Source organism: Microcaecilia unicolor, chromosome 1 (assembly GCF_901765095.1).
Source record: "Microcaecilia unicolor chromosome 1, aMicUni1.1, whole genome shotgun sequence".
Taxonomy (NCBI): Eukaryota; Metazoa; Chordata; class Amphibia; order Gymnophiona; family Siphonopidae; genus Microcaecilia; species Microcaecilia unicolor.
In genome coordinates, this window is record NC_044031.1 from 40,095,608 (window position 1) to 40,239,786 (window position 144,179).

Consider the following 144,179-nt stretch of genomic DNA (forward strand, 5'->3'; position numbering starts at 1 on the left):
ACAATCTTCTCCAGCTAGACCTGCCGAAGAGGGAACATCCAAAAAACACTGGCCTTATGACCTCAAATCTCTTGATGGGTGATAAACTTTCAAGTTTTGCACATTGGCCAATGGGGCATCATTATGTAAAGCCTTAAAAACTAACATCAAAATGTTAATATTCCAAACAGTATTGCCCCAGGTACAAAATAAGTACTTGTATATAATACGTAAACCGCTTTGATTGTAACCACCGAAAGATGGTATATCAAGTCATCTCCAATTGCAGTAAATTAAAAACTAGTCAAAATTTAGCAAACCTAAAAAAGTCTTCAATTTCTTTTGAAGCATCATATAATCAGAAGTTAAACAAATACTTAATGGTAAATTAGATTTCGCCCTCTTCGTTGATGGAAAAGACAAAATAAGATGGTCATTATTACGACTTCTATTAAAAGAACCTCAGCGTTGAAGCCTAGCTCTTGGGCACATCCCCATTCAAAGTTTTAAAGGTTAGGCAACAGAAACAAAATACGCCCCTCAACAGGAAGCCAATGAAGATCTACAAATGGAGTCACATGATCAAATCCAGTTTTCTTATATTTCAGTATAGTGGCTGTGTTTTGAATCAAGCGGAATTTTTTCATGAGTTTGAGTGAAATTCCTGAATAAAGAGAATTACAGTGGAGGAGTGGCCTAGTGGTTAGGGTGGTGGACTTTGGTCCTGAGGAACTGAGTTTGATTCCCACTTCAGGCACAGGCAGCTCCTTGTGACTCTGGGCAAGTCACTTAACCCTCCATTGCCCCATGTAAGCCGCATTGAGCCTGCCATGAGTGGGAAAGCGTGGGGTACAAATGTAACAAAAATAAAAATAAATAATAATATATTTGAGATAGAATTGATTGAACTAGTACTCTAAAATGCTGTTGAAAAAAATATGAACTAAACATAGCTGTTAATTTATAGAAAAATCTTTTAACAACGGTATTAACGAGATTCCATACTTAAAGAGTAATCTACTAGTACCCCCAGTACATTACAAATCCTGTCCACCTTAAAGCATGACCCTTCCATCATTTTAATCAATGCAAGAGTGGACTGCTGGTTTAAACCAAGCCACAATAATTTGGTTTTCTCTGCATTAATTTTAAGATGATATTCTAATGACCACATTTTGATTTGTTCAATTGCAGTAGTTGGTGTTTTTTAGTAAGTACAGTTGAATTCCAACTAACAGGAATCAATAAAAAGATCTCATCAGGATATGAATAGATTGTTTCATCCAAATTCAAAGGAATTAAGCTCAATGAACTCATGTAAATATTATACAAAACAATAATATATAAGAGTAGCCATACTGGGTCAGACCAATGGTCCATCAAGCCCAGTATCCTGTTTTTTCAAACAGTGGCCAAGCCATGTCACAAGTACCTGGTAGAAACCCAAATCATGGCAACACTCCATACTACAAATCCCAGGGCAAGAAGTTGCTTCCCATGTATGCTTCTATAGCAGACTATGGACTTTTCTTCCAGGAATTTGTCCAAACCTTTTTTAAACCCAAAGGTTTGACAAATACCCAGGTACCCCCTCCTCCAGCTGACCCTGTAAGACTTGATGGATGTTCGGCGGGTTCTCCATCAATTATTTATTGATCTCCGATTCTCTGTTTCCTGAAATTCGCTGCTCAGAGATAGAGCTGTATGAAATTTGCAATCATGCTTGGGTTTGGATGTACTGGAGTCTGCGGGGAGGTTCGAGGCTCGGTAGATGGATGTTGCCTTTGGATTTGTACAAAGATGTCCAATTTCAGGAACGTTAGTTACAATGTTGGAAAGATAAGACACGTAATATGTCCCATGAGAATGATCTGGTGCTTTACCGGGAGGCTGCAACGGTGGTTCTGTGGTGCGAGATTATCAGCAATGTTGGTCATCGCAAAAAGGCTAGAGCCATGAAATACTGAGATTAGAAAGCTAGTTGCAAATCTTGCGCCACTGTTTTGGAAGCACACATAACCAAGCAGCTTTTGGATACTCAAGTTATCTTAAGTGAACTGTTGCATCAGTGGGCAGAGAAGTCATTGGTCTATTATATATTTCAGTTATATAAACACAGGAATAAAAGTTGTAAATCGTTGGCTAAATTAGTTTCCTGTAAAGCTGGTCCGCATTGGTTTCTGGATCTCAACGAAAAAAATGGTAAACAAATCACTGATGAAAGAGAGAGTAATATTTTTGCAGCCTATTATGAACAGTTGTATGTGGCACCGCCAGATGAAGGTTTGCCTGCAAAGTTGTATCTAGATGTATTGACTCTGCCCCTCTATTCACCCATCTGACCTAGTTCTTTTAAAATGTGCCAGTTGGCCTAGATGAACTATTGGGTGTTATCAGGCACAGTCCCTTGATGAAAGCGACAGGAGCAGATGGTTTCAGGCAGGATTTTATAAAAATATAGGTGAGGAAGTAGCAATCCCTCTCTCCAAACTATTTAATATCATGATAGACGCAGAAACTATAACCATCCTCTCTTAATCAGGTAAGGATCGTGGTGCTTCCAAAGCCGGGCAGAGATTTGTTGATCCCTGAATCCTATAGACCAATAGGAGGAAATGGGAGACCTTGAGAGGCTCCATATGGAGAAGTCCAAAAAAGAGAAGATAACCCTTAAAACCACTGCAAAACATATTCTGTGATTCCAAATTCAACCATGGTACTCGATAGAATATGGTGATTATCGAATGCCGCTGAGACATCAAATTGTAGTAATATCATTTGACCTCCTTTACTTAGTTCTTTCTTAACTCCTGACAATGCAATCAACAATATCTCAGTACTAAGGAAACTTCTTAATCCATGTTGAAAAAATAACAGCATGTTAGAATCATTAATAAAATCTGAGAGTTGAGAAGCGACTGAGAACTCAGTAAGTTTTGTCCAAAAAAAAGGGATACTAGCAACTGGTCTAAAACTTGATGGCTGAGATAAACCCAACCCTACTGCTTTCGGGATAGGAGGCAGTACAGTATCTCCAAACAATGGGGAAAACCAACCACAATGTAAAATTGAATTCAACTATGCTAACCAATTATATACTCGGGTGTGTCTGCCTGTCTTCAGATGTTTCAACTACCTGTGGAGGGAAATGAAATGTGGTTTCATTTCTCCTCCCTTCCTACAAGGTAGACAGTGGCATAGTAAATCTTCACTGTGAGCAGTGTTCCTCCTTCCTCACACTACTGGAGCCATGGTCCTGTACAAAATCATCTGTATCGGAATGCTTCTGAAGGTCATTTTTGTTGGATATTCTTCCAAAAACATTTTCTTGATGGAAACAGTTCATTAAAAAAAGTCACATATGAAAATAGGAGGGAGGGAGAGAGAATATATACTGGCTGGAGAAATTCAGTGGGAGGTGACTGGACCTTTATTCTTCCATGCATTTCCCCTTACCCCTTTCTTTGCTTCTCTGATCAACAGTACCAACTGCCCCTTACAGAGTGCACACTGCTGCCCTCTGGAACATAAGGACAGAGCTGAGTGGACTTCTAAGGTCTATGTCCCAGAATCACCAAAGAAAGACCATGATCAAGTATATAATATCACGTTCATTGTTGATTTGTGAATTGATAATGAATATGACTGTTGGGCAGACTGGATGGACCATTCAGGACTTTATCTGTCGTCACTTACTATGTTACTATGACTTTCCATTCACCTCTTTTTTTGTTATGGTTCCTCTGTGCTTATCGTAGGCCTTTATGAATTGTTACTGTTGTCCCCTTCACCATCTTCTCTAACTGGCTGTCACATGGAGTGGAGGCGTAGTCTAACGGTTAGTGCAGTAGACTTTGATCCTGGGGAACTGAGTTCAATGCCTACTGCAGCTCCCTGTGACTCAGGGCAAGTCACTCCATTGCCCCTGGTACAAAATAAGTACCTGAATATATGTAAACTGCTTTGAATGTAGTTGCAAAAACCTCAGAAAGGCAGTATATCAAGTCCCATTTCCCTTTCCCATCCACCATCTTTTCTTTAAATTATTTATTTATGATTTTCCTTTTACATTATGCATATACATAAATCAGAAATACAGAAAATAATATTCAATATTGACATTAAAACAAGAAAGAAAACACCATCTTTTCTGTGAAGAAAATTTTACTGATGTCCCCGAGTCTGCCACACTAGGAGTGTCCTGCAATATCTTTTTATTCTAGCGTAGGGGTTCTCAACCAAATCCTCAGGACACACCCAGCCAGTCAGGTTTTCAGGATATCCACAGTGAATATGCATGATAAATTTCCACACACTACCTCATTGTTCACATCTATCTGATGCATATTCATTGTGGGTATTCTGAAAACCTGACTGGCTGGGTAGGTCCTGGGGACTGGTTGAGAACCACTGTTCTAGAGCATTCTTTCCTTTGAAAAATATTTATTTCTCATGCCTGATTTATCTTTTGTCACATTTCTATGTATAAAGACCATACGGTCTATCCAGTCTACCCATCCATACCAACTAGTAAGCTCTACAGTCCCATCAACTTCCTTGGAAATCTCTGCTTGAATTTACATACCATCATTGTTTCCACTTAGATAATTCCTGTATGTATACCCTTTCACTTTTACCCTATGGCCCCTCATTTCAGACCTCCCTTTCAACTGAAAGAGGCCTGTCTCCTTTGCATTTATATAACATGAGATTGAATTCTTTTGCTTCGATCTTTACAGAAGAAATGTAAGAGTTCTACCTGTACCAGAAATGGTTGATGATGTGGAGGAACTGAAAGAAATCTTGGTGAACCTGGAAGATATACTGAGCCAAATTTACAAGTTAAAGAGTGATAAATCACCTGGACCAGATGGTATACAGCCCAGAGTACTGAAAGAACTCAAACATGAAATTTATGATTTGCTGTTAGTGATCAGTAACCTGTTGTTAAAGTTGTCCATAGTGTCTGAAGATTGAAAAGTGACCAATGTGGCACCAGTTTTTAAAAAGGGTTCCAGGGGTGATTTGGGAAATTACAGACTGGTAAGATGACTGCAGTGCAGGGCAAAATAGTGGAAGCTATTGATGTAGTGTATCTAGATTTTCAAAATGCTATTGCCAAAGTTCCTCATAAGAGATTCCTGAGAAAATTAAAAAGTCATGGGATACGAGGCGGGACCAGAGCTTGAGAGACAGGAAAGGCCGAAGGCACGTCGAGCGAAGAACACGCACTTCACTGCCGACTTGACTCCGAGGACGGTACGCTTTTTAAATTTTAGGAGGAGGGGGGTCCCTGGTGCTGGGAGGGAGGACGGGCGGGTGGCCCGATGCTTGTTGGGTTGGAGGGAGGGCGGGAGGGAGAGTGGGCGGACCAGCGATGGCGCGTATGCCCTCTCTGGCACGCGTGCCATAGGTTTGCCATCACTGGCTTAGAGCCTGGAAAGCTTCTTCAACTTTAAAAAATAATAATAAAAACAATCCTAGCTCCAATTATGTTCTCTAGGGTTAATAAGAATGTATTTGATGACACTGCATAATGAGCAGAACGTTCTGTTGGCTATTCTCCTTTACACTGCCTCCAAACAGAGGCACCTGTTTCCATGTTCTTCTTTTCCACCTCCTCTGCCAAATAGGTTGGAAAGAATAAAAAAAAAAGCAGCTGGGAGAGCTCCTCTAAAAGACATTGGAAAGAAATTACACATAAGGGGTTGAGCATGAATAATTGTCTGAGGACAAATGATAGAAATGCAAAATAACACTTTGAAAATGTTAGATTGAATGGGGCCAAGTTTCATATGGGGAGGGGGGGGGGGCGAACCAGTCCTCCCCAGCCCCCAAGGTTTTCTCTCTTCTGCTCCTGTCGGGACGTGAGTCAGGAGCAGGAGAGAGCGACCCCACCGCCGGGCCCCCCCCCCCCCTTGGAGGCCTGGGCCTGGTGAATTTTGCCCTCCCTCTTGGCGGTTATGCTTTGAAACCTTTTTGCACAGCTTTCATAGTGGTTGCTATGTGTACAGAATACCACTGGGACAGTGGTATTCTGTGGTTAAACAACTGTTAAATTCAGCCTTTGAAATCTGTTGATATTGACATCTAATGGTCTGATATATTATCTTTATTAAAAAGCTTGATATACTGCTTGCCTTTGCAGATCACAATGGTTTACATGACTTAAATCATTAAGAAAAAAATAACTCCATTAGAAAAAGGAAAGACCTAGCCCGCATGCAGCAGAAGACTATTAAACATTAACACAAAATGTATTACACTTATTTTTTATTTTATTTAGGTCCTGCTCAATTCATACTGCTTCCTCCTCTCTGGAGACAGAGAGAGATGTAGGTATATGTTTGTGGGGTGTAAGTCTGTTTCTGGAAGTTTCTGTATAGGAAAGAGATAGAGTGGTTACCTACAGTGGTTATGTTTTCGAATGGTTCACATGATTTCTTGGGGTTGTTTCCATCACTTGTTCAGTTTTGAATATAGTCAAATATTCACCCACAGACCATCCAATCCAACTGAAGACCAATTTTAATGACCTCACTTGTTCCAATTTCCAGATCCTTTATAAATATGTTAAATAGCAACAATCCTAGTACAGATCCCTGTGGCACTCCACTATTCACCCTCGTCCATTGAGAAAGCTATTTAACTCTACCCTCTGTTTTCTGTGTAATAACCAATTCCTAATCCACAAAAAGCTTGAGAGACAGGGAAGGCCGAAGGCGCGCTGAGCGAAGAACACGCGCTTCGCTGCCGCTGCACACCGCCTTAACCCCGACTCCAAGGGGTTACATTTTTTAAATTTTAGGTGAAGGGGGGTTCCTGGTGCTGGGAGGGAGGACGGGCGGGCGGCCCGATGCTTGTTGGGTTGGAGGGAAGGCGGGAGGCCGGCCTGGTGCTGCCTGTATGCTGCTGGGTGGGAGGGAGGCCTGCTGCGTGCTGGGAGACCTGATGGTGGGTGCTGGGAGGGAGGGAGGCCTGATGTTGGGTGCTGGGTGGGAGGGAAGCCTGATGGTGGGTGCTGGGAGGGAGGGAGGCCTGATGGGTGCTGGGTGGGAGGGAAGCCTGATGGTGGGTGCTGGGTGGGAGGGAGGCTGGGTGCTGCCAAGTGCTGGGAGGGAGGGCGGCTGGACATTTGTGGCTGGAGGGGAGAGGATGGTTGATGGACATGGATGGAGGGCAAGAAATGAAGGAAGAGGAAAGTAAAGAAATAAATGGAAAGGAAGCCCTGGAAACAGAGTTAAGAGAACAGAGAGAGAGCAGCAGAATCAGCGACTAGAACCAATATGGATAGAAAAAACAAAATCACCAGACAACAAAGGTAGGAAAAATCATTTTATTTTCATTTTAGTGTTTGGAATATGTCGAATTTGAGAATTTACATCTGCTGTCTTATTTTGCACTGGGTATACTGGAGCTGTAACAGCTTACAGAAATGATTTATAATGGAAGAAAATCATGTTATTTTTTTCTCCTATACTAGTATAATATTTTCAATGATGTCTGTTTATATGCGCCATGGCTGGTGTAAGGGGTGTGGCTATCATAGGGGTGGAGTCATATGTGGTGACCCCACCCATAATGAGTACCGGCACTTTGCGATAAATAATTCGATTTTGGGTTGCTGTTTGGGCACTCGGTCTCTGAAAGTTTCGCCATCACTGCTCTAAGCAATGAGTAAAATCTTGAAGCCAAACTTCAGTACTGGGTATTGGTGGGTTGGAGTGGGCTGAAAGAAATATAAATGAAAAACTGATGAATGAAAGAGGAATCTAGTATTGAAAATATAACACGAGTAGACACTAATGACTAAAATGCAGACTCTTAAGGAATTAATGATAAAACATTGACAACATGGTTCTTTGCACAGTTCAGGTTGCCATACAGTGTACAAATATGATCCTCAAAACAGCAGCACATACCCAGTCTTTCTTCTGTCTCACAGTGGCTAAAGTGAACATTATTGATGCTGAAAGGGGTGTAGGACAGCTGCAGAAGGCTACCCAGACCTATACACAGACTCCTGAGATGGTGGAGGCTTCATAAGTACATATTCATATAGTCTTAAATTCTGACACAGTTCTCATTTTCACGACCTCCACAGGAGGCCATTCCATGCATCCACCACCCTTTCCATGAACGAATACTTCTTAGATTCCTCCTAAGCTTATTTCCTCTTAACTTCATCATATGGCCCCTCATTCCATAGTTCTCTTTCATTTGAAAAAGGCTCACCTGTACATTAATGCCCCTGAAAAATTTAAACGTCTCTTATCGTATCTCCTCTCTCCCTTCTCTCTTCTAGCGTATACATATTGAGGTTCCTAAGCCCTGTCTCTATGTTTTATGTCCACGACTACTTACCAGTTTTGTAGGCGCCCTCTGGACCAACTCCATCCTGTTTATATCCTTCCATAGATGTGGTCTCCAGAATTGCACAAAGTATTCTAAATGGGGCCTCACCAGAGACTTATACAAGGGCACTATCACCTCTTTGTTCCTGTTGGTCATCCCTTTCCTTATGCACCCAAGCATCCTTCTGGCTGTGACTGTCACTTTTTCCACCTGTTTGGAAACTTTAAGGTAATCACACACAATCACCCCAAAGTCCCGCTCTTCCTTTGTACACAAAAGCACTTCACTCCCTATATTGTACCATTCCCTCGGATTCTCAAGACTAGAATAAATATTTTCAGTGGTAGGAAGGAAAAAGCCTCAGACTCCTATAGTTATGAATTTGCTTTATCAACCTTTTTTTTTTTTAATCAATCAATGGCTTAAAAAACCCTTCCACCTTACTTACTGAACATTTCAACCAGGTTCATAAATTCAATCACAGTGTAACTTCACAAATCGAGCAATTATAACAGGGTGTATGACCACCGTGCATCACTCTTGCAGTTGTCAAAATGGATTGGGGGGAGCGTAGGTGACATTATAGTAATGGATGCTATGTTAAAATTCAGTTTGTGATGTCCAGTCATGAAAAAAATGTGCCTTTTTGGATGAACTCATTATAAACAATAAAGATTTTCAGAAAGAAACCAGAACAGAGAGGTTACTCCCACCTAATGGTGAAGAATGCTTAAAAGCAAGCATTATATAATTGTATAATAACCAAGATCTGTTATAAATTAGAAATAGATGTGGAAGAGGATTCCATCACATGTGTATTACAATATGGAGGCAGGACATCCGAGGGAGGAGCAGAATTCATCAGGCCTCCAAGGGTGGCCCGGCGCCGGGGTCTCTCTCTCTCTCTGCTGCTCCTGACGGGACTTGGGTGATCGTGTCCTGACAGGAGCAGGAGAGAAAACGCCAGTGCCAGCCCCCCTTTGGAGGCTGGGGAGGACCCACAGGAGCAACAGATACAGCAGGCAGAAGAAATCTTCTTTACAGTTGACTGTCGCCGAGCATGCACAACCTAAGATAAAACAGCCGCAGGGGCAGGCCACGTGGCAGAACTGTGAAGAAGAGCAGCACTGGAGTGCAGGAGAAGACTCCTCTGCTGGCGGGGCCTTGGGATCCCCACCAGCAGGCAGCGATCCTGGGGGGAGGGGGAGCAGGAGCAATCCGGAGGGGTGGGGGGGGGGGGTGGGTCTGGCTTGGTCTCTCAGTGGCCCTGTATGGAGGTGGCAGTTAACTAAGATATTGAAATGGCATTGGGGAGTTTGGAATACTTTGCCTGCATTTGCAAGTAAAAGAATACATACAGATTTCAAACGAGGGAGGAATTTGAAAGAAATCTTGTTGCCTACACTCTCCCCCCCCCCCCCCCCCCCCAACCAGGCTGTTTTGACAACTTCAAAAGAGAAGAACAGTGGTCATACACCCTGTAATAACTGCTCGATTTCTGAAGTTACCCCCCACTGTGATTGAACTTGTCAATCCAGTTGATTCAAAAATAATATATTCTGCGACATATTACCTCTTATGATTCAGACTTTGTGGTGTACATGTGCCCATGTCCAATGATTTATGTGGGACAAACCTCTAGAAAATTAAAGACATGATTAACTGAGCATTGGAGCGCTTTGCACAGGAAAATGAAAGCAGCACCCATGGTGCAGCATTGTCTTGTTCAACAGTATTCTTTTGAGGATTTGAAATGTTTTGCTGTTGGCCACATACAAAGTTCTCTCTCTTGCTATCTGTTCTTACAACCCACACGCTGTGCTGTGCATTCCCATCACACATGCCACCTTGTAAATGTCCACTAATATGAAATTTTTTTTCACAGACTTTCTTCACAGAACTGGGAACAGTGTGCAATCATTACAAGATTCAGGGGGAGAGCAAATGAGGTCTGGAAGGAGGAGAAAAGGTTACAGGTGCACAGGGCATTAGTAAGCGCTTAATTGAGATAGTTCAGGAGGAAAGTGAGATGTTGATGAGGGAAATTGAAGGAAAAAATACTTTTTTGTTGTTGTTACATTTGTACCCCGCACTTTCCCACTCATGGCAGGCTCAATGCAGCTTACATGGGACAAAGGAGGGTTAAGTGACTTGCCCAGAGTCACAAGGAGCTGTCTGTGCCTGAAGTGGGAATTGAACTCAGTTCCTCAGGACCAAAGTCCACCACCCTGACCACTAGGCCACTCCTCCACTCCATTCATTCAGAAAATCAGTGTGTTTAGGAATGTGTCATGTAGAAGTATTCCCACAGAGGTATAGGAAAGGAAAAATATCAGCCGCTCCTTCACAACAAAAAGTCAGTAGCTTCCTCCCTCTCCCCTCCCTCCACACAAGGTACAGATGGTTATAGGAATCAAGAGACAGCGATGGTACCAGTTTAGGTTTGTTTATTTTTCATGGCCTAGGAATTTACTGCTGCGACTTTGGGCTCTCGGCAAAACCAAAGCCAGCCTTTTTAGGGGTACAGCACCATTAGCCTTAATTCACAGGAAACTATTTTTAACCTCCATCTCCCTCCCTATCGTCCAGCTACTGAAGCAGCAATCTCCGACCGGAGATCAACCTGTGGCTCCCTCTGGATGAAGGTTTACATGCTTAAGTTTGCCTACTAAATATCAGCACTGTACAATTAAAGACTCCCTCTCCTATCTTGGAAGGTAGGGTTGCAGGAAGTGGGGTGAGAAGTTGCTGTCACTGCTGTTCCCAGTGCAGCCACAGCCCTGAAGACATTAGCAGCAAGATGTCAGGCCATGAGAATTGTGAGATGCTATTTTCCCAGTAAAGGAAATTTAATCTCAGATTTTGTGTGTGGAGGCTTCCTGCAAGTCTAAACACAAAATTATGGTGCAATTGTACAGTAAGGGACTCATTTTCAAAACATAAAAATATGCACAAAGCAGAGGATGACCTTTTTCATTGTCTAAATCCCAATTTTTGAAACCCATTTTTAAACAATTTTCTATGCTGTTCATATGCAGTGCGTCCAAATCACAAGGCGGCGTACTGGAGGCGGGATTTGGATGTTCCCAAAAACTTGGACTTTTTTCTGCCATAACAGAACAAAGCAAAAACGCTTGAGGGCTAAAAGTTAGACATTGTGGTGTAGACCTATTTCAGTCACAACTAAGTCACAAAAAGATGCCCGAAATGACCACTGGAGGGATTAAGGCATAACCGCCCCCCCTTACTCCCCCAGTGGTCACTGACCCCCACCCTCCAAAGATGTGAGAAAAACAGTACATAGCGGCCCCTATGACAGCTTCAGGTGTTATGGCCAGTCCTATTAGAGCAGCAAGCAAGTCCCTGGAGCAGCCTAGTGGTCAGTGTAATGTACTGTAGAGAAAGGAACCCAGACCCATATCCCAATCTAACTGGTACAACCCCACCAAAAATCGACTTTATCCAAATATAGATGACACCTGCAGACAAAGACTATTGTAGTGATGTGTACAGTAGGTTTTTAGTGGGTTTTGGAGGGCTCGCTATACAATATAAGGGGGTAACAATGAGATGTGTACCTGGGACCTATTATGTGAAGTCCACTGCAGTACCCATTAGGGTGCCCCACTGCTATGCTGGGATGTCTGTGTGGCCGGTCTACTAAAAATGCTGGCTCCCCATACTTGCCACTGGCTTGTTTTGGTGCGTTTTTCCTGAAAATGGTCCAAAAAAAGATAGACGCACCGAGCACAAGAACATCTAGCAAATAGCCATTTTTGAAACAAAAAAAAAACTGGACATTTTTTGTCTGAAAATGGCCGTGTTCATTACAAGAATTTTTGAACGGTTTCCGCAAAACATCCAAAATTGGATTTAGGCATCATATGGAACATACCCCTCTAAGTCTCTTTTTGGTAATGCACCAAGGAACAAAATCCATTTATTTAATCTCTTTCTTTTAAAACAGTGCTTTTACAAGTTAATATTTGATTTGCTAACCAACAAAACTAAAGTTTAGCATGTACAGTTTGCTTTCTCCTTCTGTCCATGAAAAAGCAGATTTCCACACACCTCTCTCAGTAAGGCACCGGCCTTTCCCTTCCTTCACAAAATTCAGGGAAAAGCATGCTTTCTGAAGCACAGACAGACATCTGTCCAGTCACACCAGATGAGACGTTCCATGCTGCTCTTACCCAGTTCTAATATACCAAGTGCCAACTTACAGTAAGATGACTTTTCCCCCTCAAACACACAGTATAGTTCAAGCTGTTCATCTCTGAGTTCAGCTGTACATTGTACAGTCAGAACCCAAAAGTCAAGGCCTTTCTATTTGAAACTCGGGCCAGTTCAGTCTGTCCCTCTACGCGGTGGTCTTTATTGTTTTGCCATCCAATTGAAGCTTTCAAATATGATAAGCAAATCGAGGTGGGATTGAGCAGTACCACTGAAGGACAGAACCCTCCTGCTTTGTAACTATCCTGCCTAGCACAGATGTTGGCATCTTACCTTTCTATTTAGGAAGCCAGAATGACAAGACCTCAATCAGACAAGGACAGAACTAAAAGGTCTTTGGGAGTATGGTGCCATCTGGTTACCTCTCAGCAAGGTTTCTTTATCCTTCCTGAAGGGAACAGGAGTCAGCAACCATCCTCAAACCCATCCCACATAAGCCTGTTTTTTCCTGCTCACAGGCCCAGTGATGTACACACCCCTGTGGCTGAGAGGAGGATGCAGCTCCTAGCTCTCTTCAGAGCTGATTTTGCATCAGCCAGTGCCTACATCTAGTAGGGTTAGAAGCTCTACCACCCTCTTGGAGCTAACTCTGCCTCACTTGTCCCAGACTTGACCAATACAAAGGAGAACCCCGCACTAAGAATTAGACCTATGTCTCTGAAACCTTAGTGCATGATGCTAATGGGGACACTGCAATAACCTACAAAGGCCCTTAGAAATGACACTACGATACCACCACTTCCTTAAACAGGTTTGTATGGGTCTCACATTTACGGGCAACAGTTCTGTAGACTAAACTTCTTGAGCATATTGAATTATTTCACAGCTTTCCTGCTATGTTTTTTTCTTCTTTCAGGGTGCCTCCTCTCTCCTGTGTGGGTTCTCTGGTGGTTTACAAGATGCTGTTTCTGCCTGAAACCTTTCCCACAGTCAGTGCAAGGGAAGGGTCTTTCTCCTGTGTGGTTTCTCTGATGCCGTGTGAGATTGGTCTTCTGATTGAAGCTTTTCCCACATTCAGTACATTTGTATGGTTTCTCTCCAGTGTGCTTTCTACGGTGAATGAGGAGAGAGGAGTGCCAATTAAATTTTTTCCCACAATCCTCACAAGAGATCTCTCTTTTTTCTCTTATACGACGGGGCTTCTGAGTTACCTCTTTTCTACCGTCTGGCCCTGTGTGGACCTTCTGATGAGCAAGAAATGCTGGTCTACGGCTGAACAACCTATCACATCCAGTGCATTTGTATCTTTTCTTTTCCAAGCGAGAAGCTGGCTTTTCGGCATCCTGGGAATTTCCATCTTCTAGACGGTTAGTCAGATTTCTTAAATGAATTTTCTGATGCACTATGAGATTGGGCTTCTGGGTGAAGCTTTTCCCACATTCAGGACACCTGTATGGTCTCTCTCCTGTATGGGTTCTATGATGTATTATGAGGTTTTGTTTGCAACTGAAGTTTTTACCGCACTGGGTGCAGGCATACACTTTCCCTCCGGCAGGGTGCTGTGCCATAAAGTGCTCAGTACCCTGAAATAGTTTTACTTCTCTATGGATTTTCTGATGCGACAGAAGATGCTGCTTTTGCCTGAAGCTTTTACCGCATTCGCTGCACTGATAAAGTTTTTCTTCTGTATGAATCCTTTGGTGCGACACCAAATGCTGCTTCTGAGTGAAGCTTTTTTCGCATTCAGTACAATTGTACGGTCTCTCTCCAGTGTGGTTCCTTTTGTGCCGCAAAAGATTGGGCATCTGATTAAAGCTTTTCCCGCATTCCATGCACTTATAAGGTTTCTCCCCCGTATGCGTTCTTTGGTGACCAACGAGAGCTTGCTTCTGGCTGAAGCCTTTCCCACATTCGACACACTTAAACGGTTTTTCTCCTGTATGGATTCTCTGGTGGTTACCTAGAGCTGACCACCAACGGAAGCTTTTCCCACAGATGGTACATATAAACTGCCTCTCTCCTGTACGAGTCCTAAATAAATCCCTCCCTACCTTCAATACTTTTCTGAGCATTCCCTGAAACGTGGGAGTGTTCTCTTCCATACCAACGTCTTCCCCATCTTCCATATACAGGTACAGTACCTCCTCCTCAGTGTGCCATTTCTGGTGTTTTATAAGATTTACCTTCTGCCTGTAACTTTTCCCACATTCATTACAAGAAAATGGCCTCTCGTCTGTGTGAATTCTCTGATGTGCTCGCAGATGCGGTTGTTGAATAAAGCTTTTACCACATTCTGTGCACTTGAACGGTCTCTCTCCTGTGTGTATTCTCTGATGTGTGATAAGGGTCTGTTTATGGAAGAAAGTTTTCTGGCACACCGTGCAAGGGAACTCCCTTTTCTGTTTCGGGGGTCGTTGATGTTTTAACATCCAGTTGAAGCTCTGCTGATACCTGGTCCAGCCAAAAGGATTCTCCTCTGAAGCGGCTCCTGGGAATATTCCATTATTCAAACATGTATCACACATTCCACATGTGCACGTTCTCCATGCAATGTGGAGACTCTGGTGCTTAACAAGGTTTGCCTTTTGGCTGAAGCTTTTACCACATACATTACAGGCATACGGTTTCTCGCCTGTGTGCCGTCTTTGGTGTGCTATAAGATTTGGCCTCCAGCGGAAACTTTTCCCACATTCAGAACACACGTATGGCCTCTCTCCTGTGTGGATTCTGTGGTGGGAAATTAGCGTTTGCTTCTGAGTGAAACTTTTTCCACAGTCGGTGCAAGCAAACCGTCTCTCCCCTGTGGGAGTTTTTTGGTACAGTATGAAGGTTTCATTGCATTCAGAACGTCTAGGTGGCTTCTCCCTATTGTGTGTTTTCAAATGCGATACAAGGTGTTGCTTCTGGATGAAACTTTTTGGACATTTGCTACAGAGGTGAGGTCTTTCTCCAGTGTGGTTTTTTTTGTGTCTTAAAAGGTTGGGTTTCTGATTGAAACTTTTATCACACTCAGTACACTTATATGGTTTCTCCCCAGTGTGGATTCTCTGGTGACTGGTAAGCCCTGACCACCAACGGAAACTCTTTCCACAGACATTACATATAAATTGTCTTTCTCCAATGCCATCTTTTGAATCTGACTGGCCTTTTCCAGCATTCAGAAGCTTCCTGCGCTTCTGCCCAGGGCCACCATCTACAGTATTACTTAGGCCAAGTTTCTCACTGATATGGTTTTGCTGATGTTTGACGAGATTAGCCTTCTGACTGAAGCGCTTCCCACATTCAGTGCATGGAAAGGGTTTCTCCCCTGTGTGGGTTCGTTGGTGAGTTTGAAGGTGCTGCTTCTGAATGAAGCTCTTTCCGCATTCTGTACATGTGAAAGGCCTCTCCCCGGTGTGAATTCGCTCATGATTGATCAGAATTTGCTTGTTGCCGAAGACCTTTGCACATACAGTGCACTGATAGGTTTTCTTTTCTTTTCGAGGTTTGAGCCCATTTTCAAACCCTGAGGTGGAAGATGATTTTTCCCCGGCCTTGAGCCTCCGCCGTCGTCCCCCAGACAGCTTCTTCTCATTATTCTTGCACGGCCCTTCTCCCGTATGGTTTTTCTGATGCGTTCTCAGATTAGTCTTCTGACTGAAACACTTCCCACAATCAGCACATGCATAAGGTTTCTCACCCGTGTGGGTTCGATGGTGCGTGATTAGATTCTGTTTACAATTGAACCTCTTACCACAGTCGGTACATGTATATGGTCTTTCCCCCGTATGAAGTCTCTGGTGTGTGATGAGATTCGGCTGTTGCCGGAAGCTCTTTCCACATTCAGCGCACTGGAAAGGCTTCTCTCCTGTATGGATTCTCTGGTGCGTGATAAGGGTTTGCTTCTGACGGAAGTGCTTCCCGCAACTGGTACACATGTATGGTCTCTCCGTGCCTGGCTGTACCTGATAGGCTGTGTTTTCTTGGATTTTATGAGACCCTCCACCATGTTTAATAGATTCCTCTGGCTGATGATGCTCTGTCTCATAGCTGGGTGCTGTTTGTTCTTTCAAGCTTTTTTCCTCATGCGAATGCAAAGAGCCCCTCTCACTGAGTTTCTCTGAAGAGGTTATCTGCACATCTGGTACTGAGGCACACTCATCCAAACGCTCCTCCTCCACCTTAATTTCTTTTATGAGGCCATCGTCTATGGAATAAGAAAAAAAAAATGGAAATTATTAAAATTCTCATTATCTTTTCAAAAGGACATTCAGTAACATTTACAAACAATGTCTCTAAAAATTTCAGACAAGCATTTTTGATTGGTTCCTACATAAGTACTGCCACACTGGGACAGACTAAAGGTCCATCAAGCCCAGCATCCTGTTTCCAATAATGGCCAATCCAGGTTGCAAATACCTGGCAAGATCCCCCAAAAAGTACAATAAATTTTATGCTGCTTATCCCAGAAATAAGCAGTGGATTTTCCCCAAGTCCATTTTAATAATGGTCTATGGACTTTTCCTTTAGGAAGCTGTTCAAACCTTTTTTAAATCCCGCTAAGCTAACCGCCTTTACCACATGCAAACACAACAGAGGCAGGTGGCACCTTAGACACTAACCAATTTATTGAGGCACAGCTTTTGGGGACCAGAGTCCACCATCATATGTCATATGGCTGAATCTGGTGCCTTCCAAGATAAAAACTGTTTGGAATTGCAAAAATGGCAACCTTATAGACTACAGCAGTGGTTCCCAAACCTGATCCTGGAGGCACCCTAGTTGGTTTTCAGGATATCCACAATGAATATTCATGAGAGAGAGAGATTTGTATACACTGTCTCCGCTGCGTGCAAATCTCTCGCATGAATATTCATTGTGGATATCCTGAAAACCAACTGGCTGGGGTGCCTCCAGGATCAGGTTTGGGAACTGCTGGGCTAAAGGAACCAGTGGACTCTGATCCTCGAAAGCTCATGCCTCAATAAACTGGTTAGACTATAACGTAAGTAAACAAACCTAGGTGTGATTATATGATTGTGTTTGTTATAAAGATTTTTAACCCCCCCCCCCCCCCCCCAAAAAAAAAAAAAAAAAAAAACTTAGAAAAATAATCTATGTTCATAGTCTGAGCAACCTCACTATCAACCAATGCAGAGAACATACTGGCATGTTCTAATCATAATGCAGTTAAAAAAATACATATACTGCGTGCTAACCCATAATTTAGATCCAACAAGGTCCATTTCTAGTAAATCAATCAAACTACATCTTCTCTGAACCAAAAAGAAACAAAACATCTCCAAAAATATTTTCCAAGTAAATGTATATTACCCACACAATCAAAAAGCAAAGAAGGGGATCCCTGTACGACGAGAAAGCAAAGCAGGCAAAAGTAGAGGCTGAACAAGGACTCTTGATAGTGTCGGTTTACTTGCGTTTTGCGCTTTGATCAGCTTTATTTATAACTCTACATTCTTCTATATGTGCAGAGTTGATAACCAGCGCTATTGTCCAGAGCGGGGTTATTTGACCCCTGACGTAGGCGCTTGCACGTGCCGAAACACAGTCCGTCGGGTCCTTCCTTTATCAGCATCAATAAAAGAAAAGACTGTTGGATTATATCTCCAGTGGTGGATTCGTCCTTGTTCAGCCTCTACTTTTGCCTGCTTTTATTACCCACACAAAACAGCCCCAACATTTATGTGGACCTGGAAACTGTTTTTTTTTTTGAAAAGTGTTTCGGTTCAAGGAAGAAGCCGTTTGATGGATTTACATACACTATCAGTGAAATTTGCATGCTAGTTTGAAACAAAGTCCATGTCTACTTTTCAGCTGTAGAGTTTAGCTCAGTTTTCAAAGTGAAAACTGTCAATGCACGTGCATCATTTTTCATTCGGAAATTACTTGCAGCAAATCTGTGCCACCGAGTCTTGTTATCATTGCCCTAGCCCATTTGTACTGGTGGCTACAAGAGAATAGCTACCAATGAGCAAGCCCGGCAAAAAGCCTACGGCTGATTCTTGATAGATGCTGCCTCCTGCTGTACTAAAATGCCCTATTGCCAGGTATAGTACCTGGCTCCCTCTTTACTAACTCTGCAGCCTGGTATCTCTCTTTCTTCCCTTCCACCTCCCATGGTCCTCCACACTAATGGTGGGTCACTGGTAGTGGAGAGAGGGGAGAAGCTGGATGTGGGGAGAAACAAGAACACAGAACAGATTTTGGGCATGGAGGGAGCATAGGGACAGCAACACAGGGGAAATGGTGGACAGGGCAAGATAAAGACACAAAGACGAGATGCTGAATATCGGGGGAGAGGCAGGATAGGTGTCCCCTGGACACCTTCCGGAATCTAGTACATTCCACTGTACTCACACACGCAGATTACTGCAACAGTGTTTTTTTTTAGGTTGTAAGTCCCTAATATTGAAAAAGCTCCAGACTTCCCAGAACACAATTCCCGCGAATAGAATGTTGGGTGTTATTAGGAAGGGTATGGAGTCCAGGTGTGCGGATGTTATAATGCCGTTGTATCGCTCCATGGTGCGACCGCACCTGGAGTATTGTGTTCAGTACTGGTCTCCGTATCTCAAAAAAGATATAGTAGAATTGGAAAAGGTACAGCGAAGGGCGACGAAAATGATAGTGGGGATGGGACGACTTTCCTATGAAGAGAGGCTGAGAAGGCTAGGGCTTTTCAGCTTGGAGAAGAGACGGCTGAGGGGAGATATGATAGAAGTGTATAAAATAATGAGTGGAATGGATCGGGTGGATGTGAAGCGACTGTTCACGCTATCCAAAAATACTAGGACTAGAGGGCATGAGTTGAAGCTACAGTGTGGTAAATTTAAAACGAATCGGAGAAAAGTTTTCTTCACCCAACGTGTAATTAGACTCTGGAATTCGTTGCCGGAGAACGTGGTACGGGCGGTTAGCTTGACGGAGTTTAAAAAGGGGTTAGATAGATTCCTAAAGGACAAGTCCATAGACCGCTATTAAATGGACTTGGAAAAATTCCGCATTTTTAGGTATAACTTGTCTGGAATGTTTTTACGTTTAGGGAGCGTGCCAGGTGCCCTTGACCTGGATTGGCCACTGTCGGTGACAGGATGCTGGGCTAGATGGACCTTTGGTCTTTCCCAGTATGGCACTACTTATGTACTTATGTACAGCAGCCAGACTAATTTTCAGCAAGTCAAGATTCGACAGCCCAACACCTCTTCGAAAGAAGCTTCACTGGCTCCCCATCAGAGAAAGAATGGTGTAGCTAGAATATCAGGAGATGCACATTTCCCAAAGCTGACATATTCAAATTTAATAACTTTGGAATAAAATACTTTTTTACCTTTGCATAAGCATTTCAAGTCTTTCCAATGTCTGCTGTCCATTTGGCATTTCTTCTCTCACTGTGTCCAACATCTATCTTCTCTCTGGATCCTTACCCATCCCGTCCAGCATCTCTACTCTTGTGTCCATATTATTATTACTATTATTATTATTATTACATTTGTACCCCGCGCTTTCCCACACATGGCAGGCTCAATGCGGCTTACATAGTAACAATATAAAGAATTACAGATTTGTAAGAAGAATATACAGTTTGTAATGAACACAAAATTAACGGGGTTAATGGATAAGTAAATTAAACATAAGATGAATTGGGTGCAGAAGGAATTGAGCGTTGGGAGGTAGGTGTAGGGAGATAGAAAGGAATGGATATGGGGTAGCAAAAAGGATAATGGAAGAATGGTCCATGTAAAAACAAATGTCAATAAGAATCATGTGGGCAAGTTTTGGTTAGGTAGAATCGTTAGGGTAGGCTATCTTAAAGAGATGGGTCTTCAGTGCTTTCCTGAAGGGCAAAAGGCCGTTAATGGTACGGATAGGTCTTGGTAAAGCATTCCAAAGCTGGCTACCTGAAAAGGAAAAATTGGATTCCTAGAGGAATTTGTACTTAACACCTTTGCAGTTGGGGAGGTGTAGATTAAGGTAAGTACGGGAAGACTTCAAACTGTTCCTGTTTGGGAGGTCAGTAAGGTGATTCATGTAGGTGGGGGCTTCTCCGTGTAATATCTTATAAATCATTGTGTGGACTTTAAAGTTAATTCTAGCTACACCATTGTAGTTAAACTAAACTTCCTTATCACCAGTAGGTTCTGCCCCTTTCCAGCAGACAAAGGTAGAGAACAAGCCACTTTCCAGTGACATCACTGGCAGAAGTGGTGCAGACTTGAACTTGTCGGAATTTTTCTATTTCCAGAAGATGTTCCAGGCTGGACTGGATCCTTCATTTTGGGCCCGACTCACAGGGTCACACTCTAAGGCCTCCAGCTCAGTGGATGAGTCCCTTGACCTAGTCTGTCTCCCAGGAAAATCGATCCACAAACCTTTCCGTGGTCAAGCTCAGAGGGTTCCCCTCCCCTTTCTTCTGTCAAGTCGAGCCTTAGCCCACTGGCTTTCGCTCATTGGGGTGGGCTGGCACAGGTCCCTTGGGGTCCCTGCCAGTGCAGGTGTGTGAACCCCCCCCCCCCCCCCCAACAGAGCTTCCACTTAAACATAAGAACGGCCATACTGGATCAGACCAATGGTCCATCTAGCCCAATGTCCTGCTTCCAACAGTGGCCAATCTAGGTCACAAGTACCTGACAGAATCCCAAATAGTAGCAAGATTACATACTACCAATCCCGGTACAAGCAGTGGCTTCATCCCCCATGTCTACCTCAACAACAGACTATGGACTTTTTCTCCAAGAACTTCTCCAAATCTTGTTTAAACCAAGATATGCTTACCACTGTAACCACATCCTCTGGCAACAAGTTCCAGAGTTTATTTGTTGAGTGAAAACAAGAATTTTTTTCCTATTCGTTTTAAAAATATTACCATGTAACTTCGAGTGTCCCCGAGTCTTTGTACTTTTTGAAAGAGTAAAAAATATAAAAAATAATATCAATTCATTCTTACCTGTTCTACATTACTCAAGTTATTATAGACCAAAGCCATATCCCCCCCTCAACCGTCTCTTTTCCAAGCTGAAGAGCCCTAACCCCTTCAGCTTTTCCTCGTATGAGGAGTTCCATCCCTTTTATCATTTTGGTTTCCCATCTTTGAACCTTTTCTAATTCTGTTATATCTTTTTTGAGATACGGCGACCAGAACTGCACACAATACTCAAGGTGGTTGCACCATGGAGCGATACAGAGGCATTATAATAATCATCTTAACCAAAAATAGATTGGATTACATTTTGCTTTCAGAAGCAGCAATAGGAAATGTAGTCTCAGTTGACATAGCTCATGTGGGTATATCTGATCACTCTATTGTCCACTTAGCCTTGGCCTCCCCTAGGAAAGAGCAGAGACCTTTTTTTGGTGGATGCCTTTGGGACTCAAGGAAGATGAAAAAGTCCAGATTTATTTGGGAGATAAATGGGACTAATATTGCACTTTTAATGCTGCCCATGCTTCTACCCTCCTTTTTCCTTTTTGGGAAGCCAGTTATGCGAGGTGAGATAATCTCATATGTGAAGTCCAAGTATAAGTTAAGTCCAAGTTACTTAATCAACACATAGTTCAACTTCATAAGCAATTGGCCTAAGCCTATAAGAATGTCGCAACCCAGCTGACTTTCAACAACAGGAAACAATATGTTGAGTTGCAACATACCCTTAATAGCTTAATTCACCAATGCACCATTAACACCTTGAAATATGGGCACCATCTTTTCATTAAATATGGCAACCATATGGGCACTTGTCCAGCTCGATTGGTCCAGGATGCTCAGGGTCCCCGTTTTATTCCCTACTTGAAAGATCTGGCTGGTGCCAAATTACAGGATAACATTTCCATCCTGAAGATGTTAACTAATTATTATAAAACTTCATACATGACTCATTCATCAGACCCTTTCAGTAACTTATTATTCCTGCGGGATATCTCCTTGCCTACTCTGAACGAGGCAGATTTATCTATTTTGAATGCACCGATTCATGCAAGGGATATTCAACATGCAATCAAACTTTAGCTTCATCTAAGTCTCCTGGCCCCGATGGGCTGCCCCTGGAATTTTACCGAATCTTAGGGCCTAGGATAGTTCCTGCCCTTTTGGATGTGTATGAAGCTATACAGGACGGGACCTTTCCAGACACGATGAGAGTGGCTACAGTCCTTCTCCTCTTGATACTAAATTGGGATCCCTTACTAACAAGCTCCTACAGACTCATATTCCTACTTAATGTAGATCTAAAACTTTATGCTAAAATCCTAGCTAATCATATGGCTGGGCTCATGCTAAAATTGATAGGAATCCATAAAGTAGGCTTTGTGCATGGGAGAAGTGTGGTGGCCAATGTCCGGCGCCTCCTTAGCGCAATGAAGGTTGCCCAAGTCCAGAAAATTAATTCCATCATAGTTAGTTTAATACAGAAAAAGCTTTTCACACTGTTTCTTGAACTTATCTTTGGGAAGTTTTGTGTAAATTTGGGTTCCAGGATCTTATTGTCCAGATGATCTCCATACTCTATGCTAAGCCTTGGGCCCAAGTTTTGGTAAATGGGATCCTCTCATCTAGATTTTCTGCTAAAGGGAGGGGAACGCGGCAGGGATGTCCCCTCTCCCAGGTTTTACTTTTACCGTGTATTGAACCCTTGGCTCTAAAACTACTCTGGGACGACACCATCTGGGGTGCTCTGGGACGACACCTTCTGGAGCGTTCACATTAATCAGCAGGAGTTTAAATTGGCTGTTTACGCTGATGACATTTTAATGGTTTATACATCCCTGGAGGTTTCTCTCCACCAAACTTTAGATGTGCTCTTGGAATGTGGGCAGTTGTCAGGGTTATGGATAAATGCAGATAAGTTTGAAGCATTAAGTTTAACTGAAGGTTTAGACTGTAGACAGAGAGGAACTTTTCTGCTCCATTGGGTGACTAACACCTTAAACATTTGAGCCTCTTTATCCCTCGAGACTTGTCTGGCCTTTATTCAGCTAATGTTTCTCATCTGTTGTTGGAAACTAATGTCCTCTGTAAGCACTGGGAGTATCTTCCTCTATCTTTATGGGGCCAAGTGGTTTAATTAAAATGGTATTGTTGCCTAAATGGTTATACCCCTTACGACATCTACCTCTTGTACTCACCCATAGTGATTTGTGCCAGTACAACAATTTGATTCGACAGTTTGGGTGGGGTACCAAAAACCTTGTCTGGCTCTCAAACATTTACAGCTTCTCCACTCTAATGGTGAGTTGGGCATTCCAGACTTACGTGCCAATAATGCAGCCTGCTAACTTCGTTATGTAAGAGACTGGATATTTGAATCCTCTGACGTGTGATTTTCAATTTGAGAGCCCTATGGGAGGTGGTCTCACTCTGGGATATTTGATATGTGCACGATATGGTGCTCTACCTTCTCAAATAAATCATCATTCACTGCTTCGGCCTATACAGTGGGCTTGGATGGTCCTGAGAAAGAAATATGGTTTGCATTCCACTCGCCTCCCCTTTGTGGGCAATCTTGACTTTCCTCCTGGCTTGCAGGGCATTCACTTTAAGCAGTGGGCAACCTGGGGCCTGGCAAAGCTACAAGCAACACTAGAGGAGGATGAACCACAGATATTACCATATGATACCCTCAAAACACAGTATCTGTTGCAATCACGAGACTGGTATGCATATCGCCAATTGCACCATTACCTTTCAACACTTTTTCGATGTTACCCCAGTGGGGATTTCACAGAGTCACTGTTTGGTGAACAATGGCCTCTCTTGGTGGTCTATAAAGACCTGGTTGGCTGATATTATGAAGGGATCCAGAAATAACTGACCACAGCTCCCCTCCAGAAGATTATAGATCAATGGGCTCGAGACTTCGGCACCTATCTGGTGGAGGCTTGTCTAGCTAGTCTGAAAGCCGCCCCTCATCTGGCAAATAGTATACACTTACAGGAACTTCATTACAAATTTCTTCTGCACATGTTTATACATCCCTCTAGAGCTAAAATGATGACTAAATAAGTTCCACAATGATAAAGTGGGTGTAAAGGAAGGGGAGAATAGTTGTGTGGATCATGCGGGAGCCAAAAATAACAGGTTTTGGCTAAGCTGCTCCCCAGGATGCGTATATCAAGGGCTCACCCATGAAGTCGCTCTCAGGCATTTCTCTTTGCTCCAAGTTCTGTGAACCCTGGACACATGGCTCTTCACCAGTTTCAATCCTGGAGATAATTTCGTGCTTGAAGACTGGCACACCTGGTCACCAGGAAGCAAGAGAGCAGCAAGATGTTATCTGAGAGCCATCAAATATCCTAGTCCATGCTATTTTCTCTATACAGGGTTGATTGGCGATAGTGGGGTGGGGGGGGGGGGGGGGGGGGGGGAGAGAGGGGCAGGATTAATTTTCAAGCTATCTGCCTTGGAACAATTCCACAGGTACTTTCTACCCTCAGGACTTCAGACTTCAAAAAGAGACACATTCAATATTCAAAACTTGCTATGGGTACAAAGAACCTATGCCTGCTTTTTGTGTGAGTAGATTTACGATGGATAGATCACATGTGCAGAAAATGAAACCTATGCATGTTATATTCCAATCTGTAATGAACATCAGGCTCTGCTTTAAACATTTAAAAGATAATTTTTTTTGGACTAACTTTTGTTTAACCACCATGATGTGTTCTCCCAAATCGTCACTGGTCCATTTTTTTGAAATTCTTATAATGGATAAATCTTCAACGACTTTTGAAATGTATAAAACTTATCGCTTTTTTACTATTTAAAGAACTTCAACCACTTATCTGATGGTGTTGGCCTGATGTCTTAACTAGACCCACCATGCTGACTGCATTTTGCTTCTGCTGTCAAGATCACAGCTTGGTGGTTAAAGAGAAGTTGATCCATCAAGGTTCTCCACTGAGGTCCAAAAAAATTATCGTATCTATTATTAAATGTTTAAAGTTGAGCCTGACATTCATTACATATTTGAGTGTTTTTTTATACTAGGTTTGAGCAGAAGCTATAGATTTGCCTTTGGATGTTATATTCCAATGGCATATATACTGTCCCTGGGAAAGCTTCCACTTGATGCAGCTGTGAAACACCTGGATGCCAAAGTTAGGAGCACAAATTCTATAACAGCACCTGGACGCCCAGATTCCATTATAGAATATTAGCATAAATTAGAATCTACACCTCTACACTTATGCCATGTCAACAGCAAGCGTAAATATGTGTGTGTGCATATGGCACTTTAGTATGTATCTTACAGTATTCTGTAAGTTACATGTATGACTGGGAGCTCCTCCAATTCTCTACCTACATGTACACCCACTTTGCATTTACACCCTAAGTGAGTTGTGAACATCAGTTATAGAACAGCGCTACTATGCCATAACTTTAGCATGCAAAAGGCACTTCATTTAGGTCGACTATGGGGGTTTTGCACTTTTTAAAATTTGTAACGAGGATTTTTACATGATACACAGAAAATTATACCCACAATCCACAATTCCAACTAACAGTCATATAGCATCTAATCCTCCTCTCTTCCTCCCATGCAGCAGCAACATGATCACACGGCAAGAGAAGGGCAAACTCACTGTGAAAAATATAATATTGCAACAGCTTCAGGAATACCTAAATCATGTAATCCAGATACTCTGACAGGGAGCTCAAGTTCTCAGAAACAAATCAGTTCTGCCCACCCTTTCCACCAGAATATACTCATACATGTAAGATAAACATGCAGAATTCCACCAGAAGCTATCCTTTAGATGACTTGCCTGCTTTCAACATTTCATAATCATTTGAAAAGCAACAGCATTCATAAGGTGAAAGTTTCTCCTGTGCTGCTTTCCCATTTTCCAGCCATGAACAGAGGGGACATAAAAAGATTATGGTCTGAAAGCAGATTCTGGATGTGTAAAACCTCCCCCATATTTACTTCCAAAATTGATTGACATTAGGGCAATAAAACAACATATGGTCTAGAGTCCCAACATCATTAGCACAAGACCAACACTTAGATTGTTGCGAGGAGATTCTGTGCAGTCTCACAGGCATCCATAAGACTTGATGTGCAAGGAAGAACATAAGTACATAAGTAATGCCACACTAGGAAAAGACCAAGGGTCCATCGAGCCCAGCATCCTGTCCACGACAGTGGCCAATCCAGGCCAAGGGCACCTGGCAAGCTTCCCAAACGTACAAACATTCTATACATGTTATTCCTGGAATTGTGGATTTTTCCCAAGTCCATTTAGTAACGGTTTATGGACTTGTCCTTTAGGAAACCGTCTAACCCCTTTTTAAACTCTGCCAAGCTAACCGCCTTCACCACGTTCTCCAGCAATGAATTCCAGAGTTTAATTATGCGTTGGGTGAAGAAAAAATTTCTCCGATTTGTTTTAAATTTACTACACTGTAGTTTCATCGCATGCCCCCTAGTCCTAGTATTTTTGGAAAGTGTGAACAGACGCTTCACATCCACCTGTTCCACTCCACTCATTATTTTATATACCTCTATCATGTCTCCCCCTCAGCCGTCTCTCTTCTCCAAGCTGAATAGCCCTAGCCTCCTTAGTCTTTCTTCATAGTTTGTTGCAGTAAGACTGACTCTAAAGATTTTATGGTATTGGTCCAGAAGGTAGCCTAACTCCTTCTCCCACATGGAACATAGTTCCCTTGAAGCTTGTAGATGAGGATCTGGGCATAATTGTTTATAAACCTGAGAAGCAGCCTTCCAGGAGTTGCTCACTGTAGAATAGCACAATACCAGGTTTCTCCGGTAACCTACCAGGATTTGGAAATAAAGACCAAATCAGGTGCTACAACTGTAACCACTTGAAACGGGCCACATGTGAATCTCAGAACGAGACATAAATCTGTATGTTTGCACGTGAGGTCTTCTAAGAGTCACTCCAAAACAGTTTCTTATGCTCACTGTGGAACGTGGGGTTGAGTCACAACGGTACTCTGTGGGAATCCTGGATGCGCACTGGAAAGGATTTGTCCAGAAGTGGGAGAATCTGCATATTTGAGTCAAGAATCCGGTTGGTGATAAGATGCTTGGGCAAAATCACCTCAGGTAAGCAGTATAATTGTAAAGGGGCCAGTAACGATCTCTCTACCTGCAGCCATGTAGGATTCTTGGATTTGAGGACTTCATACATCCAAAGCAGCCCTGGCCACAAAATAAAGGCAGCATGATAGTGGAACGTATGAGGGAAATTAACGCTTCCGTTGTGCTTAATCTTTTGCAAGGTTCAAAATACAATACGCGGATGGCAAGCCTGACAAATAAAGCTTGTTAATGTTTTATTCACCTGAGCATATAAAGCTTTGGAAAATAAGGATGGAATTATTCCTATGGTGTACATGAGCAAATTGTACAATGGACATTTTGATAGTCTCTAAATGTCTCCACCAACAAATGAAAAATGGAGACAAATGATTGCATAAGTCATTGACTTTTCATAAAGGAACTTATTCATTAATTTCAATAATGTCTAGAAATGTTAGAAGTAGTTTAATCCCTAGATATTTCATGCCAGTAGTACACCACTGAAAAGAAAAGGTTCAGAATGATCCCTTAGTGCAGTAAATATTAAGTCAATTTAGTCCAATTGATCTTGTAAGCAAACATCTCTCCGAAACTGTCGATCAGCCCAAGAAGAAATGGGAGCATATGGTCCGGTTCTGTTAAATTTAATAAAACATCATCAGCATATGCTGATAGTTTACCCTCTATAGTTACAGACTGGCGTATGGTACAAAGAAGAGGCTCCAGGGCAAGATCGAATAACAGAGGGGAAAGTGGGGACCCCTGTCTGGGTTCTCTGTGCAAGGAATAATATTGTATATCCATGGTGAGGTATCACAATCTAGCCAAGAGCTTCCTATACCGCAATTTAATCATTCAACAAAAGCTGGGACTGAACCAAAACCATTCTAGTGTCCTGAACACATATGGCCACTCCACTCTGTTAATGACTTCTCGGTGTTTCAGTGACACCAAGAAGGCAGGGCCTGGAATAGATTGAGCAACATGCATAGCCATAGGCAGAGTCCAAGAAAACAAAGGGGCAGACGATCTGCAAACTCCAAAGTGGAAACTGTACGAAGCAGATCGTTGATAAACCAAGATATGTTTTATTAATAAAGCAAAATTAAAATATGTATACAGAAACTCATATGCATATACATATAATAGCCCGACACAGGCCGTGTTTCGCCCTACTGGGCTGCTTCAGGGGCTAGAAAATAAGATAATAAATAATAAATAATACGTCTTAACATCTAAATAAAAACGTAAAATAATGACATAGAAATTGCATAAATTAAACATAAAAAAAATTTTTTTTTTAAAAAAGAATGACATTAAAATCAAAAATAAATTTGTAACATCAGAAACCAAATAACAATAAAAAAAATATATATATATGATTACATATAAATTCATACCATTAAAATCTATAATATCAAAATCCCACAGATTCATTGTACATGATGAAGAGATATGATGGTTAAGTTATCAGAAATTGCGTATATTAGTCACAAATAATTAATATATCTACAACATATATATACAGATACATGTTACAGAAATCCAAAAGGGGTGATTATGGAGCATCCAAAGAAACACACGAAAAATATATACAGGAAAGTAATTATAGACATAACAGTACATTTAGACATCAGACAGCCATCTTCAATAATATGATTCAAAAGGCACCCACCTATATAGTGGTATTCCACCATCAAACCAGAGATCTGCAGGTAAAAGCAGCTAGAGAAATGCAAAAAATAGAAAAATGGAAAAATAAAAATAAAAATGAGTATGACCAACTATGAGGAATAATATTGTATATCAATGGTGAGGTATCACAATCTAGCCAAGAGCTTCCTATACCGCAATTTAATCATTCAACAAAAGCTGGGACTGAACCAAAACCATTCTAGTGTCCTCAACACATATGGCCACTCCACTCTATTAATGACTTCTCGGTGTTTCAGTGACACCAAGAAGGCAGGGCCTGGAATAGATTGAGCAACATGCATAGCCATAGGCAGAGTCTGGTAATATCAGAGGACAGCCGGCCCTTAATAAATCCTGCTTGGTCAGGATGAATGAGTTGCTGGATTGGCTACAGTAGTCTAGTGGCAAGGACTTTGGCATAGATTTTAGCACCCGTATTTATTAGAAAAACTTGCCCGTAGTAGTAGTATTACAGGGTTGCAACTAGATTTTGGCAACAAGATCATCAGCACTTCTGTCCTAGAGCCTTGTATGATATCTTGTGTCATAGAAGGTCCGATATAATTCGGTGAGCTAAGGGCCAAGATAATTAACAAAGGCCTTAAAAAATTCTGCAGTGTACCCATCCATCCCTGGAGTTTTATTGCCATTTAAGGCTTGAATAGCTACTGATATTTATTGTTCTGAAACAGGGGCTTCTAATACTTTCGTATCAGCAGCTGTACATCACTGTGTCTGAAGAGAGTAAAAAAAAAAAGTTAGCAAAGTCCTCTTCAGCACACCTACTTTCTGACTGGTACGGAGAAGTGTACAATTCATAGAAACAAATTCATAACCTGAGACTGTTGTGAAGCCACTTGGCCCTCAGCATTCTTGATAGAGTGAATCATTTTTTCCACTTTCTACCTTTTAAATATGAAGTCAGTACCTTGCCGGCTCTGTTAGAACTAGCATAGTATACAGACTGTTGTATATATAACTCCGTCCGAGCTACAGCGCTAGCAAGTCTGTTGTATTGGAACTTATACTGCATAAGCTGCTGAAAAAGGGCATTGGTCCAGGTACAATGTGTTTTCTCTACCGAAGCAATGCTCTTCTCCAGCTGCACTAATTCCTCCTATTGTCTATACAGCTATGGCAAAGAAGGCGCAATTATGTCACCCCCCCTTAGTGTAAAGTTAAATGCATCACACTTAACCAGCTCCAATATGGAGGCACTGTCATTCAATAAGAAGTATCCAGAAATCCTCTCTGCTATATACTTTTGAAAAGTGGCATCCTGGAGCAATCCATTATTAAATCTCCATAGCTGGCAGCCAGGAGCCACTGGGAACCCTTGCTTGTACTAAGTCCAATCCTGAGTGGTCGGATACTATTGGGGAATCAATATGTGATGTTACCACCTATAATAAAAGTGAATTTTAAAGATTGTTTTTCAACTTTGCCTTGACCGACCAGTGCACTCAGGGTGTACATTTTTGATTAGAAGTAATTCTGTTTAAAAATGATTGTTTAACTTTGATTGTGTGAAAATAAGTTGGAATGTAGAAGAAGATAAGACACAGCTCTAATTAATTTGTTATGTGAAGGGAAAGATGGGGCCTGTTTTCGAGTTCAGACTGGCCACCTGGACTAGGAAACATGTGACCACATTCCCACAGTATGGCTTGTTTATCTAAACAGAGAAACATCCTGTAATTTTCCTTAGCGCTGAATTATAAAATGTAAGGAACAAAGCTAGTGTTCGTACCTGATCTGGCGCCCAATAAAAAGCCTAATAAAAAGGGGAGTTTCTTTCAGTGAAATTGGGAGCTCATCTGTGAGTAATGTACGAACTACGCAGAGAACCATGTTTCCTGGTCAAAGAAGCTCCTGGCTTTCGCTGCGAACAGGGCCCCCCCAGCTGATAAGAGCCTGGATGATGTAAGGACCAGTGATGATTGTATAGTGTATTATTGCTTCTTTTCCTGGTCTAGGAACTCTTAGCATTGCTTAGATGTAGAGACCAGTGATGTAATGATTGTTTATAGATAGGTATTGTTTCTTTTTAGTTATATAGCTAATCATTGTATATATCTTAATCATTGTAGATTTTAGCACCTCTAATAAAGGTCTCATTTACCTAATATGAATCCAAAAGAATCCACAGTAATTACTGAGTAGTCTGTGTTAGTGAAGCAGGATGTAAATCCACAGCAGTATACCACCCATTTTACTAAGTGATTAGAAAATCAAAAAATAATCGATCCCAGACAGAGACTGATGTACAGGGGTCATAAAGGTGATGTCTTCTGTCTGGGTGCAGGAGTCTCCAGAGATCAGCGAGTCCAAGAGGGTACAAATCTGTCAAGACATCCTTTGGTTCCACATGCCACCGATGCTTAGGTTTATGATCAAGCCAGGGGTCTTCCACTTGATTAAAGTCCCCTGTTATTATCACAGATGTAAAATCCTCTAAAATCAAAGTAGCAAGGTTTTTAAAGACTAGAGAGGCATTGCTTTAGGGGCGTAGATATTACATAAAGTCACCTGTCACCAGAGTCGAAGCATATTGATACTCAGCTGCCCTTGGAATCACAGTTGTGGTCTATACCTTAAATCTGAGCATTCTTACTAATACGGCCACTCCCCCCTTTTTACCTCTAGCTGTGGATGCATAACATTCTTTTACCCATCCACCAGTCAATTTCTGGGATTCTTTTTCCAATAAATGAGTTTCCTGGAGTAGACAGAAGACTGCTTTGTTTTTGTTTTGTGTTTTTAAATAAAAGGAATTCAGGACTTTTTTTTTTTGCATTTAATGGGATGGTTTGGGCTGTTTTTGTTTAGAGAATATATTTTAAACATACCCATATTTAAATATTAACATACAATCTGCAGAAACCTTCAGAACAGATTTACTACTAAGTGTCAAAACACCCCCCTAAAAAACTGGAACCCTCCACATTCCATACTCTTCCCGTGTACTCAAAGAACTTAGAAGCTCCATGAGACTCATTCACCCCTCTCAGTGTCCACATACTGTCCCAAACCCAACCCAAATATACCGACTAACTTACAACTATGTGACCCACCCTAAGAACTTCCTGTATAAATATAGGCACATCTATAACCCCCCATTAGACATGCATATACAGCAACTTATACTGGTAACTGTATGGAATAATGCAGCAGCAACGTCATGCAGCAGTATATAAATGTTCTAAAAACAGACAGACAGTCCTCTGATGATGCTGATGGCAAGCTTTAACGTAGGTGAAATCAGGTCATTAATCTATTGCATTCTGCAATGAATTTCTTGAGCAACATCAGGTCTTCGAAATCCTGAGTGCAGTTGTGGTACCCGATTCGCATTCTGGCTGGGAAAACATTCCATTCTTTGTGTAGATCACCTGTGACTGTGGTCAGCATGCAAGCATTTGCTTCCTCCGTTGGGCGCCAGATCAGGTATGAACACTAGCTTTGTTCCTTACATTTTATATAATCAGTCTTGGACATTGCTGTAGTTAAGATCTCGAAAGCATGATGGTATTGCAGCACTTTAAAGAGAAAGGGATGAGGGCTGCGCTCTGAGTGCTGGGCCTGAGGTATAATGCGCATGTTCCACTTTGACTGAAGGCCTAGGATTTTTGGTCTCATTTATTCTATGAACTCGATAGGCTGCGAGCCCTCGGATACTTCCAGGAGACCAAGAATGCCAACATTATTTCTGTGATTTTGGTTACTAGCATCCTCAAGTTCCCTGTATATATGCCTAATATTCTTACATTCTTGCTGGGTTTGCTGTAGTCCTTCTTCTAAATTCGTAACTTGTGCTTCAATTTGCAACATGTGGTCTTTGCATGACTGAAGTTAAGACCTAAGGCTCACTCAAGTTGTAAATGTTTTCTTGCATCATATTTTTAATCTGTGCAAGCTCCAACATAAATCAGGTCCTCTTGCAGCTCTCTTGGGGATGCCATCTTTACAGGCGTTGGGAGATTCTGTTTTGGTCTCTTACCACCGCCAACAAATGAAAAGATGGCTTCTATTTTGGGCATTCTCAGACTCTGCTGCAAGCACTCCACTGTGAATCCGAAGGGTACTGTCGGTTGAGAGCACTCAGGTGGCCATCTTAGTGTAAGGTCAATCCTGAAGTCTAGGATTTTGCACTTTTGCCATAATAAGAGAGCACAAATTTTCAGATAGCCCATTTACATAAATAGCTTTGCAGATTTTTTCCTTCCCAGGAATTCCTTAGTGTGTGTGTTACAACAACAAAAAAAAATGATTAAAAAGTGTAAATAAATATGTAGGTGAACATTATTAGGTTATACTGTGCTATAGAAAATGAGGACTAGGGACTGCAACGGGCAAGGTCCCAAACCTGAATTAGTCAAAATAGAATTCTATGTACTAAACATGACAAAATTAGGTGAAAAGTCAGAAGAAAGACAATAATGATAAAACTAGAAAAACATTTTTTTTGGGGGGGTGGGGGTGGAGAGGATGGTGAGGTGGAAAACTACTGAGAAGAAAAAAAACAACAACCAAACAACAACAAAAAAATTCTGCTACATTATATATTTTGGGGGGAACTAAGGGATTTTTTTTTTTCATTTTTTCCCCTTTTTTTAGGTGGGATTCCTGATTTTTTTTTTTTTGTCTTTTAGTTTTATTTTTCTGCTTCTTTGTCTTTTCCATTTTGCTTTTCTTTCTCTCCTTATACTGGTAATACAAATCAAGGATAGTACTACACACACTTCCATAAAACAGAAAAGCAGTTTTTAAGTAATTCTATTTGAAACTTTACCCTAACAGACAGGATGGTCAGGGAAATGTGGATACCTTATTTGAGGGGTTTTCCACCAATGATCTCAGAGAAAGACCTCACAAAAACAAAACAAAAAATCCTGAACTCTTCTGATCTCCAGAATAGTAAAGGAAGGAGAATTCCCTCAAAGCGAGGAGTAGCCTAATAGTTAAAATAGTGAACTGAGAACCAGTGAAGCTGGGGCTCAAATCCCATTGTGGCTTTCTTATGGTCTTGGTCAAGTCTCTTAACTCTCCATTGCCTCAAGTACAAACTTGGGGACCCTTTTACAAAAGGGTGTTAAGCCTAAACGTGTAGTTAGCACATATGAAAAGACTTACCACAAAACGTGTTAAAGCATTTTGCAGTAATTTCCCTGTTTTCACACACTAAGCGAGTGTGTTATCTATTTTTATTTCATAGGGGACGGTCTCACATTATCCCTCTACCACATTAGGATTACTGCATGCTAACTGGATAATGCTGGGTTAACGTGGAAGCACTTAGCCTCTCCTAATTGGGGGCAGTTAAGTGCACTCTTCCCTCTAAGCTGAGCGGGAGTCCTCCATCCACAGTCCTGCCAGTGGGTGGTGCTGTTTCACTTGCACATTTTCCATAGTAAGGTACAGGCAAGCTCTGCAGGACTCTGGTGAACCAAAATTTACACGTGTAGTTACAGAATATGGTTCAGTGTGCGTAAATCTATGCGTAGGGATTTACGCCATGTTTTCGCTGATATAAATGGAAGCATGTAGTTTTGGGCACTGGGATATCAACTAAGGGTATTCTATATACCGTGCCTAAATCTAGGTGCCGCTTACAGAATACGTTTAGGCTGAAACGTTTACTGTGTGGATTTTTTAGGCGCCTTATATAGAATCCCCCCCCCCCCCCAAGGGATCTAAAACCAGCACCAAAAAACCCCACAAAGTTAGCATAACTATGCCTAAAGTTAGGCGTAGTTTACAGAATATGCTCACGTGTCTTTCTAGCTACATTTTAGGCGCACCCTTGTAGGCCATCTAAATACCTGCACCTAAGTTAGGCACAGATTGGATGTATTCTATAATGTGCACTCTAATTATGTGCAGCAACTTACATAGTAACATAGTAAGTGACGGCAGATAAAGACCTAAATGGTCCATCCAGTCTGCCCAACACACATTCATTCTATATTTTAGATTAAATCAATAATGAATGTGATATTATATACCTGATCATGGGTAAAAACTGTTAGCATATCTTTAAAAAAAGGTTTGGACAAGTTCCTGGAGGAAAAGTCATGGACATGGGGGAAGAAGCCATTGCTTGTCCTGGCATTTGATTGGGTTTCTACAAGGTACTTGTGACCTGGATTGGCCAGTGTTGGAAGCAGGATACTGGGCTAAACGGTTGGCTCCGCCCATTTGCGGAGCCGGCCCCAGAGATGGCCGGCGCCGTTCAATTATGCCCCTCTATGGAAACCAATGTTAGCAAATTTAAATATGTAGGTTGGAACTCATTTTATATCTATTTATCTACCTACCTACATAAGTAGATAGATGAGGAGTGGCCAAGTGGTTAGAGCACCTGGTTTTGTAATTCAGAGGTGGCCGGTTCAAATCCCACTGCTGCTCCTTGTGATCTTGGGTAAGTCACTTAAACCTCCATTGCCTCAGGTACAAACTTAGATTGTGAGCCCTCCTGGGACAGAGAAATATCCAGTGTACCTGGCAACGTGGCTGCGCAGGCTTCTGTTTCTGTGAGTCTGACGTCCTGCATGTACCAGAAGCCTGTGCTTGCAGATCAGCAACGATTCTGGAATCCTAAAGAGTGACAAGATTCCATGCAGAATCTCAAAGAGTAGCAACATTCCATGTAGAACCCTAAAGAATAACAAGTGGAGGAGTGGCCTAGTGGTTAGAGCACCAGTCTTGCAATCCAGAGGTGGCTGTTCCTTGTGATCTTGGACAAGTCACTTAACCCTCCATTGCCTCAGGTACAAACAGATTGTGAGTCCTCCTGGGACAGAGAAATATCCAGTGTACCTGGCAACGTGGCTGCGCAGGCTTCTGTTTCTGTGAGTCTGACGTCCTGCATGTACCAGAAGCCTGTGCTTGCAGATCAGCAACGATTCTGGAATCCTAAAGAGTGACAAGATTCCATGCAGAATCTCAAAGAGTAGCAACATTCCATGTAGAACCCTAAAGAATAACAAGTGGAGGAGTGGCCTAGTGGTTAGAGCACCGGTCTTGCAATCCAGAGGTGACCGCTTCAAATCCCACTGCTGTTCCTTGTGATCTTGGGTAAGTCACTTAACCCTCCATTGCCTCAGGTACAAACTTAGGTTGTGAGCCATCCTGGGATGAGAAATATCCAGAGTACCTGAATGTAACTCACCTTGAGCTGCTACTGAAAAAGGTGTGAGCAAAATCTAAATAAATAAATAGATAAGTATTGCCGTACTGGGATTTATTTTATTTTTAACACATTTATACCCCACATTTTCCCACTAGTAGTAGGCTCAATGTGGCTTACACAAGACCGTAGGGCAAACTACAGTTCAGTAAAATACAATTAAACAGTGTAATAGTAAAATAATAAACGTATAGGTATCGTGTAGAACAACAGAGATAATAAGAGTGAATAAAAAAATAAGGTCCATGGATTTTGCCATAACAAAGAGGTAAATTAGGTTGAGTCAGGAACAGGGTGGTCTTCAGTAATTTCCTGAAATTTAGATGGTTCTGAGTTGATTTTAATATTTTGGGTAGTGCATTCCATAGCTGTGTTCCTATGAAGGAGAAGCTGGATGCGTAGGTAGACTTGTATTTGAGGCCTTTGCAGTCTGGGTAATGTAAATTTAGGTAGGATCAGGAAAAACTGGAACTGTTTCTGGGTGGTACATCAATTAGATTTAGCATATATCCAGGAACTTCTCCATAAATAATCCTGTGGATCACGGTGCAGACCTTGAAGGCAATACGTTCCTTAATGGGGAGCCAGTGTAGTTTTTCGCGAAGGGGTTTGGCCCTCAAGCCCAGCATCCTGTTTCCAAAAGTGGCCAATCCAGGTCACAAATACCTGGCAAGATCCCCAAAAAAGTACAAAACATTTTATGCTGCTTATCCCAGAAATAGTGGATTTTCCGCAAGTCCAATTTAATAATGGTCAATGGTCTTTTCCTTTAGGAAGCCATCCAAACCTTTTTTTAAACTCTGCTAAGCTAACCACATTTTCTGGCAATGAATTCCAGAACTGAATTACACATTGAGTGAAGAAAAAGTTTCTCCGATTTGTTTTAAACTTACTACTTTGTAGCTTCATCGCATGCCCCCTAGTACTAGTATTTTTGGAAAGCGTAAACAGACGCTTCACGTCTACCCATTCCACTCCACTCATTATTTTATAGACCTCTATCATATCTCCCCTCAGCCGTCTTTTCTCCAAGCTGAAGAGCCCCAGCCGCTTTAGCCTTTCCTCATAGGGAAGTCGTCCCATCCCCTTTATCATTTTCGTAGCCCTTCTCTGCACCTTTTCTAAATATATACATATAAATACCAACTCCTGATCCTGCATCATCACAATGTTAAATGCAAGCACATATTCTGTACCCAAAGAAGCCTCTCACACAACAATAGGTGCAGAGCAGAACCAGGGCACGTCCCCACAGAATTCACCATACAGAAAAAGTCTGATTCTGGTTTCATCTCAATAACAGCAACATAACCCCTCTCCTCTCCAGCGGGCCTATTTTGAATTAATATTGTAAGCCACATCGAACCAAACACGTTTGGAAAATGTGGGCTATAAATGCTGCAATAAATAAATAAATACAAAACCCGACAAAAGTCACTCAGGACCTATAGAACAATTTACCATGTGAGAAAAGCACCAGCACAGACCTTCTTAGGAAAAGGCAGTATTGTAAATATTGCAGTGAGCCCACAGCATCAGTACACCTACTGAGAAAATTGAACAAGCTGGATTATTACAGATCCCTACAGACACTCAATGCTAACACACCACCTGGCATCAGTCACACATTTAGAAAACAAACAGACTCTCTCCAAATACAGGACAAGGGATCACAAACTAAAAGCAGAAATATGTAGTCAAAAATGAACCTGAAACCGCAAGAAGCCAGACTCTGCATGCAGCACAATACAAGAGAAAGAGATGCATTTCCTCCTGTACATGCAAAATACAAAAATAGCAGATGTCAATTCCCCAAACTGTCATATTCCAATCACTAAATGGAAAGTAAAATGATTTAGTTCTACCTTTGTAACCAATATGATTAGAAAAATTAGATCACCGGAAGATAGTCTCCGGTTCTTCAAGCCCTCCTAATAGGATTTTTTTTTCTTTAACTATCTTCTGCACTCCTCCTCCCCCAACATTCATCTCTGACATTGATCTTTCAGACTCAGCTTTCTTCTTAGCCACTCAACTTTCATCCTTCTCTCCCCATTCAAGCTCCCTCTTTTTACTGCATCTGCCTATAACTTTCCATCCCCTCTCTTCCCTTTCTGCTCCCTTCCCACCATCTCCACCAAGCTTCCTTTCCACCTCCCTGTGTCCAGCCTCCCCCCATCTCCCTTTCCACCTGTCAAGCCTCTCCCTCCCAATCTCCCTTTCTAGCTCTCAGTACTCAGCCTGTCCCCCAAATCTCCTCTTCCATCTCCCCGTGTCCAGCCTCTCACCCACCAATCTCCCCTTCCACCTCCCTGTGACCAGCCTCTCACAACCCAATCTCCCTGTACCCAGCCTCTCCCCCCAATCTCCCCTTCCACCTCCCTGTGACCAGCCTCTCACCCCCCCCAATCTCCCCTTCCATCTCCCTGTGTCCAGCCTCTCACCACCCAATCTCCCCTTCCACCTCCCTGTGACCAGCCTCTCACCCCCCCAACCTCCCCTTCCATCTCCCTGTGACCAGCCTCTCACCACCCAATCTCCCTTTCTATCTCCCTGTACCCAGCCTCTCCCCCCAATCTCCACTTCCACCTCCCTGTGTCCAGCCTCTCACCACCCACTCCCCTTCCACCTCCCTGTGTCCAACCTCCCTTTCTATCTCCCTCTCTTTGTAGGATCCAACTCTGTGGATGCCAATGCATGCTGAATACCCTCATTATTGAGCAAGCGCCTTCCCTGTATCCAGGGAGGGGTAAACTATATTGTGTTCTGCATCCTCCAATCCCCCCCAATCTCCCACCTATTCCCGTGTCTTGCAGCTGCCCTGATCTCTCCCCTTCCACCTTCCCCTGTGTCCAAGCACACGAGCTCATCTCACTTTCTGTGCTGCCACCACCAGAACATAAAATGGCCACTCACGGGCCTCGGAGCCAGCGTGCACGCCCAGCATCTTCTGGTCCTGTCACACTCTGCTGCGATTTCTTAGGTCAGAAGAGGTGGGACTTGCAGATGCTGAGCAGCGCGTAGGCTCCAAGGCACCTCGCTGATATTTTCTTACTGCCTCCTCTCTGTCCTTTTCAGGCTGGTGGGAGAAGGCGTGCAAGTATGGCAGAACACTAGTAAGCTGCTGGTGGCACACCAGTTGAGAAACACTGCTCTAAGCTAAACAGTTAACCTCTTTAATCTTTCTTCAAAAAGACAAATGTCCTTCCCTCAACCTTTTCCAAATTCACTTACATTTTTTTGAGGTGCAGCAACCAGAATAATAATTTACTCCTGGAGGCAGAAATTTTGAAAATTCTGCAAATTTTTACATTCTTATTTATTTGTAACTGTTTGTTTAGAATTTCCTCATCATAAAGGCCAGGTCCTCCTTGTCCAAGGTCTGATACCAGTCAACCTTTTTCCTGCTTGGGCTATGATATCCCCTCCCCAGTAGTTTCACTCCCCAACCTAGCTAGAAATCAACCCTTGGCTTAATTTTTCTTCCTCTGCAGGTTCAACCCTCAATTTTCTCTGTCCCCTCGTGTGTGTGGAAACCTTATCCAGATTTCTTGCTCCCTCTCACTGTTCCCCAGCAAGAACCCACCCAGTTCTCTCGCTCACCTCTCCAGCACAAGCCCATATAGCGTTTGCTCTCTCAAACCCCATCTGGAACACACACACACACCCCCAGGGCTCTCACAAACCCTAAGACACTTACTCCACCACAGCTTTCTCTAACCACCATAGATTATTCTCCTGAATCCTGCCATGGCACTTCCCCAGCTCTCTTCCACCCTGCACATACTCCAAGCTTGGCCTCCCTCCTGTTCTCACCCTTCATTGCACACATCCCTCCTGCTCTCTCCCCTCCCCCTCAGGCACACATGCATCCCAGTCTTACACTCCCTCCCCCTTCAAGCAGGCACACACCCATCCCATCCTTCCTCCCCTGAGGCACATATCTATCCTACTCTTGCACTTCCATCTCCTTCCCAGAAAGCCAACACCCCCCCCCCCCCCCCCCAGGCACACATTGTTGTTGCCTCCCCCACATACAACTATTACATGGGAGCAGCAAACTGTAGCCTGTGTCCGTCTCTGATAACCTCGAGGACCCACAGATCCGAGGTAATTTTGGCCCGCTTTCGGTAGAAAAGTCAGCTGACCTCCTACTGGAAGCACCGAAGAGTGGACCAGCGTCCCATCATTGTGGGGGACAGCCTGCAGCCGCTTGAAGGGCTGCCACGCTCAAACTCTTTTTATTACCTCGAAAAGAAGAATACTATTGAAACCAGAGATGCTGGAAAGACGAACCTGCCCGACCTGGACAATACTGGCAAGCCTCCAGAAACTGCGGTCTTGAAGAACCAGCCCGAGGAGTCAAACTGGACTTAATCTCCGGAAGCTGTTGTGATTTGGAATCCCCTAAATCCTTAACAATCTTCTTCAAGTCCTTTCGAGGCAAATAGAAGTTTGCCTCGAAAAGGCAACTTGGTAAGATGCTGTTTGGAAGCCATATCTGCAGGCCAAAACCGTAGCCACAGTAACCGGTGCAAAGTAACCGCCAAGGCCATCTGCTTCTCCGAAGCCTGCACGAGATCATATAGAGTATCTGCCAGGTAAGCCAACTTCAATTCCATCCGGGGCATCGCCACCACCATGGAGGGAGCCGCATCCTGCACTGCCTGCTGAAGCCAGCTGAGGAAAGCCCGGGCCACACAAGAACTACAAATAGATGTCTGGAGCACCAGCGCAGATACCTCAAAAGAGTGCTTCAAAGAAGCTTTGAGACGCTGATCCTGCATATCTTTCAATGCTACAACCCCCCTCAACAGGGAGGGTGGTCTTTTTGGTGACCGCTGTCACCAGAGCATCTACCATAGGCAGACCAAACTTTTCAGTATGGTCCATTCCCACCGTGTACAGTCGGGACATAGCTTTGGCCACCTTAAGGGCCACATCACGATCAGCCCACTGCACTGTGATCAATTCCTGAATGGCCTAATGCACGGGGAAGGCCCTGGCCAGCTTCCTAGTGCTAGCCATCCTCACATTTATCGCCACAGAGGCCTTCGCCTCGGGATCCTCATTGTGCAGTGCCTCTAAAGCACTGGAAATAAGGGAGGGCAATTCCTCTCTGTGAAAAATGCATACCACTGTGGGATCATCCGACTCCTCTTGTAAAATTTCACCCTCCTCCAAGTCCTCTATCCTTGAGGGCCTCAAAGAGTTCCTTGAACCCACTGAAAGTGAAGAGGCGGGTAAAAGGGAGACCACAGACTCCTCCCTCTGACATGGAGTCCAAGCATCTGCGCTCGTGAGCCTGGTCATCTGAGACCGGCAGCAAACTCTGCCTCAAATCATCCAGGGGCCCCCAGACCTTGAACAGGCTGAGGAAGGGCCCGTTTCATTAAATAGGCCTGATGGAGAAGTATAAAATCAGGTGAAAAAAACCTCACCCGAAGCAGCCATGCTTGCTGACATCGTCGGTCCCACCCCGGGTCTGTCTGAACCAATCCCCTTAGAATCAACACTATATAGAGAGGAAAGGACCCAGGAGAAGTCCTGAGAGAAGAGGCCATTTCTCTATGTAAGTGAACATTACTTTGCTCTGTGTTTTGGTGATTTAAAGATTGGGGTTTAAAAGAGGAATTGTAGATTTATTGATGAAGAGAGTAAGAAGTTGTTTTTTTTTAAGCAAACTTTATTAACTAGTCTCCATATCTTTTTTCACATAGTTTTAAAATGTGAACTTTCTGCCACAGCCTACAGCATTAACAGATAGCCTCTAGAAGGTACAGCAGAGCCTAGTTCAGTCTTCATACCCATCCACCCTTATAGTCAATTATTCTAAATTAGGATAACAAGCGGAGTTTTCATTACTTTCTGAGAAGCAAGCAAACACTAAATAAATCACATAATATACCATATAATCTTAAGACTCTTTATATTAATCTAATATCCCTAGTATCTTAAGACGTTTTTTTTTAAACAACTAAATAATACTAAGATGCAGAGAGCAGTCCAGCAGCGACAGGGATGCTATCCAGTCTTTTGCACTGAGTGTCACATGCATGATTATCTCCAAGTTTGCAAGAGGTTATACGTGTGTGCTCGATGCAAAGAGCTCCTATCTCTCAGAGAATGAGTTTGTTCTCTTGAGGCTAGAGCAGCAGACTTGGAGTACCTGAGGGAGACAGAGAGGTACATAAAGGAGATCCACCTCCAGTCTGGCAGCTCCTGTACTGCCATGGGAGGAAGGAGGTCTCCTAAAAGGAGAATGTAAAGAAACAGTGTGTTTTAAGCCTGTAAAATGTATTGGTTATTTCCCTGCATTAATTATGTCCTGAAGTGTATTTCTCCTATTTGGCCAGCAGGTGGTGTTTCTTTGATGTAAAGCCATTACAGAGAAATTAATGTTCTTTCTTTAGTTTAACACAAACAGGAAGCAAGATGCAGTATATTTTTTAAATGTTGTGTTCTGGGATTTGATAGGCCTGGAGTCTGAAGCTAACTAGCAGTTACTGGTTTTGAGTTCAGTCTTAGCCACAGAGAAAAGAGAGACAGGTCTCTTTGCTGAGACTTGGTCAATTATATGTCCTGATCTTCCAAGGTACTTTTTAGAAAGTACAACAAATGTTTAGTTAGTGTTATAATTGATCTGTATTTCAGGTACCTTTTATTGTTTGCTAATTGCATATTTTTTGTTCATTGTTCAATTTTTAAGACAATAAACAAGTTTCAGTTTATTGCCTCTTTGTCAGGACTGATAAAGAATCCTGGTGGTTTGTGTGTCAGGTCTCTGAGTGCTTTCTGGGAACTGTGGGACTACTGGGAGTGTGGCTCCAGTAACCTAGAAATCACTGGAGATCATTTGAGAGCAGGCGACTCGCCCAGAGGTGGTTGGAGGATGCTAGTGTAGAGCACAAGCGGCAGGTGCAGGCGGACCTGAGCTGCGCTGGGGATAGACCCTCTAAGCGGCTGCAGGGTAAACCTAGGCAGGTGGCTAGGCATTTCATGACTGTGAGCCCTCCAAAACCCACCAGAAACCCACTGTTTCCTCCAAAAAGTGTAACAAGTAGAAGGAGGTAGAAGCCTGGGTCCACCTGTCTGCAGTGCACTGCACCACTACTAGACTACTCCAGGGACCTGCATGCTATTCTAATGGACCTGAGTATAACATCTGAGGCTGGCAAATAATATTTTTATCACATTTTTTGGGGTGGGAGGGGGATAGTAACCACTGGGGGAGTAAGGGGAGGTGATCCTTGATTCCCTCCAGTGGTCATCTGGTCATTTGGGGCACCTTTTATGTGGAGTAGAGGAGTAGCCTAGTGGTTAGGGCAGCAGACTTTGATCCTGGGGAAGTGGGTTCAATTCCCAATGCAGCTATTTGTTATAAAAACAGGTCTAGCTCAAAACGTCTAAGTTTTAGTCTTGGACGTTTTTGTTTTGTTCCATTATGGCTGAAACACATCTAAGTCTTAGGAATGCCCAAGTCCCGCCTTGAAGACGCCCCTGGCACACGCCCCCTTGAGATTTAGACATCCTTCTGACAGACTTCAGAGAAAAACATCTAAAAAGAGGTTTTGAAAATACCGATTTGGACATTTTTGTGAGATAAACGCCCAAATGCAGACTTATGCCACTTTTTGGACGTTTTTCCCTTTTCAAAATGAGCCTGATAGTAACATAATAAATGACAGCTGATAAAGACCTGTACGGTCCATCCAGTCTGCCCAACAAGATAAACTCATTTTACATGGCATGTGATACTTTATATGTATACACGAGTTTGATTTGTCCTTGCCTTTCTCAGGGCACAGACTGTAAAAGTCTGCCCAGCACTGTTCTTGTACTAAAAGTTCTGAAGCTAATGTCGAAGCCCCTTAAAATTTACACTCAAGCCCATCCATATCTATTCAGTCACGACCAGGGTGTAGACTGTAGAAGTCTGTCCAACACCGTTCTCGTGTCCCAATGACCGGCGTCGCCACCCAATCTCTGCTAAGATTCCGCAGATCCATTCCTTCTAAACAGGATTGCTTTATGTTTATCCCACACATGTTCCATTACCATTTTCATCTCCACCACCTCCCGTGGGAGGGCACTCCTTTTCCTTTCCTAACTAATCCCTTAACCATGCTTTAGTAAAACAGCTCTTAAGTTTCTGCAAAGACTGCGCTTTTGCAGCAAAACTTAATGTATGGTAAGTGTGAAGGCTGTGTGGTAAATTGGAGGCCTGCCCAGCATGTTCTTTACTACACATTACAACTGTTTGCAATCAGCACGGATGCACTTACCGCCTCATCTTGCACTAACCACACAAGTGACAGCAGAGTGCAGTCCATGCACATCCTATGCTCATTTCCCTCCCTTTAACACAGCATGCAGTTAATGCGTGCAGGGCCGCTGAGAGGAGGAAGGGGGGGGCAAAATTCCCGGGCTCGGGCCACCAAAGAGGGTCTGGCGCCGGAGTCTCTCACCCTCTCCCAGGCCGCTGGCGCTGCAGTCCCGTCTCCACCTGCCTACCCTCAGCTTCCTTCTGTCTGTTGTCCGACCCCCTGCATTAAAAAAAAATCTCTAAAGCAACAGCGCAGCGCCTTCTGCCAAAGCGGCAGATCGCCTCGGGCGGGCCTTCCCTCACTGTGTCCCGCCCTCCTCTGATGTAACTTCCTATTTCCGCGCTGCGCCTGCTGATTTAGAGATTATTTTTTTTTAATTTAAATAAAGGGGGTCGGATGGCAGGCAGAAGGGAGCAGAGGGTAGGTAGGTAGGTGGAGACTGGGAACTGTGGCGCCGGCGGCCTGGGAGCAGGAGAGGACGGCGACAGAAGTAGCGATTGAGGGGTGGGGACAATCCTGGAAGGGGGGGGGGGCGTGACCTTGAGGCCCGGCTCAGTCTCTCGGCGGCCCTGAATGCGTGAATTAGCATACATCATACCATTGCAGTAAAGCGCATGCTAATTCACACATTAACTGCTTAGTAACAAGAGCCCCTTATTGAATAAAACAGGTAACGAGGGCAAATGTGTTAAAGAGCCTGGTGGGGATTCCTTTGCACAGTTCCTCTCCCCCCTTTCTCTATTTCTGTGGATGGCACTATCATTCTCCCTGTCTCATCAGCTCGCAACCTTGGGGTCATCTTTGACACCTCTCTCTCCTTCTCTGCTCACATTCAGCAGATTGCCAAAATCTGTCGTTTCTTTCTCTATAACATCAGCAAAATCCGTCCCTTCATCTCTGAGCACTCTACCGGAACCCTTATCCACACTCTTATCACCTCTCGTCTTGATTATTGTAACCTGCTTCTCACCGGCCTCCCTCTTAGCCATCTCTCTCCTCTTCAATCAGTCCAAAACTCTGCTGTGCGACTCATTTTCCGCCAAAGTCGCTATGCTCACATTAGCCCCCTCCTTAAGTCACTTCACTGGCTCCCTATCCGTTTCTGCATTCAATTCAAACTTCTCTTATTGACCTATAAGTGCATTCACTCTGCCACTCCCCAGTACCTCTCCACTCTTGTCTCTCCCTACGTCCCCTCTCGGGTACTCCGTTCTGTAGATAAATCTCTCTTATCTCCTCTACTGCTAATTCCAGGTTCTGTTCCTTTTATCTTGCTGCACCTCACGCCTGGAATAGACTACCCAAGCCTGTACGTCTAGCCCCGTCTTTGGCCGTTTTCAAGTCCAAACTTAAAGCCCACCTCTTTACAACTGCTTTTGAATCCTAACCACTACTCACTTGCCCTGTCCTTTTATCCTCACCTCTTTATTCCCTTACCCTTATTGTTCTGTCTGTTTACCTGTCTTATCCAGATTGTAAGCTCTTTGAGCAGGTACTGTCTTTTTGTGTATGGTGTACAGTGCTGCGTATGCCTTGTAGCGCTACAGAAATGATAAGTAGTTGTAGTAATAGTATTTGTGGGGGAGATGTGATGCCTGAATCCCTTGAGAAAGCACATTCTTTATATACAGCGTGTTAGAATTGGATCATCAAAAGGATAAAGATTTATCCTGATGCTGCCGAGGCAACTCAGCAGTAGAAGCACAGGTTTTTACCTTATGGAGAGGAAGTAATTGATCACTGCCTCTTTTATCCTCAGTGATCCCTCCAAATGCAAGATCGAATTTATGTTTAAATCGTTTTATTAACTTTCCAAGCAACAATATCCCAACATTCTTGTGCAGCTTTTTAGGAATTATGTAATAACAATGCAACTAGAGTAAGACCTCACTGAAGGCTGAATTTAAACCAAAACAAAAAGTTGGGAAAAGGACAGATTAGGTAAAATGTAGATCAATCCCACCTTGATCCTAGAGAAAGGAAAAAAAAAATAGTCATAAGTTAGATTTCCATATATCAAGGGGACAAGACAAGATCAACCTCTAAAGAAAGGGGGAATCACTAAACCTGAACTCAGACTGATATGTATTTTCAAAATATAAATCAAAATGTAAACAGAAAAATATTCATAGTGCTAAAGACCACCGTAAATTATATTTCCTTATAAGCTGTTACTTTATATACCAAAGAAAAGAGATGTTGAAATTTTTTTAAGTATATTTTTCATAAAATCCAGATAACATTTATTTATAATAATGTGCAGGACATCAGACTCACAGAAACAGAAGCCTGCGCGGACGCATTGCTAATCTGCAAGGGCAGGCTTCTACATGGAATGTTGCTAGTGGAATAGCAACATTCCATGTAGAATCTCAAATAGTAGCAACAGAATCTCAATAGTAGCAACATTCCATGTGGAATCTCAAATAGGGAAAGGGATAGGGATATGGGACTTGATATACCACCTTTCTGAGGTTTTTGCAACTACATTCAAAGCGGTTTACATATATTCAGGTACTTATTTTGTACCATGGGCAATGGAGGGTTAAGTGACTTGCCCAGAGTCACAAGGAGCTGCTGTGGGAATCGAACTCAGTTCCACAGGATAAAAGTCCACTGCACTAACCACTAGGCTACTCCTCCACTCCCACATAATCTACATACACTGAGTTTCCACTATACACAAATCTCTCATACATATTTATTACAGATATCCTGAAAACCGGACAAGTGTGTCTCTAGGACAGGGCTGGGAAACACTAGTTTCTAACCATTAACAATCTGGGAAAGACGATTGAGGTGATCAAATTTGCAGAAGAGACAAAATCATTCAAAGTAGTCGAATCATGAGCAGATTGTGTGGAACCAATGTGAGGAAACTAGATATCTAAATGGCAGATAACATTTAATGAAGTAACACACAGAGATAAAAAAAAATCCTAATTCTAGGTATATAATATTGGATTTCATATTAGGCGTCACCACCATAGAAAAAAAGAAAATAAGAATTTTAAGTCACTGTAGACAATATATGGAACTCCGTAATTCAGTATGCAGTCAGAAGAAGCAAACAATGGTAGGAACTATTCAGAAAGGAACGGAGAACAACATCGAGATAATATGAAGCTTCTGCTTCAATCCAGCTACAATCACACCTTGAGTGGCATATGCAATTCCACTTGCCACATCTCAACAAGAGACGGTGAAATGAAAGGAAGGTACAACCAAAATGATATAGGAGAAACAACAGCTCTCCTGTGAAGAAATACTGAACAGGTTACTGTGAAGAAATACTGAACAGGTTAAAGCTCTTTGAAGTGAAGAAGGCACAACTGAAAGGGGATATAACAGAGGTCTGTAAAATCGTGTAGGGTATAGAACCTTTATCATTCCATGAATCTTGCACCAGATTTAAAACTAATTCAGCAAACTTTTTTTTTTTCTTTTCTAGTCACTGTACAATGAAGCTGTGAAGTTTGTTAGTAGAGAAAGTGGTCAAGGCCGGTGATAAAACTGGGTTTATAAAAGAGGTCTGCATATGATTCTGTAAGATGGGTGCATGAATTGGTATTAGCCAGGCAGAACTGGGAATGCCATTTCTTACTGACAGAAGCTGGGGTGAGTAACACGGAATGGATCCCCCCCAGCCGTCCCAAATATATTTAAATCTGTTACATTTCCATACAACATGTGATCTATCAGCCCATGACATAAGTAAGGCAAAAAGTTTTATTTCATTTTTGATTATAGAGAGCGCTACATGCAGTCATGCTCAATATTCTAGAGCAGTCTTCAGTCAATGGAGTTCCCTCCCCCACCACCTTCTCTTTGGTTATCCCCAGGCACATTGCCATATCCCTCCATCCTAAAGTGAGAGGACAGGAGAGTGAAGGGAGGGCAGGGTTTTCAGGGAACTTATAAGCACTATTATGCCTAATGGTAAGTCACTTGCCTACTGCGCCTAAGACCTGAATTCAAATCCAGCACCAGGATTTCTGTCAGATAGTCAATTTAGTCATTCATCCACTTTTAGTCGGTAAATGAATACCCAGCCTTAGGCAGGAGGTAAAGATGACTGGGGAAGGGCAAAGCACCCTGCTAATGGTCTGCCAAGAAACTGTCATGCAAGTAGCCACTCCTATAAATTATTATTCATAATTTGGTACTTGTGTATAGGCGACTACATTTACGTTTTACAAAATCATTTAGGTCACTGATGGCATATGTTGTCTTAACTGAGTAATATACCCAGTAAAAAGGACACTATTTTGCTAATATTTATTTTGGGGAGGAGGGATTTAGCTCACACCTTTTCAGTGGCAGCTCAAGGCGAGTTACATTCAAATAAGGCAGGTATTTCCCTGTCACCAAAAGGCTTATAATCTAACTTTGTATCTGGCGCAATGGAGGGTCAATTGACTTTCCCAAGGTCACAAGGAGCTGGCCTCCCTGATTCACAGCTCACTGCTTTAACCACTAGGCTAGTCCGCCATGCCATCATATAGCCAATGCTGAACACACATCTCTCGTATCAATAATACTGGAGTAACCCTGCAACCTCAACTGCTCAATCCCTGACTTCAGGTTCAAAACTGGACTGTTACAATGAGCAAATGCATGTTGAACGAGCTGTAAAGAAGCTTCCACAGCATCAGAGCCACAGGACTCTCCACAGGATGTGAACCCTGACTTCCTCGATTCTCGAACCATTAAGCTAGATTCTTTTAAAGTATACTTCAAGAGGAAGAAATAGGTGTCAAGAGATTTTGGATTTAGCTCACGCCTTTGTTCATCTGTAATTTAAGGCAAGTTGCACTCAGGTACAGTATATATTTCTCTGTCCCTGGAGGGTTTACCATCTAAATGTGTACTTCACGAAATGGAGGGTTACGGGATTTACTCAAGGAGCCACAGTGGGATTTGAACTGGGTTTCCCTGGTTCTTAACCCCCTACTCTAACCATTAGGCTATTCCTCCAGTCAAAGCACTCACATACCATGTAAAATGAGTTTATCTTGTTGGGCAGACTGGATGGACTGTACATCTGCCATCATTTACCATATAAGAACAGTGAGGACCAAATGTTCACTTCTTGAATGGAGCACCACCGCACCTCAAAATGCTACTACTACTACTGCTACTACTTAACATTTCTAGAGCGCTACTAGGGTTACGCAGCGCTGTACAGATTAACAAAAAGGACAGTCCCTGCTCTAAGGAGCTTACAATCTAATGGGCGAAATGTCAAGTTGAGGCAGTCTAGATTTCCTGAATAAAGGTATGGTGGTTAGGTGCCGAAGGCGACACTGAAAAGGTGGGCTTTGAGCAAGGATTTGAAGATGGGCAGGGAGGGGGCCTGGAGGATGGGCTCAATATTCTCTCCTCCTCAAGCTCCCTTATATAGTCTGAGAGCTGGAGCAATACTTGCTCTGAGACTGGACTTGTCAGGTTGATTTGAAGCCAGCAAAGAGTCATCACAACAGCAGGTGCTATCTTCTTCACCTCTATATGGCTTCTTCAACCCTATGGCTTGAGCTTAACATCAATCTCTATCCCACACAGCTCAAGAAAGCAAGAAGCATAAAGTACATTTCTAGTGAATTTCAAGGATTTATTCACACTAAAAGAGAATGCTTGCTCTCTCCTGAGTTATTCTCCAAACCTCTACCCCCTCCCTGATAAGACCCCTGATGGGCTTGAGGGCAACACATAGTCAACAGACCCAAAATATAGAGAAAGCAACTGCCCGAAAAAGCCAGTTAGACTGAAATGCTCTCTACAAAAACGTTGGCGAGCTTCCCCAAATGGGGGTCACAAAATTCGTGTTTGGGGTCACGACCTGGGTGGGCCAGCCATAGGTGTATCAGTAAACACTGATGTAGGGCTTAGGGTCCAGAAAAGTAAAGAACTGATTCAATGAAAAATTGTTTTTTTCCCCAAAATTCGGAGAACATTAGGGACTATGGCTTTTAAGGGTAATTCTATAACTAGACCACCGCAGTTACGCAGTGGCGTAGCAGGGGGGGCTGCCACCCGGGGCGGGGCGTTTCGCCGTTGCACCCCCCCCCCCGGGTGCAGCACGATGACACCCCCATGACCAGCTCCCGCACCCTACCTTTAAAAAGAATATCGGGAGGCGAGGCGCAGCGCCTCGCGCCTGCCCTTTATGTAAAAGAAATGTGGACCGTCGGGCCTTCTCTTGCTCTGTCTGTCCCGCCCTTGCGGAAATAGGAAGTTGCGTCAGTGGAGGGCGGGACAGATAGAGCGAGGGAAGACCCAACGGTCCACGCTTCTTTTACGTAAAGGGCAGGCGCGAGGCGCTGCGCCTCGCCTCCCGATATTCTTTTTAAAGGTAGGGTGCGGGAGCTGGTCGGGGGGGGGGGGTGTCGATTCGCCGAGGGGGGGAGCTGGCAGGGAGCACCCCCCCCCTGAGCTGACACCCAGGGCGGACCGCCCCTCCCACCCCCCTTGCTACGCCACTCCAGTTACGCACCCTTTGTGTGCCTAAAGGGAAAAGTAGCACTTACACGGGTTAGTGCCCCAAGTGCTATTCTATAAGAGTCCACGTAAAGGGGGGGGGGGGGTGGAGCAGAGGCATAGCCAGGAATTCTATTGCATCTCCACCCCTCCCAGTACCTTAAAATCCTCTCTGCTAGAGTCTTCACCGAGGCAAAAGCACACATAGGCTTCCTGCGGTCTGCACAAGGACTTCCTCCCTGAACCGTCTTGCCCTTCACAAAACAGGAAGTTGCGTCAGAAGGGGTGAGACGGTTCAGGGAGGAAGTCCCTGTGCAGGCAGCCTCTGAGTGCCACTGCCAATACCCAGATGAAGACTGCAGCAGAGAGGATTTTAAGGTATGGGCAGAGGGCTGGGTCTGATAGGGGGTGTGCACGAAACACATGCACCTAGTACAAATACGCCACTGGGGTGGGGTGGGGGGCGGGAGGGTGTAGGGCTCCCAGTTATGCATGTTAACTTACAGAATCCTGTTAAATTACATGTGGCTTTACCACATTTATACACTCGCCTTCATGCCAGGTATAGGGCTTGTGTAACTGTGGCCATTTAAATGTTAGCATACAGTAGAATTCTTTAATTACATCTGTGCGCCCAGAAGCTGTTATAGAATAGGCCTTCACTGCGCTGTATCTGGGCGCCTAACAGGGGATGCCCAATCATAGAAGTTCTCTATTGTGCTAACCAGGGCTGTGGAGTCGGAACACTAAACCTTGGACAGCAGAAAAATAGAGGAGTCGGAATCGGACTCCAGCTCCAATTCCTACTTAAAATGTTTTGTTTTGTACGTAAAATACTGGTAAATATAACTTTAGATCCAGGGCAAAAATATATAAAAGTATAAAATGATAACATTTACCATATGTTATGATGTTTTTTTAATTTTGAATCTGGAGTGGGAGTCCGTATATTTTTTACCAGCTTCAACTCCACTCAAAATTGCTTCCGACTCCACAGCCCTGGTGCTAACAATCCCTACCATATCAAACCCACTGAAAATCAGCAGAAGCCATACACACAGGCCAGATAACGTGCAGCTTCATCAAGAGCTCCTTACCCAGCGAGATCAGAGCTTCATAATTATCCTTCATGGTCTCCTTATAAAGCTCCTTCTGCCCTTCTTCCAACTTCTCCCACTCTTCCTCCGAGAAATAGACTGCAACATCATCGAACGTCACTGCTGCCTGAAGAACCAAACAGAAAACTGTCACGTTTCATTCTACAGAGAACTACTCGCTTAGGATACCATCAGCCAGTGCATCTGACCTCATCCTTAAAGGAAGTCCCTCACAGCTTCTGCTCCCCTGGCATTGGTAAACGCAGATGATACTATTTTTTTTTTTGGAGGGGGGAGTGAAATTGTCTTCTACTCTCACCAGAGGAGCCAATAAGGCCTACCCAGTGATCCTCTTCTCTCTGAGGCAGGACTATGGCAAACAGAGTGGGGAATCCTGTGGACCAGGAGGCGGAGGATCTTCCTTTTGTCCATCCTCATAAAAACTGAGCAGCCACTTCCTTGTGGAATAGCTCAACAGCGGTCACTAGAAAACAGGGAGTCCTCTCCCTTCTGTCGAACGCCTCCTGTTCACACAGCCTTACAACAGCTGGGGAAGGTATCTCTCCACCCCTGGCTGAATCCCTGCTCACCTCTCTCTACTCCCAACAGCTAAAGCAAGGCCTGTGGCCTGTGATTTTTCCGAAGGCCCAGCCAGGAAGAAGGAGAACAGACAGAGACAAAAAAAAAAGGGAAAAAATGGTACAGGAGACAGACAGGAAACTGAGTAAGCAACGAAAAAAAAAAAACAGCAGGCGCAGAGGGAATAGAGGGAGCCCTGGCTGGAAGATAAATCAATAGAAAGCAGCCAAAGGAAATCAACACAATAAAGGGATGTGAGAGCCGAGAGAGTGAATCACACACATGGAGATAAAAATAGAACTGGGAATTAAAAAAGAAAAAAAAAAAGCCAAATGAGGCAAAGTGAGGAAGTGAAATGTAAGAAAGCAAACAGGGAGGGGGAGGGGTAGTAATGGAGATGGAATAAGAGTATTTCCACTTCAAGTGAAACATAAAAGACGCACACTAATAAAAGAAAAATCAGAGAGCGAGAGAATGGGTTGGGGGAGGTGAGGCTAAACTGCACGGTGTAGCAGGTGCAACCCTGGCTACCTTACTGGGTAGACTGGATGGATCATGCTGGTCTTTATCTACCATCAGTTACTATGTTAGTCCCGGGCACACAAAGTGAAAGACAATTTTTTTTTTTACTGTTACTGCTGCATGGAATATGTTCAATCAGCATTTAGTACATGGTACCATCCTGCAGTTTTGAGAAATGTTTCCCAAGTCCAGTCCTGGAATACTCCTTGCCAGTCAGGTTTTCAGAATACCCACAATGAATATGCATGCAACAGATTTGCCTAGAATGGTGGAAGTGCATGCAAATCAAGTTCATGCATATTCATTGTGGATATCCTGAAAACCTGACTGGCAAGGGGTACTCCAGGACTGGACTTGAGAAGCACTGGTTTAGGTTAGTGAAACTCAGTCTTTATCAGAAAGCAGGGGTAATCTCAACCCTGTCCCACGAACACACCTAGCCAGTCCAGTTTTCAAGACAGCCACAATAAATATGCATGACATACATATGCATGCACTACCTCAGTGGTAGGCAACTCCGGTCCTCGAGAGCCGCAGGCAGGTCAGGTTTTCAGGATATCCACAATGAATATGCAGGAGATAGATTTGCATACCATGGAGGCAGTGCTTGCAAATCTATCTCCTGCATATTCATTGTGGATATCCTGAAAACCTGACCTGCCTGCGGCTCTCGAGGACCGGAGTTGCCTACCCCTGGGCTACCTTCATTCTATGCAAATGTCTCTTATGCATATTCATTTTGGATGTCCTGAAATCCTGACTGGCTAAGTGTGTCCTGACAACAAGGTTGACAGCCCATCATAAAGCAAGACCCCCCCCCAAGCCTCTCCCTGTGCAATTCTTTAATATTCTACATTTGTTTTACAACTTTTTAGCTAGAAACCTTGTCTTCTGTTTGGTTTTCAATTTTAACACCTGTGCCAGATTCATAAGGAGCAGCTTTAAAAAAAAAAAAAAAAAACCTCTGTGGTATCCTTACAATGTTAATGACATTTTAATGTATTGGTAATATTGGATCTTTTTCGTTTTATTTTATGTAATGTATGAAAAATTAGTTTTATTACTATTGGTAAACCATTTTGTACTTGTTGGGCTAAGCAAAATACAAGTGCTTCACTGAATTAAATAACTGCATTTTACCCTTTCACATATCCCCCACCTGAGAGGCAGCAATTAACACTTTGGCCAGATGGTCACAGATCATAGTTCCTCTTTATACATGGCACAACTTAGACACCTCTTGGCAAGGCTGAGGGTGCCCATGACTGATTTCCTCCTCCCTGGTGTGTGTGTGTGTGTGTGTGTGTGGGGGGGGGGGGGGGGGGGGGGGGGGGGGGGAATAGCCTGATTCTGACCTCATGTCTTAACATATTTCTGTACCTGATAATAATCTCACCACAGTCAGAAACTGGACTTCCGCTTCCCACTCCAGATCAGCACTTTCTAACTCCAGATCAGCACTTTCTAACAAGTCATTGTATGACCATTATTGTTGGCCTTCTTCTCACGGCAGGCCTTAAGCAGAGGGACAGCAGTGGTTGCATAGGGCCCCCCCACAGGCATAGGGAGAGGGGCAAGAGGAAGCATTCCCTTCCCCCTGGATCCCTTAGCCACTACTGCTATTCTTCTCTACCCAGAGGCATCTCCCTCTCAATCCTTCATCTACCTTAAAATTTGTCTCTCTGTCTCTGGATGTCGCAGGCAGCGGCAGCCCTTTCCAGAGCCTTCCCTCTGACCCATCCCACCCTCTCTGATGTAACTTCCCGTTTCTGCATGGGCGGCATAGGTCAATGGCAGTGTATGTCAAGTGCTGCCGGACACATCTAAAGATGAAGACAGACAAATTTTAAGGTAGACAGGGAATTAACAGAAGTGGGGGGGTGGGGGGAATGCCGAACTGGGTGGGCAGGGGGTGGGCTCCATCAACCTAGTCCAAATGGGGCCCTGCAAGTGCTAAAGCTGATTCTGCTTCCCCTCTAAAAACACCTAACCCAACACACACTGTGGCTAATCTCCTCAGGTCCTAAAGGTTGCCATCTGGGTCCATATGGTTAGGACAGGCTCACCCAGGCCTGGTTTTACCACACTGCAAGCAAAGATCTGTAATCTTGCTTTTATTAGGGCCTTGCTCTTCTTCCCTTCCAGTCCTTGAGGGCTGCCAACAGGTCAAGCTTTCAGGAGATTCTGAAATGAAGGCAGTAGCCATGCAAATCTCTCATGCATATTCACTGCAGATATCTTAAAGCCTGACCCTATTGGCAGCCCTAAATGTCTGGGAAGGAATGCAACAGAAAAAAAACAGAACTACAAGCAGCATGGAATGGGGTATAACTTAGATCAGAGATGCCAAGTTACTCAGTTCAGTGCTGGAGATTTTGGGGCAGTCCTGGCTTTGAACTCACATCCCAAAGCAGTGTGGGATTTGTAGTGCCTGATCCTGCCCACTGAAATCAGTGTTGCAGATCCCATAATGCACCAGGATGGGGGTGGTCAGAAATCCAGCACTGTCCCAAAATCTCCAGCCTGGAACTAGGTCCAACTGGAAACATTGCATCTCCGCCATCCAGAGGTTCTGTTTGCTGTATGGTGGCTGAGTATCATAGTTGCAGATTTTTGTGTTGCTTCACAATATCTGGAAGAAGAGAGATTTTGTGTTGCTGTTGTTAAGGTGATGCCAGAATTTGAACATACATTTGATCTGTATGACAAGTGAGAAATCTGAGACTGATGTGCTGCATACAGGTTTTGTTTTTTTAAATATGGGATTATATAAGTACATAAGTAATGCCATACTGGGAAAAGACCAAGGGTCCATCGAGCCCAGCATCCTGTCCATGACAGCGGCCAATCCAGGCCAAGGGCACCTGGCAAGCTTCCCAAATGTACAAACATTCTATACATGCTATTCCTGGAATTTTGGATTTTTCCAAGTCCGTTTAGTAGCGGTTTATGGACTTGTCCTTTAGGAAACCGTCCAACCCCTTTTTAAACTCTGCTAAGCTAACCGCCTTCACCACTTTCTCCGGCAACAAATTCCAGAGTTTAATTGCACGTTGGGTGAAGAAAATTTTTCTCCGATTTGTTTTAAATTTACTACACTGTAGGCAAATTCATATTAACTGTCAACAATGAAATATTTAGGGGTTGATATTCAAAGCAATGGCTCTTGCTCAGTTAAATTGTATGTTCGGGGCTTACCAATTAGTACCTTTATCAAAGTTATTACTGGACATCATAGATATGTACATAAGTATTGTCACACTGGGGCAGACCAAAGGTCCATCATGCCCAGCATCCTGCTTCCAACAGTGGCCAGTTCACAAATACCTGGCAAGATCCCAAAAACGTTCAATACATTTTATGCTGCTTATCTCAGAAATAACCAGTGGATTTTCCCCAAGTCAATTTAATAATGGTCTTATGGACTTTTACTTTAGGATGCCATTTGGAGCTTTTTAAACCCCGCTAAGCTAACCAGCTTTACCACATTCCAGAGTTTAACGAATTCCAGAGTTTAATTACACGTTGAGTGAAGAAACATTTTCTCCAATTCGTATTAAATTTACTACTTTGTAACTTCATCGCATGCTCCCTAGTCCTAGTATTTTTGGAAAGAGTAAACAAACGATTCACGTCTACCCATTCCACTCCACTCATTATTTTATAGACCTCTATATCTCCCCTCAGCCGTCTTTACTCCAAGCTGAAGAGCCCTAGATGCTTCAGCGTTTCCTCATGTTATACCGTTTCTAAAAGAAGCACATTGATTGCCCCTGATCCATCCTATAATTTACAAAATACTGCTCCTTGTTTACAAAATCCAGTCCTCAGGTGAACCATCTTATCCCTCTCACCTTGTAACCCTGTACTATCTCTTAGGAACACTTTAATCAGCCCAACAAAATCAATTGGTAATTCCATATTTTCACAAAATTCGTTTGGACACTACAAGACAGTCTATTTTCATGGTCCAAGGTCCTGATCTATGGAATAAATTACCATCTCATCTGCAATTGTCACCTTCTCTAACCAAATTTAAGGCAGATTTGAAAACTTTTTTTTGTTGTTGTTATATTTGTACCCCGTGCTTTCCCACTCATGGCAGGCTCAATGCGGCTTACATATTATATACAGGTACTTATTTGTACCTGGAGTAATGGAGGGTTAAGTGACTTGCCCAGAGTCACAAGGAGCTGCCTGTGCCTGGAGTGGGAATCGAACTCAGTTCCTCAGGACCAAAGTCCACCACCCTCACCACTAGGCCACTCCTCCACTCTCTTAATGTTTGGATGCATACAGCCACGTTTCCCTCTCTTCCTCTTTTCTATTACAATTGTAGTTCCTTCCTTTTTCCCTCACAGTCACTTCTTAATACACTTTTCACATTTTTATTCATTTTATTGTAAGCCATTCAGACATTTTTGATGGGACGGGATATAAGCTCTTAATAAACTCGGTAATATGTCCGGTTAGCAGTTAAAGCAAAACAGGCTATTTTGGGAGTGTTCCAGTGGTGGAGTCTGCCAAGGTCACCGCATAAATAAGACTGCATAAAAGTCAGTCCTATATGTGGTACCCCACAGCCAGTTTAGTACTGAATATCGTACTTAACTGGCGTATTTGGCTCCGGAAACCTGGAAATTCAATGCCAAAGCCCAGACATGGTCCGGCATTGAATTAACAGGCATGATGCTTGCAGCAGTCAGTAGAATGCCAAGTGTTGCTGCCTGAGTATCGACCCCCTTAATTTTTTTGTTCAGTTGTGAATTTTACTGCTCAGTGTGTCACATACGTGAACATTGTCCGTTAAGTGTGTCACAACAGAAGAAAGGTTGAGAACCTCTGCCATAGATAAAAGGCATAAGCTGGCAACTCTATCCACATCCCGCATAAACAGGGGGCTCTGTCCTCCACGTTTGGTTGGTTATTTCCAAAGCAGACCCTTTTCATCCTGCTCCTGTGAAAAGTCTCAGGAAGTCACTATTTTAGATTTATACATAGCTTTCATGCCTTAAGGAAATGACCACACTCACACTGGCACATCACTGGTTCATTCTGAGGTAATGATGCAATAGACAAGCTTGTTATACTGCCTTTCACTATTATAGCAACAAAGCAGTATACAAGAAAATAAAAGTTTAAAAAAATATTAAGTAAACATCAATGCTGCATAAAAGCCTACAAGCAAGTTCAACACGGTACATCAGCTTGCAGCCCAAACCTTAAGATGCCAATTCATATTCTAGAAGCAGCCTTGTGCAAAGCTTTGGTTCTGAATCTGAAACTCTAGTCAACCTCTGGCACAATCACTGTACTTTTCTTGACTTGCTGTAATTGGGTGGGCCAAGATGATAGTAGCATGCTTCTTCTGGAAGCGGCCCTGCAGCTTTCCACCTCAGAGTTGGCTGCATGCATCTTCCCTAAAGCACCACAACTGTAAAGCTCATTTGGTTCCTGTTTGTCAGAAAGGCACACCATGCATTCACAGCAAAACTGCCTGCCCTGTGCTCTTATGAAATCAAGTTCTGTACACCAATACTTTGCTGACATTAAACAGACTATTCCTGCTAGATGGGCTGAGCAGATAAATATGACCTGTTTGGTGTGGTATATGAATGAGGGTGATGAAGTTAACAGGCCATCCCTTCTAGAGGGGGAAACAATTACAGGAACAAGCTGAATTTAAAGGTCCTTCTTTTGAAGCAGAAACCACACCTCTTCCCCTCACTGAATTTAATCCAACCCAAACCTTTTGGAACTACGAGTTTTCTTTATTAATTGTTTTAAAGACAAGTGCTATCCCACCAAACAACCCCTTCATTTCCTTCCCCCTCTCCCCATACGAGCAGCAGCCGTACAAATCGGATTTTTATAAATAACTAGCAATAAGAAAACACGTATTACACAAATTAATTTCTCCCCTTATATTTCTTCCTTGAGGCTATGGCGAAATTTTACGCCTCTCCCTTTCTTATGTTCAAAATGACTGAAGTTTTCATCAGCAAAAGCCCTTTCCCCAGGAACTCAGAAGCTCCTTTAGTGCATTCCCATCCCGCCTGCACGCTATCCTCTACCATCTCCCCAGTTCAGCCACCGCTACAGCACAGCAGCAAACCTCCCCCCCCCATCCCCTCCTACCTTTGCAAAAACCTCCACTGGCATTTTATGTCTCCTTCCCTCGCCCCCTGGCTTCAGGGGATCCTCGGCTGCATCGTCCCCCTCTCCCCATCCAGGGCTCGCCTGCTACTGTTCTCTTTTCCAATTCCAGCCCCAACCTATTTTGTGCTTTTTTTAATTTTTTTTTTAACCCCCTTCACTCCTACTGTCTATATCCTCTGTGATCACAGATAGTAAAGGAGGGGCGATCTAGCCCAGGGGGAAGGGGCTGGCTTTGAGGTGGGTTGAGGAGAAAACACAGCGGGGAGAGGGGTTGGAAGGCACTGGATATTTCGGCTGGGGGGGTTGTTTTGGTGTGGTGTGGGTTTTTTTTTTTTTTTAAACTGTTCACACAATCCATCATACAGAGGATCAAACAGCGACTACACTCACCCCCTCCTTTTTGGCAGGCACAAAGCATTACTGGGAGTTGTAGTCCTTCCTGGAAAGCGCTGGCCCTGCCAGCTCACTACTACAGGGCTTGAAGACTACATGTTCCAGCGCCGCCAAGGCCAATGAAGGCCTTTCTCCTCAGTGGCTAGAAAGCATCCCTACTGCTGATGGATTCTTCTGGGCAGATGATCCCCCTCCCCCAACTCGAGGACCTTTTTTTTTTCCCTTTCACTGTGTTGTGTTCCTCCTCGCGTGTTGTGTGTACGTATCAGGCACTTGCAACTCTGTGTGTATTTTTGTAAAGCCATTTTTATTTCACTCTACTGTGTCCTGGGCTCCTGGCATAAATATACATAGAAAAAAAATGAGCCCAGCTCTGGCATGGCAATGCCCGATGGACTTATTCCTAGAAGTTTCATGATATGATTATATTAACTTTTAAGAGGTACTGGTGGTGATGGTATTATATTATTCATTTGTATAGCTACCAGCCACACGCAGCGCTGAACAACTGATACAAAGAGACAGTCCCTGCCCAAAAGAGCTTACAATCTAAATAGCACAGACAGACAAGACAGTTACAGGTGAGAGAAGTAATGGGTGAGAAGGGAAGAAGGGACAAGGGGAGGGCAATTGTGGCTAGGAGCCAAAAGCAGTAGTGAAAAGGTGAGTTTTCAGCATAGATTTAAAAACAGGTAGAGATGGAGCTAAACTATAGGTCCAGGAAGTGTACTCCAGGCATAAGGTGCTGCGAGAGAAAAGGAGCGAAGCCTGGAGTTAGCAGTAGAGGAGGAGGAGGACAAGAGAAATTTGTCCAGTGAGCGGAGTTCACGGAGAGATGAGAGTGGAAAGGTAATGGGGGGCTAGTGTGGGTATAACAATTCTGGCGGAAAACAAGTCATGCCGCAGAATTTTGGACAGATTGGAGAGGAGAGAGATGGCTGAGTGGAAGACCAGTGAGAAGTAAATTGCAATAGTCCAAGCGAGAGGCGACAAGGGTGTGGATAAGGGTTCTAGCAGCATATTCAGAAAGGAAGGGGCGAATTTTGCTAATATTGTAGATAAAGAAGCGACAGGTTTTGGCGATCTGTTGAATATGGGCAGAGAAGGAGAGAGAGGAATCAAAGATGACCTTTCCTCTACCGCCACTCTATCTAAGTCTGTCAATGAAGCTGTTTGGTACTCCAAAGACAGACCTGCCAAATCTCCCGCCTTCATGGGTCATTCCTGCACTCGACCTGGGGAGAGAAACCACCCCTACTCCCCAGCCTCAAGGCAGGAAGACACTAGTACTCCCTCTTATTATTAGCATTTGTATAGCGCTAGCAGATGCACACAGCGCTGAACACTTTGACACAGAGAGACAGTCCCTGCTCAATAGAGCTTACAGTCTAAAAATACAGACAAGACATTTAAGTGCGAGGGAAGTACTGGGTAAGACAGGAACAAGGGAAGGCAATTAAGTAGTGGCTTGGAGCCAAAAGCAGTGATGAAAAGGTGGGTTTTCAGCATAGATTTGAAAACAGGTAGAGATGGAGCCAGGCATACAGGCTTAGGAAGTCTATTCCAGGCATAAGGTGTCCCGAGGGAAAAGGAACAAAGTCTGGAGTTAGCAGTGGAGGAGAAGGGGGACAAGAGAGATTTGTCCAGTGAGCGGAGTTCACGGGGAGGAATATAGGGAGAGATGAGAGTGGAAGGTAATGGGGGGCTGCAGAATGGATACATTTAAAGGTCAGTAAGAGAAGTTTGAACTGTATGCAGAAGCAGACAGGGAGCCAGTGAAGTGACTTGAGGAATGGAATAGTGTGGGTATAACGATTTTGGCGGAAAATAAGTCATGCTGCAGAATTTTGGACAGACTGGAGAGGAGAGAGATGGCTGAGTGGAAGACCAGAGAGAAGCAAATTGCAATAATCCAAGCTAGAGGTGACAAGGGTTTGGATAAGGGTTCTGGTAGCGTATTCAGAAAGGAAGGGGCAAATTTTGCTAATGTTGTAGATAAAGAAACAACAGGTTTTGGTGATCTGTTGAATATGCGCAGAGAAGAAGAGAGAGGAATCAAAGATAACTCCAAGGTTACGAGCCGAGGAGATAGGGAGAATGTGAGAGCCATTAACAGAGATAGAGAATGGGGGAAGAGGGGAGGTGGGTTTAGGGGGGAAAATGAGAAGTTCAGTTTTAGTCATGTTTAGCTTCAGATGGAGTTGAGACATCCAAGCAGCAATGTCTGACAAGCAGGATGAAATTTGTCCTGGATTACGGTTGAGATTTCAGGGGTGGAGATGTAGATCTGAGAGTCATCTGCATAAAGATGGTATTGAAAGCCATGGGATGAATTCAGGGTACCAAGAGAAGAGGTATAGATGGAGAAAAGGAGGGGTCCAAGGACAGAACCCTGGGGGACACCAACTGAAAGCGGGATGGAAGTTGAAGAAGAACTGCCAGAGTGAACACTGAAAGTGTGAAGTGAGAGGTAGGAGGAGAACCAGGAAAGAACAGGGCCCTGGAATCCAATCGAGGATAGCGTACCTAAGAGTATGGTGTGGTCAACAGTGTCAAAAGCAGCAGATAGGTCAAGAAGGATAAGAATAGAGACCTCTGGATTTAGCCAGCAGCAGGTCATTAGAGACTTTGGTAAGTGCAGTTTCAGTAGAGTGAAGAGGGCGGAAACCAGATTGGAGTGGGTCAAGAATAGGTTGAGAAGAAAGGAAGTCAAGACAACGGCGGTGAACGACGCGTTCAAGTAATTTGGAGAGGAAAGGGAGATGGGGCAATAGTTGGAAGGACAGGTAGGGTCAAGTGAGGGTTTTTTAAGGAGTGGAGTGACAACAGCATGTTTGAAGGCCATAGGAATAGTTGCAGTGGAGAGTGAGAGATTAAGGATGTGACAGATGACAGGGATGATAGCAGGAGAGATAGTGTTAAGTAGATAAGTGGGGATAAGTAGGTAAGTGGGGATGGGATCAGAGGAACAGGTAGTACATTTAGAGGAGGAAAGAAGGGCAGTTTCCTCAGTAGAAACTTCAGAGGAGGAGGAAAAAGAAGGAGAGGAAGGAGAGTAGGGGGTGTGGACTAAGGGAGAGAGAGGTGGGGAGGGTTCAGATGAAAATTCAAGGTTAATCTTACGGATTTTATCATGGAAGTGCTCAGCTAGGGTCTGAGGAGAAAGAGAAGGGGGAATTGGGAGTGGAGGCACTTTGAGAAGAGAGTTCAGTGTGGAGAAGAGAAGTCGAGGGTTAGAGCCAAGGGAATTTGTCAGTTGGGTGAAGTAATCCTGTTTGGCCCGTGAAAGGGCAGACTGGAAGGAGTTAAGCATGAATTTGAAATGAATGAAGTCGGCAAGGGTGCGGGATTTAAGCCAAGAACGTTCAGCAGAGCGGGCACAGGAATGAAAGTAGCGGATTTTTGAGGTCAGCCAAGGCAGGGGTTTGGTACATCTAGTAGGACGGGGCATGGGAGGGGCAAGAGTGTCCAGAAAGAATAGTATCATAAGAAGAAACGGCTTCATTGACAGACTTAGAGTGGTGGAAGAGAAAAGGTTAGAGACACAAGAAGACAGAGTAAGGGGGTCAATAGCTTGAAGATTCGTAGATGTGGGGGTTGAGATTGGGTGGGACTGGGGAGGAGGGTGCTTAAGTGTGAAGGTTAATAGGTGATGGTCAGAAAGGGGGAGAGCCGAGGAACAGAAGCTGGAGGGGAAGCAGTTAGAGGAGAGGATAAGGTCAAGACAGTGACCATTTTGGTGGGTAGGTGCAGAGGAGCACAGCTGAAAATTGAATGAGGACGTTAAGGCAAGGAATTGGGAAGCATAAGAGTCAGAGGAATCATCAGCGTGGATGTTAAAGTCACCAAGGATGATGGAGGGGGATGTAGGTTCAAGAAAGAAGGAAAGCCAAGCATCAAAGTCAGTGAGAAAGGATGAAAGAGACTTATCAGGGGGTCGATAAATGACTGCCAGTTGGAGAGGCAGAGGAGTGAAAAGGCAGATGGAGTGGACTTCAAAGGACAAAAAGCAGTGAGATTGGGGTGGAAGAAGAGGTTGGAATTTGCAGGAGGGAGAGAGTAGCAATCCAACGCCACCGCCGGCAGGGCGAGGGGTATGAGAAAAAAGATAACCACCATGGCAAAGAGCTGCAACAGAAGTAGAGTCATCAGGGGAGAGCCAAGTTTCAGTTAAGGCAAGTAGATGGAGGGAACAAGAAATGAAGAGGTCGTGAATGTAGGGAAGTTTGTTGCAGATGGAGCGGGCATTCCATAGGGCGCAAGAGAAGGGTAAGGAGTAAGGGGGAAGAAGAGGAATAGAGATGAGATTAGAGACGTCACGATGTGGCCTGCATAAGTAGGAAGAAGGCAGAAGAGGAGGACCAGGATTGGGACTGATGTCACCAGCTGAGAGTAAGAGAAGGAGTAAAAGAGAGCGGAGGACAGTAGGAGAGGTGTGGCCACGAAGGCGTCGAAGGTGAGAGGTACACAGGTAGAATGGGGAAGGCACAATGGAGGGGAAAAAGATGAAGATTAAAAGCTGAGAAGGAGGAAGGGGGTAAAAGAGAAGGTGAGGTGATGAAATCAATGGATGGGCAGTGAGTTCCTGTAATGGACAGTGGTGGGGGGTGAGGGAAAAGATTGGGAAGGGATAGGGCTAGGAAGAGAATGTGTATAGGGCCTCTTCCCTCCTTCCGCAGTCTGGCGTTCCTCACTCCACTCTACCCCAATCCAACCATCTATCACCCTCTCTAACCTCCAAGTTTGTGTTAGATCATCAGCAACAGCAGTACTCCTAGAGGCACATCTAGCCAGTTGGGTTTTCAGAATTCCCACAATATGAAAAATTTGCAAAAACCAGAGACCTACTGTATACAAATTTTTCTCATGCATAGGGACTGTAATGATCTTGAGGACCTTAGTGGAAAGGTGTGTGTCTAAGGGAGGTTTGAGAGTTAGAGGAACTGAATTAGTGTGGTGTTTTATTGTCCATAGCACTAATAGAATGAAGGTACCCAAAGAATGCAGTAGACTACCTGAAGGTATTAAAAAAAAAACCAACAACACCCAGTGATCTGCATCAATTGGATCATTAAACATCAGAATCTGAAACTGCAAAATGATAAAAACCATAACTGCAATTCCACAACTGAAATTCATATCTTTAACTTATATTATCTCTACATTTCTGATAGCCTGCTGAAGCTTCCTTTGCATTAAACTTCAAAATAATTTCACAGTAGTGAAATACAGTCAGTTGATCTATAGCAAACAGAAGTGCCTGTTAGATATTAGACAAGGGACTTAAAAAACAAACAAACCTATTTTATCTTGTTTCAAGATTTAAAAACATAAAATATAAATAGAATAAGCAGTTCTCCTGACTATATATCTTGTAGATAATCTCAATTTTCCTAGGAAGAAAACACTTCAAAGGGATTCAAGACCCTCATCAAGCACTGTCTGCGTAATTAACACTCCACTGTTAATTGCTGCCAAACACAGACTGGCTTTCTGTTATACCAAATAGCTAAAGAGCTCTGTAATCTTACCTACTTTAAACAAGAATATGCTTTGGTTTACTAAACCAGAGATTATCATACATCCTAGTAATCTGGGGAAGAAGAAACAACAGACTCCCCCCATCTGCCTAGAGGACACAAACTCAAAAGGGGCAAAACTCTTACTTTGTTATACCCACAGGAATACCTGCCTACCACCATCAAGTAACCCATAAAACTACAACCCCAACTAACAGACCAGTACCTGGAAACGTGGGCCTAGTAAATGCCAGATCAGCCAATAAAACATTTCCTACAATCCATGATGTCATCAGTGAATACCACTTAGACATCTTGGGAATAACTGAAACTTGGCTGGATGAAAAAGGAGTACCATTGGCTGAATTATGCCCCACAGGATTCACTATCCTGCAACAACCAAGGGAAATGGGGTGGAGGGGTACCCACTTGTCTGAGTCAGAATGCCTCCTTATCCAGCTGGGAGATAAGGAACCAATATGGCTGCTTGTGGTCTACAGAGCACCTTGCAACCAGGGGCTTAGCCATAGGCGCCCGGTATAAGAGGCTTGGACAGGCTAAGCCTCCCCTGCTGTGCTCTGAGGGGTTTAAATTGTTGATTTACCTCACAGCAGGAGCTGCAGTGAAAGCCCTCTAGCCTTGGGTAACCAATTGTAGAAATTGGTTTATGGTTTGGTTACCTTACTGCTGGGAGAGCAGGGGGGGGGGGGGGGTGGCTGGAGGTGTCCTGTGTTGCCAGGGAGATATTTAATGAGGATGACTTCCTGACCTGCACTGAGAACAGATAGCAGCAGATACTGGGCCAGCATGATCAGAAAAAAAGTCACCAGACAACAAAGGTAGAAAAGATCATTTTATTTTCATTATAGTGTTTGGAATATGTCCACTTTGAGAATCAGGTGCTCAACATTAAAAGTTTATATTTATTTACTTATTTATGGCATTTTATCCCACATTAAACATGAATTAGGGTGTTTTGTGGCTCTTCATGAGAATTGTGATATGATCCCTTGTTTCATATTGTTGACGGTCTACATTTTCCATATGGGTGGTATATTGGTGTATTAGGTCTGCCCAGTGTAATATTTATGGTACAGTAAGGTTCTGAGTGTGTTTTTGCACAAAGTTGTGCATAGTGTTTTGCAGTTGAGTGATTGTGCTTAGAATATTCTTTGAGCAAACACTTTATTCTTTGACATATGATACATATCTAATATCTAAATTTAATAAAAGGTATTGTGACTTATTTTTATTTATTTTTTCTGTGTGTTATCAGACAATTATGGATTTAAGCTCCATCCCTGGCCCCACCCCTAACCCCACCCCCTTTAGCCTCCCCAAACATTTGGGCCAACAACCACCTATGGGCGTAGCCAGACAACAGATTTTGGGTGGGCCTAGGCAAGAAGTGGGTGGGGCACTTGGAGTGGGCTAGTGGTTAGGGTGGTGGACTTTGGTCCTGGGGAACTGAGGAACTGAGTTCAATTCCCAGCACAGGCAGCTCCTTGTGACTCTGGGCAAGTCACTTAACCCTCCATTGCCTACCACATTGAGTCTGCCATGAGTGGGGAAAGCACGGGGTACAAATGTAACAAAAAAAAACAAAAGGGTGTAGACCAATGAAGTGCCGAACAGCAAAAGCGTGTCAATTCAGACAAGCACGCTTTAGCTGTTTGGCACAATTGTTAGCTGGTTCCTTTGACCCAGTTGTATTGGATTGTTCAGCTCCAGTGTATGTGCTTTACCGTTGGTGGCTGAGTTATTATAATTGATTCCTGAGGCAGATGCATTGTGCGCTGAAACACAGACTATGTCGAGTCCTTTTTATTGATTGTTTTTAATAGACCACTGGTTTGGAACTTCATTGGTCTACTCCTCTCTTTTGTTTTTATTTCTATGTTGTGACTGTTATTTTTTTTTTTTGGGGGGGGGGGGGGGGGGGGGGTTCTTCTCCTTTTTTTTCCTGTATTAGTATTATGCTGGCATCATATGTCTGTTATTTGAATTCCAGTGCTGTTAAATGTTTCATGGTAGTCCTATTATTAGGCTTCAATTTACTATTTTTAAAAGTTGACCTCATTTATTGTATTTATGTCTATACTTGATCATTTTACAATTGTGCTGTTAACAAAAATTGTAAGTTTTATGTTAAACTGTACATCACCTTGGGTGAATCTTCATAAAAGCAGTTAATACCAATAAATAAATAAGTTGCAGTCTATTACAGAAAAGAGCAACAATGCTGATGAGTGAGGAGGAAAATGCATAGCTACGGACCATCAGAGTACTTCAACAAGGCCCACGCCTTTGAACTGCCTGCCCCTCCCCCTTTATATTTATCTGGTGTACTGGCTAGTAATTTTTTTGATTATTTTATTAGAATTTCAAATTGTACTCAACACAAAATATGCATGAATATGGAAAATAGAAACCATAAGAGGTTATCTCAAACATCGATATAAATAATTCCTACTTCCAACATTCTAAAGCTCACTCCGTGGCAGTAAAGCCCTGAAGCCCTGTAATGTTCGTAGGCTCTCAGTACCAATCATAGACCACCCCACCCTCAGCCCCGCCCCACCCACACATAATTTGCAACTCCAACGTTCTGAAGCTTTCTCTGTCCGAGTGAAGCCCTAAAGCCCTGTAGTGTTCGCAACCTCACAGCAGCCCTCAGCCACACCCCACGCACAATACGTCACACAGCCACTCACAGAGAGCTCCCCCCTCACTCCCGCTCCAACCAACCCACCAGCACTCAACAACAGCTGCTGCCCCCCCCGCCATTGCCGACCTCTCCCCTTCCGCCTCCAACTTTGCAACCCCCCCCCCCCGGCACATCAACCCCCTCGCCACACGCAGCTGCCACTGCTAACGCTGTCTGGCCACTGCTGCTTCTCCTGTTCAGCAGCAGCAGCGGCTGCTACAAAGAGAAAAAATAAATAAATGGTTTTAAAGCAGAAACGCAGCACCGTTGACAGCCATAATGCATTAGCTGTCAGCGATGCAGCTGCTCCTCTTCTCGCCTCCATGTCACTGCCCCTGGAGTACGACCCCAGAGGAGCGCAGCGACATGAGAGGCGAGAGGAGGAGTGGCTGCAGAGCCGACAGCCAATGCCTGATGGCTGTTTATGGTGCCGCGCTGACACCTCCGCTCCTGACCACCTCTCCACTCTTCAAAGTGGCCCCGCACCGGCCCACACGACTATCTCAAAACGCCCCCCAACTAAGTTCTTAATCTTTAACCCCTTAGGCAGGCCTGCACCTCGGACGGAAGGGGGGGCCTGCACTTCGGACAGAAAGGGTGGGGGGTGGCCTGCAGCTAGGACGGAAGCAGAGAGAGGGAAGAAGGGGGTCATGGAAATTGGAGCCACATGCACACACACTCAGTCTGTCACACTCTCTCTCTCACACACACACATACATTTTTGAGGGGGGGATCCTGGAACTGGAGGAGAGGGAGGTAAGGGGGGATCCTGAAACTCGGGGGGAGGGGATGGCCCTGGAACTCGGAGGGAGCGGGACGACCCAGCAACTGGGAGGGAGGGGGACCCCTGGCCCACACTCTCATTCTCACAGACACACTCACACCCAGTTTCACACACTGTCACACACACACTCACACATTCACTCTCTCTCTCTCTCACTGAGTCACTCTCACACAAGCTCTGTCAAGCATACACACTCCGAGGAAAACCTTGCTAGCGCCTGTTTCATTTGTGTCAGAAACGGGCCTTTTTTACTAGTAATTAAATAATTAGTCCACAATGTAGAGATCCAAGATAAGAAAAGAAAAAAAGGAAATAATTCAAATACATCAATAAGATGTAAATACAGCAGTGTACAAGAGATCAAGCTAGCAGGCAGAGGCAATTGACACTACTAATTAACATTACCATTAGTTAACAGAGGAACTTTCCCTAGAAACAAAAACCAGTAATTTATTATTTTGCCTCATACCTAGGGCCCCTGTCAGGTCGGACCTGTCTTCCTTCCTAGTTTTCATCTTGTTCCTCCTGTTTCTCTCTTTCTCCTAATTGTATACCTCACTCACCTCTGCCCCATTCCTACTTCCTCTGTAACTATCCCAATTTCACTTTATCCCAGCTTTCCTCTTCCCACCATTTCCTTTCCTGTTCTCTACCCTCCATGGTTCTCAGCATATTTCCCTTTCTCAACCCAATCTCTTTTATCCTTCCTTCCCGTCTTTTCCCTATCTCTTCCTCCCTCTTTTCCCACATCCTTATCTTCCTTCTTTCATTTATTGTGTGACAATCAAGTGCCACCTCTCTCCTTCATCCATCTCCATTCTTGTACAGCTTGTATAGCTACATCTCTCCAGGAGGCAGGAAAAAGGAAGAGGTGGTCCCATCCCTATGGTACCGAATGGACAATTCCAACACAGAGGTGTAACAAAAGGTTGCTAATGACAAATCATGGACATGGTAGCTGAGAACAGACAGTTGGTCACAATCACTGAAAATCAGGAATGTCTGGGAAATCAAAGAGCTGTATCAAGTACATTAAATATGGCAAAGGGAGGTTTTTCAGACCTGAAGACTACTACTACTAATAATCATTTCTATAGCACTACTAGACATATGCAGCACTGTACACATTATATGCAGGTACTTTCTCTGTCCCTAGAGGGCTCACAATCTAAGTTTTTGGTACTTAGGGCCATGGAGAGTTAAGTTACTTGACCAAGGTCACAACGAACTACAGGGGGAATTGAACCCAGTCCCTCAGGATCAAAGTCTGCTACACTAACCACTAGGCTACTCCTCCACCATAGAGCAGGGTAATTGATTGTTAGATTTTTCAACCTAGTGGGGAAGATTTCAACCCAAGGCCTATGCATCTGCAAGCAATACAGTCACTTGGGGGGGGGGGGAGGGGGAAGAGACTATCTCCTTTATTGACTATTCTCTGCATGGTCTGGCATCCAGCTGCTCATCCCTGGATGGTAACCAGTTTCAAAGAATAATGGTAATCCTCCAGACTAGTTTCCTAAGGTCCTCTCCTGACAGGTCCATTTAAGGTAATGGGGCCCTATCTTTCACTGCCTTCTCAACAGGTCTCTTGTGTCTGCCTTGCCTCACTTCCTGTCATTTATTTACAAATGTCTTGGTTGCAGCCTTGCCTCAGCTCCTGTCAAGTCCTCAGCTTCAGTCCAGCCATCAATTTCAGCTGAGTCTTCAGTTCCTGCTGGGCCTGGTCCTTAATCCAGTCTCTCTTGGGCCTGGTCCTTAATCCAGTCTGTCTTGGGCCTAGTCTGGGTGATTTGTGTACTGCCAGTCGAGGTCTGGCCAACCCGGCTGCTGCCCAAGGGCTCACATTTCCTGAACTGTGACAATACTAAGTTTGAAGGATCTATTCTCTGACCCAGTAGAGCAATACTTATATACTTATTTTAACACACCCCTTACAGGGCACTCCTGGATCTGGGGCTTAACCTTGCTGGAGCCTCCAGCAGGCAATCTCCGTCAGTCCTTTACTCACTTGGTGCTCAGTGACTCCATCTGCGGAAGAAAAGTATTAGCGGGTGGAATTACCCTCTTCTTCCCCAGAAAAATCCTAACAGGGCTGGCTAATAAACAGATTGTATTGAACTATTTACACAGACCTCTATCTATACTGTCTTATTCACCTAAGAAATGAGGATTTCTTAGTACACTAAGTCAGTTACTATAAACACCAACAAATTTAAACAGTCGTGGTACTCAACCCAGTATTTATGCACTTAAACCAATACTATTGACCTATAACTCAGATCTTTAGAACCAGTAATTCATAGTCTGTCACACCTTTGAAACCGTTGCAGTCTTGCTTGCCAAGATAGCTAAGAAGCTGGGAAGAGCTTATAGCTACTAAGTCAGGGATACCACAGGCCCAAAGCTTCCGAAGAGAGAAGGTGCTTCCACACCTAGGACCCTCCTCTCTTTTCCTTGAAAGTCTACCCTCTCCCACTCCCCTCAGATCTCACCCCCTCCACAACCCAAAATACCTGTTGAATGGTGGTGGTGGGGATGCTCAATCCCTACCAGCTGCTGAGATCCTGATACCTGGAATTGCCCAGTGCTGCCTCAGCAGGGAAAAAAAATCCACAGCTGCTTTTCCAGCCACTGATGGCAGCACTTCTCACGCATGCTCAGTTCATGCATGAGGAATACTGATGTCAGTAGCTGGAAAGGAAGCCACCGACTTTTTCGCTGCTGATGCAGCAGCACTAGAGCAATTCTGGGTAGTGGATCTCTGACTGGAGGGGATTGGGCATCCCTGCCTGCCACTCAACAGGCACATTGGGTTGTGGAGAGGGTCTGAGCCCAAACTGGAGGGGGAAGAGGGCCCCAGACCCCCATGGCTACACCATTGCTGTGTAGGGCTTATCATTCAAACTCAATCTTTTTCCTGGTATTCATATGAATAAAAACCACACATATCATGCTATATAAAACTTTTTAAATAAATTTAATCAGGGAAGAAGGCAGAGTGGAGACTTGGCATTTAACCCCCCCCCCCCCCCCCCCCCCAACACACACAGTTTGATACAGCCCTCTTTCCTCACTTCACTCTGTTTGATATTGTAAGATAAAGTGGCAAGACGTTTTTGAACACAACAACAATTAATCTCTTATAACATACTGCAAAGTACTTTAAAAAATACTAAAATCCCATGGAGTGCAAGATCTTCTTAAAGAGAAAGGGAAAAAGCCTTTGTGCCCAGCCTCCACTCAATATTGTAATTCCTGGGAAAAGAAGGAAATTATCTGGGTCCACATTCTTCATCAGCACAAAAAAACCCTTATCTCAATGATTTACTTCCTAAAAACTCCATGGAAATATTGGATCTAAAAAAAATAAAAGCAAACACTTAACTTAGAATTGCTTATGAAGACAAATGTGCAGAGATCAGACACACCAACTGTGGTCAAAGTTTCGCTATTATAAGCTGTATCAAGGCGTGTAGGACATCTAAAAAAAAAAAAAAAAAAAAAAAAACAAAAAAATCATTGAGATAAGAGTTTATGCCGATGTAGAAAGTGGACCCAGATATGCCGATGTAGAAAGTGGACCCAGATAATTTCCTCCTTTTCCCAGAATTACAATATTGGGTGGAGGCTGGGCACAGAGGCTTTTTCCCTTTAAGAAGATCTTGTACTCCATGGGAATTTAGTATTTTTTAAAGTACTTTGCAGTATGTTATAAGAGATTAATTGTTGTGTTGTTGAGATACTCTCTTGTCCTCTTATTTACCTATTGTTAAGAATTTTGTTTAACATTATCATGTGAAACCTTATTTTTCTAATCTTTTATTCTACACCGTACCTTCATTCCCATGTTCTCTGATATAATCTTTCCTTTATGTTTCTTCCCTCTTTCTCCCAAGCACTTTTGCTCCTTTTCTTGTTTGTTTTATATTTTCCATCTCCTTTTCCTATTGATGACATTACTGTCTTCCATTCATTTTATATTTCTGTCCTTTGCTTTAAAAGTTCTGCATTTATTTGCTTTTTTTTTCTGCCCTCTTCCCATCTGTTTTTTTTTTTTCTTTACCTCTTTCTTTTGTGTCTAATTCTCCTTCTGTCTCTTCCCTTTCTCTCCTGTCTCACTCCCCCTCCCGACCTTTTTCTTCTTTGTGCCTTTCACTCAGCAGTGGTAAATTCTTTATGAAGAAAATTGTCTTAACTGGATGTCTTTCCAGTGCACATGATTTGCTTGCACACTTCTTTTCAGTTAGCTGTTTTCTGGAATACATTATTCTTTGAATAATGCACCCAATTAAACACTGCCTGCTCAGTCTGATAATATCATAATCTGATTTCTAACTCATTCTTTGTTGGAAACAGAGTAAAAATAGGAGGCAGGGATTGGTTCTACTCCTGCTCCTCCTCTGCCCTCTAGAGATGGGTAGCCAGAAAATGTTCATGTTGCGTCCTTGTCTCTGGTGTTTACAGGAATGTTTTTTTTTTTTTTTAATCTGTTTCAGAATGAATGTGACAAAGAGAAGAAAAAAAAACCCACTGAAGCAGACATAGCTGGAAAATAAAACAATAACTATTAGTAGTTAAATTAAAATGATGCCTGACATGGCCATGTTCTGCCTAGCATAGGCTGCTTTATGGTAAAACATACTGCAGGACAAAAAAACAACAAATTAAGCATATAAAATCATAAATACGCATAACATGTCAAATCATAATAAAATCTTATGTTATAAAAGTCAGGTTGTTTGTTGATGTCAACAAGAACCTGACAGTTGGTGCCATCCCCATCTAGCTAAGGTGTATTATATTGTAACACCTGAAAATCTTTTCCATAGCAGGTCCATATCGGTGAAATAAGTTGCCCACCAGGATTGATTTGTATATCTAAATCCAATTTTAGGAAAAAATTGAAAAATATTTTTTCAAGCTTATCTGTAATATTATGATGCAGTGATTAAAGCTGTACTGAATAGCATATTTTACTATTCGGCTAAATACGAGTAATGAAAAATATTTGGCCAAATATGAATAATGGGCATTGAGCATATAATAAAGGGAGAAACGTGAAATCAGAGATCAAGTGTTTATTTCAGTAGCACAGTAGTGCTTCAGATTATTTGAACTTAAAATCACTATTCGGTCAAATACAAATAAAGTAGTCAGGGCACTATTCAGAGCCGAATCAAATTGAATACGAATATTCAGTACAGCCCTAGCAGTGATGTTAAAGATATGATAACAGATATCATGAATGTTTATATATTTTCATGTATGTTTGCTTGCACCCTGCTTGGGTGATAAGCAGGTTATAACAAATAAATATTCAGACAATTGAATAAGACCATTTAAAAGAATGACATATAGCCTACCATGAGAATCCATAACTAACTATAACTCAACACCTATCCACCTTTATTCAGAATATATCTTTCTATAACTGCTTGACCAGATCCTCTTGTTTTCCTTGACTTCTGTGTAACACCAATTGTATTCTTTACCCTGATATGCCATAACAGGTCTTTGTAAGCCACAGTGAGCCTGGAAATAGGTGGGAAAATGTGGGATACAAGTGCAATAAATAAATTAATTAAAAAGGGAACTACATAAATAAAAAAAACAGCACATAAATAATATGCAAAGTGGCACACTATGATAATAAAACATACTAATCCTCTTCCCACTATGACTACTACTACTTGCATATACCTGGAGGTTTCAAAACCAAGTATAATATTACTAAGGAAGGAAAAGCCTCAAGGGACAACTCCTATATAGTATGGCACTACAGCCGTCTGTACAAAAGAGTATCACTGTCTCATCATAGACATAAAACCTTTTTATGATAATAAACATAAAAAGTGAATCAGGATCAGAGTAGAGCTCATCACGTACCCATATGGTGTGTATCAATCACTTCACCAAAAGATAGTACTGTGAACAATTCAAAACAGATAATTAAAATGAAAACTTGTGCCAGCTAACAAAAAACTGAAACCCAAACTGAGCTATGCATCAGAAGAATCTGCATAGGTAAAAGATTATTAATGCCCTGTCTATCCACATTAGCACCACAGTTCAGCTGAAATATGTTCAAAACCAGCTAAACACTAGATAAGACACTTAACTTAAACAACAACAACAAAAAAAAACCCTACCATGCATAGGTCATGTGATCCAGTCATGTGATATAAAGAAGCACTTTCTACTAAAAGATGAGTATGCTGTTTGAACAGAATCCCCCCTGGAGTCTGTAGGTCCTGGTAAGTGATTTTTAGTTTTATGTTTCTCCTCCTTGTTTTAAAAGATTATAATTTTTATTAGATAGCAGAAGTTTTAATTGTAATTGTCTTATCTGTAATTGTTCACAGTACTACCTTTTTTCGTGAAGTGATTGATACACACCATAAAGGTATATAATGATCCCTACTATGATCCCGACTCACTTTTTATGTTTGTGCTTAAATCATTTTTATTACTAAACATATCTGTTCTGGAAAAATCTTCCTCTTACCAAAGAAGCTTGCAGAACTCTGGGTTCAATCATATAAAGATCTTTATTTGTAAATAAAGACTACATGCAGGGAGACCACCGAACAAGAAAAACTCAGTTCACAGTCTGACTATACTGATTCACTGCAACCTTAAGTAGCCAAGAATACTGTTATCTTTACCATCACCAGTGCTATATTTCTGGTAAAGAAGAAAGAGCATATAATGATCCCCTTTCTTGCCCCCTCCAGCTACTGCAGATAAGGAACATAGACCTCCTTCATTTTCCCAGTTAATTAACATTCCAGACTTCTAAGATGATTTTGGCTTATTTCTTACTAACAAGCTAGTTAATTACAAACATGACAAATATATGGCCTTTCTAAATTCAGCAACTTATTTCAGTGATTATTATTCTGCAGTGAGATACATCCTACAGCATGTGCATTCTATAACAGAGTAAGCATAATCCTAATATATACACATATAGAATGATCTTGATTTCCGTGACATTTCCTCCCTTTTCATTCTATATGATGTTCTTGCATGTTAGAAGTAAAAAAAATACAATCTGAACATTTACATGGAGTGGAATTCAAACAAACGAATAGCTTACATGGGTGTTTTTGGAGAAGTGAGCCTTTTAATGGTGGGTATTTGAACCTTGGAATTTGTCACTAAATAGGAATTGTGACTCTATAAACAAAGAATTAATCACTTAATTTGTTTTGCTCACTTCTTGTATATAGTTGCTAGGTTTTCTGTGGTCATTGGGCATCTGTTCCATTAGGCTTCTGGGGGCTTTGGGCAGAGTCTGGCTTTGCTCTAGTTAGGCTTGCAATCACACTCGCATGCCTTCAATCACGCAAGTATGACATGCACCACCCCTAGAGACCAGCTCCATCTCCAACTGCTCAGGGACATAGGTTGTTCCCAAGTTAATGCCATATGGTCACAGAGTAAACATCATAGCCTCTTTGGATCTTGGTGAAAAATTTCTCTTAACCCAGCAGACTAGCCAAATCATTAGTACCACAGTGAGCAACTGGCCAATCAATACCACCACAATGGGATGGAATAATCTATTCAGCACATTATTCCCAGTAACTGACTTTTCAAAGAAAATACTCCATCTTTTCCAAAGGCTAACTTTTCTTCTAACATTTGTTTTCAATCAAAACTGTGATGTTCCTGCATATAATCATGTCACACTATGTCCTGGAGTCATTTATATTCTGGTAACCCTTTTATTTCAGTTCACAGATTCACGGAGACTCCTGGATCTTCTCAAGCAGTAATCTAGTGTGAATCTTATTTATCACTTGACATTTATCATTGAGAGGTTCAGGAACATCTTCAATCTGTTGATACATGGTCTTTGTCATTGATGTATCAATCCATCTTTGAACCAATCCTTTGAGGCAGGGAATGCAGCAACATCCACAAGTAACCAAGATGGCTGCAGCTACAGCGATTGATAATGTTGAAGATATGAGTCCACTCCATTTTACAAACCAGTTCTCCATCCACGTGGTAAAGGGGTCAGTGATTCCAGAATTTTCTGCCAGTTTTTCAGATAAGGAAGTCAACCCATCAAGGGGCTTGGTGATGCTGCTATCTGGTGAGGTGTTGTTGGATATGTATGTGCAGCAGAAGTCTCCAAATGTGCAGCAGAAGTCTCCTCCTTTCTCTGCCAACAACATATCCAGTGCCATTCTGTTCTGCCAGGCCATAAGTGATGTGGGGCCCAACTGTTCTGCAATGCCTTTTATAGCATCTCGAGTATAGTTCACAAACCTCTGTTGATTGTAATAGATGTAGTTGATCCAATCAACATTTTTGTTGTGTGGCCCACCAGAAAAGTACTGATTAAAATCCTGCTGCAATCTGATTTCTGGCTTTGAATTCATTAGGAACTCCACGAGGACATCCTATTTCATCAAGGTATATTTTGGTGTCAAAGGATCCTTTTGGTGTTGATCGACATTTTCTAGATTCATGGCCTATTTCAAGATCCTCTTTCTTTTCTGACTGTGTGATTAGTAGATGGAATGGCATAAGTAATTGAATCAGGGTACGTCCCATGCCACAAGATGGGTAGCATGGCTCGAATTTTCTTATCCCCACACATCCACCATATATCTGTTCACACATCCACCATATATCTGTTCTTCCTTGGTTTTGATTCAGGAACCAGTGGGTGGAGTAGTAAGTTGTCTTTTTCAATACCAATAGTAGTCTGACAATAGCCCTTGTCCATTTCTTTTAAATTTCTTCCTGCTGGTCCTTTCCTGAAGAAGCAGGTGTAGGTGTAGTTTCCTAGATATGCGCTAACTGAAGGTGGTACCTCTGTTCCTTTCACTGGTGGCAACAAGGACAGCATATTGCATTTCTGCCTTTCTTTTGGGTCATAGTTTCCATGGAACAATTTGATGATACATTGGAGACCTTCGGGATCATTGTTGTGGGTTAGGCGAAAAGGTGTGGTCCCCAGTGAGGGTCTCGCTTTTGCACAAGCGATGCAATTTGATTTGTTAGTTTTGAGGGCAGTATATTTTATCCATTCAAGCCACTCATTATCTGCATAACCAGTTTCTCTTCATAAGTAATGTTAACAAAATGTACCTCAGGAGACATCTCTCTTTTTCTGGTTTCATTTGCCATCCGTGATTTTACCTGGATGAAAAAATGTCCCAAAGGGTGTGTTCCGGACACATGTGCTCCTATAGCAAAAAGCTGCTGATCCATCATCTTTGGCTCCTCAAGGGTGATTAGCAGCTTGATACATGATTCTCTAGAGGTGTACTCGGAGGCTGCTTTCTTAATCATTTTAAGTCTCTTTTGTAGGTCTGTGGAGTCCAGGCAGTTAGGCAAATTGTTTCCCCATGAGGGCCCAGTATTCCATACTACAAATTTCCAGGCTATGCATTGATTTCCTCTAGCTGTATTTACAGGGACATAACAGATATATTTATCTGCCTTTGTTAGCTTGGAAACAGATTCTTGGGTGTCACATTTATTTTCCATCAGGGTGCAGAAATCTCTCTCTATTGTGGAGGTCTCTCATAGAAAAAAGGTGAGGTTGAAAGGTTTAACCTGTAGCCCAGTATTTTCCCAATTTGTTGGGTCTTATATATTTCTTGCTGAACCATGTCTTTTTCCTCTCGGAACCTGAAAGGCTCTACTATACTTAATTCCATCTGTCAGGAGGAAGATTAATACAATGATTAGGACTCCTACTATCCCTCCAAGAATTAATCAACAATTCCAGTCTGAAATGTCTCTGGACTTTTCTCGGGGTGTCTCCGTTTTAACCAGCCCAAATATAGTATGCTTCATTTCAATCTCTTCTTCAGAGTTCAGGTCTGTCATAGTACCCTATATCTCTTTTGGCCCGTTGGTTTCTTCACCGGGGTTGAGATGAACCCTCCCTATTGGATGGGTCCCCCTTTGTAACCGGACTCTGGCCTCGAGAGAATGTGGTTTAGGGCAGTCCTGATTTCTCTGTCGGGGTCAGGAATCCGTTTACAGTGAGTTTGATGAATCCAGGAGTTTCTATCTGCAATTTTGACTGCTGTCAGTGTAGTCAGGAGGACCTGGAAGGGGCCTTCCCACCTGTTTCTGTACCAGTGCTTCTTCTTGATCACTTTTACTAGTACCCAGTCTCCTGGCTTCACAGCGGTGTCTCCTGGCTTCAATGATTCACCTGGAACGAAATTAGCAGAATACACTTTGTTAGTTAACATTGTTTTCATATAATGTGACAATGTGTATTCAGCTTCCTCATCATCTCGCTGGAAGGGTTTGAATTGTGATATTATATATGGCCTGCCAAATAATATCTCAAAGGGTGCGAGTCCTGTATGTGCTGAAGGGGTGATGTGCATGTGTAATAGGACCAACGGTAGGCAATTCTTTCCTGTCTCTGCCATTGTTTTTCTGAGTTTACTCTTCAAAATTCCGTTATGTCTTTCTACCAGCCCAGCTGACTTGGGATAGTATGCACAGTGATTTTTAAGATCTATTTTTTTAAGTGTTTGGCCATCAAAGTGATGGTGGAATTTACAAAATGTGATCCATTATCACTATATATTTTTTCAGGGATGCCATATCTTGGAATTAATTTCTTTCACCAGGGCTTTTGCAACTGTTAATGCATCCGGTGTACGGCCTGGGAAAACCTCAACCCATTTTGAAAACATATCATCACTAGACAGTACTTTTTTCCCTCGCATTTATGCAATTCAATAAAATCCATACAGATGTGTTGACAAAGGTATTTTGGTGTGGGAAAAAGTACCTCTGTGTGGTCTGAGATTACCTTGTGCATTGTTTTTTAGGCAGATAAGGCATTCAGCACACAATTTTTTTTAGAGTAATTTGAAAACCCATATGCTGTGAATGTTTTTTTTTTTATTATTATTATTTGTACCATCCCTCCTGTTGAGACACGGCTAGGCCCATGACTAAGGCAGCATATCTAAAAAGATTTTGAGGGAGGATATATTTCCCCTCAGGGCAAAAGAAGATGTCATTCTTAATAGTTGCCCCCTTGTTTTTCCATAGTGTTTTTTCAGTTAGGGGAGAAGATCTCTGCCTATCCCTAAGGATATTTAGATCAAGAAGTGTGTCTGTAGTTGTCCCTACTGTATAGGCCAGTGATGGTGAACCTTTCAGAGACCGAGTGCCCAAACAGCAACCCAAAATCTAATTATCGCAAAGTGCCAACAGGGCAATTTAACCTGAACAACAGGTGCCGGTACTCATTATGGGCGGGGTCACCACATATGACACCACACATATTATAGCCACACCCCTTACACCAGCCATGGCGCATATAAACAGACATCATTGAAAATATACTAGTATAGAAGAAAAACATTATTTTTTTTCATTATAAATCATTTCTGTAAGCTGTTACAGCTCCAGTATACCCAGTGCAAAATAAAACAGCAGATGTAAATTCTCAAATTGGTGATTTTGTTTTTCTATCCATATTGGTCCTAGTCTCTTATTCTGCTACTCTCTATCTGTTCTCTTAACTCAGTTTCCAGGGCTTCCTTCCTTCCTTCCCTCCCAGCACCAGGCCTCCCTTCCACCAGGCATCCCACCCTCCCACCAAGCACCAGTCATCCCACCCTCCCAGCACTTGTGGAAACAGGAAATGAGGGCTGGACCAGCGCTTGAGAGACAGAAGAAGGCTGAAGGCACGCCGAGCCAGCGCTTTTCACTGCCGCTGCAACCCCGACCAGGTATGACTTTTAAATTTCAGAGGGGGGGCCTGGTGCTCGGAGGGAGGGAGGGCGACCTGGTGCTCGGGCAGCTTGGTGCTGGGTGGGAGGGAGGGAGGGAGGCCTGACTGGCTAAAGCGACGGCGCGCGTGCCATAGGTTCACCATCACTGGCATAGGCAGCCTTTTCAGATGCCACTTCCTTTGCTGCTAGATCTGTTTTAGCATTCCCTCTGGTAATCTCATCGGTATTCTTAGTGTGGGCCAAGCATTTGCAAATTGCAATTTTACTAGGTAGTTGGATAGCGTCCAAAAGATCTAAAATCAATTCTTTGTGAGTTATTTCCTTTCCTGTGGACATAACCACCCCTCTATTCTTCCACTGTTGTGCAAATACATGGACTGTAGAAAAGGCATATTGGCTGCCTGTGTAGATATTTACAATTTTATCTTTTCGCAACTTACAGGCATGTGTAAGTGCCACCAGTTCAGCTGCTTGGGCAGAATAATGTTTTGGCAAGGCTTTAGCTACTAAAATGTTGTCTAGTGTGCCCACAGCATAACCAGTGGCATTTGAACCATCGGTGTTGCGCTTGCTTGAACCATCTACAAACATTGTCAGATCGCTGGGTATTCACCAAGGGGTGTCCTTTAAGTCCGCCCTTGGTAAAACTCTCTCATCAATCTCTTGTAAGCAATCATGTGGTTCGCCACCTACAGGTGTTGGCAGAAGAGTAGAGGGATTCAAGGTAGTGCATCACTGTATAACAAGGTGAGGTTAAGATAATAAGACAGTCATACAGGACAAATGTCTTGAGGGGGACAAATAAATCTTATTTTGCAATAAAATGACTGCAACTGCATGTGGAACTTTGAGTGTGGGAGCGTGAAATAACATTAACGTAGCAGATGATTGAACTGCCATTGCTGCAGCAACGACAGCTTGCACACAGGGTGGGAGGGCTCTGGCTACAGGATCTAGCCTGGTGGAATAGTATGCTAAGGGTCTCTGTTTTCCTCCGTGGTCTTGGGTAGGGACGGATATCATCAGTGGTGTGTTGATAAATTTTTAACAGGCTCTCTCCCCAGTCCACCTCGGCGCCCCCCGTCCACCTCTGTGCCCCCCCCCCCCAAAAAAAAAATTGCAGCGCTGGCTATAGCCCGGTGGGGGGGGGCAATGCATTACTCTCTCCAGGAAACAAAAATTAAATGATCCCAGGTTCCAATCTAATTCATGTTTAATATGGGATAAAATGCCATAAATAAGTAAATACTATAATGAAAATAAAATTATTTTTTTCTACCTTGGTTGTTTGGTGACTGTTCCTCTGATCATGCTGGTCCAGTATCTGATTCTGCTGCTCTCTATCTGTTCCCTTGACTCAGTTTCCAGGGCTTCCTTTCCATTTATTACTTTTCTTTCCTCCTTTCTTCATCATTTCTGGTCCTCCGCAGACTTGACTGTCCAGTGGATCTAGCTTCTTCCTATTTTCTCCATCCATGTGCAGTTTCTCTCCTCAATTCCTTTTCCCTCATCTAATCTCCTTCCTCTATATCTTCCCTCTATGTCCTGAAACTCTCCTCTCTCCCCTGCCCCCTCTCCCCATCCATGCCCAGCAATTCTCTCCCCTGCCCCCCCTCTCCCCATCCATGCCCAGCAATTCTCTCCCCTGCCCCCCCTCTCCCCATCCATGCCCAGCAAGTCTCTCCCCTGCCCCCCCTCTCCCCATCCATGCCCAGCAAGTCTCTCCCCTGCCCCCCCTCTCCCCATCCATACCCAGCAAGTCTCTCCCCTGCCCCCCTCTCCCCATCCATACCCAATGATTCTCCTCCCTCCCCTTCCCAAACATGTCCAACGAATGATGTCCTTCGCCCCCACCCTCCCCTCCCGCTCCCATCTGTCTTTTTAAATTACCTCAGTCGAAGCGTGCGCTATTTAAAGCCCTGCTGTGTGCTGGCTGTCTCTCCAGGTTTCCCCTGCTTGCTTCAGTGATGTTCGTGCCCTTAGTCCCGCCTTTGCGGAAAAAGGAAATGACGTCAGAATGACGTCAGAAGGCAGGACTAAGGGCGCGAACATCACCAAAGCAAGCAGGGGAAGCCTGGAGACACGGCCAGCACGCAGCAGGGCTTTAAATAGCGCGCGCTTCGACGGAGGTAATTAAAAAAAAAAGACAGATGGGAGCGGAGGGTGGGGGGCAAAGGACATCGTTCTTTGGACATGTTTCGGAGCGGCAGGAGAGGTAAGCATGGCCTGTGATGGCGCCCTCCTGCCATGCTTACCTCCCCTAATGGAGCCGGCTCACCCCCAACAACCACCGGCTCGCAAGAGCTGTCAAAATTTATCAAGCAGCTCTTGCGAGCCGGACAGAGCCGGCTCCAGCACACCACTGGATTGCATGAATCCATTGTTACGTCTACAGTTTGGATAAATGATTTGGAATAATCTGGCAGTCCTAAGACCAAACAGCTTACTAACACTTGTTTTATCTTTACAAAAGCAGCTTTAGCCTGCTCATTCCACATAACATCAGAGGCTGCCAAGGGAGTGTCATATCAACTCTGTAAGAGGAGCTGAGAGCTCAGCATACCCTGCAATCCAGCTTCTACAAAAGTTAGTCATGCCTAAAAAGGACATAATTTGTCTTTTAGTGATTGGTTTTGGGGCCTGTAGCATTGCTGTCTTTCTCTCATCATCTAAATGCTTCCCTTCCTGTGAGAGGTGTAGCCTAAATACTTTACCACCGGTTGCCACAGCTGAAGCTTAGATTGATTTACCTTATGACCTTGTTGGCTCAAGAATGTATGTAGGGCTAAAGTATCTTTTTTACATCTTTCCTCAGTATCTGAGGCTACCAAGATGTTATCAACATACAAAAGAATTTGGCTGTCACGGGGTGGGGTGAATTTGGCAAGATTTGCAGACATGGCCTGGGAAAAGATGGTGGGAGATTCATAGTAACCCTGAGGTATTCTAGTATATGTATACCTCATTGTCAAAAGTGAAGGCGAACCAGAACTGGCTATCTGGATGTACCACAGAAGGCAAAAGTAGAGACTAATAGACGATTCACCACTGGAGACGTGAGTCCAACAGTCTTTATTATATCAGAGATAGTTTATATCCAGCATATTCTGTTTGGTGCTACGTGATCAGTGAGTTGACAACACATATACAAGTAGGACTCTTCGTTTTGCATTCATTACTTGGTGTATTTATTGACTCCTGATGCAGACGCTTTTTAGCGTCAAAACACGGCCTGTGTCGGGTCGTTATCTCTGATATAATAAAGACTGTTGGACTCACGTCTCCAGTGGTGAATCGTCTATTAGTCTCTACTTTTGCCTTCTGTGATTCGTCATCGTAGAGAACTTTTCCTGTTCTATATTTTGGTTATCTGGATGTACCCTCACACTAAAGTAGGCATTGCTAATGTCTACAACAGAGAAAAATCTATGCTCGGGTTTTAAATCATTTAGTAAAGTGTGAGGGTCAAGTACAGTGTGTGCCCATGAGATCACAGCTTTAACTGCTTGAAGATCCTGTACCATTCTCCAGCCTGATGAAGGGGGGGGGGCTTTCTTTACAGGAAACAAAGGAGTATTGCATGGGGAGTCTGGACAGGGTATCAGGAGCAACTCCCCAATTATGGGGCAAATGCCTTCAAACTGCTTCAGGCTTCAAAGTATGTTGTCTTTGGTGGGGTCTGAAAGTAGCTTTGGGAGTAATTTGTACTGAGGGAGCCCCCTTTTATTAAGCCCACATCTGCGCTGCCCTTGGACCACAAATGATCTGGGATCCCCTGGACAGCCTCCTCCCTATCAGGAGTGAGGGTCAGTAGTTGTCATGTTTTTACTCTGTTGGGTCTGTTCCCTGAGATGGACTCCAGGCTGTGCAATTGTCACCCAGTTCAGAGTTTGTGAGAAAGCTTTTAGGGTTGGATTATATTCAACTCCTTTTTCTCTTGGCTCCCATCCCTGGCTGTTAACACACTGTGTAATGAAGTTCCCTATGTCCTGCCACTTACCAGCTTCAGGTTTAAGTAAGGGAGATATGAGGCTTATAACGAGATCTATACAATTTGAGGGTTTAGGTCTGTTCCCATTGTTACACTAACTCCCCCATATCTGTCATTACTCCAGAACATTTTCCCAATGTATATTTTTGTCTGTTGGATCCGAAAAAAAAGTTTTTTCATATTTAGGTCAGGTCCTGAACTATACTTGTTGTACAAAGTACAATGCAAATCATTCAGATCCATGTTTTGATTTTATCCATAAGAGATTGAGTGAGAGACACAGGTCCTTTAGGAAGCAGGTCAAGGCCATAAAAGTAATAGACTGGATTATTTGCTTCTTGAACATAAGTTTCCAGTCTGTATGCCTTTAATCCTCTCTCTGTGGGAACCTCAGCGATGCCTAAAGCTTGTTACATGGGCAGGATGAAGATAATACAACTTGACATTTTTCCCTACGGCTGCTCGCTTCATCACATATCTCTATGGGTTCTGACAGAGCTTCCCTATGTGAGGTTCCACTAGCATTTTTAACATACACAAATGTTTTTGAGGGTTTTACAAAGGGTACATCAGCAGGATGTATAACAGTTCAACATGCCCCAGAATCGCATAAGAAAGTTACTTCTTTCCCTCCTACCTTAAGAGTTATTTCAGGCAGCACTTCATTCTCCAATAAGATATCTAATTCAGTTAAATTAAGTATTTCATCCTCACATTCTATTTCTTCCTCATCCCTCTCTTCACTTACTCTTCCCACTAATGTGTCGGCTTGTCATGTTTCTTTATCTTCAAAATGGGGTGTACCACCCTTTTGTTCTCGGCATTCTCTCGCCCAATGGCCCATTTTGCTGAACACAAAACAACTTCCCTGGTCTCTTCTACCTGACTTTCCCCTCCCACGCCCTCTTCCTCTATTCTTTCCTCTTTCAAATCCTCCTTTGCTTATCACATAAATTCCCCCTGTTTCCTCATCTACCATAAGGCTCTGGACCTTTCTAGCTTTCTTTTTACTTTTAAAATGCTGCTCAGCATGTCTGGCATATTCCAAAATAGGTGTCAGTCTATTCGTGCAGTGAGTTACATGTTTAGTGATAAAGCTGCTGATTTGAGGAAGGCAACTTTTTAAGGCAACATTTTTCTGCTGCTGTTCATAGGGGTGTGTCTGCATCAGCATTTGGGGGAACTGCAATGCCACTATCCAGCTCATTTTCGAAACTGATCGCCGGCCATCTTCCGGCACAAATTGGGAGATGGCCGGTGATCTCCTGAACCCGGTGAAATCGGTATAATCGAAAGCCGATTTTGGCTGGGTTCAACTGCTTTCCGTCGCGGAGCCGGCGAAACATCAAGGGGGCATGTCGGTAGGGTAGTGAAGGCAGGATGGGGGCGTGCTCACGAGATGGCCGGCTTCGCCCGATAATGGGGAAAAAAAAGCCAGGCTTGACGAGCATTTCGCCTGCTTTACTTGGTCCCTTTTTTCTCACGACCAAGCTTCACAATGGAGCCCCAACTGACCAAAGGAGGGAATTGGGGATGACCTCCCCTTCCTCCCCCAGTGGTCACCAACCCCCTCCCACCCAAAAAACAAAAAAACAACCCTTTTTTGCCAGCCTCAAATGTCATACCCAGCTCCCTGATAGCAGTATGCAAGTCCCTGGAGCAGTTTTTAGTGGGTGCAGTGCACTTCAGACAGGTGGACCCAGGCCCCCCCCCTACTTGTTCCACTTGTGGTGGTAAATGGGAGCCCTCCAAAACCCACTGTACCCCTTCACCCCTTAGGGCTATGGTAATGGTGTAGAGTTGTGGGGAGTGGGTTTTGGGGGGCTAAACAACCAAGGGAAGGGAGCTATGCACCTGGGAGCTATTTTTATTTTGTTTTAAAATTTTTCAAAGTGCCCCCTAGGGTGCCCGGTTGGTGTCCTGGCATGTCAGGGGGCCAGTGCACTACAAATGCTGGCTCCTCCCACGACCAAATGCCTTGGTTTTCGCCGGGTTTGAGATCGCCGACAGTTTCCATTATGGCTAAAAACCGATGCCGGCCATCTCAAACCCGGTGAACTCTGACATTTGGCTGGGCCCAACCGTATTAGCGAAGAAAAAGATGGCTGGCCATATTTTTCGAAAATATGGTTGGCTCCGCTCGCTTATGGCGCTGGCCCTGGAGATGGACGGCGCTGTTCAATTATGCCCCTCTATGTATATCAAAGACTTCTTTAAGTCTTGAGAAGTAATGATCCACATCTTCATCATCTTTGTGAACACATTGGTTTATGAATGTCCAGTTTGCCCTAGCTTGATACCTTGTCTGGGCTCTCTGCATCAGCCCAGTTAATCTCTGGTTCAGTAGTGGATCAGCATACTGAAGAACCTGATTATTTACATTATTAGAATTCCAGTCCCCGCTAATTACACACCAATCAGGTTCCATTACTTGCCGTAGTGCTCTTTCCAATTCATTTAACCTATAGCTATTGTACAGGCCCCTAATTTGCTGTTCAAAATCAGTGATTTTTAATTTAGGATGTGGTATACCATCAGTGGCCTTTTTAAATGTCATTCTGGGACCATGGTCGGAAAACAAACATAGTATTAGCCTGATTTGCTTCTCCTGCCCTTGGGTTTGGGGACTTCAATTAATGGGAACATTTCCTGAAAGTCTTGTGCGGGGGGGAGGGGGGGAGGAGATGTAATCATCCAGTCATTTCCCCATGTTCTGCCACTTCTGGTGCCAGGGCCGTGCCAAGGGTCTCTGGTGCCCCCCTGCAGACTATCAGTTGGTGCCCCCCCCCCCCGTCTTGCTTGTTCATTAGATGTTTCTCCATTGCTACCTGTCTTTCCTTTAGACTGAAAACTACAGGCCCAGCCAGACCTGACAAAAGGGTCTACCACACCCTTCAATGTCAAGCATATACTAGAAAACTGTAAATTAGCTTACACAGGAAAGCAGTTAAAAAAACACAATTCCTGCTGTTTCTTAACACTGCTCTCAAGAGAAAGCACTGCCTTTATAAAGAGGCTTTTCAGTGGGACTTAGCCTATTAAAAACTATTAGCATAATTAGGAACGGCCAGCCCTTGTAACTGCAGAGACCTAGGCTTTGATTATGCATGTTCCTGTCTTTGTTGCAGTGTGGGGGGGGGGGGGGGGGTCTCCATCTCATTTACACAGTCTGACCTCCCTGGCTCACTGGGAGCCCAGTGTCTTGGAGACTGCTATACATTGCAAAATAAGATAGCAGATGTAAATTCTCAAAGTGGACATATTCCAAACACTAAAATGAAAATAAAACGATTTTTTTCTACCTTTGTTGGCTGGTGACTTTCGTTTTCTGATCATGCTGGCCCAGTATCTGATTCTGTTGCTGGTATCTGTCCTCTTAACTCTGTTTTCCAGGGCTTCCTTTCCACTGTATGTATCCCTCATTGATAAGTCTCTGACTCTAAAGTTTAGCAATTTAATTAAAGCAAAATGTATTTTCAATTATCACAAACTCTCCCTATCCAAGCAGTATGTTTTATATAAAAACAAACACAAAAAAGCAATCAGATTTTTACTTACCAGCTATTCTACACTATACGTCAGCTAAACTTCCTCTTTGAACCTCAGCCAATTAAATGGATTTTAGCTGTAGCTATGATAATTATGTACACATCATTGCAGTCATGCCCTCCTCAGTGTACATGCTCAAAAAACAAAAACTTTGAACCACTTACAGATAACAATTACACTATTTAATTTTTTTTATTTCTTCCCAGTCTCACTTGCACACCTGCCTCCAAACCTGTTCTCTTTAATTTGAATGTTGTTCCAGCTCACCCTGAATGAAAGTTGTTCACACACCAAAGCCATAAATAGCTGCTGGTTGTACTCTTTGAAGCAGCTTTAGCAGAGCAGCGTGTCTGTCTCAGCACTGCTGGGCTACCTTCACTTCCTGATGTGGGAAGGGCAGGGGAGAGAGTAGAATCACAACTTCAGGTAAAAGATTTTGCAAGTGAGTGGCACCCTCTAGAGGTCGGCGCCCCCCTGCGTTGCTTACCTTGTTTACCGTGTCGGCACGGCCCTGTCCTGTGCTGTGAGATGACTGGTTTTTCAAGGTAATTGGGTACAGGAGTGACCCACTGTCTTTTGGATAGGGTGGGGGACAGGAGACCTGATCAGCAATATGATCAGGTGAATTTGCCTGGGATGGCAGGGAAGGGTATAGGGTGGGACAGGTTGGTACTGTGGGGCTCTGGGGTATGTGTAAAACAGGGGGAGCAGTTTCCTCTTTTTTACTTAAAATATCAAATCATTTTCTTTGTCTAGTAAGTTAACCTGATCTAGCTTAGAGCTCCCTACCTGTTTCTTTTTATTAATATCACAATTTCTTTTATATGCTTGCATATACCATGTTTGTGCTTGTTCTAGTCCATTTTTTCCCCGGTTTCCTTTTTTTCATATGCTTTAAGGTTTCTAAGCAATTTATCACATGAATTCACCATCAATTTTCCAACAAATCCAAATCTTTTCCCATTTTCTCAAATATTTTACATTTTATGAATGCAACCCATACATAAATTTAGCATCACCGGTTAATGCTCTATCATAATTATCACGGCTGTCAAAACAGCAGCATAAATTACAAAAACCTAATTTACAACACAAATTTCCCATTTTGGCCGGACAATCAACAAAAATGCTTTTAATTTCCCCCTTCTGTTTTTTTTTCTTAAAAATTACACCAGTGAGTTCCCCAAACTGTAGTCTAGACTACTGTAAGGAAAATTCCCAGAATCTCGGGCTCCCCGAGCTCAATCCAGACTCCTATGACAGAAGGTCCCCAGAAAGGGTTCCCAGAACCAGGTCTGGACTCCTATTACAACTTTAAATTGTACACTGAGTTATTTATTCCAGTAGCCGTCTAGCACAGGCTATAGTCTTAAATGAATCCCTGATTCATTTCCCACAAAACAAAACTGACAACAAAGCAAAACAAAAAACGGAACCAACAACAAAAACCCATAGACTTACCCAGACTCCTGTGAGCTGTCTCCGGTCTCAATTTGGATCAGAACCGTCACCTTCCTGGGCCACAGAAAGATCAGCCTCTTTTTGCGGTATTTCCAACTGGAGGACTTTCTGTAGTAGGGACGTTCTTCGTCCGTGTGCGCAGTTTCAATCTTGACCCTGTAGCCAGGGAAGGGTGTTGGTTTCTGGCTCAAAGGACCAAAATGTTATGGAAAAATCTTCCTCTTACCAAAGAAGCTCGCAGAACTCTGGGTTCAATCATATAAAGATCTTTATTTGTAAATAAAGACTACATGCAGGGAGACCACCGAACAAGAAAAACTCAGTTCGCAGTCTGACTATACTGATTCACTGCAACCTTAAGTAGCCAAGAATACTGTTATCTTTACCATCACCAGGTGCTATATTTCTGGTAAAGAAGAAAACATATAATGATCCCCTTTCTTGCCCCCTCCAGCTACTGCAGATAAGGCACATACACCTCTTTCATTTTCCCAGTTAATTAACATTCCAGACTTCTATGATTTTGGCCTATTTCTTACTAACAAGCTAGTTAATTACAAGCATGACATTATATATATATATATATATATATATATATATATATATGACCTTTCTAACTTCAGCAACTTATTTCAGTGATTATTATTCTGCAGTGAGATACAATTCTATTATCCTACAGCATGTACATTCTATAACAGAGTAAGCATAATCCTAATATATACACAGAATGATCTTGATTTCCATGACATTTCCTCCCTTTTCATTCTATATGATGTTCTTGCATGTTAGAAGTAAAAAAAATACAATCTGAACATTTACATGGAGTGGAATTCAAACAAACGAATAGCTTACGTGGGTGTTTTTGGAGAAGTGAGCCTTTTAATGGTGGGTATTTGAACCTTGGAATCTGTCACTAAATAGGAATTGTGACTCATAAACAAAGAATTATAAGAGTCAATTCCACATTAAATTTCATCTGCCATTTGGATGCCCAGTCTTCCAGTTTCCTAAGTTCTTCCTGAAATTTTTCACAATCCGCTTGTGTTTTGACAGCACAAATAGACAAATAAGAGGTCACAGCAGGTGAAAAATGTGTCACTTAGAGCCATTTCCAAAGCATGCTAGCTTGAGATAGCACAGGATACATTTGAAAAACACCAGGCGGCAATCTATTGGTCACTTGTAAGAGATGGCTAAAATGCACCTGGGTCACCAGCCGTGTCTCCAAAGCTGTAACAGAAAAGTGATTAGGACCCTGGAATCAATCATTAATATGCCTCATCCCACAGGCCACTCTCAAATATCTGATACTTAACAGTCCCATACCCTCATGATCTCACGGGGTTTGCAGTATATCCAGTGAAAGCCGGGGCTTTTTCCCCTGCCAAAGGAAACACTGTAAAGCCTTTTGGAGAACACGCTCATTTCTACGTTTAAAAAACAAAGGCAACTGCTGAAAAACAGAGCCAACGGGGTGCCAAAAGCACATTAAAGAAATGTATTCGGCCCCAGAGGAACAAAGGATAAGAAGTTCAAAACTAACTTCTTACGAGCATTGTCTAATAACGGACAGACGTTTTGGTCGTATATGGTGGACAGATCCATCAGAATAAGAATACTTAAGTACTTCAGCGCGGAGCCCTCCCACATAAGTAGAAAAGTCCTCACCCAGGAAGCGCATACATGGGGCTGTACTAGAAGCACTTTCGATTTGGCTACATTAAGAGTAAACCCCAAAATCTTGCTGAATGCTTGTATCAGCTGAAGTAATTTAGACAGGAATTGATGAGGATTGGTCAAACCAATGGAAAGAAGAAGCTCTGATCCTCATGAACACATGCAGAGCCAATCAACAAGGAGTGAGGAAACAAAAGATGAGGAAGCCAGAGCAGGATGGTGTAAATAAAAGTCTTTGTTGTTTCCAAAGTACTGCAAGCATGTAGTCAGAAGACTCGACACGGCTGTGTTTTGGTTGGCATGCCTTCATCAGGAGCCTTGAGAAGCACAGTGCAACAAATGTAGCAATCAGGGAAGATACAATGTTATCAATCTAAACTGTGCTGACTGACTAAGGTGCCGCTTGGCAATAAACTGTCTCTTTCCTGATCACTAGATTTGTTGCACAGTGCTTGTCAAGGCTCCTGACAAAGGAACACCAGCTGAAACACGGCCATGTCGAGTCTTCTGACTACATCCTTGCATTACCTTTGGAAGCAATAAAGACTTATTTATACCATCCTGATTTGGCTTCTTCATCTTTTGTTTCCTCACTCCTTGTGAGGATTGGTCAAAAGCTAAGGTGTTCACAGGGTAACCCAAAACATCCACTCCTGATATCGAGGTGTCTGCATTGATACTGTGCAGTAAAGGTTCTATACATGATGCAATCATCAAGGGTGACAACGGACCCCCTTGACGGGTGCCCCGAGATATCAGAAAAGACGGCGTGCTCTAGTATCTAAAAGTTGAACTGTAGGAGAATTATAGAGCTTGAATGGCAAGCACCAGCCCTGCAAGCCTATGTAGGAAAGTACTGCAAATAAGTGCTCAAAGACTTTTTCTGCGTCCAGACGTACTACTAAGGCCGGTGCAGAAATCACCTGGCAGTGAGACATCACTAATAGGTCTTTACGTACATTGTGGAGAGATTGCCAAGCCTTCACAAAGCTCACCTACTCCTCCTTCACCAAAGTGGGCAGGTAGGCTGCCAGGCGATTGGCCAAAATGTTGGCCAATAATTTAATGTCCACATTAGTGAAATTGGGCTATATGAATCAGCTTCTTTTTTGGGTTTATCAGGCTTAGGGATGAGTGTTATTAATGCCACATAAGCATGCTATGGCAAAGTCCCAGTCACTGCTACCTCCTGATAACTTGAGAGGGCCCAGCAAGTGAGTCTGCATCACCTTACCTGTCCTCTCTAGGAGCTGAAAAGGATTTCAAAGTTTTGATTTCACTCTGGAGCTCTTTGGCCTGCATAGGCACAGCAATGGCTTTTGGGGATAAGTGAGGCATCCCTGCTTGATCCAGAAACTCCAGAATCTCAGATACAGAAACTGGATCCTCCGCCTGATTTAAGATTGAAAATCATGCAAAAAGCGCTGTGCTATCTGGTTGCTACAGTTAATCAATATCCAGTAGAGTCTCACAAAGAGGAAACTGCCCTAGAACCCCCCCCCCTCAATTCTTGACTAAATGAGCTAGGTGCCACCCAGCCTTCCCCCCCCCCCCCCCCCCCCCCCAATATTTGTAAAATGTATACTTCTGATAGATTAAACTATGAGTAGTGTGTTCATGTATAGAATTTGGAAAGAGAGGACATTACAAAAGAATCTACCTTTGTCAGTGGTAGACCATTTGGGCATGAAACCATTTTGCTCAATTAATAATGGAGGGTAAAATGGAGATTAAACAAAGCTATAATATTGGTGTATATTTTGCTGTCTAGGTTAATCAGCAATATTGGTCTATAATTAGAGATGAGGCAGGGGTCTCTTCCTGGCTTAAGAAGTACAGTGATTTGTGCTTCTTTAAAAGAGCCTTGAATGATTGGCACTAATTGGCAACAAGTGGAATTTACATACATTTCTTTTTAGACATATTCTAAAAATAGTCGAGCATAAATTCTAATGCATGTAGCTGAAAAGGGGAGACTGCTGTGGGAGGAGTGTGGGCATTATTTATTTAGACATTTATACCCCACCTTATCCCGAATATACTCTACTTTCAATGTGGCTTAGAATAAATAAAAAAAAAGGCAAGGCCTACAATACTATAAACAAAATATCAAGTAACTAAATAATAAACCACTGATCACCAGTTATAATCTATAACACACCTGCAATGGGTAAAAGAGGAAAGCTTTTAAGTCTTTTGCAAAATATCAAGTAATCAGGCTGACCTTTGATTGCCATTGGCAATGAGTTCCACCACTTAGCACCTTAGTATCTAACATCTACAGACTGAACCAACTTATAGCGCACTCTTTTGCAATCTGGAAGATGCAGTCTAAGCTAGTCCCTAGAACCAGAGGTTATATTGCATAGGAAAATAGTTATTAAGGGCTGCATGTAATCTGGTGTCATGCTATATAATATTTGAAAGACAAAAACAATTTAAAAATAATGCTGGCTTTAATGAGCAACCAGTGGAGCTTGCTTAATAGTGGAGTAGCTCTATCAAAACCTGCCTTGAGGACAAGTCTAGCTACAGGGCCATTTGCAGCTCTTATAAGACACCTTCCATACATCCATCATAGATGGAACCGCAGTAATCAAACCAAAGTTAAAACCAAGGATGGAACTGGTAGTCTTAGGCAAGAAATCTGATCCAATTCTTCTCAGCTTTCAAAGAGACCTGAAGGATTTTTTCACTACTGAGGAAGCCTGAGGCTCAAACATAAAGTGACTATCAACACACCCAGTAGCCTAATGGTAGTGTCTATGGGGTAGGGCATGGTTTTTTTTAATCATTTATTTATAATTTTTCATTTTACAAGGATCACTTGCAAACAGTAATACAGAGATGACTGTACATTAATACAATATTAGAAGAAAACAATCTCAACTAGGGTAGGGCATGTTGTCAATGGTAAAATTATATATGGTATGGTCAAAAGGGTTGGTTACCACAAGAAATTTAGTCTTATCTGTACCAAATTTAAATTTCAGAAGCCCAGGATTCCAACAAATCAAGACCAAGCCTAATTTTAAGGACAATTTCTGGAAGACCTGTCTTGAAAGGGCTATAGATTGGGAGCATTGCTCAAATCTAAACACATGGTTATAGACTTCAGGGGAACGCACCCACATTTAGGCACAGGTATTTACATGAGGTAGTCTGTGGCATAAATGGCCACACCTAAAGTTAAGCATGGTTTCTAGAATAGTGCATAGGGCCAGGGAATGCACCTACATTTAAGCAGTTTATTGAACAGAGTTAAGCAGTATTTTGGACAAACTTTTTTTTTTTTTTAGATGCTGTTTACAGAATCTGGCCCAATATGGATATTTATGCATACATGTATATAGATCCATGTTAAGTGACTAGAATATTGGTATTTCTGCATATTCTTGCTGCCTAAATCTAGGCAGTGATCAACATAGATCTGTTTTGATCAGGACAAAGTCACAAAAGGTACCCTAAATGACCACTGGAGGAATTAAGGCATGACCTCCCCTTACTCCCCCCCAGTGGTCACTGACACCCTCCCCCAGCTGTGAAAGGAACAGTACATACCAGTCTGACAGCTTCAGAAATTATGGACACTTATTAGAGCAACATGCAATCCCTGGAGTAGGCTAGTGGTTAGTGCAGTGCACAGTAGAGAAGGTGACCTAGGCCCATATCCCACTCTGTTACACTTGTGGTGGAAAGTCTGAGCCCTTCAAAACTCACCAAAACCCTACTTTACCTCCATATAGGAGACACCTGGAGATGTAAGGGCTATTGTAGTAGTATACAGTTCGGTATATTATGGTTTTGGAGGACTCATCACAGAGTACAAGAGGGTAAGGGTGAGATGCATACCTGAGACCTTTTCTGTGAAGTCCACTGCAGCACCCCCAAGATGGGTCACTGCTCTGCTGGGATGTCTGTGTGGTCAGTCTATGAAGAAGGCTGGCTGGCTCCCCCCCCCCCCCCCCCTTCCTTCATCCCAATGGCTTGTGTATTTTTCTCTTGGACATTTTTTCAAAAACAAACACTGATCACAAAAACATCTTAACATTCTTTCGCAACAAAAGGTTGGACATTTTTCTAATTTGAAAATGGCCATGTTCACTACTGGACTTTTGGATGTCTTATGGAAAAACACCCTTCCCCACAGTTTTAAAAGTAAAATCAGCAGTCTGTGTAACTGCCGCTTGAGTTGTTGCTGAGTTAGCAATTGTTCATCCTGGAGTGGCTGTAGCAGGTCTGGCTGTTGATTACTGCTCCTGGATTGACTAAATCTAGGCAGTTCCTTATAGAATTATCCTCAAAGTATTCTTCAAATAAGCATTGAGTAGGTTTGGCCATGGCACTCCCCAACTTTCATTTACCTTAAGCAGTGATCATTGGAGGTAGAGATGCTTCACTTTTCTGCACCTGTTTGCATACTCACTTTTAATGAAAACCATCAAAAAAGCAGCTGCCTTAAGGGCCGAGCAGCTTCTCTGACTACAGAATATAAAAGGAACCTTAAAAAGAAAATGGTCTAAAGTCACAGTAGTGATTCCCACAGGGCAACTGCAAAACAGCCCATACAACAGTGATTCCCAAATCTGCTCCTGGATGCACCCCAACCAGGCAAGTTTCAGGATATCCGCAATAAAGAGAGAGATATTTTGCACGCACTGCCTCCACATCTATCTCATGAATATTCGTGGTGGATATCCTGAAAACTTGACTGGCTGGGGTGTCTCCATAACCAGGTTTGGGTACCACTGCCATAGGAATTGAATGGGCTTCATCACACTTGCCAAGCTGGGAATCACTAGCATGGTTTTGTTAAAGGAGCCCTTGGTAAACATGTGAGATCTGGTCCAAGTTGTCGAGTACTCTTGTGAGATTTATATTTGATTTAAGAATAAATACCAAAACAAAATACCCAACATCCAAGACAATATGTTGAGTGCTTTTGCTTAGTGTGCAGTGGCAGACAAAAAAAAAAAAAAAGCAAACAGAATGTTAGGAAATGAAAATAAAATAAAAGATTAGTATAATGCCTTTGTATCACTCGATGGTGCAACCCCACCTTGAGTATTATATGCAATTCTAGTAGCTGCATATCTTTAAAAAGAAAACTGCAAAAGGTACAAAGAGGGGCGACCAAACTGATTAAGGAGATGAAATGACTCGTATGAGGAAAGGCTAAAGAGGTTAGGGCTTTTCCTGCTGGAGAGGAGAAAACTTGAGGGGGGATATGATCAAGGTCTACAAAATGCTGAGTGGAGTAGAACAGGCAAACATGAATTGGGACAGTCTATGAAGTTACATGGTAATAAACATAGGAGAAATATATATATTTTTTTCACTCAACAAATCTCTGGAACTCAGAGAAAGTGGTTAAAGCAGTTCTAGGATTCAAAAAAAGGTTTGAACAAGTTTCTGGAGGAAAAAGTCCATAATCTGCTGTTAAGATAAACATGGGCATAAGCCACTAATTATCCCTGGGTCGGTTGCTACTGTTTGGGATTGGCCACTGTTGGAAGCAGGATACTGGGCTAGATGGACCTTTGGTCTGACCCAGTATGGCTACTCTTATGTTCTAGAGCTGTATTCCAGGTTTATAAATGTACAACTGATCCAGCAATGTTCCCTTTAAATTACATTACCTTATAATACTGGGCTATACCCTACTTGCTAACTGAACCAACAATACTACCAGTATAAATCTCTCTGCCAGTTAATTCATTTTTAGAAAATACCTTTATTATTTATTTGCTTACAAAACCTAATACCTGAACATATCATTCCTTCATACACACTCATGCACACTCACTTACAAATGCACTCTCATACACATTTCACAATAAAACCTTAATGGAGCAAACCCACTAATACATGTTATATCCTAACTGTTCAAAATGCCCAGTAACATCAGCAGGATATTTGTTCAAAAAGTTCCTCTGATGCTAGTACTGCACTACCCCCACGGGGTGTGCCTGTTGCTTTAATCTTCCATACTGGTCACAGCACTGCAAGTTCAAAAAGTTCATCTAATTTTAGTGCAGCACTACCCCCTAGGGTGTGCTTGTTGCTTTAAACTCCCATCATAGTCATAGCACTACACAAAATCCAATCCCTTTTCATATGTGCTGGGTCCCAGGAATTCCAAATGAAAATGCAAAACTTTGCTTAGAGTTCTCCACTCCTGTAGTCAATCCACTTCCACTCATGCGATGTGCTTGAAACTCTTACAGTCATCTGATATACCCCAGACTCTACACAGCCTGTGTTTCGCTACATCCGTGTCATCAGGAGTCGGGTCCTACACAAACATGTTTGTTTAAAGTACAAGGAAACTGCAGAGGAGGCAACATTACACAGCAGTTACGATGTGAGCAAAGAACCATTTTTAGGTGGAATACGGTAGAGCCAGGGGGTTTGAATAAGGAAGTTGAGTGGCTACAGGTTTGAGTAGGTGGGGCTGGATGGTATGGTGTTTGATTAGGTTTTAAGCCAGCTTTCACAGCACATGGGCCAGCGTTTGGTAGGCAGATGTGAGGTGGAAGTAGAATCCCCACCGTCTTGCAGCCATAAGGGATTTACAAGTTTACACAGTGAGTAAAATGTTAAAGTATTAGTATAAGTTATTGAGAGGGGTTTAGGATAGATTTGTGAGCACTTTTGCATATGTTTGTTTGTGTAGGACCCGACTCCTGATGACGCGGATGTAGCGAAACACAGGCTGTGTAGAGTCTGGGGTATATCGGATGACTGTAAGAGTTTCAAGCACATCACATGAGTGGAAGTGGATTGACCACAGGAGTGGAGAACTCTAAGCAAATATTTGCATTTTCGTTTGGAATTCCTGGGACCCAGCACACATGAAAAGGATTGGATTTTGTGTAGTGCTGTGACTATGATGGGAGTTTAAAGCAACAAGCACACCCTAGGGGGTAATGCTGCACTAAAATTAGATGAACTTTTTGAACTTGCAGTGCTGTGACCAGTATGGAAGATTAAAGCAACAGGCACACCCCGTGGGGGTAGTGCAGCACTAGCATCAGAGGAACTTTTTGAACAAATACCCTGCTGAGGTTACTGGGCATTTTGAACAGTTAGGATATAACATGTATTAGTGGGTTTGCTCCATTAAGGTTTTATTGTGAAATGTGTATGAGAGTACATTTGTGAGTGTGCATGAGTGTGTATGAAGGAATGATATGTTCAGGTATTAGGTTTTGTAAGTAAATAAATAATAAAGGTATTTTCTAAAAATGAATTAACTGGCAGAGAGATTTATACTTTAAATTACATTAGCTACATATTGGCAAAATGAGACTAGAGAGATCCAAAATTCAAAGCAAAGCAAATTGTGTATTCAGACTCAGAAAGCATGTGTATCAAATAAAAAAAAAAAACAACAGAATTGATTATTTAGGTTTAGCTCACACTTTTTCAGTAGTAGTTCAAAGGAGCATGGATTTGATATACCACCTTTCTGTGGATACAAAGCAGTTTACATATATTATATGCAATACTTTCTGTCCTTGGTGGGCTCACAATCTAAGTTTTGTACCTGGGGCAACGGTGAGCTGCAGGAGCTGCAGTGAGAATCATAACTTAGTAAGTGACGGCACATAAAGATCTGAACACCCCATCCAGTCTGCCCAACAGTCGCACTCATCAATTCATGCTTAAATCAACAATGAATGTGATATTATATACTTGCTCATGGTCTTTCTTTGGTGTTTCAGAACATATAATGTAAAAGTCCCCCTGGTTCTGTCCTTATATTCTAACTACTGGAGTTGCTGTCAAAGCCCACTGCAGCCTATGTGAACCTGTCTTGTCATTTGTGGAACCTAGACTGTAAAAGTCTGTCCAGCACTGTCCTTGGTTCAGGCTACTGAAGTTGCCATTCAAACCCTGTCCAGCTCATCGATAGCCACATACAAAGCAGACCTACAAAGTCTGCCAGGCACTGGCCTTAATTCTTCATAGCCAGAGTCGCCATCCAAGTGACACTCATATCCACACACATGCAGCCATTTAAGGGTTTAAAAAAAATACCATCCAGTTCCTCAGGTTCTCAACCCACAGCACTAACCATTAGGCTATTCTTCCACAGTCAGGTCCAGTAGGTATTTCTCTATCCTCAGAGCTTTCAATCTAATTTTATACCCAAGACAATGTCTTGCTTAAGATGACAGAGTAGCATCAGGATTCGAACCAGGCTTCCCTGGTTGTCAGTTTACCACTCTAACCACTAGTTACACCTCCACAATGGGTGTTTCAAAGATCAGAAAAATACAAAAAAAACCCCACATGAAGTAAATTCTCACATTTGCCAAATACAGTTCAAATGATTATACTGCATGTCATCATCTATGTGCAGGGGGCCAGCACTTGCTAAGACTGAGAAATGTATCCAGATGAGCAGAGATACTTTCAATGGCACTTCTGACCATTTGGAAGAACCTAAAGGAGAAATATCTTCAGTTACAGAAAACAAAATTTAATGTATGGTAAATGCCGCCCTAGGAGAGAGAAAGAATTAACTTTAAAGCCTGGAAGGGATCAAGGGAATGGATCTTCAGTGCAAGAATAATTTGAAAAAATTCCTCCGTTAGGGTTACAAAAGGTTAGGCATCACCTGATGTGAAGAATGCTGCTCAGTATGAAAAACCCCCCAAATGAATTTCTCCCACCAAAATAAGTAAAATACACAGCGGTTGGACCTAACATTCATACACAAATAGTTGGTTCTGCTGCCTCATTTTTACCCGTGTCAACACCACCAGACCACTCCCTCATTAAGGGGCCCTTTTACTAAGCTACGGTAAAGAGGGCCCTGCACTAGCGATGAGGACTGTGTTTGCCATGCGCCGAGGTGCTTTTTACCGCAGTGGGTAAAAAGGCTGACAAAAACCACTGCCATGCAGTACGATTGCTCTTACTGTGTGTTCATGCAGGAGGCAGTATTTGCCATTGCCACCTCAGCGCTAACCCGGTGGTAACTGGGTAGCAAGCGGCACTGCCGAATTACCACTGGGTAAATCCCCTGTGGAAACATTTTTTGAATATTTCTGCTAGCGCCGGAAATGCCATGTGATGGAAGTGAACACCGGTGCCCACATTAGGCCGGCAGTAGCTCCAGATTGGTGGGCTTACCGACGCTTTATAAAAGGGCCCCCTAAGAGAACATTCACTGCCGCTGCAGATACATTTAACCAACTGCTTATACTATAAACAGTGGTACTGTATACACTATTTCACATCACTGGTATACATATATGTATAAGAACTGGGTACATATCTTTAATCCACAATCCCCAGATTCTATAAAGGGCACCCAAATTTGGGCTTATTCCAAAGAAGCGTGTGCAACCTGATTAATGAGCCAATAAATTAGACACCATCAATTATCAGTTAACTGGCACAAATTAGGGGTTGCATGCACATCTGGCTGCACGCTATTCCATAAGCCTGAGTGCCCAAATCCTATAGCGTGTAACCCAAAAGCGGGCATGGCCATGGGCACCTTTAACTGATGTGCATGCTGTTAAAGAAGTCCAAGGATCTGTGCCCTGCTTGTTACTTGGAAGAACACCAGGTTCCCAAAATTGGGCTTGTGACTCTCCACTAGGTGCTATCCTATAAAGGGTAATCATACTGGAGTGGATGTGTGCCCCCTTCATAGAGCAGAGCTGAGTGCTGATTTTTCCCAGCACATATTTTCTGAAATCGCACACAATGTTACTTGCACTAAAAAAAAAAAAAGTGTCAAAAACAAAAACTGGTTTCCCGTGCAATATTTTGGTCTGGACATTTGTGTTTGCAATTAAGTGAACGTGCTGCAAAATCAAACTGCTTTGAACACTGTAGTGAATTTGATTTGACATGAGAAAGCAGTGGTGAGTGCCTGGTGCTTACTGTGATTTTAAACTATATTGCTACCTATCTGTAAAGGAGCATAATGAAGAGCGACCACAATGATCGAGGGGATGGAACTGCTCCCATACGAGGAAAGGCTAAAGAGGTTAGGGCTCTTCAGCTTGGAAAAGACGGCTGGGGTCTACAAAATCCAGAGTGGGGTGGAGATGAATAGATTTTTCACGCTTTCAAAAAATACAAAGACCAGGGGACACTCAATGAACTTGCATGATATACTTTTAAAAGAAATAGGAGGAAAATGTTTCACTCAAAGAATAGTTAAGCTCCGGAATGCGTTGCTGGAGGAACAGTTTTACAATGGTTTTCATTTTTTTTTTGTTGTCTAATAGATATTCTTGTGTAGTTGTAGTTGACTGTCAGCAGCCATCTGGAATTTTATTTGAGAATGGTATTGGTGTGCCTCAAGGATAGACATTATCTGTGACACTGTTTTAACATCTACTTGCTCCCTTTATGTAAATTACCAAGGAATTTATGCAGATGACAGTTTTTAGAATAATTCTTTACCAGATAGTTTTAAAGAACTTTGTTTATACTTGAGTACTATTAAATGTTGGTTAAAAAGGGAATTGCTTAAAGTTGAATATGCCCAAGACACAAGTGATGGTATTAGCAGGTTCCATTGCCCCAGGTACAAATAAGTACATGTATATAATATGTAAGCCGCATTGAACCTGCTATGAGTGGGAAAGCATGGGGTACAAATGTAAGAAAAATAAAAAAAATAAAATATAAATTGATATGAAATGCAACATATCTGCCAACTGTAAAATGAGAAACCTGATATATAATAGATGGATAGGTTTAGATTTGAAACCCAGCAAATGAAAATTAAGAAATTCCGTCGAGATGAAAAAGATTATGAAAACAAATCAGTGTACCCGTGGCTCTATAAAGACAATAGTGAACAAAAACCTGCCTTTGAAGAAGGAAGCGATGGTTTAGATTCTGATTCTACCAGTTCAGGAAGTAATCGTTTTTTAGAACAAGGCAGAGGAAAACGGGGAAGACGCAGAGGCAGAGCCTCAAGACGAGGATTCAGACAAGATCGGAATTACGGACCAGACAGGGGCGACCGGCCGATGACACGGTCACAATAGTGGGAAGCTCAGCAGTAATAAACCTATCAAGCTATACTCTGTTGATGATGGAACAAAAAGTATTAGTAAAAGGCTTATCGTACGTACCGACAGTATTCCACGATTCCTTTCAGAATAGAATAGATCTTGAGAGATTTTTACGGTCAATACATAAATCATTCTTCAAAGAAGATTCCATTGAGAGAAGAGATATTTCCAGAGTCAAGTTAAAATTGAAATGGATTCCACCGACTCCACCTGAACCAGCAGTCACTATTTTTAAACAATTGATTTATCAAAGAATTTGAAAGAATGGAACAATCTCCACAGAAAAATACTCTAATTGTACTCTAGAAGAGCGATTGGCGATTGAGTCTTTGAGAAATAACAAATTGTGATAAGAAGAGCGGACAAAGGAGGCTATCATAATTCAGGACAGAAGAGCCTACATAGAAGAAATTTTAGGTAGCTACTGAATCAACATGATTATGAAGAACTTTGTCAAGACCCTACTCCTCTTTTGCAAGAAAAAATTTTTTAGTAACAGGAAAGGGATACGCTAGTAGCTTTATCACTCAAAAAGAGTTTGCATATCTAAATAAAAAAGCACCATGAATTCCTGTGTTCTATACTTTACCAAAAGTTCATAAGAGATTGAATAACCCACCAGGTCGCCCTATTGTTTCCAGTAATGATTCAGTACTGGAGCCTCTATTTATGTTGACACTTTTTTGCGCCCTTTTGTGCAACAGTCTAAATCCTACATTAAGGATACTACAGATTTTCTGGTACATCTTAAAGAAATTGAAAATTTAGAAGAACTGTTTCTAGTGACTATGGATGTAACCAGTCTCTATACTGTTATTCCCCAAGAGGAAGCGCTAAGTGTGCTAGAGGAAGTACTTAATCGTAGAGTAGATAGTAGAATACCTACAGCATTCATATTAGAATTGGCGACGCTGGCATTAAAAATTTTTTTCAATTTGAAGGTAGACTTTTCAAGCAGATAACAGGAGTTGCGATGGGAGTGACTATAGCACCTTCGGTTGCGAATCTGTTTGTAGCAGATTTTGAAGAGAAATATGTCTATGTGTCTCCAGGTTTTGTTAAAGTCAAGTTATGGCTTAGATTCATTGACGATATTTTTTATTTATGGACAGGAACAAGAGAAGAACTTGAAGATTTTGAAAGTTTTTTGAATCAATGCCATCCATCTTTAAAATTTACTATGCAATGTGACAAAAAGACTTTTTTTTTTGGATGTCTCAGTCACTAGAATGGATAATGGATTTCAAACCACTATCTTTCATAAAGAAACAGATAGAAATACCTTACTATATTACGATAGCTGCCATCCAAATAAATTAAAAGATAGCTTACCTTTTTCTCAATTCTTGCGCTATAGGCGCATATGTTCAGACCTTTCAGAGTATAAATGTAAAGCTAAAGATCTAAGCAATAGATTGAAAGATAGGGGTTACCCTAAAAAAGTGGTACAGCAAGCCTATAGGAGGGCAAAATATAATAATCGAGAGTATCTTCTGAGACCTAGACAGATTCAAAATGAAGATGAACAAGACACTAACTTGTGTCTTACGTTGGTCCACGAGAGCCAATGAAGTAGCTAAAGCTATAAGATCTAACTGGCATGTTATTCAAACTTTACCTGGTTTTGAGAATAGCAAATTGAGATTGGCATTTAGTAGAGACCGTAATTTGAAAGAAATTCTTGCACCTTCAGCTTTAAGACAGGTGTCTAATATACAAGAACGAAGCGAGATGGGACACAGAAGATGCGGGCAGTGTGGGATGTGCAATATCATGTTAGATATACAAGTATTCACTGATCCCCAATCTAAGAAGATAATTTTTTTACAACAAAACACGTCGTGTTTATCAGATTGGGTTGTCTACTGTATAATCTGCAGCTGTAATAAATTATATATAGGTCATACATCCCGTAAACTTTCTACGAGATTAGTAGAACATGAGTGATATTAATATCCTTAAAACCACGGCACCTTTGGCAGCTCATTGTAACAAAGAAGGACATTTGTTTGAGAGCCTAAAATGCTTTGTGCTTCAGCGTCCTACATGGCATACAGTTGGCGGCGATAGGAAACTTCTCCTATTAAGACAAGAACAGTGCTGGATTTTTAGATTAAATACGTTACAACCTTTTGGTATCAATACTAGAATTGAATGGAACCAGTTTTTCTGAATATGTTAGGAGATCGCAAATCAGATCGCAACCACTCTGTGATTGACATCTTTGAGGGAGGAGTTGAACTGATGGCGTCTGACGTCAACCTAGATAAAGCGCGGCCATGTTTAAAGCAATACTATGTAGGAGCGAAGAGACTGCGGAGCACCCTGTAAGATCTTTATATTTGAAGAAGTTTGTAATTTTTGAAGTTATGTTCTGAAAACTAGCTGATTGTTTTTCCAACAGATCTTGAAAGTCTGACACCACGGACCCTGATGGATTCGAAACTTGGGCCGAAGTCGGGCCGTGGAGGGTGTCTAACAGACTTGTTGAGTTAAAAAGATAAGTGCATGATCCGTCGATTAAATATATAGACGGTTTATTTGCAGAAATATTTTGAGCAGTAGCCACATTTTCACAATATTAAAATAAGGAGGTTTTTGCCCATGATGATTTAGGAGACCTCCCTAATATTGGTTTACCAATTACGGAGTATTCTCTTAAAATATGAGGCTTTTTTCCTCTGTTTAATAATTATCTAGTCACATCAGGAACGTGCAAGGATATTTTGTAAAGTTTATACGAGTTTATTATTGTATAAATATCCTTTTAAGCTCTTTTTTTGAGATTTAGATTGGTCTATATAATAGATCAGACCACAAAATGAAAGGGCAATCCAAGAATAAGGAAAACAAATCCTGAAGCCTAGGGTCAATTAAAGGAAAAAAAGCAAAGTAATTCAATAACCAATGAAGTAACCAATAACTTATTTACAAGCCTTTCTTGCTGCTAAGAAAAGTTTTAATTGCTCAGGGTTAAAAAAAAAAATTATATATTTAGAGGAATGAGTTACACAACATTTGCAAGGAAAACACAATAGGAACTTAACCCCAATTAAAACAATCTGGGAGTGCAACAGTAGAAATTTATTTCAGCAAACCAGTGTAGCCTTAGTTAAATCAGGAAAGTCAAATTTTTGACCCATAAGAGCTTTTGCGTGTGGTAAAAAAGTTTCATGACGTGATTTCTAGCTTGAGGAAATACAAAAGTCACAATAAGACTTGTACGAGAATTTCCAAATCAGATTTTTCCAAAAACACCGCCAAATTGAGACTGTCCTCCTGGGGTATGTCTTGCATTGCAAAAACCTGATTCAACACCAGAAGAAACATTTAGTGGAATATAATATATGACTTACACTCTGGTGGAATAGCCTCTTTGGGAATTAATAGTGTCTCCTCAAAATAATTCTTCAGTAAGTGAAGCAGAAAAAAATGTAATGTTTAGGAAAATTGATGAAACGCATATTTAAAAATATCATGGTGTTTTCCAGATTCTCAGTTCTCTTGTTGGCAAAAAGTTTCTTTAAATTGCGAATTGTAAAGTACTCTCACTACAAATATATTACTTTTTAAAAATTTATTTTATATAAATAAAAATAAATTTTTAAAAGGTAATATATTTGTAGTGAGAGTACTTTACAATTTGCAATTTGATAACATTTGTACTCCGGTTAAACTTTCCCCAGAGGTAGTATAATTGTTCACAATAAGTGATGGGGTTATGGCTGTGGCCCATTGGGAATCCAAGACGGGCTTATCGGAGGATAGTATTTCCGAATTACTTGGGGGACCTCGATTGTTTTTGGACCCTCTACAACAAAATTGTGAGTGGGGAGAGATTTATAGAACTCAGACTCTTGTGAGGACCAAGCTACACTCTGCAGCATTAATTGAATATTGCCATGCACGAGTCCCACGGGGACTACATATTAATAAGGAACCTAGGTTTCTAGGGAATGAACAATATGTTGCAAAGTGGAATTCGGTGATCACCTGTTGTTCATTGGACCTCATGCTACTGACCATTGATGTTTTGCAGGAGGAAATAACCGGGCAGAAAGAGGAAATTCAGGTTAAGATTGATAGCATTAAACAATTTTACAATAAGTCCACTGTTGAAAAACATTTATAAGAACATAATTCCAAGATTGATCAATACCGCAGTCAACAAAGAGAACTCAAGATAGCAAAATACAAACGTGACGAATATGATTATACTAAGGGATTTGTTTATAGGTGGATGGATAAACGTAGTAGAGGACAAAGTTCGGGCAGGGGGAAGGAGAGTTAACTTGTCTTCCAGTGATTCATCAGGGGAAGATGATAATAGGCGTGACAAAGTGCAATAACAAATCTCTACGGTGCAAAACAGTCAGGAGTCAGATAACATATTACCGGCTTTTTTTTTTTACGCCTCCCGACACAAGGACAGGAAATAGTAACCGAATCCAAGACAGATGCAGGAAAATCATCCACCAAATTAAGGAAAACAAAGAAGCCAGTACTGTAATTAATATGTCAACGATCAACAAGATGTGTTAAATAAGGGGTTTTTGTCCCTTTTACTAAATATGATGCATTCGCAACTCATCGAGGACTATATAATTTTTTTTTTTTAAAGAGAACTTCGATTATGCCTGTTCTTTGGTAGCTCCCAGTCTGATGTTCTCAATGAGCAATTATTACCACGTACGGGAGTAAAATCAAAGTGGGCTCCCCCAGGCTCTCTGGACTCCTCCATAATGCAGTTCCAGAAACTGGTATTGACTGAGCTTTGTAAGATAGAAGGAACTAGTAGTCCTCACTGTAATAACCTAACTGCTAACCAATGCCATAGCATTTACCAGCTAGCTAATAATCAACAGCTGATAATTTTGAGGGCTGATAAGGGTGGGTCCACTGTGGTGATGGACAAACAGAAGTATGTATCTGAGGGTTTGAGACAACTTTTACAAGAGGAATACTATGATCAGATAGATCATGACCCTACAGAGAGTTAAAAAATCTTAAGCATTATGTTGATAAAGAAGTTATAGATAGTATTTTTACCATTAAAGAACAAAGATACTTGTGTCATCCCAAGCCTAAAATACTGTATATTTACTTCGTTCCAAAAGTCCATAAGTCTACAATGGACCCCCCCTGGACGCCCCATTGTATGTACTGGAGACTCAGTTTTAGAGCCCCTTTCTAAATTTATTGATAATTTACTCCAACCATTTGTTACTCAAGCTAAATCATACGTTCATGACTCCACTGACTTTATACAGATACTTCATCATGTTAAACCAATGGAGAACGAGAAGGGAGATTTTTTTTTTATGGTGGGACTAGATGTTGTAGCCCTTTATACTAACTTGCCACAGGGCAAAGTTATAGAGGTGACTTGTGAATATCTGGATCAAACTTCCGTTTCAAAATTAAAAACTGACCATACGGCAGTTATTAACATGGGTCATATGTAATAACTATTTTGAATTTCAGAATAAGTTTTATGTTCAGAAATGAGGAGTAGCCATGGGGGCGATGGTTGCGCCCTCCCTGGCTTGTCTCTATATGATGGGCTTTTATCTATATATTTTTTTTTATGGTGGGACTAGATGTTGTAGCCCTTTATACTAACTTGCCACAGGGCAAAGTTATACAGGTGACTTGTGAATATCTGGATCAAACTTCCGTTTCAAAATTAAAAACTGACCATACGGCAGTTATTAACATGGGTCATATGTAATAACTATTTTGAATTTCAGAATAAGTTTTATGTTCAGAAACGAGTAGCCATGGGGGCGATGGTTGCGCCCTCCCTGGCTTGTCTCTATATGATGGGCTTTTATCTATATATTTTCATTTTTCATTGCTCCATTTTTATTTTAATTCTTTAATGTACATATTTTTGCATTTTGCTCATTTGATACTATCACAATAATTATGACTATAATATTTTATGGAATTATTCTCATACCATTTTATTTCATTCAAGGGTTTTATGATTCATTCCATTTTATACTTTTAAGATTGGTTACCTAATATTGTATTCATTCTGTGCTACTTTTTAGTAGTGTTTGTGCAATCTATTTTATATTAAAACAATTAGTTTCCCCCTTTTTTAAAATTATTATATATAGCCATCTATTTATTTCTCCGTTTGTTCAACTTTAAACACTAATAATGACGTCATTTATTTAGTTTGGTTGCACCGTTTTGTCATAATGTCCTTCGACAATGTGATCAATAATGCTTGTTTTATTTTGACCCTTGACTCTTCACTTCCTGTATTTAACTTCCTATTCTGGCCACATCATTTTTTTTGGCGCTATCGGAATGAAGAGAGTCTCTGAACGAGTTCATGTAAGTCTAGATATTTGTATACTTTTTACTCACTTGTAGAGATCGGCATCAAGGTCGAACCATTACAGTGGTACACTCTACTCAGTAATATTGGTAATTACAGAGCACTATCAAACAGCACATAACACATGGCTTTTTACAATATGATCTATAATGCTTGCTTAATTTGACCATCTCCCTCCTGTATTAAATTCTCTGCTGCTCATCTCGTCTTCCGCCAGGGTCGCTTTACTCATACTACCCCCTCTCCTCAAGTCGCTTCACTGGCTCCCTATCCGTTTTCGCATCCTGTTCAAACTTCTACTAACCTATAAATGTACTCACTCTGCTGCTCCCCAGTATCTCTCCACACTCATCCTTCCCTACACCCCTTCCCGTGCACTCCGCTCCATGGATAAAGCCTTCTGTTCCCTTCTCTACTACTGCCAACTCCAGACTTCGCGCCTTCTATCTCGCTGCACCCTACGCCTGGAATAAACTTCCTGAGCCCCTACGTCTTGCCCCATCCTTGGCCACCTTTAAATCTAGACTGAAAGCCCACCTCTTTAACATTGCTTTTGACTTGTAACCACTCGCCTCCACCTACCCTCCTCTCCTCCTTCCTGTACACATTAATTGATTTATTTTTTTTTTGTCTATTAGATTGTAAGCTCTTTGAGCAGGGACTGTCTTTCTTCTATGTTTGTGCAGCGCTGTGTACGCCTTGTAGCGCTATAGAAATGCTAAATAGTAGTAGTGCTCTGGTCACATCCTTTTCTTTGGCGCTATCGGGCTAAAGTGAGTGTCTGAGCGATTTCATGTTTGTTACTTTTTAGTCATTTATAGAGATCGGTATCTTTATTGCACCATAATAGTGACATTTGAACTGGCACCTATGTAGCACTCTCAAACAGCACTTGATTTGACACAAAACCTTTTTTTTTTTTTAAGTTATGTGGCTTTTGTAAGACTTAGCACAATTTGGTAGTTTACAATATACACCAAAAAACCATTATTCCATTTTGCACCATGATATATTTTGATCATTTTATATTTATCTAGGTTACCACTCCTTTTCGTTTATTCAATTGAGCTTTTTTTTTTCAACATATTTTAGAAGACCAATGGTTGCAGTTTTCTGTACATGTGAGTTGATTTTTCTATTTTTCATAATTTTTTTTTGTTTTGTATTTTTTATATATTTTATTTTATTTTTTCTTAAATTGTTCCATACACTACTTATATATATTTACACATTGAATGTCTTATTATTTATCCATATTTTCAATCATTTTTAATATTTTTCAGTTTTCATCAATGCATATTCACCATATTTTGGCAGTAAAAGATCATTGTGTAGGTAGGTGTCCTATTTGTTTTTCAATATTTGTTTTTAATAGTTTTTATATATGATATATATGTCACATTAAGTTTATATGTCTAATCTGTGTACATTCTTATTTCAAGTATTTTATTTTAAGTTGATATATACAGTAGATGCAATTGATATTTGATATATTTTGTAATTTCTTTATTGCGAGATATTTTTGTTATATATATGTATCTGCATATCAAAACATTGCCATTAAGTTGATATATATAGCAGCATTATTTTATTTTATATATTCAATTATTTATATTCTTTCCTTCTGTGGTATATTCTTGTAATATATATGTTTTTATCTGTTTTTATTCATGCTTTTATCTATAAACCAAACATTGTTTTATATAGATTTTTATATTAGGAATTTAAATGTTATGTTATTTGTTTTTTAGCCCCTGAAGCAGCCCTATTGGGCGAAACACGGTCAGGCTGATCTGTACATTAGATTTACAATAAACTATTGTTTGTCTTATATCGATCTGCTTTGTCATTTTTTCCACCTTGGAGTTTGCAGATCATCTGCCCTTTTGTTTTCTTTGATAACTATTTTGAATTTCAGAATAAGTTTTATGTTCAGAAACAAGGAGTAGCCATGGGGGCGACGGTTGCGCCCTCCCTGGCTTGTCTCTACATGACGGACTTTGAAATTAAACACGTATATACCTCTCTATAGTACAACAAACTTGTGCTATGGAAGAGGTATATAGACGACGTGATTTTGTTTTGGCAGGGATCAGAAGATGAATTGCTTAAATTCATAGCTACCCTCAATGCAGCCGATGCTCATGTAAAATTTACTTCACGTATAGCAAGAAATGAGACAATTTTTGGACATCAAGATCAGCAGAACAGGGGCTGGGGTCATGTCGACCACAATCTTTAGGAAGCCTACCGACAGGAACACTCTGCTGCATTATTCCAGTCATCATCATGTAGCATTGAGGAAGGGTGTTCCTGTCGGACAATTCTTAAGATTGAGACGCTTATGTTCATCTCCAATAACTTCTCCATACTTAACTAGAGGGAAGATAGATGGAACCCGAATTATAGCTACGTCTTGCAAGGTTCTGCGTTAGGAGTTACGGATCAAGAAAGGGATCTGGGTGTCGTCGATGATACGCTGAAACCTTCTGCTCAGTGTGCTGCTGCGGCTAGGAAAGCGAATAGAATGTTGGGTGTTATTAGGAAGGGTATGGAGTCCAGGTGTGCGGATGTTATAATGCCGTTGTATCGCTCCATGGTGCGACCGCACCTGGAGTATTGTGTTCAGTACTGGTCTCCGTATCTCAAAAAAGATATAGTAGAATTGGAAAAGGTACAGCGAAGGGCGACGAAAATGATAGTGGGGATGGGACGACTTTCCTATGAAGAGAGGCTGAGAAGGCTAGGGCTTTTCAGCTTGGAGAAGAGACGGCTGAGGGGAGATATGATAGAAGTGTATAAAATAATGAGTGGAATGGATCGGGTGGATGTGAAGCGACTGTTCACGCTATCCAAAAATACTAGGACTAGAGGGCATGAGTTGAAGCTACAGTGTGGTAAATTTAAAACGAATCGGAGAAAATTTTTCTTCACCCAACGTGTAATTAGACTCTGGAATTCATTGCCGGAGAACGTGGTACGGGCGGTTAGCTTGACGGAGTTTAAAAAGGGGTTAGATAGATTCCTAAAGGACAAGTCCATAGACCGCTATTAAATGGACTTCGAAAAATTCCGCATTTTTAGGTATAACTTGTCTGGAATGTTTTTACGTTTGGGGAGCGTGCCAGGTGCCCTTGACCTGGATTGGCCACTGTCGGTGACAGGATGCTGGGCTAGATGGACCTTTGGTCTTTCCCAGTATGGCACTACTTATGTACTTATGTACTTATGTACTTATATAATTTATGAAAGTCAATTTGTGTTGGGATCTGAATCTCAATTTCATGGTAGAATGGAATGAAAAAATAGGGCGGTGTTAGATGAGATAGCCCCAAAGAACCAAAGTGAAATCTAGGAAGAGGATAGCATTATGGTTTAACCATGAACTTTTAACTAGAAAAAAAATTTGCAGGAAGTTGGAGAGAAAATGGTGTAAGGATAAAACAGAGAAAAATAAAAAGTTATGGAAAAAAAGCAGTAAGATAAGATTAGGCAAGGGAAGGTGAAATACTATGAATCTCAAATAGGTGGTGAACATGTGCAAAGGTTATATGACTTGGTACAGGATTTGCTGGATACTCATGGCCAGATGCTTATAACTATGGTGCTGAACAAAACAGCACCGGAAAATACTGCTGTTACAGCATGGCAAAAGAACTTCCCAATGATCAGTGCTAATGGTGTGCAAATTTTATGTGCGCTGCTAGCACTGAACATTGGGAAGTAAATGAGGGGGAACGTGACCAGCACATGCACACAAGAGCTGTGTGGTAAGCACAGCTCTTATGCGCATGCCTAGCTGAACATGGTTGGACAGGGTCCCAGGGCTGGCGCAGGTGGAGGTTTTCACAGCTATGGCTGATGGAGCCCCCCCCCCCCCCCCCCCCCCCCGAGCTGCTGGCCACATTAATTCTCAGTGGGGCAACTCCTTGTTGGATTGGCATGAAAGTTTGCTGTGCTGGCTCGAGCAGTTAATCCATGAGTGGGTGGTTCGGTAACAGAACCTCATTTCACACAACTCCTCGCTCCTCTTTCCTTTCACCGTGTGTGGACAAGGAATTCATCTGCTTTCTGAATGTTGGATGATTGTCCAAATTATGAAAAAGGCTCCCGAGGTGTTTGACTTTTTTTTTTAAATATTTGGCGTTTGTTATCTAATGGGTATTTCCCAAAAGAAAAGTAGAATAATGTTGACCTCAATATCAGAGAATGTGAAGGCCAAAAGAAGCGATGCAATTACAGACTGGTGGCCTTAAAGGTATTGGAAGGTATTGTGGCTCAGTAGCTAATGGAATATTTTTCTCTCTTCTTTTTTTAGAAAATTCCCAGTCTGGTTTTAGACCACAGTGTAGCACAGAGACAGATTTGTTAACACCTGTGAATTTCAGAAGAGAAATTAGTATAGGGAGGAAGATCACTGTGCTCCAATTTGATATGTCAAGTGCATTTGACATGGTCGATCACGACATTTTACTTAAATTATTGGATAAGATCGGGATTTGTGGAGAAGTAATTAAGTGGTTTAGGAGTTTTCTAAAATATAGATCATACCAGGAAGAGATATCAGGTACAATTTCATTGCCATGGGTTGCAGATTGTGGAGTAGCACAGGACTCCCCTATATTGCCAATTCTGTTTAACATGTTCTTTATACATATACATTCTGAAGTTGCATTTTACATTGCTGAAACTGCTATTATAAATATTGGGAATATTTAGATTTATATCACAAGAAGGAAAGTTTTATATTCTAGGGCAATTTTGAAAGTTAAATCAATTGAAAATTCTTTGATTAGACTGTACCAATTCTGGTCCCCATCTAGAGAACTGCCTTGAGAACAACAGTAGTTAGCTGATACTTTGGGAAGCAGTGACCATCAAACGGTTTGGTTTGATATAACGGCTGAAGTGGAGGGCAGCCACTCTAAACTCAAAGTCCTGGATTTCAAGCGTGCTGACTTTAGTAAAATGGGGGAATACCTGAGGAAGGAGATGATGGGCTGGGAGGACGTACATGAAGTGGAAGGGCAGTGGTCCAGGCTGAAAGAGGTAATAAATAGGGCCACAGACCTTTATGTAAGGAGAGTAAATAAAAGCAAGGGAAAAAGGAAACCGATATGGTTCTCCAAGCAAGTGGCTGAGAAAATAAAGGCTAAAGAGTTAGCGTTCCAGAAATATAGAAAATCTCAAGAAAGAAGCCAAGAGAGGTACATCTGGCGAAGGTGCAAGCGGAAAAACAAATGGCTAGAAATGTAAGGAGGGGCGACAAAAATTTCTTCAGATATATTAGTGAAAGAAGGACTAAAAAGGGAATTGTGAGACTAAAAGATACAGCGAACCACTATGTAGATAATGATGAAGAAAAAGCCAATTTGCTAAATTGATACTTTTGTTCGGTTTTCACTGAAGAAAATCCTGAAGAAGGACCATGAGGGACTGGCAAAAGTACACCTGAGAATGGAATGGATATAGCACCGTTCATGGAAGAGAGTGTGTATCAACAACTTGGAAAGCTAAAGGTGGACAAAGCCATGGGACTGGACGGGATCCACCCCAGAATATTGAGGGAGCTCAGAGAGGTTCTGGCGGGTCCTCTTAAAGATTTGTTTAATAAATCCTTGGAGACGGGAGAGGTTCCGAGGGATTGGAGAACGGCGGAGGTGGTCCCTCTTCACAAAAGTGGTGATAGGGAAGAAGCTGGAAACTACAGGCTGGTAAGCCTCACTTCGGTTATTGGAAAAGTAATGGAAGCCATGCTGAAGGAAAGGATAGTGAATTTCCTAGAAGCCAATAAGTTGCAAGATCCGTGACAACATGGTTTTACCAGAGGGAAATCGTGCCAAACGAATCTCACTGAATTCTTTGATTGGGTAACTGGAGAATTAAATCATCGACGTGCTATAGACGTAATCTACTTAGATTTTAGCAAAGCTTTTGACACGGTTCCCCACAGGAGGCTCTTAAATAAACTAGATGGGCTGAAGATAGGTCCCGAAGTGGTGAACTGGATTAGGAACTGGTTGACGGACAGACGACAGAGGGTGGTGGTAAATGGAGTTCGCTCGGAGGAGGGAAAGGTGAGTAGTGGAGTGCCTCAGGGATCGGTGCTGGGGCCGATTCTGTTCAATATATTTGTGAGTGACATTGCCAAAGGGTTAGAAGGTAAAGTTTGCCTGTTTGCGGATGATACTAAGATTTGCAACAGAGTGGACACCTGGGAGGGAGTGGAAAGCATGAAAAGGGATCTGAGGAAGCTAGAAGAATGGTCTAAGGTTTGGCAATTAAAATTCAATGCGAAGAAATGCAAAGTGATGCATTTAGGGAGTAGAAACCCACGAGAGCCTTATGTGTTAGGCGGGGAGAGTCTGATAGGTACTGAGGGGGAGAGGGATCTTGGGGTGATAGTATCCGAGGATCTGAAGGCGACGAAACAGTGTGACAAGGCGGTGGCCGCAGCGAGAAGGTTGCTAGGCTGTATAGAGAGAGTTGTGATCAGCAGAAGAAAAGAAGTGTTGATGCCCCTGTACAAGTCGTTGGTCAGGCCCCACCTGGAGTATTGTGTTCTGTTTTGGAGGCTGTACCTCGCGAAGGATGTTAAAAAAATGGAAGCGGTGTAAAGAAAAGCTACGAGAATGGTATGGGATTTGCGTTCCAAGACATATGAGCAGAGACTTGCTGACCTGAACATGTATACCCTGGAGGAAAGGAGGAACAGGGGTGATATGATACAGACGTTCAAATACTTGAAAGGTATTAATCCGCAAAAAAATCTTTTCCGGAGATGGGAAGGCGGTAGAACGAGAGGACATGAAATGAGATTGAAGGGGGGGCAGACTCAAAAAAGATGTCAGGAAGTATTTTTTCACGGAGAGGGTGGTGGATGCTTGGAATGCCCTCCCGCGGGAGGTGGTGGAGATGAAAACGGTAACGGAATTCAAACATGCGTGGGATGTGCATAAAGGAATCCTGTGCAGTAGGAATGGATCCTCAGAAGCTTAGCCAAAATTGGGTGGCGGAGCAGGTGGGGGAAGAGAGGTTGGTAGTTGGGCGGCGAGGATAGTGGAGGGCAGACTTATACGGTCTGCCAGAGCCGGAGATGGGAGGCGGGACTGGTGCTTGGGAGGCGGGAAATACTGCTGGGCAGACTTATATGGTCTGTGCCCTGAAAAAGGCAGGTACAAATCAAGGTAAGGTATACACATATGAGTTTATCTTGTTGAGCAGACTGGATGGACCGTGCAGGTCTTTTTCTGCCGTCATCTACTATCTTTTTCTTTTAGACCAATTTTCAAGATTGTTTCATACCAACATTTATTGTCCATTTTATGGTTGTACATATGTTTTATGAAGGTCAGTCTTCTAAATTTATTCTTTGCATTTGATTGTTTCTTATTGTAGTATTTTATTACTTTATTTCAATGTATTATTTTATTTACTACTTATTACAGACTGCACAGAACACGGCAGCATATTTGACAAAGGGTATCATGTTATGAAAAAGTGTATCCGTTACTACAAGCATTACACTGGCTTCCAATTAAAGCACACATAGCACTGGGATACTTGCAGGGGTTATTAAACCTCCTGCCAAGAAATTATATAATGGGATCAAGAGATTATCTCATCCTTCACTATCCAAGTTGTAAGAACTTAGTTTACAAGTCAATTTACTCAGCTGGGTTTACTTATCAAGAGTACTAATTGGTGGAATTCTCTGCCTAAGGAACTAAGAAATATGGAAAATTTTATTTTTCATAAATTTTTGAAAACATTCCTTGTTAGAAATTTTTTTAAAGGAAGGATAGTAATTATGATTTGTCTCTCATTCTTTGTTGACACTTGATTGTTTAATGGTTTAGAATTTTCATATAGATTATTTTTTTTTCATTTTGAAGATAAATGTAAAGCCACATTGAACTAAAGTAAATTTTGGATACACACATCAATGAAATGAAAATTAAAAGAAATCAGGCCACCTATGCTGTGGTCTTATCAATAACATTCCAATACCGGAAGTTGAAAATGTGTGGCAGTCTCTTTTGTAATGGCCAAGGGAAAAGGAGGTGGCTAGGGGTAAAAGTAACCGAGTCACCATCTCCCCCCTTTGTGCTACTGTTATGAAAAGCAAATTCAAATAAAGTGTCCCCAGAAAGTAGAACAGAAAAGGCCCATGAGAGCTAAACATACTAAGAAGTCCCGTTCCAAAAAAAGCCTGAAGTTGAAAACTGCAATGATGTGTCTATAATTTGACATCAGGCGACCCTCAGGGGGAGGAATGCTGGCTTCGGCCTAACCCCTGGTAAGCCTTTCCTCAGCTGAGAGGTGCCCACCTCTACCACCGGCTGCCTTTCAGGTGCTGTGGAGGACTTGCAGCTCATCTGCATATCCTTACAGCCTTCTCCGGGGTGACACCCAGGTCCACCCCGATCCACTCAGGGCCTCCGCTCTAGGTGCCCAGCGCTCCCACCAGGTGCTGTGGAGGACTTGCAGCCCTTCTGCATTTCCTCACAGCTGTATCCGGGGTGACTCCAGTTCCACCCCGATCTTCCCAGGGCCTTCTCTCCAAGTGCACAGAGTTTCCAGGCGCTTTTTGGCTAGGATCAGGCGACCCTCAGGGGGAGGAATGCTGGCTTCGGCCTAACCCCTGGTAAGCCTTTCCTCAGCTGAGAGGTGCCCACCTCTACCACCGGCTGCCTTTCAGGTGCTGTGGAGGACTTGCAGCTCATCTGCATATCCTTACAGCCTTCTCCGGGGTGACACCCAAGTCCACCCCGATCCACTCAGGGCCTCCGCTCTAGGGCATTTTTCTCTTTGTATCTAATCTTTTTCCAGTTGCTAAAGTACCTTAATCGTTTATGGCCCCTATTCACATTCTCTTCCTAGCTCTGTCCCTTCCTAATCTTTTCCCTCACCCCCCTACCTCTCTCCGCTACAGGAACTCACTTCCCATCCATTGACTTCATCACCTCACCTTCTCTCCTACCCTCTTCCTCCCTCTTGGCTTTTAATCTCCGTCTCTTTCTTCCCTCCATTTTGCCTTCCCCATTCCATCTAAATACCTCTCGCCTTCGACGCCTTCGTGGCCACACCTCTCCTACTCTCCTCCGCTCTCTTTTACTCCTTCTCTTACTCTCAGCTGGTGACATCAATCCCAATCCTGGCCCTCCTCACCAACTATTATCCAAACTCTACAGATCTCACCGTGACCTCTCTAACCTTATCTCTATTCCTCTACTCCCCTCCTCTTCTCTGCCCTTCTCTTGCGCCCTATGGAATGCCCGTTCTATCTGTAACAAACTCCCCTATATCCAGGACCTCTTTATCTCGCGTCACCTCCATCTGCTCGCCATAACAGAAACCTGGCTCTGCCCTGATGACTCTGCTTCAGTCGCAGCCCTGTGCCATGGCGGTTATCTATTTTCACATACTCCTCGCCCTGCTGGCCGTGGGGGCGGTGTTGGACTACTTCTCTCTCCCTCCTCCAGATTTCAACACCTTCTTCCACCTCAATCTCACTGTTTTTCCTCCTTTGAAGTCCACTCTATCCGCCTTTTCTCTCCTCTGCCTCTTCGAATAGCGGTCATTTATCGTCCCCCTGATAAGTCCCTTTCATCCTCTCTCAGTGACTTTGACGCCTGGCTTGCCTTCTTTCATGATCCTTCCTCCCCCCCTCTCATCCTTGGTGACTAATATTCCTGCTAATGATCCTTCCAACTCTTATATTTCCAAGTTACTCGCTTTAACGTCGTCCTTTAATCTCCAACTATGCTCCACCTCCCCCACTCATCAAAATGGTCACTGTCTTGATCTCATCTTCTCCTCCAACTGTTCACCTTCTAGTTTCCTTGCCTCTGATCATCCCTCCTCTGATCACCATCTTATAACTTTCACACTTAAATCTCCTCCCTCCCAGTCCCGTCCTATCCTATCTAATTTATCTAGGAATCTTCACGATATTGACCCTTCATCTCTATCCTCCCATGTTTCAAACCTCCTCTCTACTGTGGCACCATCCACGTCTGTCAACGAGGCTGTTTCTTCTTACAATACTCTATCCTCTGCCTTAGACACTCTTGCACCTTTGATGACCCGCCCTGTAAGGCGTACAAAACCCCAACCTTGGCTGACTTCTAATATCCGCTACCTACGTTCCTGTACCTGCTCCGCCGAACGCCTCTGGCGGAAATCTCGGGCCCTTGCTGATTTCTTACACTAAGTTCATGCTGACCTCCTTCCAATCTGCTCTTTTACTTGCCAAACAGGATTATTATATCCAACTGACCAACTCTCTTGGCTCTAATCCTCGACTTCTCTTCCCCACATTGAACTCTCTCCTCAAGGTGCCCCCTCCCCCAACTCCCCCTTCATTATCTCCTCAGACCCTTGCTGAATTCTTTCACGACAAGGTTCAAAAGATAAACCTTGAATTCTCTACCTCGCCACCTTTCCCTCCACTAGTCATTCCCCTCTCTCTCCTTCCCCTCATTCCTTTTCCTCCTTTCCTGAAGTTACTATAGAGGAAACTACACTTCTTTCTTCCTCAAAATGTACCACCTGTTCCTCTGATCCCATTCCCACCCACCTTCTTAATGCCATCTCTCCTACTCTTATTCCTTTTATCTGTCACATTCTCAACCTCTCTTTCCACTGCGACTGTCCCTGCTGCCTTTAAACATGCTGTGGTCACACCTCTCCTTAAGAAGCCTTCACTTGACCCTACTTGTCCCTCTAATTACCGACCCATCTCCCTCCTTCCTTTTCTCTCCAAATTACTTGAGCGTGCTGTTCACCGCCACTGCCTTGATTTTCTCTCCTCACATGCTATTCTTGACCCATTACAATCTAGTTTTCGCCCTCTCCACTCAACCGAAACTGCGCTTACTAAAGTCTCCAATGACCTATTACTGGCTAAATCCAGAGGTCAATATTCCATCCTCATTCTTCTTGATCTTTCCGCTGCTTTTGACACTGTCGATCACAGCATACTTCTCGATACCCTGTCCTCACTTGGATTCCAGGGCTCTGTCCTTTCCTGGTTCTCTTCCTACCTCTCCCTCCGCACCTTTAGTGTTCACTCTGGTGGATCCTCTTCTACTTCTATCCCTCTGCCTGTCGGCGTACCTCAGGGTTCTGTTCTTGGTCCCCTCCTCTTTTCTATCTACACTTCTTCCCTTGGTTCATTAATCTCATCCCATGGCTTTTCCTACCATCTCTATGCTGATGACTCCCAAATCTACCTTTCTACCCCTGATATCTCACCTTGCATCCAAACCAAAGTTTCAGCGTGCTTGTCTGACATTGCTGCCTGGATGTCTCAACGCCACCTGAAATTAAATATGACCAAAACCGAGCTTCTCATTTTCCCCCCCCAAACCCACCTCCCTGCTCCCCCCGTTTTCTACTTCTGTTGATGGCTCTCTCATTCTCCCTGTCTCCTCAGCTCGAAACCTTGGGGTCATCTTTGACTCTTCTCTCTCCTTCTCTGCTCATATCCAGCAGACCGCCAAGACCTGTCATTTCTTTCTTTACAACATCCGTAAAATCCACCCCTTCCTTTCCGAGCACTCTACCAAAACCCTCATCCACACCCTTGTCACCTCTCGTTTAGACTACTGCAATCTGCTTCTTGCTGGCCTCCCACTTAGTCACCTCTCCCCTCTCCAGACGGTTCAAAACTCTGCTGCCCGTCTCATCTTCTGCGCTTTACTTATACTACCCCTCTCCTCAAGACCCTTCACTGGCTCCCTATCCGTTTTCGCATCCTGTTCAAACTTCTTCTACTAACCTATAAATGTATTCACTCTGCTGCTCCCCAATATCTCTCTACACTCGTCCTTCCTTACACCCCTTCCCGTGCACTCCGCTCCATGGATAAATCCTTCTTATCTGTTCCCTTCTCCACTACTGCCAACTCCAGACTTTGCGCCTTCTGTCTCGCTGCACCCTACGCCTGGAATAAACTTCCTGAGCCCCTACGTCTTGCCCCATCCTTGGCCACCTTTAAATCCAGACTGAAAGCCCACCTCTTTAACATTGCTTTTGACTCGTAACCACTTGTAACCACTCGCCTCCACCTACCCTCCTCTCTTCCTTCCCGTTCACATTAATTGATTTGATTACTTTATTTTTTTGTCTATTAGATTGTAAGCTCTTTGAGCAGGGACTGTCTTTCTTCTATGTTTGTGCAGCGCTGCGTATGCCTTGTAGCGCTATAGAAATGCTAAATAGTAGTAGTAGTAATTGGCCAAAAACAATATGTTCAAAAATACATTGGCACATCACACAGGGTTTAGAAATAATAGTAACATAGTAGATGACGGCAGAGAAAGACCTGTAAGGTCCATCCAGTCTGCCCAAGATAAACTCATATGTGCTACTTTATGTGTAAACCTGACTGATTTGTATCTGCCATTTTCAGTTCACAGACCGTAGAAGTCTGCCCAGCACTAGCCCCGCCTCCCAACCACCAGCTCTGCCACCCAATCTCCGCTAAGCTTCTAAGGATCCATTCCTTCTGAACAGGATTCAGATTCGGAACACGTTTGCCCATACCAGCTCACAGAACTTAAGGTGAGTTTGCCGCCTCAACTTTACCTATTTTGGAAGTGGAAAATATATCTTTTGCTCTCAAATCATTACATACATCTTCAACACCCTGAACTCAGAGTGCAGTTGGATGCTAATTCAGTTTCATAGCTTGAGAAATTATGCAATACATCATTGTGTTCTGCCATTCTGGTGTGTAATTTTTTTTTGTTTTGCCTATATGAAGTAACTGACATGGAAACTCATGTGGATGTGCAGTTGATTGAATGCTGCTTGCTTGAGAAAAATGAATTAAAATGTGTCATGTGTGTACATGTTCAAGTAATGTGTACAAGATTCATTAAGGGAGGAACAGAAATTGATTTTTGAATACAATGAAATCTTCAGCGCTAATTACCCATGTACTAAGCTGTGTGTTAATGCTGCCACAGCCCATTCACTTTGGATGGGCTGTGTCAGCATTGCAGCATGGCTTAGTAAATCAATTGTCTCACCTCATGGCAACCCTATGCATAGTTATCCTGAGCTGTTTTTGGCCTCTTAGGTGGCCAATTGTTAGAGGGGTGTCCATAGCTGTTGTATAATAGTTTTATTTCAGTTCCCAGGGTCTTCAGAACCAATCTCCCCCCCCCCCCCCCAAACCAGTGGTAATTAATCTATCCTCTACAACATTGACAGCATCAGATGTTGCTGTATTATCAAAGGGTTTCTCTTTCATACTTATTAGTTTTGATGGGCTCCAGTTCCTTGTGGATTTTGAGAAGTTTATTCGGAAATTGCCATTAAAATTGTTTTTTTTAATTAAAAAAAATAAGAAGTTGGATACAACAAATCCCATGTTTAAGATAAGTCAAATTGGACGCCTCCTGTCCCCCTGGATCCTGTTGTGAAGGTATTCAAAGATTTAGATATTAAAGTGTCCAGAATATGATCTACCAGAAATGCCATTGGCCACGTGACAATCTTACCCAAGAGGAACGTTCTTTACAAAAATTAAAATTATCTTCTGATTTAGTGATAAAGAAAAGGCTGACAAGGGTGGGGCTGTCACCATTCAGAACTGTTATGATTACATCCATGAAACGTTTTCCCATGGATGAACATCAAGTGTATAAGAAGCTCACTGAAAATCCAACATCCAGGCTACAAGTTAAAATTTTAGAGATTACTTCCGAAGGGTTGGAGCAAGGATTTTTAACTAAAAAATAATTCAGATTTTGGATCCTAAATATTCCATCATTTCAGTTCTACATATCCTTCCAAAGATCCATAAAAATTTTGAAAAGCTGCCAGGTACTCCTATTCTTTCTTATAAGGGTTCATTAGAAACCATATCCATTTTTGTTAATAAATTTCTTGAGACCCCTAGTGGATGAGAGTCCCTCCTATATTAAAGACACCACTCATTTTTTGAATATCTTATTTGAAATTGACAGTACTCAGTAGGAGGGTTTTTTTTTTTGTAATCCTGGACATCAAATCGCTGTACGCTTCTATTCCGCAAGATCAAGATTTGAAGGCTATCAAATGAGCTTTTGAAACTTGTCTGAAGCCTAATGATGATCCAACTGAATTTCTGTCATGGCTATGGCCACGCCCCTGCTTCCAGATTCACCTTTTTTTCCAGTGATCTGGCTCCGTGGCTTCTCTGGACTGCCTTGTCTCTGCATTGATGCATCTTTTGTCGGGTGTCCCTGCTATCTAAGTCTCGTTCCAAGTTGTGACATCATCAGCAAAGTCCTTTAAAAAGCACCTTGCACTCTCATGCCTTTGCAACAGGTCTTTTAACCTTGTCTTTGTGTTCCCTGTTTAGATCCAGTCCCTGCTTGGATTTGTTCTTGCATGCTTTGATTCCAGCCTGGCTTTGTTTCTGAGAGTCTTGTTCCTGAATACTTATTCTGGTGTATGAGTCTTGCTTCTGAACTTTGTTCCTGACGCTTTACTCCTGTGTAGTCTTGTCCCTACTTGTGTTTCTATGAGCCTTCTACCTCCTACAAACGAGTCTCCTAATAATTCAAAAGAAGTGTGTGTGGTACGATATATGAAGGGTAGTGGTGCAGTGGCCAAGATTTTACATAAGAATTGGGAGATCATGAAGACGCATCCATTATTCATTCAACAAGATCTTTTGATTGCTTTTTCCAGAGGACACAACACAAAAGAAATTTTGAGTCCGTCCAGCTCAGGGGCGTATCTAGACCTGACATTTTGAGGGGGCCAGAGTTAAAATGGGGGGGCACTAAGCATACAGGTTGAGTAGTGCTTGGTATACTGCTAAATAATGCTTTACAGTGTTCTTGATGATGGGTTACTAAGCACACAGTCAGTCCTGCATCAATATAAACCACATACACATTTATAGAAACCATGGAAACACTGACATTTTTAAACAAAGTTGCATTATCCCATTATAGTAGACTTCAGTCTGGTCAACCTCTAAACACACATCATAGTGTCCTGCAAAATAATTACTGCAGTGGCATATCCTTCAACTCTGTTTAACAAATAAAAATGCCTTATAAAGATTAAATAAAATAAGGAAATACCTTTCAAGAGGCTTCTTTTCCATTCCTCTGGCTCTACTGATTTCTCTCCTTTGTCTGAGGCTGACAATCCATTCAATCCCTGTAGTTTCTGACAGTGTTCCTTCCACCCCCATCTCCTTATGAAGGAGCAGGCAAAGGATTGTCATAGGGAAACATCCATCCGCTCTTCACACCTAGTTCAGTGCCTCAAAATCTGCATTTGTCTGTTGCATGTTTTTTTATTGTCATTGATGCTGACTATGAACCATCTCTGTCTGTAGCTGCAATTATGAATGTCTAAGCTTTATATCAAAATGTTTTTCTCTTTAACCATTCCAGTGTCAGGTTTTAATTTACTCTTTTCTGAAATAGCTCTCTATATGGAACACAGCTATAATGAAACAGTCAGTTTTCCTTTCTGGTCAAATTCTTTGAAGAGCTTTCTCTCTTGTTTTACAAATTCTGCGGTTGAGGTATCTTGGGGGTCAAATTTTTATTTTTTCTATCATTTGTCATTTGTTATCCATAAACCAAGTGGTAAAGAAAATTTATTAATAAACATTTAGTTCTCCAGATATGCAATTGTGGCCATAAACTTGCTCTTACAAAACTGTCTGGTGGCCAGGACCAATGAAGCTTTAAATAAAAAGTTAAATTGTGGGGTAACAAACTGATTGATGGCTTGTATCTTCTATTCTCACTAAAGAATGAGGGTCCGTCTTTTGCTGTTGAATATATGAATAATGCTGTCATAGTCCAATGAATCACATAGTTCTCTCTCAAAAGATAAAAGTGATAGATTATGGAGGCGGCTGGTGAGCATTGAGGCTCTGGATGCTGTTTTGATCCGGTTCACAGCAGAAAAGAGTCGTTCCACAGTGCAGGTTGTCATTGGCAGAGTGATAAGTACTCTTAATAGGGCATTGACATTTGGGAAGATATCCACACTGCAGTTGTCTAGCACTTCAATTAATGATGGATAATTTACACCTTCTGCTACCTTGCGTTTTAGATGTTGAACAAACACTGAAAATTCTGCTTCTTCTATGGTGATGCTAAACAAAGTGCTTGGGGTCTGTAGATTCTCTCTTTGGCCAAAGGACTCGGATGTTGGCATACAGGCAGCAGAAGCAGTCATCATTCCATAAGCATCATCTTGAAAACGATTCTGTTATCTGACAGTCAATAATCTCATTCCACAGATGTCTCAAATCTTCATTGCTCTGCACACAAGAAGATTTACCCAACGTTGAAAAAACCAATGTATCGCTAATCTTTGCAGGTAGCTTTGCCTTTCGAGATGAAGAGATATCCCACTTTTCAATATCATACTTCTCCATGAGCTCATCTGTTAACTGAAGAACTTTGTCAAAGTCGTGTGATGTGTTCTCCCTAAACCGAACAAAAGTTTCTTTTAGACACTCTATCAGACTAATGCAAACTGTAACAGACACAGTGGCGCTCTGTAGACCTTTAGTGGCAAAATCACTACTTTCAAACAATTTCCCAAATGTAACTAACAGAAATAAGAATTTCTTTGTCTCTATTTGTTGTAGCAGAAAATGGGATTCTAGTTTTGTCTGCCCAGCAGAATTTGAAAATTCAGCAAGCACTTCAAGAATAACATCATAAAGTAACAGTACTTTTTTTCACAGAGCCAGATTTTGAGCTCCATCTTGTGTCTGCTGATCGTTCAAGTTCAAGGCATTGTCTATCAGGATGCAATTCTTTCTGTACTTCCAGAAAACGAGCATGCCTGTGTGTTCCTGTCATAAAACCATGCAGGGAGTTCAGAGTTTCAAAAAAATGTGGTAACAGAGGGACATGCTTTAGATGCTGTGCAGAGGACCAGATTGAGGCGATGAGAATTACAGTGCACATAAACAGCCCGCCGAAATGTGCGTTTCAAAATCACATGAACACCTTCCTTGTTTCCAGACATTACAGATGCTCCATCAAAGCTGAAGCCAACACATAACTCAGGATCTAACTCAAGAACCTCAAGCACTTTCATGATTTTATCTGAAATCCCATTTGCTGTCATGTCTGCAGTGTCAACAAATCCAATTGCCCTTTCCTTTATTACCCCCTTGTGTAGGTATCTGACACATACTGCAACAAGCTCACGCTTGGAGAGATCTTTGCATTCATCACCCAGAATTGCATAGTATGTATTACTGATTTCATGTATTTCAGATTTGATTTTGCGAATCAGTAGTACAGTGGCCGATTCCAACAGTTCATTCTGAATACCTGGGCTCATCAGAGTTGCATTCTTAGGGAGTTTTTCAAGACGACTTTGTATTTCATTGTTGTGCTTGCTGAGGAGTTTAAACAATTCCAAAAAGTTTCCTTTATTTAAAGCATCATCGGTCTCTCTGTGTCCATGTAGTGGAACTTCTTGCTTTGCACAGAACATCACAATATCAAGCACTACTTTGATATGTTCACGATTTCTTTCTATAACAGAAGGGCTCATGGCATCATGGTTTAGCTGATTTAAAATAGTTCCACGACCTCCTGGAAGGTGACTATGTCTTGTAAAGAGTATGTAGGACAGGCCCCAAAGGAACCCTGGGATAGGCCAGAATACCCCCGTTATAGGCAGGCATTCCCCAGGAAAAACCTAGAAATAAAGAACTACAACTCCCAGCATGCCCCAAGGGAGACCGGGGATAAGAGAAACTATGTGCATTCCCAGGAGTCTCCAGAGGAGGGCCGCAGGGGAAGGAATAAGGCTGATTCTCCAACCTGGTGGAAGAGGTGGTGGAACAGGTGGGTGGAGAAAGAAGAGCCACCAAAGAGCTTTAATGAAAGAAAGGGTAAGCAGCTGGGAGAAGGGCAGGGCGAGGAGAATATGGATTGGGCTCCTGAGGAGAGAGAGGCAGAGAGTGAGCCTTGCCCTATGGAGTTGACTGAATCGGAGAACACCCTGGAAGAGCCGATGGACTTTTCAGCTCTGGCTCAGCGAAAGCCAAGGAAGTAGCGGGGCCAAGCCGGGTCATGCGGGAGGAGGTCAGGTAGGAGTATGACTGACCAAGAGGGTGGGACCCTAGGCTTTGAGCCCGCGCAAAGCCATTACTGTGTGTTTTGCAAGCTTGGCTAGAACTGAACTGTGTATTTTGGAAGCCTGGCTAAATTGAGCTGTGGTTTGGAAAGCTTGGCTAGAACTGAACTGTGTATTTTGGAAGCCTGGCTAAATTGAGCTGTGGTTTGGAAAGCTTGGCTAGAACTGAACTGTGTTTTGAAAGCCTGGCTAAACTGAGCTGTGTTTTGAAGCTTGGCTAGAACTGAACTGTGTTTTGAAAGCCTGGCTAAACTGAGCTGTGTTTTGAAGCTTGGCTAGAACTGAACTGTGTTTTGAAAGCCTGGCTAAACTGAGCTGTTTTTTTTGAAAGCCTAGCTGGACTGAGCTATGTTTTTGAAGCTTGGCTAGAACTGAACTGTGTTTTGAAAGCCTGGCTAAACTGAGCTGTGTTTTCAAGCTTGGCTAGAACTGAACTGTGTTTTGAAAGCCTGGCTAAACTGAGCTGTGTTTTGAAGCTTGGCTAGAACTGAACTGTGTTTTGGAAAACCCCGCTACACTGAACAGGGTATTTTTTTTTTCTTTTTTTTTTTATTATTTGCTGCTACTCTTCCCCAGGAGGGAGGGAGAGGAAGCAGTTGTGGAAGCCGGGACTGGGCAACTAACCGGCTGAAAAAAGGTGAACGATAACTGTGCTTTGTTTTGTGTTTTGGGTGCCACAACTGAGTGAAGGAGGGAAGCCCCTCCTAGGCAATAAAAAGCTTCATTGTTCTGAGGGAAAAAGGAGCAGTACTGGAAGGTGTTCTTCAGGTTGTGGAGAGCTGCAACCGCTGAGAAAAGAGGATCCACTTTACAATTGGTGTCAGAAGTGGGATCGCTTCGCGGACCTGTCGCTCGAGGAGGCCAAGACCAGCAGGACAGAAAAGCCCGACGGAGGGGCCAACGCTGAGAAAGGCGCAGACCCGTCTGGGGTTCCGGTAAGCGGGGCCTAGATTGGGGGAAATAAAGGGATCCTAGTAAAAGGGGAAACATAAGTAGTGAAACCGCACTTGGAGGTGTCCTCTGTTTTTTTCCCCCACCAGGAGTTGCTGTTCCGGAGCAAGGATGGACCCCAAGGAGATCTTCGCTTGGATGACGATGCAGTTCCAGAAACAGCAAGAACTGACGGGGAAGATGGTGGAAGACTCCTTGACGGCGGCACGAGAGCAGCAACAACCGGTGCTGAATATGCTCCAGGACTTTTTTCAGCGAGGGATCGAGGCTCCCAGGGGCGGTGGAGCCGGAGCAACTGGACAGGGGCCAGGAGGAAGTGGTGCGGTAGGACCTTTATCCCTGAACTCACTTACATGGGGAAAGTTGTCTGAGCAGGATAATGTAGATGATTTCCTGACCGCCTTCGAGAGGGTGGCAGTGGCCGCAGGGTGGCCACAAGAGCAGTGGGCCATGCGGTTAGTGCCTTCATTATCTGGGGAGGCTCTAGGAGCCTTTAGAGACTTGGCTCCTGGGGACGCTGCCAACTATGGGAGGTTGAGAGAGGCCATTAAAGACCGGTATGGACTGAGTACCCAGGCTTATAGGCGTAAGTTTCGGTCCACTAAATGGGAAAAGGGGGAAACCACTAAAGCACTGGCCACTAGACTGATGGACTTGGTAAAAAAATGGTTGGAACCTGATCGCCACACCATGGGAGAGATTCTTCAAGAATTAGTAGTGGAGCAGTTCCTGCAGGGCCTTCCCAGGGAGATTAGGGCAGGATTGGTCCAAAGGGGCTGTAAGACGGTGGAGGCCGTGACAGCCGGGTTGGACTGTTATTTGGAAGCCCAACATTGGGGAGAACCCGACCTGGAGGGGGGGTAAGCCCCGACCGGTGGGAGGCTGGGGTTCCAAAAGTTCCCTCTTTAAGACAGATCCCCAGGGGGGGAAACCCGATTACGGCTGGGGGGGGTAAAAAGCCCGTAGTGCCCTCAGGCCCTGAAAGAAAGGCCCCCTCGTATGAAGGAAAAATCTGTTATAAGTGTGGGAAGACGGGGCACTTCCGGAGGGATTGCCCAGGTCGAGAGGGATGGACCTCGCAGGTTGCCCAAGGGTTTAGGCCTCGGTATACTGCTAAGGTGGAGGTTGAGGGTTTACCGATTGTAGCCATGTTAGACTCCGGGGCAGACCAGTCCATGATCTCCAGGAGGTTATGGGAACAAATAAGAAAGAGGAGGACAGGAGGTAAGGATACCTATGAGGGAGCAGTGGCTATTCAATGTATACATGGGGCCAGTACTCGTTATACCCTCCATAGGGTTCACGTGAAGGGGTCCACAGGGGAGATAGAGATAGCCGTGGCCGTTCTGCCCAGACTGCCACAGGAGATGATTTTTGGAAGGGACTGGCCCCCCTTTACCGAGTGTATTAGTGAAAAAAGAGTGTTGGTCACTACCCGCTCGCAGGCTCGGCGAGACCCTGAGGCTGAGGAAGAGGGAATAGGAGGTATTTTTCCTTTTCAAGGGGAGGTTTTAGGGGAGCCGGGAAAAGAGAGAAAGGGGAAAGCTTTGAAAAAAAAGGAGCAGAGGGGCAGACGGGAGGCCTTGGAGCAGGCAAGAAAAGAAAGTTATCTGCCAGTGCCCCCGAAAGAATTGAGCGAGCAGTTTCCCCAGTTTCATAGGGAGCAGGCCTCGGACCCTACTTTAGAATATGCCTGGGAACGGGCCCGACAGGGGGAGGGCCAGGAAGCCCCGGGGTTCATGATAGAGGGGGACATTCTATATCGCAGGGTACCCAATTGGGAGAACTCTGAAGCGGGGAGACAGCTAGTAGTCCCCCAAGCTTTCCGTCCCCTAGTAGTAAGGCTCGCGCATGATCACCCTTTGGGGGGCATAAGGGCTCCCAAGCTACCCTGACTCAGATATTTGGCCGGTTTTATTGGCCAGGAGTTTGGAGGTGGAGAGGTATTGCAAGTCCTGCCCCAACTGTCAGAAGGTGGCAGACCGGCTACCGCCTAAGGCACCGTTAAAACCCCTTGCTAGAGTGGAACAACCAGGGAGGAGAATAGCCATGGATATTATTGGCCCAGTAACAAAATCTCAGAGAGGCTTCCTCTACGTTTTAGTGGTTATGGATATGGCCACTAGGTACCCCTGGGCCATTCCTTTGAGAAGCATATCAGCGAAGGTCATTGCCAGGGAACTGATAAAAATCTTTTGTGAGGTGGGATTCCCCCAAGAAGTTTTGACCGACAGGGGGTCCAACTTTATGTCAAGTACCTTAAGGCAAGTGTGGGAGGCTTTTGGGATACAACATATCCGTACAGCGGCCTACCATCCTCAAACTAATGGGATGGTGGAACGTTTTAATAGAACTTTAAAAGGTATGTTGAAAAAAGCGTTAGGCGAGGATAGGACGGGTTGGGACCAACTGTTACCCTTCGTGCTATATGCCTACAGGGAGAAGGTGCAGGACTCATTAGGAGTTGCGCCTTATGAATTGATGTTTGGACGGAGGCCCAGGGGAATTTTAGATATTTTACAGGAACACTGGGTACCCCCGGACACCTCCGATCAGTCAGTGGTCGAATACCTACAGGATCTGAGGACCAGATTAGATAAGTTACAGGAATATTCCCAGGAAAGGCTTGAACAGAGCCAAAATCGGCAAAAGGAATATTATGATAAGGGTACTCGGGAGAGGGAGTTTGTAATAGGAGATAGGGTCCTTATCCTAATCTCGGAGGATCCTCATAAGTTTGCCTCTAGGTGGAAGGGTCCCTGGGTGGTGAGGAGGAGACTTGGGCCTCTTACATATGAGGTGGCGAACGAAAAGGGGCGGGTCCAAACCTTCCACGTTAACCTGATGAAACCCTGGGTAGCAAGGGTAGGCTTTCAGACCCGGGGAGATGAAAAGGAGGAAGAGGAGTTGGGACCACAAATAAGAGATATTTTCAAGCCCGGTGAACCAGGGGTTAATCCCCGGTTGACACAAGTACAAAGGAAAGAGATAGGAAGGCTCTTGAAAGGGTTTGATGATGTGTTGACAGCCTGCCCTGGAAATACTCACCTAGTGGAGCATGACATCATAACGGAAAGGGGTAAAGTAGTTCGGCAAAAGCCATATAGGCTGTCCCCCATGAAAAGGAGGGAGGTGATAAAACAGGTCCAGGAAATGTTAGACTTCGGGGTGATCGAAGAGTCAAATAGCCCCTGGTCAAGCCCAGTGGTGTTAGTACCAAAACCCGAAGGGGAGTGGAGATTCTGCATAGATTTCCGCCAGCTTAATAATATTTCTCAAGCAGATGCCTATCCTATGCCCTATATTGAGGAGCTGGTGGACAGGCTAGGATCTGCACAATATCTCACCACCCTGGACTTGACAAAAGGGTACTGGCAGATTCCCCTGTCGTCAGGGGCACAAGCTAAGACCGCCTTTAGTACGCCCATAGGCCTGTACCAGTTCAAAAGATTGCCCTTTGGCCTTAATTCAGCTGCTGCAAGTTGCCAGAGGTTGCTGGACAGGGTTCTCCGACCCCATCAGGCATATGCCGCCGCATATATGGATGATGTGGTAATACATAGTGGAGACTGGAACACCCATTTAAACCAGGTAGAGGCAGTGCTACAGGCTTTTAGGGAGGCAGGTCTCACCCTGAACCCAAAAAAATGTTATTTTGCGCAGTACAGGGTGAAGTATTTAGGGTATAATGTGGGAAGGGGAGAGGTCCGGCCCTTATTGAATAAGGTTAAAAGCATCCAAGAGTTTCCCAGGCCAAACACCAAGAAACAATTGCGTAGATTCCTGGGGATGGTAGGGTATTACCGCCGGTTCATCCCTCATTTTTCCGCAATGGCCACTCCCTTAACTGACATGCTGAGAGGGAAGAATCCGGACCACTTGAGGTGGGGAGGGGAGGAGTTGAGGGCATTTGAACAGATGCAGAGGGCCCTGTGCCAGGAACCTGTGCTGAAAGCAGTTGATTTTGAAAAGCCCTTTGTCCTTCAAACAGATGCTTCAGGGAGAGGGTTAGGCGCAGTGCTGTCCCAAGAGCATGAAGGGGAGGAACACCCGGTGCTTTATTTAAGCCGGAAGCTCCTGCCTCATGAGGAACATTACTCCACCATAGAAAAGGAGTGTTTAGCCATACGATGGGCAGTGCAGGAGTGTAGTGTCTATTTAGAAGGGAGAAAATTTAAGTTGGTAACGGACCATGCTCCCCTGAAATGGTTGAATGTAATGAAGAATAATAATGGGAGACTAATGCGATGGTACTTAGCATTGCAGCCTTTCCAATATGCTGTGGAGCATCGTCCCGGGCGATGTTTAGGAAATGTGGATGCCCTGTCCCGGGTGGAGGAGGAGGAGGAAAAAGAATGCGGGGGTGGAAATTTAAGGGGGGGGGTATGTAAAGAGTATGTAGGACAGGCCCCAAAGGAACCCTGGGATAGGCCAGAATACCCCCGTTATAGGCAGGCATTCCCCAGGAAAAACCTAGAAATAAAGAACTACAACTCCCAGCATGCCCCAAGGGAGACCGGGGATAAGAGAAACTATGTGCATTCCCAGGAGTCTCCAGAGGAGGGCCGCAGGGGAAGGAATAAGGCTGATTCTCCAACCTGGTGGAAGAGGTGGTGGAACAGGTGGGTGGAGAAAGAAGAGCCACCAAAGAGCTTTAATGAAAGAAAAGGTGAGCAGCTGGGAGAAGGGCAGGGTGAGGAGAATATGGATTGGGCTCCTGAGGAGAGAGAGGCAGAGAGTGAGCCTTGCCCTATGGAGTTGACTGAATCGGAGAACACCCTGGAAGAGCCGATGGACTTTTCAGCTCTGGCTCAGCGAAAGCCAAGGAAGTAGCGGGGCCAAGCCGGGTCATGCGGGAGGAGGTCAGGTAGGAGTATGACTGACCAAAAGGGTGGGACCCTAGGCTTTGAGCCCGCGCAAAGCCATTACTGTGTGTTTTGCAAGCTTGGCTAGAACTGAACTGTGTATTTTGGAAGCCTGGCTAAATTGAGCTGTGGTTTGGAAAGCTTGGCTAGAACTGAACTGTGTATTTTGGAAGCCTGGCTAAATTGAGCTGTGGTTTGGAAAGCTTGGCTAGAACTGAACTGTATTTTGAAAGCCTGGCTAAATTGAGCTGTGTTTTGCAAGCTTGGCTAGAACTGAACTGTGTTTTGAAAGCCTGGCTAAACTGAGCTGTTTTTTTTGAAAGCCTAGCTGGACTGAGCTATGTTTTTGAAGCTTGGCTAGAACTGAACTGTGTTTTGAAAGCCTGGCTAAACTGAGCTGTGTTTTGAAGCTTGGTTAGAACTGAACTGTGTTTTGAAAGCCTGGCTAAACTGAGCTGTTTTTTTTGAAAGCCTAGCTGGACTGAGCTATGTTTTTGAAGCTTGGCTAGAACTGAACTGTGTTTTGAAAGCCTGGCTAAACTGAGCTGTGTTTTGAAGCTTGGCTAGAACTGAACTGTGTTTTGGAAAACCCCGCTACACTGAACAGGGTATTTTTTTTTTTATTATTTGCTGCTACTCTTCCCCAGGAGGGAGGGAGAGGAAGCAGTTGTGGAAGCTGGGACTGGGCAACTAACCGGCTGAAAAAAGGTGAACGATAACTGTGCTTTGTTTTGTGTTTTGGGTGCCACAACTGAGTGAAGGAGGGAAGCCCCTCCTAGGCAATAAAAAGCTTCATTGTTCTGAGGGAAAAAGGAGCAGTACTGGAAGGTGTTCTTCAGGTTGTGGAGAGCTGCAACCGCTGAGAAAAGAGGATCCACTTTACAGTCTGTAGTCTTCAAATTTTTTCAGGGCAAGACAGTGTGCCATGCTTAAGTCATGTCTTGAGCAGCCACGAGTCATATGCTTCCAGTCTTTAAAGCCAGTTCTGATGAAAGCATCATCAGCGTTGGTATCAGGAAAATGTCTGCATACTTTGCAGAACACTATCTTGGTTTATGCTATATTCTAACCAGCGAAATTTATACCAGTGAGAGGAAAAACTTCTGGACTTGTCACCAATTATACTAACTGGGAAAGACTGCAACTTTGGCTGTGTAGGTGGTTCATTAATGTCGGATAAATCAGAAGGTAATTCTTTTGGTTCCATTATACCAGATCTACTAATCTGTGGGCATAAAGTGGAACTTGTAGAGGTAGAGGGACCAGGTAATGATTCACTTCTATCAACATTCTCGCCATGTTCTTCTAGTCGTGGCTTTTTGTTTCTATCTTCATCCTTGCCATGATCTTCTAGATGTGTTTTTTTGAAGTAAGTTAGCAAAGAACTTTGTTTTGCCATGGGGGTAGACTAAGGAACACTGTCAGGAAATTCTTTTGTTTCTTGGGAACACTGTCAGGAACTTTCTCTCGGAAGCTAAAATCATAATGAATTTCTGTAAGTTTTGTGATAAACACAGAAGATCCTATTTCCTAAAAAGTGGGTAGTGGAATCATAATATAATGACACCATGGGCAATAAGAGTAACATGCAAAAAGCAGCAGTTTTGATCCTGTCGGTGCTTCCTCTACCCAGCATCCACCAGAAATTCTGGCAGCACATCAATAATAGAACCAACAATACCATATACTTTGTGAAGTAACACTAAATCCTGCAAAGATGCTTTTCAGAGCCCATGTAGCAAACTTAACAGCAACAATTCTGAACACACAAAAGGCAGCAGTAAAAACACAGAACAGCAATAAGCTTCCCAGTGGAAAAGCCAGACAAGTCCAGACTCTTATAGATCCCCACGAAAACCATGTACCAGCAGAATCTCTTACACCTTGGTCACTCACAGAATACAGACCAACTCTCACCAATTAAGGAGCAACAATTAGAATAGGAAACACTAAGAAATCACATTCTCTATAAGCAATACAGCACAGGAGAAATAAAATAAAAAGGCATTATCAACTGTATGGAGCAAAATGCAAGATCACTTACTACCCAAAATTAAACACACAAATTAATTATCTGAATACGCATGAAATGTAAAAAAAAATAAATTTGTGGGACACAGCATCTCCAGCAACAGAGTTTAAATATATTTCTCAAAGACATACCATGTAAGTTAAGAGGGTATTTGCCAAATAGCAGTTAGACAATATTCTAGTGTTCATATGCATGTAACTAGACACGTACACATCTATACGCTAATATTCCAAACATTTACACCTGTAACAAAAATAAAGCACCTTTTGCCCAACCAGGTCTATCAATCTGAATTTGAGTAAATCAGGGGACGGACACAGAACACAACAGTGCTGATCATTATTAATCCCCCCCCCCCTTGGGACTAACACCAATTAAACATAAATATAGGAATATAGATAAAATCTAGATACCCTAGATCCATCAGATACAGTCTATAACACCTTAAATCAGGCTTTTACCCAGTCCGCTACATCCCTGGAGACCTCTGGATCCAACTTTAATGTGAAGAATACAAAATGCTTATGTTTCTGAGCAGGAAAAGCCAGTGCAAAGCAGACCATGACAGCAGAGGATCCAAGGATATGGCAGAGCAGAGAATTGGGAAAAAGCCAGATCCTCCAGCTTTAAAGTGTTATAGACTGGATCAAGCAGATCCAGGAGATCTGACTTTTACCCGGTCCGTAAATAGAGCACCCAACAGCAGAGGTTGCCTACTTCATAGCCCTGAACAGGCACACACATTCCATAATTAAACAAAAGAAGATAGCAGGAACATACAGAAAATGTCCTATAGCCATAGGAGCCAACTTTTCAAAAGTATTGAGGGTGCTAAGCCCAATGGAAATAATCCCTCCCTGGACACATACAAGGATTTTTTCCAATATTGGGGGTGCTCAAGCACCCACAGCACCCACAGAGTCAACTCCAATGCCTATAGCCAAACATCTCCCCTGCCCTTCCGTACCCCCCAACCCCTTCATATAAAACCCAGCTTCTCCCCTGCCTTAAAATCGAGCGTGGTACTTCTCTATACCCCACCGTCTGTCTCCTACCTCCGCCTGTCCTTCCCTACTCCACCATCCCCACAGTCCAACATCTATTCTAACCCCACAACCCAGCATCACCTCCTGTCCCCAACGTTTTTTTTGTTTTGTTTTTACCTGGAGTCTCTGGACTGGAGTAGACAGCAGGCAGGCAGTCACAGTGGTGGAGCCTGGAGGGCAGGCACTATCAAATTGCCTGAGGCTACACCGCAAGGGAGAGGCTTCTTCAACAGTTAGGCAGACTAGAGCAGGCAGGCAGGCAGTATCAAATTGCCTGCAGTGCACCGCAAGGGAGAGGCTTCCTTTTCAGCAGCGGATGGTGGCTTCCTGGTGGTGGTGGGCTCGTCAGTGCTCGTGCTTCACTCCTTGTTGTCGTCCTCCTCTGATTTTGGCGCGAAGTGAAGGCGCGAACAAGTGAGAAGCGCGACGCCAGGCGGGTGAGCAGCAGTGAGGCACCACGAGGCATGCGTGCGTGCGTGCTTGCGTCTCCGACTCTGATCATGCTGCTGTAGTAGGGGGCAGGGCTCTTCGCGCCGCGGATGGGATCACTCCAGGAGGTAAACGCAACTTACTGTGACGTTGAGGGCAGGAGCTGGTGTGTGTGGGGGCCACAAGGGTAACTGCTAGCGTTGCTGAAGCTGCCTGGAACATGAAAGACGTCGTTTAAAGCAGCAGCAGCAGCAAATTGAATTTTTTCAATTTGCAATTGAATTTTTTCAAATCAGGCAAAGTAGAGAGGGCCTGAGAGAGGAATGCGGGGGCCTTGGCCCCTGAGGCCCCACGCAGATACGCCCCTGGTCCAGCTATGTTATCTATGAATAATCAAGATCAGACATCAGCACAATCAGAGACATTTCAAATGCAGCACTTGTAAAGACCTGCCATATCAAATTGGAGAGCAATAACTGTCAATCCTATGGATTAAAAAAAAATCTACTATTCAAAGACACGCACCGATTGTAAGTCTGAGTGTATAGTTTATATCTTGCAGGGTCCCTGCAGTGTGAACTATGTTGGTAAAACCATTAGGAAGCTCAATATTTGTGTGAATGAACATACTATACTCAAGGCGATCTATTTTTTTTTTTTTTTTAAGAGGAGGTAAATGTTATCACTTAGATTATACAAATAATTGTACCTCACCACCTTCTGCTTAATTCAAAAAAATCTAATAAGGCACTATTCAGCTCCTTATTCATATATACTGTGTCTTACACCAAATCGTCTCATTCCTTGTGGTGCGGTGAGTGTGTATGGGAAGATGTACATAGAATTCATAAGTCATTATGAGAAATTCTGAGAGAAGAGGACATTTCTCTGGTAAGTGAATGCTATTTTGCTTTGTGCTTTGGAAACTTAAAAATTGGGGTTTAAAGGAGGAATTGTAGGTTAGAGTTAGGCAAAATAAAAATACAAAAAGCAAATTTTATCAACTAATCTCCATAGACTTTTCCACTTAGTTTAAAAACTTTGAACGGGTAGATGTGAAGTGTCTGTTCATGCTTTCCAAAAATACTAGGACTAGGGGGCATGCGATGAAGCTGTAGTAAAATTAAAATGAATCGGAGACAATATTTCTTCAGTCAACGTGTAATTAAACTCTGGAATTTGTTAGAGTTTAAAAAAAGGTTTGGGCGGCTTCCTAAAGGAAAAGTCCATAGACCATTATTAAATGGACTTGGGGAAAATCCACTATTTCTAGGATAAGCAGTATAAAATGTTTTGTATGTTTTTGGGATCTTGCCAGGTATTTGTGACCTGGATTGGCCACTGTTGGAAACAGGATGCTGGGCTTGATGGACCTTTGGTCTTTCCCAGCATGGCAATACTGATGTACTTATGTAGAGCTGAATTGCATTCAGCGGCTCTGATAGAATATTGCCATGCTCATAATGTTCCAAGAGGTTTAAGAATTACTAAAGAACCCAGATTTTTGGGCAATGAAAAGTATGTAAAACAGTGGAATACAGTAGTTACCCAGTGCTCAATAGATCTGATGCTTCTGACTATAGATGCATTAGCTGACAATATACAAAATCATAAAGTTGAATTGCAAAATAAAAAGGAGACTGAGAAAAATTCAGGATAATAGCACATTTGAAAAAATCTGAAGGATCACGACCAACTTATGGTTAAATATAGGACTGACCAGAGAGCCATTAAGGTGGCTAAATTCTGCAGAGACGAATAAGACTGTACAAAAGGATATGTATATCCATGGATGGATATACAACATAGAGCAAGAAGAGTGAAGAGTAATAGTAGGAAGATTAATTTCAATTATCATCTAGTGACTCATCTGGGGATGAGGACCAAACTGACAAGGAGAAAAGAACGTAGAGGAAAGAGCCCAATAAGGAAGTCATTGAGGGATTGTCAAATTCTTTTTTTTTTAAGGTTGCCACAACAAATAGCGGAAAAAGAAATGGTGGCACCAATAGAACAGGCAAAAGTAGTTGTCAAACCCCAAAAGACGGGGCACAAGTAGATAATGTCATTAACATTTCCTCTGTTCCCCTTACTATGGAGCAAAAGAGGGTCTTAAATAAGGGCCTTTCGTTTGTTCCTTCTAGAAAATATGACCCCTTTGGTACACGCCAGGTCTTATTTCGTTTAAGGAATTTACACCTAAGGGCGCTTTTTGGTCACGTGAACCTGGAGGGAGCTGTTAATACCACTCTTGCACGGCATAGAAAGTCTAAATGGGTTGCCCCGGGTATTCCGGGCCCGTCTATCGTGGCGTTTCAGCGATTAGTATTAAGAGACCTTTCCATTTTAGAGAAATCCCAGGGGGACCAGCGAAGCAATTTAATAAATAATGAATGGCACTGACCCCTGGGCGACAGATGGAAAATTATAACCGAAGGCTGAACGTGCGGTTTTTGAATTTTTCCAAAGGCTATGGGGATTAATCCGCTTGAAGCTTTTAAGCTATATCTTCAGGAAGTGTTGAACTTTACCCCTGAAACTATTCCTCCTTTAAACAAAAGATATATTATATACAAAGTAAAAAAAAACCTTTGGAAAACCATTTGGAAGCTATTCCTCAAGAAACTAGAGAAGATTTAAATATCTCTGAAATATAGGGGGGATGGAAAGTTGTTTTGGGGGGGGGGGATGTTTAATTGGGGGAGTGGGTGTTAAGAAATTAAGCTGTAAAAAGTTCACCGACAAAGATATAGAAGTGACTGTATTAGTGAATTACAATGCCTGGACACTATGTATTATAAGCACGTTGTGTTAAGTGAGAAGTTAATGAAAAATCATTTAAACATAAATATCTCTGAAATATTAGAAACAACTTTAAACGTGGATTCAGAGAGAGCAACGTTGATAGAAACAACCAACAGAAAGGGAAGAAAGGACACAACAGAACCAGATACCAAGATAATAGACAACTAATAAAAATTAACATGTCCCAAACTGAACCTTACCGATTAATTCAAATGGGATACGTAAACGCCAGATCAGTAGTAAATAAAACAGAGATTATAACAGACTAGATCACTTCAGACAATCTCGACCTACTATTCATCACAAACCTGGATCCACGACCTTAAAGACCCCATAATCTTAGATTTTTGCCCACCAGGATACAAAATTACCCACTGGACAAGAAAGAAAAAGAGGAGGAGGAATAGCATAATATACAAATCAGAGTTCACCATCACAACCGAATCCATTCTACCCAGTGCACTTTTTCTAGTGAAAAAGGTGCTGGTACTCAAATGTTAGGCCACCCTTCAGGGGTGGGGGTAATCACTGAGGGACCCTCCCCACAATAGCCAGGCCCCCTGCAACCAGTCACAGAACTTATGATAAGGCAGAATTGGTGTGTAGAGCCTGAGCTCTCATTAAAACGTGGGGACCATGGGTCAATTTTAGCAGACAATGGAAAAGGTGCCGGTACTCAGTATCCCCTCAAAAAAAGCCCTGATTCTACCACAACTTGAAATCGCCTCTGTAAGAATTAATCACCCAAACTTACAGGAACACCTTAACGCAGTACTGTTCTACAGACCACCAGGCAACTGGCAAGATTCCCAAACACACTCTCGAATACTTGTGTCTCTACCTCAAATCTTATAATAGGAGACATCAATCTGCACCTTGAAGATCTCAACTCAACACCCTAGAATGCGAAGAGTTCCTACAATTATGGGATCTTCGCAGGACAAACACGCAGCCAACTCACATCAAAGGACACACACTAGACATCACATACAAATTTGATCCCGACTCAAACCTTATACTAACAGACACAAAATGGACACCTGCACCGTGGTCCAACCACTATAAAGCAAACATCTCCCTCCAATGGCAAACGAAAGACAACGAACAAGAACAAAAAAACCTACACCACGAGAGGAAAAATAGACCCAGTAATATTCTGGCAACAAATTTACTATAACAGATGGACAATAAAGGCAGATACAAATCAATTCCTCCTAGAATGGGACGAGAGATGCAGATCCATATTAGACAATATTGCTCCAACCCAAACCAGAACCTCACACAGAAATAATTCAATACTATGGTTCAATGAAGAACTGAAAAAACTTAACACACAAGTTAGAAGGCTAGAACGTGCATGGAATAAAAAGAAAGACGACCCCACACTGAACACAACTCCAAAGAAAATACAAATATACCATAAGACAAACCAAAAGACTATATTACAAAACTAAAATTGGACCTAACTACAAGGACACACAAACTCTTCCAACTCGTGAATAAACTAACAGATACTACACCAGTCACAACCAACAGCAAAGATGTTCCAGAAGCAGACAATCTCGCGAAATACTTCAATGAGAAAATCGTACAACTGCTAGTGATATGCAACTTATCCTTAAAATCGAGCGTGGTACCGGAAGATTGGAGGGTGGCCAATGTAACGCCCATTTTTAAAAAAGGCTCCAGGGGAGATCCGGGAAATTATAGACCGGTGAGTCTGATGTCGGTGCCTGGGAAAATGGTAGAGGCTATTATTAAAAACAAAATTACAGAGCACATCCAAGGACATGGATTACTGAGACCAAGTCAGCATGGCTTTTGTGTGGGGAAATCTTGCCTGACCAATTTACTTCAATTCTTTGAAGGAGTGAACAAACATGTGGACAAAGGGGAGTCGGTTGATATTGTGTATCTGGATTTTCAAAAGGCGTTTGACAAGGTACCTCATGAAAGGCTACAGAGGAAATTGGAGGGTCATGGGATAGGAGGAAATGTCCTATTGTGGATTAAAAACTGGTTGAAGGATAGGAAACAGAGAGTGGGGTTAAATGGGCAGTATTCACAATGGAGAAGGGTAGTTAGTGGGGTTCCTCAGGGGTCCGTGCTAGGACCGCTGCTTTTTAATATATTTATAAATGATTTAGAGATGGGAGTAACTAGCGAGGTAATTAAATTTGCTGATGACACAAAGTTATTCAAAGTCGTTAAATCACGACAGGATTGTGAAAAATTACAAGAGGACCTTACGAGACTGGGCGGCTAAATGGCAGATGTTTAATGTGAGCAAGTGCAAGGTGATGCATGTGGGAAAAAAAGAACCCGAATTATAGCTACGTTATGCAAGGTTCCACGTTAGGAGTTACGGACCAAGAAAGGGATCTGGGTGTCGTCGTCGATAACACACTGAAACCTTCTGCTCAGTGTGCTGCTGCGGCTAAGAAAGCGAATAGAATGTTGGGTATTATTAGGAAACGTATGGAAAACAGGTGTGAGGATGTTATAATGCCGTTGTATCGCTCCATGGTACGACCGCACCTTGAGTATTGTGTTCAATTCTGGTCGCCGCATCTCAAGAAAGATATAGTAGAATTGGAAAAGGTGCAGCGAAGGGCGACTAAAATGATAGCAGGGATGGGACGACTTCCCTATGAAGAAAGACTAAGGAGGCTAGGGCTATACAGCTTGGAGAAGAGACGGCTGAGGGGAGACATGATAGAGGTATATAAAATAATGAATGGAGTGGAACAGGTGGATGTGAAGCTTCTGTTCATGCTTTCCAAAAATACTAGGACTAGGGGGCATGCGATGAAACTACAGTGTAGTAAATTTAAAACAAATCAGAGAAAATTTTTCTTCACCCAATGTGTAATTAAACTCTGGAATTCGTTGCCGGAGAAAGTGGTGAAGGCGGTTAGCTTAGCAGAGTTTAAAAAGGGGTTGGACGGTTTCCTAAAGGACAAGTCCATAAACTGCTACTAAACGGACTTGGAAAAATCCAAAATTCCAGGAATAACATGTATAGAATGTTTGTACGTTTGGGAAGCTTGCCAGGTGCCCTTGGCCTGGATTGGCCGCTGTCGTGGACAGGATGCTGGGCTCGATGGACCCTTGGTCTTTTCCCAGTATGGCATTACTTATGTACTTATGTACCTGTCAGTACCATTGACTATGCTGAATTCCTTGACTGTCTAGACCCAGACCCTGGCGTATACCCAGCAGACAGAACCTGGACCAGCTTCGACATTATCAGAGAATAACATCTCCCAAACGCTTAAAAGATTTGCCAAATCTCATTGTAAACTAGGCATATGTCCAAACAACCTTATGACATCTGCTCCTCAATTTATAACAGACATAACGAAACACCTGAACTATATGTTACAAAATGGACTCTTCCCAAAGGAGAAAGGAAACATTCTACTCACCCCCATACCCAAAGACGCAAAGAAATGTGCCAGTGAACTAACCAACTACAGACTAGTAGCATCCATTCCCTTAATAACCAAATTAACGGAAGGAATTGTGACTAAACAACTCACAAACTATTTAAATAAATTCTCAATACTCCACGACTCCCAGTCAGGATTTCGGTCTAACCACAGCACTGAAACAGTACTAGTTACACTCATGACTAAATTCAGACAAATGATTGCTACTGGAAAAAACATACTCCTCCTACAATTTGACATGTCAAGCGCTTTCGACATGGTTGATCACGGAATACTACTACACATCCTTGAGTACTTCGGAATTGGAGGTAATGTTCTCAATTGGTTCAAGGGATTCCTAACCACACGATCATACCAAGTGACATCTAACTCGATTACTTCAGCACATGGATACCCGAATGCGGAGTCCCACAGGGATCCCCCCTCTCGCCAACTCTATTCAACTTGATACCCTTGGCCAAACTTATCAAACCAAAACCTCAACCCATACATATACGCAGATGACGTAACGATCTACAGCCCATTTAAGCAAGATGTAAAGGAAATTTCCAACGAAATCAACCAAAGTCTCCATATCATGCACTCATGGGCGGATGCATTTCAGCTGAAACTTAATGCAGAAAAAACCCAATGCCTAATACTTACCTCTCAACATAACACGAACAAAGTTACCACCATTAACACACCAAACCTGAAACTCCCAATTTCAGAAAACCTAAAGATTCTTGGAGTTACCATCAACTGACACCTAACACTCGAGAGCCATGCGAAAAACAACCAAGCAAATGTTCCACTCAATGTGGAAATTAAAAAGAGTAAGACCTTTCTTCCCAAGAACTGTTTTCTGTAACCTGGTACAATCAATGGTGCTCAGTCATCTAGACTACTGTAATGCACTATACGCCGGCTGTAAAGAGCAAATAATCAAGGAACTTCAAACAGCTCAGAACACTGCAGCTAGACTCATATTCGGCAAAACAAAATATGAAAGTGCTAAACCACTACGAGATAAGCTACACTGGCTCCCACTTAAAGAATGCATCACGTTCAAAATATGCTCCCTAGTTCACAAAATCATTCACGGAGACGCACCAGCCCACATGTCAGACCTGATAGACTTACCAGCCAGGAATGCTAAAAGATCATCCCGCACATTCCTTAATCTGCATTTCCCCAATTGCAAAGGTCTAAAATACAAACTAATGCATGCATCAACCTTTACCTACCTGAGCACACAGTTATGGAACGCACTGCCACGCAACTTAAAAACGACTTACGAACTAACCAACTTCCGCAAACTACTGAAGACTCATCTCTTTAATATGGCACACCACAAAGATCAACAAATGTGAACACACATCACTCCTACTACTACTACTTAACATTTCTAAAGCGCTACCAGGGTCACGCACTCCTCCACATATATTCACAACTGTCTTATAATATATGCTTGTTATATTACTATAATGTCTTATTCATTACTAAATTTACCTAAGACCGTTCTATAACACCTAATGTCTATTTTCTATTATATTTCCATCTTTCATGATGTATTGTAAGCCGCATTGAGCCTGCAAAGAGGTGAGAAAATGTGGGATACAAATGCAATAAATAAATAAATTATATTCCAACAAGACCTTGAA

General features: G+C 42.8%; 1 protein-coding gene and 1 pseudogene across 3 annotated transcripts; one reads left to right on the forward strand and one right to left on the reverse strand.

The window, feature by feature from the left end:
- Nucleotides 1-11,990: 11,990 nt before the first annotated feature.
- On the reverse strand, nucleotides 11,991-59,837 carry LOC115465430 (zinc finger protein 585A-like). 3 transcript variants are annotated; one of them, XM_030195884.1, is made up of 4 exons: nucleotides 59,570-59,837; nucleotides 52,331-52,457; nucleotides 24,623-24,736; nucleotides 11,991-16,693 (listed from the first exon to the last, which is right to left on the reverse strand). In XM_030195884.1, exons 1-4 carry the CDS (start codon nucleotides 59,591-59,593, stop codon nucleotides 13,383-13,385), a joined length of 3,576 nt encoding a protein of 1,191 aa, XP_030051744.1. In that variant the 5' UTR covers nucleotides 59,594-59,837; the 3' UTR covers nucleotides 11,991-13,382. The 3 variants fall into 3 exon arrangements, with proteins under 3 accessions (XP_030051744.1, XP_030051762.1, XP_030051753.1); XM_030195902.1 differs by lacking the exon at nucleotides 59,570-59,837 and adding an exon at nucleotides 52,921-53,002; XM_030195893.1 differs by lacking the exon at nucleotides 24,623-24,736.
- A 59,936-nt stretch (nucleotides 59,838-119,773) lies between these two features.
- Nucleotides 119,774-120,679, forward strand: LOC115465465 (annotated as a pseudogene).
- The last annotated feature ends 23,500 nt before the right edge of the window (nucleotides 120,680-144,179 follow it).

Bases quoted from the DNA above. Each gene is read 5' to 3' on its own strand.
- LOC115465430 (XM_030195884.1), bottom strand. From the start codon at position 59,593: ATGCCAGTGGAGGTTTTTGCAAAG. The intron at 52,458-59,569 runs GTAGGAGGGGAT...TTGGTTCTTCAG, and splicing joins CAGTGGAGGTTTTTGCAAAG to GCAGCAGTGACGTTCGATGA. The intron at 24,737-52,330 runs GTAAGGAGCTCT...CCTGGTGACCAG, and splicing joins TGAAGCTCTGATCTCGCTGG to GTGTGCCAGTCTTCAAGCAC.